Source organism: Lepidochelys kempii, chromosome 5 (genome assembly GCF_965140285.1).
Source record: "Lepidochelys kempii isolate rLepKem1 chromosome 5, rLepKem1.hap1, whole genome shotgun sequence".
NCBI lineage: Eukaryota > Metazoa > Chordata > Testudines > Cheloniidae > Lepidochelys > Lepidochelys kempii.
The window spans coordinates 120,032,585-120,176,763 of record NC_136384.1 but is presented as its reverse complement, the minus strand read 5'-3'; the positions used below and the strand labels follow the sequence as shown (position 1 = coordinate 120,176,763).

General features: G+C 42.3%; 1 protein-coding gene across 7 annotated transcripts; it reads right to left on the bottom strand.

The window, feature by feature from the left end:
* Positions 1-28,385: 28,385 nt before the first annotated feature.
* On the bottom strand, positions 28,386-127,742 carry LPAR1 (lysophosphatidic acid receptor 1). 7 transcript variants are annotated; one of them, XM_073345597.2, is made up of 5 exons: positions 127,493-127,733; positions 91,752-91,905; positions 81,389-81,497; positions 76,334-77,081; positions 28,386-30,713 (listed from the first exon to the last, which is right to left on the bottom strand). In XM_073345597.2, exons 4-5 carry the CDS (start codon positions 77,070-77,072, stop codon positions 30,412-30,414), a joined length of 1,041 nt encoding a protein of 346 aa, XP_073201698.1. In that variant the 5' UTR covers positions 77,073-77,081; positions 81,389-81,497; positions 91,752-91,905; positions 127,493-127,733; the 3' UTR covers positions 28,386-30,411. The 7 variants fall into 7 exon arrangements, with proteins under 7 accessions (XP_073201698.1, XP_073201694.1, XP_073201692.1 ...); XM_073345593.2 differs by lacking the exons at positions 81,389-81,497; positions 127,493-127,733 and adding exons at positions 125,243-125,309; positions 126,529-127,470; XM_073345591.2 differs by lacking the exon at positions 81,389-81,497 and having other exon boundaries at positions 127,493-127,732.
* Between the last annotated feature and the right edge of the window lie 16,437 nt (positions 127,743-144,179).

The following is a 144,179-nucleotide window of genomic DNA, read 5'->3' as shown; positions in this document are numbered from 1 at the left end:
AATGTGGTTGGCTCAGCCCTATTTTAAGCGTGTTTTCAGTGGGAACAAGATTGGGACTAACGATGACATGACACCTGTCAACTTCAATTGGAGCAGGATCAAACCCATGGTGGTAATGTTCATAGATTATCAGAGTTGGAAGGGACCTCAGGAGGTCATCTAGTCCAACCCCCAAAGCAGGACCAATCCCCAATTTTTGTCCCAGATCCCTAAATGGCCCCCTTAAGGATTGAACTCACAACCCTGGGTTTAGCAGGCCAATGCTCAAACCACTGAGCTATCCCTCCCCCCTTGATACATGTGCAACAATGTTAGGATACATTCTCGATCAGGGTATGTGAAAAGATTGGGGGTGCACACAAACAAACCCATTCTTGTATGGCTGAACTCCCTCCCATACCCCAACCCGCTGCCCCAGCCTGGAGTCCCCTCCCACACCCAAACTCCTTCCCGGAGCCTGCACCCCACTCCAAATACCCCACACCCTGCCCTGCCACATCCTTCACCCCAAACCCCTCATCTCCAGCCCCACCCCAAAGCCTACACCCCCCGCCGGAGCTCTTCCCCTTCCTCCCGCATCCCAACCCCCTACCCCAGCCCGGTGAAAGTGAGTGAGGGTGGGGGAGAGCAAGCGATGGACGGAAGCGGGATTGGGGCCTCAGAGAAGGGGTGGGGCAGGGGGCAGGGCAGGAGTGTATGGTTTTGTGCAATTAGAAAGTTGGCAACCTTATGTACCTTACCCATCCCCTGGTTCAGAGAACAGGCCAGAAGGCTCCCTTGTCCTGTTCCTATGGCCGCTTCTTTGTGCTCCTCCCTGCAGCCCCCGTGTGAGCCCAAGTTGCTATTAATTCCATAGTTGCATGCAGTGTAGATTGCCTCACCCACCTTCTCTCTTTTCCTATTAACTCCTCATTTATCAGGGCCAGAGAGGGCCTCTGTGCCAGGCCTTGCTCAAATGTTGTAGATTCCTGCTCATCCTGCTGCATTTATTGAAGTAGGCTTGTTGTTGAAATGGTTGTTAGGTGGGACTTGCTTTGTTAAAAGGATGGACATCTAGTTCCCCAGCAAAATTGGACCATTTTCAAAAAATCGAAAAGAAAGGCAAAAACCAGTTTTCCAATTTTATGTTGGCTTTTTCACATCCTTCTAAAGCAAACCAGTTGAACAAACCCTCGGAGCCTTCTTTTATACTTTCTCCTCGGGAAGATGGCCTGGCCTGTTTCTTACAGAGGAATAGGGACAAAGCAGCATATGTTTTATGGGCTAGCCATAAGGCATATGCATTTTCCAGTGGCCTCACAGGTGGTTTTGTAATCTGGAGTCCTACCTATCTCCACATACCTTGCTGCTTGGCAGTCACACATTTAAGGCCTTCTCAGTGAGCAGTTCCACATTGTTACTGGCTATAGGACTCTAGTATCATGCTATTTTTAAATTAATACACAGCCAGTTTTCCCTCCCTTATGGAAAAGTCATATAGAGTTTAATAGAGCTAGTGGACTAAATTTTGCCTGCCTTACTCATGGTGAGTAATGTCTTACCCTGTGAATAGTTCCATTGACAACAATGAGTTGTGGCACAAGGCACTCCTCAGGGTGAATAAAGATGGCAGAATCTGGCCCTAAAGCAATTTGATTTTGATTTTCTGCTGGTTGAACTGATAGAGGGTGGGACTGCAAAGGGTATAGGGTTATTTTTTTGCTTTAAATATTAAGATATTTCAGGCAGAAAAATATTCTTTTCCCTCCCTCTGGTTGTACTATGGCCTTTCCCTACATTTGTCCCACAAAAGCACTCCCCCACCAAAGTTACTGTATATCACTTCTTCACTTGTCTCATGTTTCCCCTCAGCAAATGTACATCTAACTCCAGTGTCTTTTAACTCATGCATCCGATGAAGTGGGCTGTAGCCCATGAAAGCTTATGCTCTAATAAATTTGTGAGTGTCTAAGGTGCCACAAGTCCTCCTGTTCTTTTTCCAATGTCCTTGTGACTGCCCAAAAATTCCTCCCAGACCAGTTTCCTGGAAACCAAGGGTCAGCTCCAAGATTTCTTCATTAATCATTAAGCTTACTGCAGCTAGCACCTACATGACATATGAGTTCTCTCAAACGAAACCCAGCACAAAGTGACCTCACACCTTTTCATATGCCACCCCCCTTTGCCTGCATTGCCCTCTCTGTACTCCAGGTGTCTCACTCTCTTCCTCCACGGCTTTATATCCATGATCCCTTGCATACAAATGAGCCTGATCCTGGAACTCTTAGTCAAATAGTCCCATTAAAACCAATATTAGAGAGAGAGAGAGAGAGAGGTTACACCTACATATACAGTCAAATCAAGTATGTTAATCTAAGTGTCTTATACATTCACTAGCTGAGGGAAGGACATTGTGAAAGTCAATGAGTGAACCAGGAAGGCCTTGCTGAATGGTGCAGTTGTATGTGGCCAACATCTTGCAACTGGCCACAGAGGCAAAGAGAGAAGTAAACAAAGGCCCCACTTATTGTCATTCTCAACACATCTGATCACTCTGCTTTTGAAGCGATTGAGCTTTAGAAGCAGAGTGATTAGATGTGCTGAGAATGACAGCATGGACAGTCAAAACCAGGGGGAGCTGTCCAGAGATAGCCATTGGCTATGTCTGATGCTTGTTCTTGCCACTCAGTATGCTGCCTGGAAGTCATATTGAGACTCCTTAGGGGAACTATCCAAGCGGGGTGCTTTGAGTTGAGACAATGGCTTGGACTACTTGCCTGAGAAAGGATTAGAGGATCAGGTTCATCCAATAAATAGGAAGACATTTATATTTCGATTTGAGCATGTCCATTTTTTCATGGCACAGCAGCAGAAGAGGAAAATATAACAACAGGATAGGGAAAACTCCTAGCACAGCAATAACATGAGCAGATGACTGGAAAAAAAGTCAAGTAAATGCACAATTAGCATGCAGCTTCTCACATTCATATTGATGGCTCCCCACAGTCCTGCTCATATTTTTTTCCAGCAAGATCATTTCAAGTGGTGGAATCCAGAGAGCAGCTAGCAGCATCTAGTCTGATTCACATGCCCTCAGATGCAACAGGCAGGTTTATAGCTAAACCAGTGTCCTTTGAAGCTTAAAGGTATTTGTCCAAAAGCATCTTGACAGGCTCAGCAGCTGAGTGAGATGGAACTTTCTGCTTGACAGTTCTCACCATCATCAAATATGTGGATCATGATTCTAACATATCATGTCTCAGACCACAGTCCGAGTTTCTTTCCTTTGACGTAGGTGGACAGGCATATTAAAATTTCCCACAAATTTCCTCCCGTACGTTGGATTTTTTAGACGTTTTAAAATCTAAATTTGCTCTCTTCATTAAACAAAACACAAAATTCTCCAAATCAATCTTTCTTTTGTTTTGGTTTTCTACTCGGGCAGCTATTGTGACAAATCATCCTACTCTTACCCGACATGACTGCTTTTACAAAACTAGTTAGGCATCGTTATTACCAGCATTTAGTTCTATTGCATTACAGCTCCTAGAGGCCCCCATCAAAGATCAGGGCCCTGTTGTTCTAGGGGCTGAACAAACATATAGTAAAGAGACATTCCCTGCCCACAATTAAGGACAAGACGCAACAGGTGGATGAAACAAATGGTAGGAGCAGAGCAGAGAGAATGAGGTCACAAGATGAGCACATTTTCACAGAGACTAGCTTTTGCCGGGGACAGAACAGGAATGGAGTCTTAGAATTTAGTAAGTAATCTAGCTAGGTATGTGTTAGATTATGATTCCTTTAAATGGCTGAGAAAATAGCTGTGCTGAATAGAATGAATATTCCTGTCTGTGTGTCTTTTTTGTAACTTAAGGTTTTGCCTAGAAGGATTCTCTATATTTTGAATCTAATTACCCTGTAAGGTATTCACCATCCTGATTTTACAGAGATGATTTTTTTTTTTACTTCTATTAAAAGTCTTCTTGTAAGGAAACTGAATACTTTTTCATTGTTCTAAGATCCAAGGGTTTGGGCCTGTGGTCACCTATGCAAATTGGTGAGGATTTTTACCAAACCTTCCCCAGGAAGTGGGGTGCAAGGGTTGGGAGGATTTTGGGGGGAAAGACGTGTCCAAACTATGTTTTCTCAGGAACCCAGATAAAGTTTGGTGGTGGCAGTGGAAGTCCAAGGGTAAAATAGTTTGTACCTTGGTGAAGTTTTAACCTAAACTGGTAAAAGTAAGCTTAGGGGGTTTTCATGCAGGTCCCCACATCTGTACCCTAGAGTTCAGAGTGGGGAAGGAACCTTGAAGTATTCCTTTTCTTTTTGCGAATACAGACTAACACGGCTGCTACTCTGAAACCTGTACATACCATGTAGATCACCTGCAGCCTCACTGTCCTCACATGACAATGTTCTGTAGGTATAACCCATGCTTGGTCGTCCTCTGATGACCAGACCACTTATAGAGGTTTGTATTGATGCCCCAGGTTAGGCTGTCTACAGGGTTGACCCTGCGACTTCTGGATCTAAAAGCATGAACCTCTGTCACTTGAGTTAATCAACCAGGTCTCTTAGCCCAAAGGCAGTAGTGGACTCAGACAACCTCTAGAGGGGGGCTTAAGCCAGTAGAGGGAGATTAAGAGATACACTATATTAGCATAGGTTACACTAGCGTCATGGGAGAAGCCAGTCTTAAGGCAGGATTAGGAGGAGAGGAAGATAATGGCTCCACCATTCTTACAGGAACGTGTTCCACCCATAAGGGGTGGCCTGGAAGATAGCATGGAGGTTCTTGAGGGAGAAGTAGGCTAATAGGGGGTGACTATTGCAAGAGGCTGATAATGTGATAAGATGGGTACATTTGACCAGTAGGCTGGAGCCAAGCTGTGATGTTCCTTAATAGGGCGACCAAGAAGCTTGTATCTGATGAGGTGGAGCTAGGGGAACCCCTGGAAGGATTGAAAGAGGTGGTGATGTAATTGAAACTGTGAATAAATATCTCAGCATCCACAGGCTTGGGAAAATGTGGAACTCGTACATTGCTCACATCAGCCTGCAAAGAGCAGGTTTCATCTGTGGTGCTCAGGGTCCCCTTTCAGGTACAACAATAAAAAGGCCAAACAATGTTGATGACCCATTGAGGAACTGCACACACTCGCAAGGCTTACCCCTGGAACTGGGTACAATAGAAACCTCTCATCAATAGCATTAACAATGGGAACTGTTTGACCCAGGTCATAGCAAAAGAGCTTTCCAGCAAGTTGGAAAACAATATAAAAGGGGGGGGGTGATGTCATGACTGGGCCCCACACCTGGAAACACCTGAGGAAAAAGACTGAACTGGGGGAAGTAGAAGGGATGTCTAGCCTGTGTATGGAAGCATGATGGACTGTTTGTACTATTTAAAAGTGAGTCACTGCTTGATTCAAATCCTATCTAGTATATAAGACTTAGACTGCGATTTTGTTTATTTCTTAGGTAACCATCTTTGATCTGTTTGCTATCACTTGTAATCACTTAAAATCTATCTTTCTGTAGTTAATAAATCTGTTATATATATTTTTACCTAAAACAGTGTGGTTCGAGTGAAGTGCTTGGGGAAAAATCTTAGCTCAGGAAGGAGAGTTGGTGCCCGTTCACTTTCCTTTATAGAAATGATGGACTGGGTAATAACTCATATATACTGATCAGGCTTTTGACCGGGGCAGGACGGTACAGCTCCGGGGTCCTGGGCTGGGGAGCTAGCTGGAGCCTCTCTATTGTTGCTTCATGAGTGGCTGGCAGAACATTCATGAACACAGCTGGGTGTGGCCCCTGCCAATGGATGTTTGTGTGAGGGCAAGCTTGGAGGGCTTTGCAGCCTGTCACAATGTCACAGTGTGAGAGGAAACCCAGACCGGTAAGACAGAGGGCTCAGTGATACCCCGGGTCCAGGTGGCACCCCGGGATGGGGGGGTATCACAGTCTGTCTGTACCAACACCAATATTCTGAGCCTTCCAGTTCCCCTTCGATTGCCATTTTAAACCATTCTTTTAAGTATAATAAAAACATATTGCAGGCTAAATCTTGACATGGCAAGTGCCAGACTGAGAGTGTTTTATCTTTAAACATTACAAACAATATCCTGAATGAGTGGAATGTAAAAAAACAAAAACAAACTGTCTGTCATACTCAGTGGGGTTTTTTGGTTTTGTGTTTCGCATTTGTCTAGTCGTATTTTTATATTTACAAAATACTAATTTTCCGTGCAAATTATTTCCTTTGGCTAAATTACAACACGGGATGCCTTAAATACATCGGGATTTAAATATTGCACCGTGTGCTGGTGCAGCACCATCGTTTTAATGAGGGTTATATGATCAGGAAAGGTCATTAAGAGCATGACTGTCAAAGCGCATGGCATCCAGCTACACACACAAAATATCAGATGAGGCTTGGTGCCTAATTGGCATGTGCATAAACCAGGACTGTGCAGGCAAACTGGGGATATGCACATGCAAACGATCAGTTAGACATATTTATGTATGCATGTCTCCAGTTTGCACATACAGCTGTGCTCCCAAGTTAGGTGCAGAATTGCGTGTGAATTTCGTGCCCAGTTGTGTTTTTCATCATTTGAAAACCAGGTTCCAGAGGTCATTAAGTGAATCATAGAGGTAAAAGATGGAAAAGCCCTTACAGTTCCTATGAACTGATACCCCTGCCCTCACAGGAATGTCCCTAACAATGCTTAGAACTGGCCACACTCTGGATCTGCTAGTTGGGTTGGGATTGGAGATTGAATAGCCACAGCATTGTCCAATCATTGTTTCCTGTGGTTTAAAGTTGGGGCCAGTTTCTCCTGTTGGGGATGAGAATCAGGACCACCTGGCGATGGAAAAGGGGAAGTTTGCTCCAGGCTCCCAAAATGACAGAGAGGTGGGTAGGCCTAATTTGAGTGAGTCATTGCAACCTGGCTCATGGGTTCACAGCACCACTCAGATTTGCTAGTTCAGGGAGTGACTCACCTAATCTGGCAGGGCTCAGATCCCACCATCATCGCTGCTGGCATCATCTTGCTGGGCCCAAGGCAACCTGCCAAGCCAAGAGCTGGGAAGTAGGAGTGGGATTGCGGGCCAGGGATACCTCTCCCACTGGCAGTGGGGCTGGAGCTCAGGGAGAGGTTGGACTAGGAAAGGTCTCACAGCTGTACTCAGGGTGAAAACCCTCATCCTCTTGGGGATGACAGTGACCCTGCAAGCCTTGGCCTTCTCTGACCCCCCATTTCCTCCCATCTTCTTAACACTTTCATCTCCATGGTAATTTTTTTGGAAGGGTGGGGGCCTCCATTTCAGATTTTGTCCCAGGCCCCCCAAAACTTCTGTGCAGCTATGCTGGGGATCTGTTTGGGGCTGGGGATCTCATACAGCCCGAGTGCTCCCAGACTGCAGTTAGGATGAATAGCATGTGGCCAACAGGCCTATAATCTATCAATGGCTGAGCGCAACTTCATAATGATCTCTTGTCCTGGTAGCATGACCCACAGGCTCCCTTTTCCACAGCTTCATTCTCGCAGCCCACAGCAGCTTATGGATGGCCTGTAAAAGATACAGCTGGAGGGAAGGCAGGAGTGCTGGAGAGAGAAGCCTCCTGGGGAAGCTGAATGGTTGGTGGTCAGAAAGATTTTCACAAGTCCCTGACCTTGGAATTCATCTCCCATCTTAGTCCAGAACAGCCTGAATTGCTTTACCTTCTGGCTACTTGCAAAGCCCGTATCTCAGGGCAGGGTTTTGTGGCCAGCTGGGTGTCCTTTGGGAATTGGCACAGTGCAGTGATTTTCGTATAGCCTGGGGATGGTGATGCTATTTTAGTTTGCCCTGGTTTTAGTGAGCAAAGACAGCGGGTGAAATCCGGGCCCAACTGAAGTCAATGGGAGTTTATCCAGACTTCAAGGGGGTCAAGATTTCACCTTGTCTTCCTAATTGATTGCACAGTTGCAGAGTGTGGGATTTTCAAATGTCCTCAGCATGGACCTAACTCTGCTCCCAGTGATGTCAGTGGATGTTTGACCATTTAGCTTCAGGGGAGCAGAGTTAGTCTGAGCTGAGTGCTCGAGAGCCAATGGATGGACGTTTTGTGATTGTTTAAATCCAAATAAATACATTTTCTAATAGAATGTTTTAGCTGCTTTGAAATACTCAAAGCAACAGCACCTCCACCATTAATGTAGGGATATCACTCCACAGTTTAGCAGACCTGGCAGTCAGGAATGTTTTAATAATCAGCCTCAATGTTCCCTCTCTTAACTTCACCCTCCTATTTATAGCCTCCCCTTTCCACTCTCCAAATAACTCCTCCTGCCCTGGTATTTACACCCTTCAGTCATTGTGTACGCTGTCATGCATGTCCTCTCCAGAGTCATTCCACAGCAAAGCTTTACTTAATCCTATAATCTGCCATCATTATTCAATCCTTTCCGTTCACAAACGATAGGAAATGGTCAAATTATGCAGGTAATTGGAGACAGCACTCAAATGTTTGTGCTGATATCTGATGGATCATGTTCTGAAGGGCCTTCAGAAAACCAGTTGGCAAGGTTTTTTCTATCCCCCATGGCAGAATGCAGTGTTTATTTCTTTAGAAGTCCAAAGAGGTGAAAGGTCAATGAGCAACTCTGGATTTTTAGCACTTCTACCTTAGCTGGAGATGGAGGAAGTGCTTTAAGAGCGGACCATGAGATGGGCTTTTTCCTGTGACTGACAAGCATTTGGTCAGGCAGGTCAGGAATGTTAGCTATTTGCAAAGGGCCTCCATGGCTGGAATTTTGAGAATTCTCCAGCGGAGGAAGAAAGTTACATTTGGCCAGCAACACACAAACCAAAAACATCCTTCATATTTTCAGAAGCATCGATAACCAAACTCCTATACGTTCCTGAAGCTTCCCTTCCTAAGGTCTCTATTTATCATAAACATGACAACACAGTGAAGATTTTTGCATGTGAGTGCATGGTAGACGAGTGAATCAGCACATCACCAGCTGTGCAAACTTTATCAAATGCCTTATGGGAAGAGTCCATCATAAAATTGCACCAGAGACTGTTTGGAAACAGGTGCTCTGCAACAACATTGCAAGGGCAACAAGGTTGTCTTACACAGGGTGGTCCTTAGGAGTAAACCACCAGGCAGTAGCGGACATGAAGGTAAAAGAAGGGGTGGGGAGGGAGAAAGAGTGGCAAGTTATTCCCTAATCTTTAAAGGGGTTAATGCTGTGGATTCAGTGTGAGTTGAGCACAATAAGCATCTTGCAAGATCAAGCCCTTAGACAACACTTACAAGGGGAAAAAAAAACTAATTCCAAGGACAGTTATACAAGGGCAGTACATAAAAGGCCAAATCCTACTCCTAAATCTGATTTAGGGCACAAAATTAAGAGAGGTAAATTCCAGATTTATAGTTTAAAATCAACTCTTATCTAAGTATAGTTGCCATCCAATAGTTGTGCATGCTGTAATACACCATACGTTCGATACTTTCCACTGCAGAGTGAGTTCAGAGAGTAAATGGCAGCCTTAACGCCAAGCGCCTTTGGGTAAAATCCTAGCCCCATTTCAGCCAATGGGAGTTTTACCATGGACTTCAAAAGGAGCAGAGTCAGGATTCTGGTTTTAGTTATGGAGGTGTAAATCTGGAGTGACCCCACTGGCTGCAGTGGGTTACTCTACATTTATACCTGTGTACATGAGCCAAGAATCTGGTCATTAATGTTATGACAACATAACTTTTTATATTTCATATTCTTGGTTTTTATGGCAGTGCAAATAAAATATCACAAAGAGACACAGCTCTTGGGATTAAAAGCCTTTGACGTTGGTCATTGATTTAAATCCAGCCCAGTGTAGAGCCATCTCAAGGCCTATGGGAAAAGAGTTGATGGCCCACTTAGTGGACACAAAACGGAATTACCACCTTAGCTGAGCACTAAATGGACCCCTATAGCAGTCGTGATGGAGACACGAAGGACAGCATGGACATAGGGAAGGAACTAACCTCGAAGTCAGAACATCTCTGCAGGTCAGGACAGAAGTGCATTGTGAAGAAGCTTGCCTTGCTGGTCCTGGGTTGAATTGGTCTGTGGATAATTAGTGGGAAGACCAAAATTCATGAAAGCACAAGCAGCAATCACTCTCCTAACAAAGGGCAGCACCCTCAGTTTGCCTTTCTTAAAGTGTCTGGTGCACTTAAAAAGCCTGAGAGCAAAATTCTGCTCTTGCCTCAGCATTTTGATTATTGATCCAGGTCGTCTGATCTTTAACGGCTTGAAAATGCTCACTGCTGCTGAGCAGACGGGGTTTTTTTTTTTTCTTTTTACAAGAGTGCAAAGAGAGATTTGGAAAAGGCCAAAATAAAATGGTTTCCTCTCATGTTGGAACGATTGGACTGACTCGGGGAAGGAGGCAGAGGGGTGGAAGGGTACGGCATTCTTTACCACCAATTCTAATTCAGCTCATGTTGGCCAACATTTGTTACCACTTGATGGCTGATCATAGGCCGGTACAAAGTGAGTTTGTTTGGTCTCGGTCCCATCGCCTGCTGAGAGGCATCAGTTAAATCATCACCACCACAACTGCCATTATTTGTGGATCCCCCTAGCCGAGGAGGCTAAGGACTGAGTGGGCACAGAGGCTGAACCATCCCTTCTCCCTCAGTGCCATGGAGGAGATATATTGCCCAGCAACATGGGGAAATGTGTGCTGCCACTCACTATGCTGCGTCTGACCTGTGCCTGACCAGATGATTCTAATCTCCAGTAACGTCAGAGAGACTAACACCTTTCCCCTACCATAGGGCCTCAATTCAAAGCCCTTTCAAGTCCTTGGGCATCTTTCCTCTGTCTTCAGGATTTTGAATCAGGCCTGCTGTCCCATTCAATTAAAAAAATCAAAATCTATTCAAAACTATGTAAATGAGAAGACTCACAGGTGGGCTGAGACCTGGTACTCCAGATTTTAGTCCCCTTGCATTAAAATGCCTGCTCTAGAAACAAAGCCCCTCAAACACCGAGTTTGCCACTCTGAGGCTTTTGATTATAGTAGCATGGCCAGGTGCTGTGATGCTAAGGCCCTTTTTATTGTTCCTAGGCTTGCCTGTGTTGCTTTGTGGCCTGTCCGTAAATAATGGCATGGGTGCACAGTAATGCTGCTGACTTCAGCGGTTGCACTCCAAATTTCTGGTCCCTCCAGTGCTGCTGTACTGTAGACTGATTGTCTTAATGAAATGCCTGCACTGTATGCCTTGCATACCAATCATACTCGCTTGGCTCCACAGAAGAAATGGGGAACACATTTCCATACAGCACAAAGAGGGAAAACAAAACAGGAAACACAGGGCTGGCAGCCTGACAGCTTAGGCTGCATCCTACACAATGCCCAATAGAAAACACCCCACAACAACTTGGCAGCTGGCTAGTGGAGGGCTGCTTTGATATGGTAACCAGAGTCCTTATCTTCCTCAAGGCTGAAGGTTTCATAGTGGAGTCTGTGAAGGCTCTCTCTTCCCATGTATGAAATGAACACGCCTGTTACAGAAAACCAGGGACCATAGCTTGGTGATGCTTTACACTAAATGGACATGGATTAATAATCCCATCTGACAACCACGTGTCTAGGTAAAGAATTCACTGCACTAGATGCCAAAGAAAGGCCTCAATAATTCACTACTTGCAAAGTCCTTCGGGTCTACAGCACATGTTAGGGCTTTATTATACTGTTCCTTCCCTTACTGTTCTGTCAGGGCAAATTCCCTCCTCCCTGCTCTTGTATTTCTACAGCGATGGCACCAGGGAATCATAATGAAAACAGACCTCAGGTCTGGAGGCTGTTCTCAGACCTTCCATCTTCTTTCTCAGGAACTGAAATGAGAATGTGTCTGGCTGAATAACTAATACAAACCTTCTAAGCCCTTATGGAAAATACAGCACTCTTATTGCAGGGAACTGATTTAGGGCCCAATTTGCACAGGAGCTCAGCAACTGCAGCCTCTTTGACTTCAAGGGGAGTTTGAGTGCTCTACCCTTTCAAAAATCGAGCCCTCACGTGAGATCCTGCATGGTGCTGAGCAGTCTGGCCACTATCTAGCAAAACATCTGCTTAACTTGAAACACGTGCATAGTCCCATTGAAGTCAATGGGAGCACACGTGTTTCTAGTTGCTTTGCTGGATCAGGGGCCTAATGCTGGCGAATCTTCAGACATATCACAGTTAAAGCAGAAAGCCATTTACTTTTCATGTTTTTATTTTTTTCACCCTGACATCTGCCAACAGTGAAAGCTGTTTATGTTTCACCCTCTTCCTAGATCATCACATTTTGAGCCCTGACCAAATTCCAGTAGGTAATTTCATTCTGCTTTCCTATAAACACTGTCCTGTGTAGCTTCAGTTGCATATAGCATCTGTGTCTTTTTGCCATGTAGTGCTGCAGTGTGCAGTGAAGTGGTTGCTGTCTTACACCCCAGAGGTGGCTGCATTTTTGAGGTGGGTAGAGGGATCTTTAGGTTATTATCTGTATTACAGAGGCACATTAGAGATCACTTCCATAAGCAAGATTCATTCATCATTCTGAAGTCTCTACAAACACATAATAAAACACAGTCCCTGCCATGAAAAAAAAATAATAATCCAGATAGACAAGATAGGCAAAGGGTGCGAGAACAGAAATACTACCTCCCCTTTCAAAGGGGGAAACACAGATAATGTGCTTTCAAGGACACACAGAAAGTCTGTAGCAGAGCCAGGAATAAAACCTATAGCTCCTGAGTCTTAGTCCAGTGGATTAACCATTCGAGCATCATTCCTCTCTACAGCTGAGCCCTAATGTTAGTTGAATGCAAATGGGTCTACGGGTTAAAAGCAGTATTATAAGTGACTGGTTAATTTTAGTGCTGCCGAACTCCCGTGTAAAAGTGCTATATTCTGTCTGTGCAAATTATTATTATTCCTAGTGCTATTATTACAGCATATGAAGTCCAAATGTTTGTAACATCATGATCACTTCTATAGCATCAGAATGCAGTGCCAGAAAGGGCTGGTTAGTAGGGAGGGGGAATAGGCCCATGGAGGATCTGCATTGCAAAAGAGAGTATTTGGGAGGAATCTAAACTGGGGAGTAAGCGTCTTGGGGGTGCACTTGGGAGCAGTTTGCCTGAGGGTCTGGATGGGGAGAGACGCATGTCTTCTGTGGCCTATGCTTGTAACACACCAACCTGAACTGGGACCCTGCCAGCGAGCCCACCTCTGGCAAGGCTGTAAATCGTTCAGCAATCTAGGAGTACCAGAACTAGGAGGGCAGGGGGGCTTGGCACCCCCATAATGGAAATATTGTGAGGGCTCCAGACCCCGCAAACTTATGCAGTCCTGCGGGAGGGAGACAGAAATGAGAATGGGACCCAGAGGGGCTGGACCAGTTGCTGTCGGGCCCAGGATTGGGCCAGGGGGGAGGAAGACGGACCCAGAGTGGATTGAACAGGCCCAGGAACAGATAGGATCCCCTGGGACCTTCATTCTCAGCCAGGAGCCAGCTCTCCCCCGACAAGGCTGTCATAACTCCCCTTGCTATCTCTCTGTGTCACCATTCTCAGGGACCGTCTGCCCTCTCCTAGCAAACTTACAGCACAATTCTGGTCTGTAAAGCAGGACTGCCACTGGGCTGGGGGTAAATAAGATCAGGATCAGGTTAGGGCTGGTAAAGAAACCACAACTAGAGGGAAACCCACCTGGTTTTGGGTTTCATGACAAAGGCTCATTCAGCTTAACTGATGAATGATGGGACCTGCCTTGTTTTGCCCTCATATGCTTGAGTTGCACACAATATTAGCTAATGAAATCATGGTTTTCTTTATTAAAATCACACACACGTGTCATTATTAGTTCGTAGCAAACCACATGGGGCTTCACAGTAAATTTATGCTCAGTATGATTTTTTCCTCACTGCTAATGAAAAGCACACTCTTGTGTTTGGAACATTTCCATATTTTTGGACAATAGAGTTACTCACTGAAGGTGGAAATGGACAGCGAGGTTGCTTTAAACATTAATATTACTAGTAAAGCCACTTACTCCAAAGAGGTTTCAGAGTAGCAGCTGTGTTAGTCTGTATTCGCAAAAAGAAAAGGAGTACTTGTGGCACCTTAGAGACAGTGGCTGGATCTCTTGATGATTACCTGTTCTGTTCATTCCCTCTGGGGTACCTGGCATTGGCCAATGTCAGAAGACAGGATACTGGGCTAGACTGATCTTTGGTCTGACCGAGTATGGCCGTTCTTATGTTCTTAAGTCCTATATAGCCAAGGCAGTGTATACTTTTACCTTGTGCTCGTTGGCTGATGTAATCAAGGGTGAGGAGTCTAGGCTACAACTCACCACTTAACACATGTTAAAAGCATACACTGTCTTGACTTTTAGACCAGGCTAACTCACACCTTCTAACAACAGAACTTTACATCCTAGTCAAAACAAACCTGTAGGAACATACTGGGCCAGATCCTCAACTAGTATAAATATTTTAACTCCTTTAAAACCTCTGGAATTACATTGATTTACACCAGTGGATGAGCGAGTTCACAAGGTTTACAATTGCTTACAGAAAAGTAAGAGCAGGAAAATAAATTGTGTAACTCCACTCGGTTACACACCACTCTTAGCTCTCCTGTGTCTTTAACAACCACAACTGCATTTGCAACAGGGGTCAAAGGCACCTTCCAAAGCACAAACAGTGGCTGCTGTTTTGCAATCTGCATTCCCTAATGATAGAAATGTAGCTCTATCTCTGTCTTCCCACATCCCAAGCAACATGCTTTAGCCTCCCCTTCCATGGCTGTTGCAACAGTGCAAATATGAGACATGTGAATGAAATCCGTCTAATTCTATTCCGTTATCTGACATCACTTTGGAAATCAAAGGTCAGATGCAGAAGCCAAGGGAGCCTATTCTCAAACTCTGCAACCCTTCTAGAACAGTATGTCATTCACTAAAAGTTAGACCATCTTTTAAGGACAGCCATAAAATAAAGAACTTTGCTTTCTACTGAACCTTTTTGGGTTTCCAGAATCAAACCTTTTGTACAATTTCAGAGCACTTAATTACGTTCAGTGGGTGGTTCATTCAATGGCTGGTTTCAGCCCAGCTCCCATAAAAAATCATATATATTTTGAGATTTTTATATTTTGCCTATACATTGTTAAATGCTTATCCTGTGAACGTTCATGATGTTTTGCTGAGTGAAATGGGCATGGTTTTCTTTCCACCAAGGGCAGCCCGGTTGCACCAATATTTAATTTAATTACCTAGAAACAGTCAATAACTGGAGTAGTCATTTCCTGCTGGCCTCTACCAATCTCAAGTAGTAGGGTGGGTGCAACCAAGGCTCTCCTCATTCCAGGAGAAAGTAAGCAAGCATAGAGCACCCTGTTACACCCCGAGTACCCACAAAATCATAAAAAACTCTAAATGTTCTTACTCCCCTGCATGTGTGTCATCATCCAGTTTTTAGCCATCCTTTGAGCCTCATTTCTTCATCTATCAAAGGGAGATATTAATTCTTCTCTAGCTGACAGGAGAATAATGAGAATGAGCTGGATAGTACTTGTAAATGCTTTGAGATCTTCAGGTGAAAAGCATAAGAGAAGGACAAGCTGGATATGAAGAAATAGTCTATTGGGCCAGAAAGTTTGTATTCTATAGGTTATTTATTGGTCCAATAAAAGGGACCACATTATCTACCTTGTAGTATATAGATAGAGGGTCGTATCCTTTTAAATGACTCATGAACCCTCTAACTGTGCTCACCATAGTCTGTGTTTTAGAAGCTGCCAGAAACCAGCCAGGGCTGCAGTGGGTTGTGTATAATTAATAAACACCACTATTTGGAACCCAGCTGTGGTGATCTGATTCCTTCAGTTTGCTGTTGCCATGAATACCACACCATAAACCCTTTTTCTCAAGGCCTGATGTTCATTGCAGAAGGTTCCTTTATTGAGGAGGCCTACAGTAGTCATGAAAGGGTGTGATATTTAAATAGTCACATTCCAAACCCTACTTTCTTCTGATAGAACTCTCTTGATTTTAATTTTGATTAATAAACAGGTTTACGCATTCATCCGTATGGCTTTAGACTGACAGCTATTTTTGCAAATCGCTTAAATACGAATTACGAAGCATACGAATGGCAGAGCCTGTTCCTTAAGTGCGTGCCAGCTAGCTAGTTGGGAATCTGTAAATCGTCGGGAAAAAAGTATGCAGGGTCACCAGATAGCTGAACCAAATATCACTTAATTCATGTAAACAATTCTGGCCACTTAAGATGAATTAAGTCTTGCCCTCTGGGGGTCACCCCATGAAAACAAGAGAGTATAAAGTAAACTGGATATGAACAGCATGATATTTATCAGCAGTAATGATCCTCTGGATTTTGCTGATATGGACTAGTTTATATCAAACCAGTGTTTTACATTCCTAGCTTCCCCCTTATCAGTCAAAGTAAATAATCCTCACTCAGTAACCTGTAAAAACCTTTATTTTAAAAAGGGATGATTTCCACAGATCCTTCCTTCATCTCCCAGCAGTGGAAGTAACACAACTCATTTTTCCCTGCCCACCCCCAAATCTCAGGTGTCTGGATCATGGCCTACTACACAGAGAATATTGCTACCCTTCTCCTCATATGCACACAGGAGTGCGAACACATGCCCCCCTCGCCAGTAGCTGGGTCGGTAAGTGTTGTTATATAGCAGCAGTGCCTAGTGGACGTAACTGTGCTAGGTGCTGTCCATACATGTACTGTACAAATAGAGGAGCTTGTAATCTGGATAGTTAAGAGAAGCAAAGGGTGGGAAGGAAAACAGAGGCACTGAGAGCTGAAGTGATTTGGCCAAGATTATAGCAGGTCAGTGGCAGAGGTGGGAATAAAATCCAGCATGAAAACCTTGCCTCCTTGAAGTCAATGGCAAAACTCCTACTGACTTCAGTAGGCCCAGGATTTTAGCCCAGATCTCTTAAATCCCAGTGCAGTAACCTATCCATTAGGTAATGCTGCCTCCCATCGGTATTTATTTAGACTGGGATTTTCAAACTGCCTAGCACTGGCCTAACTCAGCTCCCACTGAAGTCAGTGGGTAACTCTGTGCCCAGGGAAGTCAACCATTTAGCAGAGGTAGGCCATCACTTGGCCCTTTTGAAAACCTCACCCTCCGCCTTCCTCTGTGGCTCCTGCTTCTTAAGGCCCCCTTCAAACACTCCTTACCCAAGCCACATTCCAACTGACTTCGTAGTGGTGAGTCTCCCCACCCCAGGTCAGTCATTTTTAAGCCTTGAGCCACCCTTGAGTCAGGAAGCTGTATGTTTTCTTAATGTGCCTCTTTAAGAAATGCCATCTGAGGTAGGCTGCTTGCTCGCGGGATAGTGCATTAGCTGTAAGATCACGTATCTGATGCTGGCATCTCCCCCGACACAAGAATTTTTAAACAAATTAAGTGTCGTCTGCTAGCGTCCAGCAACAGCCCCAACTCAACCCTCATTGTTAACAAATGGCAGAGAGGTCTAGAAGGCAACAGCAGCTGGAATGGCTCAAACTCATGCACGTTTTTGAGCAACTTCCTTGAATTGCCAAGTGTGTATAGATATAAAAGATCCTGAGACGACACTTGAGGAGAAGAGAAAAAATTGCAAGCTTTTTAACAACAGGGAAGAACAAGCCATCCCAATACCCAGAAACCGGGACGCTGGGACAATCAGAGCAATGAAAAAGCACAGGGTTTCAAGCTTTTCAGCATCCTTCAATTAGTTAGTGGTAAAGTGCCACTTATTTAAAAGTAGTTGAACTCCATGTCAAATGTGGGTGGGAAAAGGGAAGGCTTCTCCTTGTTTAAATTGGCTCTTTGAGCTCTTAATAAATGAAATGCACCTAAAACAACACAAAGTCTTTTAGCCTCCATCTGGAAAAAGCCATACCATGCAACGCGCATTATTCCTTTTGAAAACAAAAAGCCTTCTCTGAACTTGTCAGAAACCCCCTGAAGAAATCACCATCGAAGCTCTGCGTGAAAGGGTTTCAGTCCTCTCTCTTTCTTTAATTTTTCCCTTCCCCGTCTCCTGATTTCTCAAATCACTCCATTTCATTGAGTGTTCCAGAGGGTCCCATGCAAGGCTTTAGGCAGCTCAATGTTCAGCTCTGAGCAGCTGACGATGAAGAATTATGTGGACAACATGGGGGGAGTTCAGAGAAGAGCAACAAAAACGATTAAAGGGCTGGAGGATTCTTATGAGGGAAAAGTAAAAGAGCTAGATCAGGGGTGGGCAAACTTTTTGGGCTGAGGGCCACATCGGGGTTCCAAAACTGTATGGAGGGCTGGGTAGGGAAGGCTGTGCCTCCCCAAACAGCCTGATCCCTGCCCCCTCCCACTTCCTGCCCCCCTCAGAATCTCTGACCCATCCAACCCTCCCGGCTCCTTGTCCCCGACCGTCCCCTCCTGGTACCCCCCCCCCGCTACCCCAGCCCCTATCCAACCCCCCCTGCTCCCTGTCCCCTGACTGCCCCGACCCCTATCCACACCCCGACCCCCTGACAGGACCCCTGGAACTCCCACGCCTATCCAACCCTCATGTTCCCCATCCCCTGACCACCACCCCCCGAACCTCTGCCCCATCCAACTGCCCCCTGCTCCGTGTCCCCTGACTGCCCCCCAGAACTCCCCGCCCCCTTACGATGCTGCTCAGAGCAGTGCCAGCATCTGCGCCACCCGGCTGGAGCTCACAGCCCTGCCGCCCAGAGCGCTGGTGGCATGACAAGCTGAGCCTGCAGGGGAGGGGCCGGGGCTAGCCTCCGTGGCCGGGAGCTCAAGGGCCGGGCAGGATGGTCCCAAAGGCTGGATGTGGCCCGCGGGCCGCAGTTTGCCCACCTCTGAGCTACATAGATGGATTGCTTGGGCAAGCGATGAATAGAGAACATGCCAGCCATGTAGCACACAGATATTTGAAGGGCAAACACACCCAGGAAGGGGAAGAATTAGACAGGACAGTGCTATGCAGTATAATTAAGATCTCATCTACATGATGGTTAAAGCCCCGTGGTCATTTGTGAAATACTGTGTCCGCGCATAGGCCACAAGTGATCTGACAACCAGTTAGAACAGACTGATTTTCAACTGGTTTAACAACGGGTTAAACCTAAAAAGTTCAACTTGAACCAGTTTAGTGTCAGTGTCCATGCAGAGTACCAGGCGGCTGAAACAGTGCAACTAGTCCTCCCACTCCTGTCCCGCGGTGGGGCAATCTCCCAGCATGCTATGTACCCCTGCTCAATGGAATCCTCACCCAACTGCTGAGGGCAGGAGACAGAACTAACAAGGAACTGAACTCATTCCCACAAGAGAGAAAAATGGCCACAGGCATCATCACTTTCAGAACGAAATGTATGTGGACACAAACACCTCCCCCCGCACTTGGAGGGAGAGCTCATTGAGATGAGCCCTCCCTCCTATAGATTGGGAGAAGCTGAGATACTACAGAGCTGGGGGCCATGCATACCTCGACAGATAGATCTGTCTCTTTCCACGCAGGTGGTCTCCCTTCTCTCTCTCTCTCTCTTTCCTCTCAGTAGGGCCAGCCTTCAAGGAGCTTCCTCACAATGGTTTCTGTTGCTCACACAACCATGCTGTTGTCCAGAGCCAGGCTAAGGATTTTGGGGAGAGCTAGTAAGAGAATCCATGGGGGTATACGTCATAGGTAATGGACTCATTTTACAAAGAGCAGACATGAAGGTTGCCCTTAGCCACCTGCTGCAGAATCAGAATCAGCTGCATGTTCTTTTTTACACCTAGCATAAGATTTACCTTTCCAAGGCTATCTGCGTATGCACTTATTTGCTCTAAAAGCTAAAAATCTTCATTCTGTTCCTCCAGGTCAGGGGCCTGTGGCCACAAGCTTCATGGGCCCTAAGAAGAGTTGTGCCCAAGATTCTCCCTGCCCTTGTCTTCTCCTTCCACCCTCTGCTTTCCCCATCTCTGTCTGGCTCCCCCTTAATTTCCCCCATCTGCTAGTCTCCTATTTAACCACCCGTCCCAGCTCCTAGGGGATTGGGACTCCAGGACTGATCATATAGCTGCTGCTTGGCACCTCTGGGCCACCTAAGAGACTTCCTCCACCCAGCACAAATCTGTCACCTCAACTTTTCCTGCTCTGAGACACACACAACGGGAGCTGGAGGGGAAGCCAAGCTGGGTGAGAGCTCTGGGTGACAGGCTGGCTGGCCAAGAGGAGGAGGAAAGGGAGCCTCAGCTGCTGGCCTCTCGCCTGCCAGTCTCCAGGAAGCAAAAATTTACAAAAAAAATCATAAAATGTTGGCAGCCAGCCAAGAAAAGCCAGAACTATATGGGCAGCAGGCCAGGGAACAACAGGAATGAGAGGGTCTGGCCAAATGCCACAGGTTAGACAGGTCTTCCATAGGAAACCATCCTGCACCAACAAACAGATGGAGCAAATAGATGACCTAGTAAGTCTTTGCAGCCCTAACTTTATGATTCTCAGGTCCTTCTTCTCTTACATTAAATAGATGGCACAGCACCTCCCTGTTCTCCAGACTTGGGCCCTGCACCAAATGGGCAGACTTCTGAGAACCCATGAAGCTCATTGCAGAATCTGGGCCTTAGTATCTAAACTCTACACCAGTGGTTCTCAACCTATTTACCATTGTGGGCTGCATATGCGGCCCAGAATGTGTTATATGGACCGCATCCAATACTACCTGTATGGCCCTGGGGATGTCAAATACTTTGCCTCAGTCTTTAATAAGACTAAAGAGGATCTTAGGGATAATGGTAGCATGATAAATGGGAATGAGGATATGGAGGTAGACATCACCATATCTGAGGTAGAAGCGAAACTCAAACAGCTTAATGGGGCTAAATCGGGGGGCCCAGATAATCTTCATCCAAGAATATTAAAAGAATTGGCACAAGAAATTGCAAGCCCATTAGCAAGAATTTTTAATGAATCTGTAAATTCAGGGGTTGTACCATATGATTGGAGAATTGCTAACATAGTTCCTATTTTTAAGAAAAGGGAAAAAAAGTGATCCAAGTAATTATAGGCCTGTTAGTTTGACATCTGTAGTATGCAAGGTCTTGGAAAAAATTTTGAAGGAGAAGGTAGTTAAGGACATTGAAGTCAATGGTAAATGGGACAAAATACAACATGGTTTTACAAAAGGTAGATCGTGCCAAACCAACCTGATTTCCTTCTTTGAGAGAGTAACAGATTTTTTAGATAAAGGAAACGCAGTGGATCTAATTTATTTAGATTTTAGTAAGGCGTTTGATACTGTGCCACATGGGGAATTATTAGTTAAATTGGATAAGATGGGCATCAATAGGAAAATTGAAAGGTGGATAGGGAATTGGTTAAAGGGGAGACTACAACGGGTCCTACTGAAAGGTGAACTGTCAAGTTGGAGGGAGGTTACCAGTGGAGTTCCTCAAGGATCAGTTTTGGGACCAATCTTATTTAATCTTTTTATTACTGACCTGGGCACAAAAAGTGGGAGTGTGCTAATAAAGTTTGCAGATGATACAAAGCTGGGAGGTATTGCTAATTTAGAGAAGGACAGGGATACCCTACAGGAGGATCTGGATGACCTTGTAAACTGGAGTAATAGGAATAGGATGAAATTTAATAGTGAGAAGTGTAAGGTCATGCATTTAGGGATTAATAACAAGAATTTTAGTTATAAGCTAGGGACGCATCAACTAGAAGTAACGGAGGAGGAAAAGGACCTTGGAGTATTGGTTGATCATAGGTTGACTATGAGCTGCCAATGTGATATGGCTGTGAAAAAAGCTAATGTCGTCTTGGGATGCATCAGGAGAGGTATTTCCAGTAGGGATAAGGAGGTTTTAGTACCGTTATATAAGGCACTGGTGAGACCTCACCTGGAATACTGTGTGCAGTTCTGGTCTCCCATGTTTAAGAAGGATGAATTCAAACTGGAACAGGTACAGAGAAGGGCTACTAGGATGATCCGAGGAATGGAAAACTTGTCTTATGAAAGGAGACTCAGGGAGCTTGGCTTGTTTAGCCTAACTAAAAGAAGGTTGAGGGGAGATATGATTGCTCTCTATAAATATATCAGAGGGATAAATACCAGAGAGGGAGAGGAATTATTTAAACTCAGTACCAATGTGGACACAAGAACAAATGGATATAAACTGGCCACTAGGAAATTTAGATTAGAAATTAGACGAAGGTTTCTAACCATCAGAGGAGTGAAGTTTTGGAATAGCCTTCCGAGGGAAGTAGTGGGGGCAAAAGATCTATCTTGCTTTAAGATTAAACTCGATAAGTTTATGGAGGAGATGGTATGATGGGATAACATGGTTTTGGTAATTAAATATTCATGGTAAATAGGCCCAATGGCCTGTGATGGGTTTTTAGATGGGGTAAGATCCAAGTTACCCGGGAAAGAATTTTCTGTAGTATCTGGCTGATGAATCTTGCCCATATGCTCAGGGTTTAGCTGATCGCCATATTTGGGGTCGGGAAGGAATTTTCCTCCAGGGCAGATTGGAAGGCCCTGGAGGTTTTTCGCCTTCCTCTGTAGCATGGGGCATGGGTCACTTGCTGGAGGATTCTCTGCTCCTTGAGGTCTTCAAACTACAATTTGAGGACTTCAATAGCACAGATATAGGTGTGAGGTCTTTTTTAGGAGTGGTGGGTGAAGTTCTGTGGCCTGCATTGTGCAGGAGGTCAGACTAGATGATCATAATGGTCCCTTCTGACCTAAATATCTATGAATCTATGAATCTATGTCACATGGGCCGCAGCTCTGTGCTGACTGGGCAGCAGGTTGAGAACCACTGCTCTAACCTACTTCTCCAAATTATTGTTCAGTTTGGTGCCTAGTGCACGCCTAGCCCGTGTGCCCTGCATCACTGCACATGTTGTTTATTCAGTGTTAACAGACTTCAATATAAATACTCCGACTTCCCCGGAAAATGGTTATCCAGGTCTAAAAGAAATCCCAGAAGTACCACAATGTTTTCATGAGGCTTGATTTGTACAGTAATTGTTTATGTTGGCTTCCTGCTCGTTATGTCAAAGCAAGGCAAGCTTTATGAAGCCTCTTTACGTTGCACATGACATGTCATGGAGGCTCCGTCGTTAAACTTTAAATATTACATATAAAGGACTTTTGGGGAAAAAATTGAGATTGTGCCTATTTTGCATCTTTATGAGGTGTTAAAAAAGCGTGAGAGGATTTTTTTCCCAGGCATGTCAACTCTGGTTTTGCTGAAGGACTTACTCAGCTCACAGTATATAAAATGTTAGCTTTCTACCTTAATTGAAGGCCTTAGGTGGGTTGCTGATTCTTTAACAAAGACCTTTTTTTGCAAGAGTGTTAACTAGTCAAAGTTAAACAGAGGTTAAAAACAAACCAACAAGGGTTTTAAGCAGTCTGAGGGCTGAACTACCCACAAACGGGCACTAAAATAACTAAACCAGTTTTAGTCCACTCTCTTTCTTATTGTGGTGCAAGTCTGTGTGTAGACATGCTGATTTTGGAATCTAAGTGTCCTATTTCAGTTTAGTTTTAGCTGATATTTTATCTACTTCATCCAAATCAAAATGGGACACACATTCTGACATGGGAGTCTACACACAGACTTGCACCACAATAGGAGAAGATAACTGAAATTGATTTAGTAACTGTGTCTGTATAGAAGGCCCAAGTAAAAATCCCATCCCTTCTCAACTGCTTAACTTTCTCTACCAGCCGTTCTAATGCTATCATTTCACAAGCTCTTCTGTCATCATAGTGTGTCTTAGATTGTAAGCTTGTTGTGGGGTGTGTGTTTGTATAGGACCTAGCACAATGGGGTCCTTGTCCATGACTGGAAATGTTAGGTACTATGGTAATGCAAATAATAAACAAAAGGCTAAATTTCTATTGTGAATATCTAGCCGAAAAAATCCCAACCACTATCAGGCCGCCTTTACAAATGACAGAGCAGGAATAGAAAGCACAAGCCTAATTCTTTCCCCCATGCTTAAAAAACTCAACGCTATGTAACCAAGCCTACCATTATGCTCGCGTAACTCTCATTTACGCATTGTGGCTCTCTATCCCCCTTTCATGGCTGGACCACATAGTGAGATTTATGAGTCTGCTACTGGCAGTGAGCTAACAGAGCTGGGTTTTCTTAGCTCAGGCAGTAGAGGCCTGTGGTTTTAGAGCCACAGGTTCTGAGTTTTGATCCCCCCGTACCAACAAGCCACCTGGGGCATCACGATACACTTGCACCCAGGTAACCCCTTCAGAGGCATGAAGACCACCTGAGATTAAAATGCCACAATCATGGATTTAAGCAGCCCAGAATAAGGGCCAATGGGGGTTTGACAGTCTGGAAGAGGAAAGAGAATACAGAGCTACACTCAATGCCAAAAATGAAAACATTTAAACTGGCTTTGATTTTAATATGATTCACCAGAAATAAACATCCCACAATGCTGCTAAATCATCCCGGGGCTCCAAAAAGCAAGTGTGTTGCTCGCTGGAATGGAGCTGATTGCACCTATATGCAGACATATTTGTAACAAACTGTCCCCACAGGAGAGCTCCCCTAAAAGGTCTTCTCACATACTTCATATTATACATGCCAAACACTTCCCTATAGTAGGTATAATCTATAAACATGTATCTGAACTTGACATACCATTAATTTGCCAAGTAGTGTTGGCTCCATCCGTAGTTAAGAGTTATGAGAAAGTACTTTCATTTAATTAGGGGGAAAAATAACTAGATTCCCTAGTCTCCCACATATACCCCTCTCCTTACAAGGAGTTTATTACAGGCAGGGAGGGAACATGTTGTGGGAGCCTCTTGTTAAAGTGTTGGCAGCACTCTCACTGGTCTGGATTTACTTAGGACGATGTAGCAGACAATATGATGGTTTAAGATCACAATATATTTGTCCAGCTGTATTTTTATATTGTAGGGGTTTTTTCCTGGTAGCTTTAGAAATATTTATGAGGATGAGCAACTGTGTCTAAAAGCCCGTAAACGAAGAAAAGGAGAGGAAGGGATATATCGTATGACAAGGCATTGTCTCTGAACGTGAGGTAGCTGAGCACTTGAAAAGACTTTTGTGACGCTTTAGAAGGACTTTCTTCTAAAACTGGACAGCTGAATTAACTCGTAAAAACTGGATGCAGTGGTTGGAAATTGAGTAGATTGTAATGGTAGGTAGCCTCAATTACGTAGACTAATCCCTAACGGCAGGATTGGAAGACTAAAATGTGATGCTGGGAGGCTCCATTAGTATTTATATAAAGCTTTGACCGTCTCTTAGCTCTTGTCTACGCTGCAATGGATAATCGTGTTTTAACACATGGTAAACACCACTCTTGTCGATTTTACGTAGACAAGGAACAAACATGTGTCACTAGTTGTGTTTCACCTTAACAACACTTGGCATTTCTTCAGTGCCTTTATTAAGGACTTATCTACACTACAATTTGCAATCTCATTAGTTAATGTGCTAAAATATTATTACAAATTCTAGTGTAAACAATCCTTTAATAAAGACAATAAAAGGATGCAAAGTATTTCATTTATATAAATGTAATTCATTATGTCAATAATGCAACATGTAAAGAATGAAAATACTTTTAAGGCAACGTCACCACATTTTATGATTAGAATGGACAAAACAGAGTTCTAGGTACAAAGCACCTTCATGGCTTGGCTAAGTGTCCTAGGGTAATAAGTCTTTCCTAACTGTATCTTGTATTATTCTCATGTATTTCAATGAATTTGTGTGCGCGCGCGTTTAAACCTCTCAAAACCATGGTGTCCCCTTTAACATCACTCAAGAACTTTTATGCACATAATTTTATCGAAAAATTGTTTTAGGTGGCGTTCAGATAGGATGATGCTGGGAGCCCTACAAATATAGTCGAGAGAGATATCTGCTCCTTCTTGATAACTGTACATGCTTCAACAAACATTTAAAACACAGTGCTGGTCAATACTGTTTGAAGTTTATGCAAATATTTTAAGAATAAACTATTGGCTCTTTGATGTGCAAACTACCTTGCCTTTAAATCGGAGAACTTTTGATGGGGAAGAATTCCCTACAGCCTCTTTGCCTTTTGAAATGCCTTGTGCCTGCGCTTAGCTCTACTGACCAATAACTGGCTGGGATGCCTGTTTGTAGATGTGACCCCAGGCATTGAACTCTAGATCCAGATCTGAACTTTAAGTGTAATTTGGATTTGTGGTTTTAGTGATAGGAGCCAGTCGTAAAGTTCAGCTCTGTTCCAAACTTCATTACACTCTGCTCTGGGTTTTCAGGTTAGGCACATCTCTAGTTATTACAGAATCTGAGCTCTTCAATAGATATCGGAGGTCACTGATCAAGAGGCAGGGTTCACAACAAAAGAGATGCTGCAGCTAGAACACGATGTAGATTTGTGTTTTTACAAACTATAAATTTGTACAATTAATAGCTTCAGAAAAATTTCCCTGCCTCATCATGAAAGTATATATCAAGACAGCTGCAGCTATCCACTCCATCTAGAGTAAAAACAGGGAACATGGAACACGGAACACAATAGAGGTAAGGAAGCTAAACATTCAGTGAATGTTCTGTTTTTTTATCTTGCAAAGAAATCTGTGGCACCCCCAAGAATGCCCTAACTCAGGGGTTCTCAAACTTCATTGCACTGTGACCCCCTTCTAACAAAAATTACTACACGATCCCAAGGGCTTCAGCCCCAGGCAGAGGGCCTGTAACCTGAGCCCCGGGCACTGGGACTCAGGCTTCGGCTTCAGCCCCAGGCCCCAGCAAGTCTAACGCTAGCCCTGGCGACCCCATTAAAACAGGGTTGTGACCCACTTTGGGGTCCTGACCCACAGGTTGAGAACTGCTGCTAACTATTTCCATTTGTCCACAGAGAACTCTGACGCTAGGGCTGCTGCCAAATAACTGAACTGGGAAAAACATTTTGGTTATTGACATGCAAATGACCTCATCAAACATTTCACCTCATTAAAGAACTCCCATGCTTACAACTGTCTGAGCAAACACCACCACATTTGAACTTGGGAAATATTTGCTTGGGCGAGACATACAAATATGTTACTTATGTTGGGAGAAACTTTGGAATTTTAAAAAAAGTCTCCCAAAACCTTTTATAGGATTCCTAGAACCATTGTTGAAAAAAAATTATTTAGCACTGTATTTTAACACAACTGGAGACAATTACACAACCGCCTAAAGAAACTGAGAAATCCAAATGACAGATTTCTTGGTTTCTCTGCCAAAATAAGTGACATGAGAACCATCAGAGACAGGAGGTTGAAAGAATCATTCTCTTCCAAACTCTTGTTTTCATTTCTTTGCTCATGGCAGCTGTGATTACATTAGCTTCCAAAAGAACTAGGCAGTTGGCAATTCAGAGTTCTCAAGGATATAGGACGGTAATTTCATTAACATACAGCACCAATTACATTTTTGAAAAACCACGTGCTCAGTTCCTCCAGTGGAATCTTATAAAATAAGTTTTGCACTCTATTAACTTTAAGCAAACCGCTGAAGTTCACCTTTACGTAGTGAAAAGCCACCTGCGTAACAAGTGCTCCTGGATTAATCTCTTTGATGCATGAGATGTAATTGCTGTTGCAAGTTCAAAAATTCTAGCTTCCAGCACTGGCTAGTGTCACTCTGGAAATGGACACTGGTTAGAGGACGTAGGTGGTGACTTCTGCCCATTGTACCAGCAATTAAAATCTACATAGGGACCATCACTTGACGAAGAAATAGAAACATCACAAAACATTCATCATGCACGCTAGGCTTGTCAACCCTTCTGTCTTTTGCAAATGATTCTTGCTGATTCAATCTTTCCCATACCTTTTCCAAAACTTTCAGTCACCCACATTTTAAAATATTTGGGGGGGATGAGAGGTGTTTGCTGCTGTCTTCTGGACCTCATTCCGGGACTAGAGTTGGCTGTTTCACCAATCGGCTGATCCCTTTTCCCTTCCTTCCATGACAACCCACCAACTTTGAATTTCCACCATCAGTCCTACCGACTCCCACATGTGACATCAGAAATGCCTGCAGGAAAGGAGGAAAACCACTATTATACCCAGATAGTGTAGTGCCCCCCATTTCGCTGCAGGAGACACTGGAAGCTGGGAAGACTCTTCAAGTGCTGAGTCCTCTATCATGCCTACCTCCTCACTAAAGCAACCAGCAGAAGGGAAAGCAGATCTGGGAGCCAGGAGAACAGAGATGACATCCTCCCCAAACCTATTCCCCTCTTTGGGGAATCACCCTTATTCTCTGAGCACTGACAGGCATGCACACCAAACATTGTACACTCATTGAGAAAACTTTATTAGTGGCTTAGCGTGGAGGGTCTTTTCCCCCCGTTAAGTTCAAACAGCCCATCTTCTAGTTCTCATTGTAGTTACATGCGTGAAAAATCTGAGTTCATTGGTTCTCAACCTCAGAAAAGAATATAGCTGTATGTGTTTTGTACAAAGTACGCATAAATATCCGTCCCTTGTTTAACTGATGCATGATCCCTGGACACCTTCTCTAAGCCCACCTGCCCGCTCTCATCTCCCCCACTTTCACATTGCCCCTGCATACCTGCTAAACATTACAGGTGAAAATCCTGGCTCCACTGAAGTCAATGGCAAAACTCCCATTGATTTCACACACACTGGCAACTTTACGCTCTCTCTGCCTCCTTGGTGCTGAATTCCCTTTTTCAGGAATCCTTCTTAAATCTACATACTCTATCCACCTCTGCACAATAGCCTCATGACAGTATTCCAACACCTGTTACGTAACATTCCAGAGCTTTACACTGACTGATAAACCTCAAGCAAGTTATTATTTAGGCATCTAACAACATGGAAAACCGCCTCTCATGAACTTTACTTATGGTCCATTACATTGTTATGCACACTTGGGCGCACACACACAAACAAGTAATTTGGCATACAAAGGTCCCAAGTTCTTTAATACAAAGATCTCTTCTTCACTAAAATTTATTTGATGGCAGACCATGGATTTTCATTAGTATTTAATAATTCATACGAGTTTATATTTGGACAGGTGGTATCTCTTCTTAAAAGTAGCCACGTATGAGATGTCCAGATATTTGGCTGGCTTATCCTAATGGAGGTTTCAGTTGTTTGGCAGATTATATATTTGGTCTCATTAAAAAAATTAAATTGTACCTTAGCTCCAAGTAACTACTGTTGATGAGATGAAGGGTAAATAATTGTTTAGATACCCTCAAAAATGTCTGTCTCTCAGTGCAAAAAAAAAAAAAGATTTCTTTTTTTAAAAAAATGTTTACAAAGTACGCTATATTATGCATTAAAAAAATCCCTTTGCATTCCACAATGAATGAGGAAAAACACTCCAACACCATAAATACATCTTACAAAACACACTTGTGCTTCAGTTTAGCCTCAGGACTGTGTCTCTTTTAGAGCATTAAAGACATATCCTACGTTAAGGAGCTGACCATGAATAAACTTTGGACCTCTTGTGTATGTTACCTATTTCAAGACCACACTTCAGAAAAGAAAGTTAACTACCTTGTGACTAGAGTACTGTTTATTTCATAATCTAAACAAACACTGTAATACAGTCTATGCTTTTCTACTTTCCTGTGGACATTACAATGAGCATCTTTTTCCTAATTAAAATAATCCACCAACACAGAGAACAAGTGTGCTCTCACACCAGTGAAGAAGGTAGGAAGAGTCAGAATTTCCATCATTTTCCTGTGGCCTGTATTAGAAAAATATTTTTGTTTTGCTGTAGTTATGGTATCGTAGCAAAGAATACAAAGACTACAGCATGTTTTTTTCTCCCTGCACAGTTAATGTCCATCACAAGCATGCGGATGGTGATAAATATTAAGTGTCTATTAAATGAAATGCGTTCTTTTTTTAAAAACAAGACTAAGGGTCTACATGTAAATGCAGTGAAGCAGGTATACGCTTAATTAATCGGAGTTGATTTCAACTGGCACCAAGACAAAGCATATTCTGACAGTCTAGTTAGTGTAGTCTAAATAAGACTTTCCTAGTGCTACTTATGAATTCCATTGCAAGGCATCTGCTTTCTACTTTCAGAAAGTATAAGAAAGGACGAGGGCTATAGCATGGCCAGTTCTGCATACGTGGTTGGTGTTGTGCGTGGGTGCATTTTCTGGAAAAAAAAAAAGAGTTCTGTAGTCCATTAGTATTTAAAAATGTCTTGTGAGTTTGTTACTTTCCTTGTGCCCAGCCCTCTCTATGTGGTTTTCGAGCCTGTTATTGTTCGTCCATCAATAAAAATTCTCGGCGGTTCTTTTTGATCATTCAGTTCCTTTTTAAACCACGGAATGATCATTACTGTGTACTCCAGCCAAGATGGTGTGATTGAGCGACGAAGCAGAGCGGTCAGAACCTTCGGTGGGGCCGTTGGCATTCTCACTGCGCTGACAGCAGAGGATCTGTTTGAAGGTAGCACTCATCTCCTTGTCCCGGTAGGAGTAGATGATGGGGTTCATGGCAGAGTTGAATTCAGCAAGTAGCAGGAAGAATTTTTCATAGGCCAGGACATTACACTGAGGACAGCAAACATCAAGGAGCAACAAGACTAATCCTGGGGTCCAGCAGATTATAAAAGCACCTAATGAGAAAGAAAAATCAAATATCAATGCTTTAATCACATAAAAGGCTGTGCAAATGATCTGACCAAAAGCAGCAATGTTTAATTTTATTTTTCTACAATAAATATACTCCCAGCAATGATTTCTTTGAGAGGTTTCTCTCTTAAAATCTGAAAATAACGTTTTCTGGCAGCACTTCAAACCAGAAGAAGAGCCACCCCCCCTTTTAAATATCCCCTCCTTGGCAAATATATTTCCATTTAAAGGTGATAATGAGGAGCATTTTTCCACTTCAGCTAGAGACCTTTGATTAAATCTTGCTCTGGGGAGACAATGCTGCAATTTACTTCTCAAGCTAACAACAACAAAGACAACCCTTCTGTTAGCACTGTGAATGAAGCAGCAGAAAGAGAGAAGCGATGCAGGGAGTAATTCTCAAGGAAAAGAATTTGTTTGGGTCCTGCTAATCCATTTCAGGCCCATTATGTAACAGAAAGTACTAAACATGCCCTCCGTGCACTGAAAGGTAGTCGGTCAAAGGGCTTTATTTCCTTTCTTAGAGCTCTCTTCAGCAGAAATTCAGAAGCTCCTAAGGCTTCAGTAGCACGATTGCCAAAGAATCTTGCATTGATTAAAACACTTTTTCTCCCCCCCTCCCCCACTTGCAGAACAGAGTGTGGGTAAAGCTCAGAACAAAATTCTGTATTTAAGTGCAGGGATGAAATCAAGTAGCTATTATTTTAATAGGGACAGTGAGTTTAGGTATGGTACTCTCTTACTGAGCACTTCAAGATGCTTCCAATATATACATAGAAGAGGAAGCTCTGACATGAAAATATTTGAGAGAGAAAATGGGGGGATTTCAATGCTCCTGAGATTTGCTGGATTGACATCAATGGAAAAATAAAGTCCCTGCGTATAGACATATTTAGCACAGCAATGACAATACAGGCCTCTGTATATTGCCCGGTACATTCTATTCTGTTTAGGTTCTTATACTGCAGCCATCACTATGGTATCTGTTAGCGTACCGCCATTGTGACTGGAGGGGTCAACTCAAGGGGGAAAATAGTTTACTATGCATGGCCCGTTCATCCCACAGCCTCTTTGCTGTGTCTGCCAAGAAGGTGTCAGTTATTCTCACCTATGGCAAATGGTGGTTTTGTGCAATTTGGACACCTTTCCATTGGGAAACAGATAGGCCATCAAACTCATTTCACACAGGCCATTGTTCAGCCACAGACCTTGCTCCAACAGAATGAAGGCCCCAGAACACTTATGCGAAGACTCAGGGTTGCACTGTTCTCTTGTTACCTACTTTTATAGACATGCTTGTATGCTCGGTGCCTCTGGGTGAAATCTCAATTATCTTTTTTCAAAATGGTTGAGTAAATAAATGCCATGCACTGACTGCACTATCCCCAGACCAATCCAAAGCAACACCACAATTTAAAGGAACTTTCAGACACCATTCCTCCTCAGGCACCTCCCATTCAAACTTCACCGAAAGACTGAGGCAAAGGCAACCTTCATAGCCCGAAGAATCACTGATGTCCGGGGTGACATGGAATGACTTCCAGGTCTGACAAATGAAGGGAGGACTGTAAAAGGAAGAAGGTCAGAATGGATATTCAAAGAGCATGGATGAAAGGGCACTGCGTCCATCAAGAGGATTTTAGTGTTGGTTTTTTTTCAGGGAATGGGTGCTTTGCAAATATTGTGGCTATGCATAACAATAAAGTAGCCATGAGACCTTATTTCTCCACCTGTTGTAGCTCTTACATGATGCATCTGGTCTAGGATTCAAATGAAATATCTTTGTGGCAGAGACTGTCTCGCTCCATGTTTTGAAAATACCTAGCACATTTACAGGTTTCAGAGTAGCAGCCGTGTTAGTCTGTGTCCGCAAAAAGAAAAGGAGGACTTGTGGCACCTTAGAGACTTGTTAGAACATTTAGGGGGCTATCACAACAAGCAAAAATCATCATAATCATAAATCTGTCTTCTTAAAGAATAGGAAACAAAGGGTAGGAATAAATGGTCAGTTTTCAGCATGGTAAACAGCGGTGTCCCCCAGGGGTCTGTACTGGGACCAGTCCTATTCAACATATTCATAAATGATCTGGAAAAAGGGGTAAACAGTGAGGTGGCAAAATTTGCAGATGATACAAAACTACTCAAGATAGTTAAGTCCCAGGCAGACTGCGAAGAGCTACAAAAGGATCTCTCAAGACTAGTGACTGTGCGATAAAATGGCAGATGAAATTCAAGGTTGATAAAGTGCAACGTAACGCACATTGGAAAACATAATCCCAACTATACATATAAAATGATGGGGTCTAAATTAGCTGTTACCACTTAAAGAGATTTTGGAGTCACTGTGGACAGTTCTCTGAAAACATCCACTCAATGTGCAGCGGCAGTCAAAAAAGTGAACAGAACGTTGGGAATCATTAAGAAAGAGACAGATAAGAAGACGGATAATATCATACTGCCTCTATATAAATCCACAGTATGCCCACATCTTGAATACTGCGTGCAGATGTGGTCGCCCCATCTCAAAAAAGATCTATTGGAATTGGAAAAGGTTCAGAAAAGGGCAACAAAAATGATTAGTATTGAATGGCTGCCATATGAGGAGCGATTAATAAGACTGGGACTTTTCAGCTTTGAAAAGAGACTACTAAGGGAGGGGGATATGATAGAAGTCTATAAAATCATGACCGGTATGGAGAAAGTAAATAAGGAAATGTTATTTACTCCTTCTCATAACACAAGAACTAGGGGGCACCAAATGAAATTAATAGGCAACAAAGAAAAGGAAGTATTTTTTCACACAAAGGATGTTGTGAAGGCCAAGACTATAACAGGGTTCAAAAAAGAACTGGATAAGTTCATGGACGATAGCAGAAGCTGGGAATGGGTAACAGGGGATGGATCAGTTTAGGAGTACCTGTTCTGTTCATTCCCTCTGGGGCACTTGGCATTGGCCACTGTTAGAAGACAGGATACTGGGCTACATGGACCTTTGGTCTGACCCAGTATGTCCGTTCTTATGTATGTTCCACTATCTGTGTTGTTGTATGTTCCAAATTTGGAATGGCTTGGGTAAATATGACATAACTGATTTACAAACAGTGAACAATTATGCACAACAGATGAATGGTACCAAATATTTAACTGTGATAAATTTTTTTTTTCCAAAGACATGCCTCATGAGAATAAACCCTTTGAGAAGATGGCATACAACACTATTAGCTGCTTGGACTCAGAGGGAACATAGTCTCCTACTGTTAATGTTTGGAATATCAACAAGAAAAATGTATAATATGAGTAAGAACAAGATTATGTCATGGAGGTCAGAGATTCCATGACTTTCAGAGACCTCTGTGACATTTTCCACTTCAGCCCTGGCGCGGTGGGGCCCCCGCAGTTCTCAGCCACGGAGGGCAGCAGGGGGCCTGGAGCTCTCAACCACTGTGGTGGTGGGTGCTGGACCTCCCCCATTCAGCAGGGCTTAGGCTCTCATTCCCTTTCTCTGGCTGCAGTTGTCCCCCCGTCAATCCGTCCCCGCTATTATTTTTAGTAGAAGTCACAGATAGATTGCCGCCTTCCATGAATCTTGGTTTACTGCCTGCAACCTATCCGTTACTTTTACTAAAAATATCTGTGACAAAATATCAACCATAATTATGAGAAGATACTGCAGGAGTGAAGTACAGAACATAAAGGACCATCCTGAAACAAAGTGATGTTTATTTAGGTCTCTGCTTCAGTGCAAGATGTATAGTAGTCACATTCACACTTTACATCAACCAGTCACAATCTGTCAGTTTGGTCAATCATTGACGACAGTCTATTTTTCCTCTACCCGTATATGCGGTCTTCAACCAATGGCTTTGCTTATACAAACAACATGAGAGCCAATGAAAGAACAAGAGGCCCTCTTCTGAAGAAACAGAAATCGCTGGAAGTAGATCTGACAAGTGTGATTGAGAAAAGAGAACACATTTTCAGGTTGATGGATTTTGGGATTTGTTTGTTTTTGCAGATCCAAAACCAAATGAAGGTAAATGGACTTCAAGCCATTACCCCAGCATGCACAAGTCAGGCTTTCTGCAAGGGAAGAGAACTTGGTCTAGTTTTACTCGAGTTTCATAGATGTTTTTATTGCAGTTACAGAGTGAAAACAGAGCCCTGTTTTAGCTGGAAACCTATCCAGTACCAACTGCAATATAATGTTGTATTAAGCTTCACTTTGATGTGATTATTGGAAACTCAGAGACAACTTGTTCCCTTAGGGCTCAAGTGAGCCCAGCCCTGTAACAGACTATTACAAGCCAGTCCCACCTGTGGCACTGGCTTCCCCGGACAAAGGAGGGGCAGGGCCAACGTAGCTGGCCCTGAGAGGGAGAGAACATATGACACCAAAGAGTGGTGCACGTGTCACATTCCTCCTCTGCTTGTAGACAACACACCCAAGAACTCCCAATGGGCTGCTGTGTCTCTCTGCTGCCCCCTACTGCTCCGGTTTTAAGCCACAAAACAGCCTCAAGCCTTCACATTGTCCCACAGTAACCCACACGCCAAAGAGTTACGTGCTAATTTTTAAGTTACCAGACTGAACGGCAACTCTTTTAAAAGTTCTCCGATTAGCAGATGATGCATTTCCTAATTAGCGCTCTTTGCCCTTTTGCGTAAAATGGGATAAGATTACATTTATTGCATGAACATTCATTTTCTCCTACTTTACAACTGCAACATAAAATAGAAGGTGTCTGATCCCTGCCAAGTCACGCACCACGGTGATTTGCCTATTCCCAGTTTTCCAAGCTCAACAATTCCCCTGCTCCTCCCCCCTAAACGGGAGAGGAATATCAGCACTTCTTGCGAATATAAAAATAAAGTGTGTTTCGCTTGGACAAGAAAACAACGAGGCAAAGCCTGAAGGAATGAAAGAGACCAAGGTAATAAAATCTGAAAGAAAGACAGGAGGAAGGAAAAGGAAGTTATTGCACAGCTCTGATAAGATGTGATGTATTCTGAAGCACTCACTTCCTCCTGTTTAACCGTATAATTCCCCCCCTACATACTCCCCTCTGTCCCAGGCCTGGCTGCAGCATTGCATTCATCATTTGCAAGCAATGCCTTTAACCTCGTCATGCCTGGTTCCTCATTTGAAAACTGGGGTGATTACTCCTCATATTGTAAAGTCTCACTTGGACTGGAAGCTGTCTGGGCAGGGAGGTCTTTTTGTTTTGTGTTTTCACAGCTCCTAGCACAATGGGATCCTGGTCCAGGATTAGGACTCCCTAGACACGACCCATAAAACAAACAAATAATAATAGTGATACTTACCCACCCAGGAAAAGTGCTTATTTACCTATAAACTGCTGTAAGTCCTCTGTATTATTAGTTACTCCACATTAGTCCTTCCATAAATATGTCCATCCAACTCTCCCATGCACAGGACTGTCCTCTCCCAGTACCCAAACTCCTCCCCACTTTTGTCCCCCTCCACTACGCTAGTCTCCGCTGCCCTGCTCTCCAGCCGGTCTCTCCTCCTGTTCCCATCAGAGGATTTGGCCTGGGCAGCTGCCTCTCTTGAGTCCACTCCCTACTCTGTTGGAGACACTGAGACCTAGGGCTAGGAGAAGAGGAGTGCTGCAGCTGTGAGGAGGATACTGGGTGTTGCAGCTGGTTACCTGCAGGGGAAGAAGTGTCGCAGCACTTGGTTGGTGGCGGAAAATGCAGGGTCGGGAGACTTTTGGGGTGGGAAGGGCAGGAGTGGAGAAACCCCTTAACTGAGCAAAATACAGGCAGAAACGAGGCTCTGAAAGATCAAATCCTAGAGGAGTCAAAGCGTGGTCAAACAGAGCAACAGGGATAGCGTCCATACTTCATGACAATTTCTAGGATTTTAGTCATGACAAATGCTAAATAGCTAAGTATGATTAATTTCTCCATAGGGAAAACTGTTAGCTCCAGTAACTTGGAATGTAGTTAATTAGCCACGAGACAGCCACATGGTTTTCATGCCTTTCATATCAGTAAGCTTCCTTAGGCTGCAATTCTCGTGTGTGTAGCATGAAGAGCTAAACTCCCAATTAATTACATTAGCATTTATTTACAGCTTATTGTCTTTTTCCATTAATACAAAATTCAGAAGGTTCATTCTAAGTTGAATACTATTATCTGTAACAAGTAATAGTGAATACAGTTAATGGTTCTGCAAATATACAGAATAGGAGTAATTTTTCTTCTATTTCTAGCCAGAAATGATGCTCCCTGATTTTCTCCAAAATGGCTAAGGTATCACCCAAAACTCTCAGCTCAAGAACAAATAGTTATTACTATGAGTTTGAAGCTTTGGTTGGAAATTTTGAGTCAGGTTTTTTCACATAGTTTTTATTTCAATTTCTAAAATGTGCCTGTCTGAAACTCAAGCTCCATGAAGATATTTTTTTAAAAAAGGCCAAGTTCTAACCAACCCAATTCAGCTCTCCACAACTCATCACAACAAAAGCTCTGCCCTTCCACTGACTCCCTCAGAAAATGTCTAGGGAAAAAGATGTTCCCTTACAAAATACACAGAAAGTCAACAAACTCAGGCTTCAGCAGAGCAAAGGGGAAGCAAGTTCCAGATTTGAAATCCCTCCTCTCAGAATGAGCTAGCTGATAAACATATGTAGAGACAGTGGCTTTGTTGAACACAGGGTAAAAGAATTTTACCTAGCAGTAAATGCCATCACAACATGCCAACAGTTTCTGCCACTTTCAGAGAGTTCATCTGAGCAAGCTGACCCTCTGGTATGCATTGCTGAACAAATATGGAATAAGAAATGTGTTTCTGCGTGAGCGTGACACTACTGTACACCAACACAGCAGTGTTTTGTTGAAAGCATGGTTGTGCTCTGACCTGTATACATTGTATTGTATGCTCTGCTGCAGTTCCCACCAGTTGTTTTTTTAATTAAATGCTTCGATTGTATGCAAGAGGCAAACGTGATCTGTAACCGTTACAATGAAATCAGAAAAACATGCCATATTCATCCCACCATAAAACAGCATGTACATATTGTAAGAGAATTCAGAGCAGGAGAACCAAAGCTAAGAGAGGAAGTGATGCACCACGGAATGAGGGAAAGATGGAGTTCAGAAGGTAGCATGCCAGACAGAATACCACAAAGAGCTAAGAATTGGTCATCCTACCGCATCATTGTTTCCAGCAACATTTCACCAGGCCAGCCATTGGAACTCCCTATAGACATCACCATTCCAGAGTCACCTGTAAAATCCTGGTTCCATTCAAGTCAATAGCAAAACTCCCATTGCCTTCCATAAGGCCAGAATTTCACCTCAAATATCACCACATTTGCTGCATTTTTCGGTCCATTTGCGAAAAGGATTTTCAATAAATTGTGTCTACCAAGATTACATCCCTCTCCTTCCTGAACCCCTATCTCTTTTTGATTCTTTCTTGAGATTGTTGGGATGTTGAGTTTGGTCCATTTTCACACAATGTAATACCCAGATTACCTATTATGCAGACATCCCAACTTTTCCCAGTATTTCTTTCCCCTCCCTTAGGGAATAAAGCACGTCTGCTTTGATATCTGTTGCCATCTGACGCTGATCATTTAGGCATAGAATTTGTTCAGACTTAAGCAATGTGTGTGTGTCTCTCTCTCTCCTGTAAACAAATTACCCTCTCTCCTAGGACCCTGGCTGTTCTCCTCTTGAGCCACTTACACACTTCAACATTCTAATGACTTAGTATCTTGTGAAAACATCCTTCATGCTCCGCCTTTGCTCTGTTTGTGCTGGGAACCAGTGCAAACATCTACTGACCTCACAGGGCTGACTTCATCCCTGGGCTTACTATTTAATATCTCACCTTTGTCTTCCTTACCCTTTAGTTGTTTTTTTTTAAAAAATCACTCCATCTTTCCACATTATTGATGTTTCTAGCATGCTGTTACAGTAGATATTTCTAGGGGGCATGCAGGATTCTTTGGAATATGTTAATCTTTGAACTCTTTTTCTGTTCTCTACCTACATCAATGTTATCACATGTTCTAAACCATTTATAATTCATAATATATGTGTACGTGATTTTCACTTCCTCACTATATTCTTTAGGCTGAGTGCATAATTTTAAAATCTTAAAAAATTAAAATAAAAAAATTTAAAAAGTGTATATGTTGCTAGTTCTTTTTGCTTTTGGTTATGCTTCCTACAGTTCTACACTTTAGAAAGTGACTTTTTCTGAAGTATTATTCTCATTCCTTAACTTCCTCCATCCTCTTAGTATCTCCTCTGCTGGTTCCTCATCACCATCCAATTACCTGCTTAACTGCTCAATAGAAGTGTGACGCTGTCCTGCGGTAGCTCAAGAGCCTGGGTACCACTCATAGGGCAGACTGTTAGGAAACATGACAAAAGCCCCAAACTGGTTGAGAGTTCTATTTGCACCAACCAATCATCAAGAGTAAACTCCGCAGGTACTATAACAGCCTTAACATGGAGTCACAGACAGTCCCCTTGGGTACTCCCCAGTCTCGCCATCCAGATAAGCATACCTTTGTGACAGATGGTCCCTTACATCAAAGGCCACAGCAATATTCAGGTTACTCCCAGTCCCAAAAGTAGCAGTCGCTCACCCCAGGTAAATTACACCTTTGATATCATACCAAAGACAGTGCTTGTAGCCAACCCTATAATAAACTATTTAAAATTTATTACTAGGAAAAGGAAATAAGACAGTTATTTACAAGCAGGTACACAAATGAGCTACAAGGTAAGCAGATACACAAATGAGCTACAATCTTAAGTTTGAAAAGGTAATAGACGCTTCTATAATAAGTAAGCTCTAGATTTCTTTTAGGGCCAACTCAGAGTCCAAGCAGCATAGAGATACAGTTCCTTCTTGTTAAGGTTTTTATTCGTTCCCTCCCATGTACTCTGAACTGTGAACTCAGCAGATGGGAGGAATTCACTTGCATGACTCTTTCATGGGGTGTGTGGAGGGAATAGCTGAAACACAAAGCCTTCTATCCTTTTTAATGTCTCACTCTAGTCCATCTGGTGCTGATGGCCTTTTCCTGTTGGGAAGGACGTAACATCTTCTGCTGGAGATCAGCATTTCACACTAGTTAATCTCTCTCTCCTGTCTGGTGATAGTTACAGAGGCTTACGATACAAATGATTAAATATTACCTTACAATACGGAATACAGATGTTGATGAATGCATGAAGCAACTCACAAGCATTCAATGAACACTAAATGCATTCTTATAATCTTAGTGCCTATTTGAAGAATACTAACACACAGGTGGGCAAGACTGATTCCAACTATGTATTTGCCAGCTTTCAGCTGAGACCTGGGGACCTTGGCATGAGCCGACATCTAGTTTGCCAGCAGCACAAGATTTACCACTCTAGCCAGCCACTTCGGCTGCTTTGTCCACCACTATCTACCCAGAACTAAACATGTCACTGACAGTATTTCTGAAAAACAAAAAAACTCTTCACAGTTAAGCCTTCATCTTATTTAATGTTTCCATCTCTATTGCAGGTCACGGCACATGCAGTTTATTGACACTAATGTCACTGGCTTTAACATGAATCAAAACAACTTTTTCCTTCCTGGCTCTTGTTAGAGGTTTGTGCACCCCGGGAGCAATGTCTCCTACACTGGCATCCAGAAAGCTCCAACTTCTAGAGACAACTGTTAAGTTGCAACGTTCCCGATGGAAAGGAATTCTATCCTAAACTAGTGAGGAAAAACCTATTGAAATCTGTTATATTCCTTCACATTTAGTGCACTGTAATGGAAGACCATCAGAATGTTCCAGAGAAAAGACTGCATTTGCCCATGATCGCTAGTGAGTATGAGTCACAACTGCACAGTGTGCTAATTAACTTCACAGGGCACATCTTGAACAGGACGTAGCATGCAGGATTCATCACCTAAATTCTTCACCACAGTCCTTTTCTCTCCTCTTCAAAGGAGCAGCAAAATCTCTGTGTCCTCTTCAGATTTTTCGTGCTAAACTCTTTTTGGGCAACTACACTGCTGGGTTTGCTATGCCAACCTGCTTGGTCACCACATTGTTGTTCTACCCACAGCTGAGCTCCAGTTTTCCACTACATTATAGACTGCATATTTGTCATGTTCTTGGCATGGTTGCTTCACTTTTTAAGAGAAAGAAAGGAAGAGAAAGAGAAAGAAATAAATGGCAGTTTTCCCCCCAATAAGATTGGCAAGTGACAATTTATACTGTGAGAAAACCAATCCTAGTTTGTTAGCAGCACATGAGGTCTAGGAAAAACACAACATATACATAGTGAGTCTGCTATAGTCTCAGACTAATACACAAGCAAGTTTGCTCTGGAAGACTTGGCTTGATGGCAATCTTTCCACTGACAGTTGGATAAAGCCCTAGAACAGTCCTATTGTTTAAACAGTAGTTATATGCACGTGTTGTCTGTGGCTTGCTTATATCTAATGCTTGCAAATTACCAAATGCCCCTTCGTTTTCTATTTAGATTTAAGAGCTCTTAAAACATCTCATAGCAACAGCTAAAACCCAGGAAAATATGAAGAGAAAAAAGAAAACGGGAGGCAGTGGAGATGCAAAGAGCAAGACTGATCACCTTATCTCTAAGTTGTGGGTTCAATTCCAGCACCAGTGCCGACTGAGAGCCGCTGCTGTCTGCTAGCTGTTTAGTAGCCACGTGAAATAAATTTGAGGGTCTCTGTCCCAATTGTAAGGGACCATCTCCTCCATCAGACTTGACTGACTGACTGAGACACTCCTACAAGAGAAGCCAAAGACTGAAGGGACATGGAAGTAAGCCATACAGGTTTCCAATTATAATACCTTTTTTTAAATTAAGGAGCACACAAAAGTCCTGCGTTTCACATATACAGTGTAAGTTATTTATTAAAAGGCATTCTTTGGGATTGGTGCATGAAATCTCCTTTCCTTGAACAACTGTAAAATCTTGGGCTGAAACAATTTAGCAACATGCATTTAACATCTCTTAAATTAAAGATCTGAAGGGAAAAAAATAATTCACCATTAATCCAATAACTGAATTTAGTGAGATTCATGAATAAGTGAGTTCATTTTTTCCCTAAAGGAAGACAGTAAACTGTTTATCTATAGAAAAGCATTTTAAACAAAACAGGAAATCATTAAGTGACAATGGTCAAGATTTTGGCTGGTTTCTAAACCAGAAAGTTATGGGAAGCTAATGTATGAATGAGGTCCAGCTGTTCCCAAGGAAATTTAAATATTTTTCCCCTCCATAAAATAAAATGACAGTTCCCGAGCCTCATCCTTGCCAAAAACCTGACACAAACAGGAAGTTTTGGTGTCTATCATCATCTTGCAAAGTTAAATAATGGCCTTAGCGCTCCTAAGGGGCACAACGGGTGACACAACCTCGCCTGTAATAGCAACTTGGCTGGAATGGGTGCATAAAATATCGTCGATGACAGGGTCTTGCAGAGTCCGACCTTTGCGGTACTTGTGCCATTGGCACAGACCTATGTAATACTGTGTTACACATTGGACAAGGGTCAAGGAAAAGCAGATGATGATTAAAAGAATTCAGATTTGGGGAGAGCTGGAAGGAGAAAATATTTTCAGTGCATATATCCCCTCCCACCTGCAGCTTTTTAGGCTGGATTTGACTATTTGTTGGCAGCTGGACTACACAAATTTATAGCTTATGGCTATCACTGGATGTTATTTGCTTTAATTTTTTGAAAGAAACTGGCCCCCCAAAAAGTGAAGTAATTAATATTAGTTGGTCTGAAGCAGATGCTTAGAAGACTATGTAATCCCCCCCTTTCCTCCCTGGGTTACTTGGGAGCCAGCAACACTCACCTGCATGACCAGGCGCCTGATGCTGTTGACATTAAAAGAGATCCTGAATATACCAGTGGTGATGTTGGATAGGTGAGAATCCTTTATCTACCCCTCTGCTGCAGTCCCTTTACTCCTAAAGGAATTTACAATTGGCGGTGCCTCCCTCTGGCTGATCCCTGTACACACTCAAGGGTGTGCCTCGGGAACCTCCAGGAATAAACCTATACTAACAACCACCACCTGTGGCATGGGTCTAACTCAAATACCAATTATAAATAATATACATCCCATATACTTAAATTAGAGTTAACACACCTTTACCTAACAACAAAGTCATGGGTATAACCGACTAAGATTAAATGTCACTATTAATTTAAATCCACAGAGGGCAGTTGAATAAAACCAATTAACAAATATACTATACAGTAATAAATGAAACTTATCTAACTGGCATTTACACAGCCACTCTTTACCCCACCCCGGAGTGTAAATTTCTCTGGATTTCAAGTCCTAGGCGCTTGCGTGGGCATGCTGGAAGATCTGCAGCTGGAGACAGCACTCAGTTAGTTCTGTGGATCAGTCCAGCCAAGGCAACAAGCTGCACAACCCCACTGACGATTGGAGCCAGCCCCACCAAATGTCAGCAGCTCTGGGTCCTGGTTCGGTGTGGTGATCACTCTGCCTCTCCTCAGACTCAGTCTCTTTGCTGTGCCCCTCCCCTTGCAAGTACTTGCCCAAACCAGAGTGGGGGTTACTCCCAGCCCTTCACTCAGTCAGCTCAAGGCACAGCAATAGTCTCTGCCCTGGCTCCAGGGAAGCCACCAACCACCTATGAAGCTCCCTGCTCAATCAAGGCCCCTACAGGCTCTCGACAGCAGCTTCTGGCTTCCTAACAGCAGCTCCTGGTATGGACAGAGCTCCACACCAGCAATCTGGCTCCTTTCCCAAAATTGAGCCCATTGCCTGCTCTCCTTGCACTCCTTGGAAAAGCAAGCATCTCACTTTTTCCCCAAGGCATCATGGGAGTTGTGGTCTCTAAGTCTAGATTGCAGCACACAGGATCTTCCCAACTGGAACACTCCCAATAAAGTTCAGAGGCCCCTCTAGTAAAGAGGGCCTAGAACTACTATGTCCAAGATTTTTTAAAATGACTAATGAGTTTGAGGTGCCAACCTGAGAGACCTTAAAAGGACCGCCTTTTCCAAAAGTGCTGAGCATCCACTCTATGAGAATCCGGCCTCTTTAGAGATACCTCTTGTCGGACATTCAAAAACGTAGGTACACAAAATCACTAGGCAAGTTTGAAGATCTGGCCATATTTTTCTAATCAGAAGCACTTAGCCAAGTAGGTCTTTTTTATGTAAGGCATTAAGCGCACCTGAACTTATACTGGGAATTTTAGAAGTAATTTCGCTGTTACGAATTTCTTTGACACTTGGTGCCCCTTTAATTTTTAAAAAAAGCCATTCTGAACCTTGCTACAGCAGTAGACATGCTTATGCAAACACGAGGGCTCACCACAAGAGGTCATCTGAGGCACAGAGTGGACAATTGGCACGCTGAATGAAGCCGCTTACAAACCAGACTTCGTGAGCACCTGAGTCTGCAATGTATATTTAACACATTGAAGACTTTGGTGTTTCCTTACTACCACACATATTGCAGTTTTTAATCACAGAAAATTATTTCATGCTGAAGTTGAAAGAACTTTCTTTTAAAAATGTCCTCCCCCTCCCTCTCCCCGCTTCTAGTATTTTGGTACTTCTCCAAGTTCAATCACAATGCTACATTTAAACAATATGGTTTGTTTAATATCTTTTCAATGTGATTTCTTTTGTTGTTAAAGTCTTTAAGCATTACTTGTATTATGATTGGATCAGCTCCAACTGCAACGTAAGTTTCTGACAAAATGATGTGTGTATGAAGTTTAAATGTTAGGAGCTGATGTGATCCCACTGTACGCAGGATGAAATTACTAGTGATAGCAGAAATAGAGTTATTAGAAACTCTTGGTTTTCTTAAGAGAGCTAAATTTGCTTCTAACTTAACACACTTCTGGAAGTCACTCAGACATTATAGCCATGAGGATAGTATAAAATCTGAACAGAACAGAATAAGAATCTAAGACAGATAATTGCAATGATCAGATTCAATTCAAATTCCAAATCAACTCTGAGCAATGCAGATGTGTTTTCTCCCATCTAGTTATAGTTTAATGGTATCCAATTATGGCTAGGTAGTTAAGGAACAATCATAATCTTTTAAAGTAATTAACAGATCAACCCCAACTACATTAAAGACTGAATTTTGATCTATAAAACACTGACAGCTGCACTCCCCTGGGGCAATATAGATCAATACACCCAGAATGAAACACACAAGAGCTGGGGACAAAGCACTCTCAGCCAAGGGGATCTGGTTATGGAACAAACTTCCAGGGGAGATCAGGAAAATCCTGAGTCTGACTGTCTTTTTTGCAGGAAACACTGCAATACCTTCCTGTCTGAAAAGGCCTTTTCCACTATAAGAATGAGACTCAGCTATCAAACCCCCGTCTGCCTCTAAAGGTACGTCTACACTGGCAAGTTTCTGTGCCAAAAGTTATACCACTTCTATTAAAATGCTGGAATTAAACTGCTGTTGCGTGTCCATACTGTGCTTCTCGTGACGCTGGAGGTGCATACAGATTAGCAGCTCTTGCAACGGCAAAGACAGCAGTGCATGATGGTAGGCACCCCACTGTACAACTGGCCGCAGGGTGCTTTGGGAAGGGTTTGCAATGCCTCATGGGACAGGCACAGTGTCACATTATGCAGGTTTCCCAGTCCCATTGTTCCATGGGCATCCTACTACATTATCAGCAGCTTTTCAACTGAAGGTGGGGGGTGGGAAGGAAGAGTTTGTGACAGGGAGTGCGTGTGCGTGTGGAGGGGGGGAGAGAGACAGTGTGTTTTGAGGGGACAGAGTGTGTCAGCATGCTGTCTTGTAAGTTCAGACAGCGGCAGGAAGCAACCAGTCCTCAGGCAGGGAGAAGGGGAACCACACACACACACCCCCTGCCTCTGTGTTCAGCAGCACCAGCATTCCACATTAATGGTTTGCTTTGTGTCCCGGAGCAGATCAGCACAGCACACAAGGGCTGTCAGAAATGGTGCTTTGAAAGGAGAGGGGCGTGTGTCTCCAGGGCAGCCGAGTTCCAAACAATGAGCAGAGCGGTCACTTGAGGCATTATGGGACAGCTCCAGAGGCCAAGTACAGCCCAGAAAGCAATCAAGCATCTACACTGGCAATAGAGCACTGGAGCTCGTCGAGGTGGGTTCTGCAGCGCTGCAACTGAGGAGTTGCTGAGCACCAAGTGGCTTGGCAGTGTGTACATGTCTGCAGTTTGAGCGCAAAAAGCTGCTTTACTGTGCAGGAACTTGCCAGCGTAGACCAGCCCTGAGCCCCTATCAACCAAAAAACAAAGTTATCCTGAAACCAATAAACCTTCAATGAAAAAGATAATTAATGAAAACTAATTAACTAAACAAACACACACCCTGCAAACCTTACCTCCTAAGACAGAATTTTTACCCTGAATAGGGAGAGGTGCCAGAGACTCCTTGAAGTCTGCCAGGGACCTCACTATTGCTATCAACTTTATGTTGAAGACTGTCAGATACTATGGTAATTGGCAGGAGTATAAAACCCTCAGACAAAAGGCAGATAGTTATAACTCCATTTAGTCACAGAAGAAAGTCATTGGAAAGGGCACCCAAACTTTGCTCAAATGAGCGCTATACTGGCAACTTGTCTGAAGTCCAAAGGCGAAGTACAAATATGCATGAAATGGAGCAGAGCAAGTTTAAATTCTACATACATTGGATCTAGGTGGCCTAGATCAGGTTGAACCATAATATGCTGGAAAATGTAGCCTCCAGCCTGGACTTCCGTATTCAAGATGACATGATAAAGCATAGAACTTTGGGGACTGTATTTAGCTTATACCTAACATTTCGACTGTCTCTGCTTCATAGTTTCCATAGCTCCTTCAAGTTTTCCTGGGATTCAGCTAACTGGCAGCGTCCGGACAAGCTCCCTTCACTACCAGGGAAATTAAAAGCAACAGAAACAGCCAGATGACATGCACTGGAGATGCTATACCACTAGATATCAGTTAACAGAGGTTTAATTCATTTAAACTTCTATCTGTTGTAGATAATTCTCGGCTTTCACTGGTGTAGACATGTAACAAATCCACTGAATCTAACAGAGTTCCTTCAGATTCACAACGTGTAAGATATGAACACCTGCCTCAAGGAGTTGAATTCCTTTTCATGTTGCTAATCAATCTGCATGCACAATATACATACACCTAGGCCTCTCTTGGGTCACTTGGCAATGTGTTCTCATATTCTAAATCCACCGATCAGTAAAAAACAAATACTCTCACCCTCAGAATAGCATTTGCCTTTCAGCTGTGGACATTACCACAGTCTTCAAGTCATCATGATACTGCTAAAAACCTATATATAAATAGGTGTGATAAATGAAGGGGGGAGGGGTAAGCTCCCTTTTATGGACACCCAGCCGGCCAGTAGCTATAAAATCCCTCTTAGTAGCTGTTCTCTAATTGCTCAACCTGTAAAGGGTTAAAAAGTCTCACTGCTATGCATAGGTTAGGAGGAAGGGAGTGGGCACCTGGTCAAAAGAGTCAATGGGAAGGCTAGAATTTTTTAATGGAGAAAAGACTCTCCTTTTGTCTGTCTGTTGTTGTTCTCCCAGGAAGAGGCGGACAGGGCAGCAGTTATGCTGTGAGAAGCTTGGTGCCAGGTATGAAAAATCATCAGTATCAGATGAAACTACAAGAAACTACTCATTTAAAACCCCAGATGTGTAAGTAAATCAGAAAATGTCTAGGAAGACATGATTAGGTTTCTCTCTTATTTCTTTATGGCTTGAGGATTCCTCTGTGCTAACCCCAGGTGCCTTTGTTTTGCTTGTAACCATTAAGTGGACCTCAAGGAAGTTATTCTTGGTGCTTAATCCTTGTAGTTACTCTTTTAAAATCTAGCAATAGCCTGAGTTCCCAAATGTATTTTCTCCTTTTAAAAAAATAAAAATATAATTTACCTTTTAAAAGAACATAACTGGATTTTTGGGTCTTAAGAGGTCTGGGCACGTTGTTTAATTAGCTGGTGGCAACAGCTGATTTCCTTTTTTCTTCCCCCTTTCTCAGCTCTTCCCGGGGTGGGGGAAGGGAGGGGGCTTGAGGGTACCCCACAGGAAGGAATTCCCAAGTGCGCCTTCCTGGGCTCTCAAAGGGGTTCTGCGCTTGGATGGTAGCAGCATCTACCCATCCAAGGTCAGAGAAAAGCTGTAACCTTGGGAGTTTAATATAAGCCTGGAGTGGCCAGTATTAATTTTTAAAATCCTTGCAGGCCCCCACCTTCTGCACTCGAAGTGCCAGAGTGGGGAATCCACCTTGACAATAGCCTTTTGATAATCATGACGAAGGGCAGTGGTGTTAATATTTGGAAGGCTGCTCGGTCTGCATATTTTTGACAATATGACTATTTTAACCTTTGATTCCCTGTTTGCCGCAGGCACGATGAAAAACTAGGGTTGGGCTGTGGTAGAAAGGAATCAAAAACTAGTGCTGACTCAGCCTTCTTTCTCAGTACAACAGTCATTCTAATCTAGTAGTAAAAACACAGTAGTACAGCAGATGACTGAAACACTAGCAGGGCAATACTGGGTTTATTCCCCACCAAGAGTGTTCCTGACAACCTAGAGGACACTGAAAACTGCAGTCCACTATCCATAGAACAGGCAAGGAAGGGAGCAGCAATGCTGCAACCTTTCCTACAGAGCTCTGTCACTTGTCTCAGCTTTGTTCTGGAGGTTCCTTTGCTCGGGATGAAAAGGGACTGCTGCCTCCATGCCCACTGGATTCTCCACTAAGATCAGTTATTGGCACGAAGGTGCCAATTATTGTCCACTGGGATTCAGACTAGACTGAGATCACTTATTTCGCATAGGTCACTCAGGAACTCTCAGATGGTAATAAGTTATGGTTACTACTAACTTCCAACGCCCTTATTCACCCTAGGAGTTCTGTGATCCTGCTTTCTCATGAGGATAACTCAAAAGCTGCTTATTTTGCTGACTTCCCACTTGCCATGGATTTTAGTCCTCAATGGAGGACACGTGCCTTTGACATGTGTATAAGAAATGTACTTCAAAAATTTTAATTTCAAGTGTTTTCTAACATTCTCTGCTGTGTTTGGATATCAAGGTGTTGAGACATATTTTACACAATGTACTGAGATGTAAACTCTAGAAGGATTGAGCTGGTATGGTAAATCCCATGTCCTAATAATTCATTCCCTTTATAAATATGAGACAATAATATTTTACCATTTCCTAGTGACATGAATGATGATCATGCAGATGTGTCAGATTTTACATTAAGGCCCCCCCAGTCCAAACACGCTAAGGGCGGGCACACACACACACACACACACCTATGAAACACCAGGAATGCCAGTGAGTGCATAGGGGATGGCAAAATACTGGCAACCAACAAACCCTTAATTTCTGCTGCATGGTTCCTGCATTTTTCAAATCAGCTCTTATTGATTCTGCACACTATACCCACCAGCTGAAGTCTAAAACTATTTGCATGACCTACCACTGTGATAATCCACACTGATCATCCTCTTCTAACTAGATTATATCTGATCCATGGAAGGGTGCTTTGGCGATACCCACGGAATTGCCAACCCCATTAAGTTGCAGAAGTAATTGCAGAATTTAACTGTTCTGATAGGCACAACGGCATTACAAGAGAAACCACCCTCAAAGTTATTTCAGTACTAGTAGCAGAAAGCTCATGCTGTCTCACAACTATAATTCACAAAATCATGTGTGTAAAAAATGGCTGAGAACTTAAAAAGTGGAAGATAACAGAACACAAATCCCAGCGATGATTCAACCTGGTGATATTCTAGACAAAGAGCTCTCAAATATGCGTCTACCTTTTCCCAGTTACTCCACAGTGACTGAAGAAGAGCTCTGGGTAAGCTCAAAAGCGTCTCTCTCTCACCAACAGAAGTTGGTCCAATAAAAGATATTACCTCACCCACCTTGTCTCAGATATTTGAGGCATTCAATTCTAAAATTATTCTAGCATTTTTCAGGGCTTCAGCATGTCTGATGGGGCCACGCTTTGTTGGGGTGTTGGGGCAGATAATACAACCTGGTCAGGGGAGGTATTTGCTTTCCCTATTAGCTCCAGCCATATTTGGTTGTTCTCATCAGCAAAGCACGCGCTGACAGCTCTTCACAGTGGTTGATGGGTCTGATGTCTGGGCTATGCAACTGGGGTTGACTAGCTGGTTGGTTTGTTATGCAAAACAGCTCTGCTGCACTGAGTGAGGAGGAGAAAGCTCACTGTGTATCCTGTACTGTAGTGACAGCCTTATAACAATTGCTTGTGAAGCTGGTGGATGGATTCAGAAGTTTTTTTGTGGCACTGGAGCTGTATCTTTCTGCCTGTTCACCTTAGGGGGTCACGGTGCAAGGAAGCGGATGGTTTAACATCCCTGCTGGACTTGTGTCTGCTCTCATACAGCCAGACAGGAATAGTGGTCACACACACTATTTCCTGCTCAACTCAGAAGAGTGCCTCATCTGTCAGTTGCCGCTCTAGCCACTGGATCTATCTGCTTGTCAGCTCCAGGCTAGACTATTGTAATCCACTACATTTGCGCAGATCACAGAGGCCACCTGGATGTTAAAGCACCCGGCACCCCACCTACTAACTTTCACAAAGCCGTGGCATGGTCTTAGCAGTGCTTCATGCTCTACGCTGGCTGACTATTGACTGAGTCAGTCAATTTAAAGATCCTGTTCATTTATAAATCCTTAAGTGGCCTGAGGCCTGGTTACCTCAACAGCTGCCTCTTGTTCTACATCATGGAATGGTCCCTGTATTCATCAGGGACATTGTGTTAAGAGCTCTCATTGTATGGGAGGAGAGCTTTTCCGGTGCGCGACCTGCAGCTGTGGAACTGACTTCTGAACCTGAGTTTTACTACCTTTCAGACATGTTGCAAGATATCCTTCTTCCTGCAAATGTTTGCCCAACGGATAGGCAGGGCCCATGATTGCACTTGGGTCCTGATTCTTCAAATAAGAGAACATGATGGAGGATAGGAGGCATGAGAGTGACGCTCCCACAGAGGGACGTCTCTTGCTTAAGAATAAACGTAGGAAGGGAATGCCCAGGGTTACTGCAGTGATGGGGACCTTAGAAATGCGTTCAGTACAACCAGTGAAAAACAAAACAAGAAAGTATTAGACACACCACAGTTGTGAAAAATAAATGAACAAATTATGTGCTGATATATATATATATTTTAAGTTGTGCTTGCAGTTATGACAAGTTCAGTAATTCACAGAAGGTCTGGAAGACTTTTATTCAGTAGAAACTCACTTGCACTAAGGGATCAAAACAAGAAAAGAAATGGCTTTGTCTGCAAAGCTGGTATATACTAAGATTATACCATGAACAACAAATACACGGATGGATTGCCATATGTGCTATCAATTTATATAAGCAACCAATGGGCTTCTCTCTTCTGAGTATACAGGGGAGTATGAACCAAACTCTTGCAGCATTCGTATTGCTAGAACAGATCTGGCTAAATGTCTAGAGAAGGTACTTAAACAATAAATCTCAAGATTTATGAAAAAAATGAGTGAAGCATCAAATACATCTGTAACAAAGGAGGTAAAAAGTCATTACCCAAACAGAAGTTATATGATCGTCTCTGAAAAGCTAGTTAAGAGCTGCTACCTGCTTAGCATTTTTCCTGGCTGTACATCATGCATTTTCTGATGAGTACCAATACGAAAAAGGTCCGTCCTATGCAGGTATTGTCACAAGAGGATGAGCTGTCTTCCTGTGCTGAGTATATATATAACCACAGTTTACAAAGCTGAGAAAGCACAGTGTCAGGTAACATCTGCTGACAAACTGATTCCTGATCAAAACAGCACTTTAACAGTGTTTCTGGGACGCTCCCATGCACAGTTAAAGGGACTAGCAACGTGTTAACTCAGGGGAAGGGGAAGAGTATGGGTTAAGGAATCAGAATCCCCAAGCATTTTGTATCCTTGTCTATGGCTCATTTAACAAATGTTACTTTTGACATCTATTTGATCATAGCATTGGTAATTAATTAGTGACAGAGGATTTATTTTTTGAATTGAAGACTTTGTAGCTGTTTTTCAGTGGTGCAAAAACTCTCTTTATTAACACCAAGAAACGTGCTGGCACTCTCTGAGCATCGTACTGAAATACCACCCAGGCAAAACTCCAGCATGTGTGAGTGGAGGTGAAAGACAGGAAACCTCCTCCGCTTAAAGCACACTCAAGAGAAGACAGGAAGTGAGGTAAGCATCCCACTGGGTTCTAGAAGAGGAGCCAGGCTAGCCAATCCTGCATCTCTTCATGGCATCTTGTTGTTCTTTCGGGGTACTTTCAGCTACATGTGACTAGTCCAGAAGGAATCTAATAAAACCAAGACCGTCTAATCCGAAAACTCATTCAGCTTGGAGATAGCTATTATAAACAGAGGCCGTAAAGATGACCAGTTCTCTGCAGTGGACTCAGGTTTGTTTCAACAACAACAACAACAAAATAATCATTAATTCTATGCAAGTTTGAAAATAAAAAAATATGTTTTAATAACCCCAGAGCAAAATGACAAAAGATCTAACCTGCAGCAACACTAAACCTACATTGTATTTTCTTTTTTATACAGATTGCCATTCTCTCACCATGTTTCATTTGTTTTGAATAACCCACCCTTCCCTGTCCATGCTAGACTAGATTGTTATACAAAGGTCCCCTCTACATTGTACAAAATACTACATGCAATGCCCTTGCTACAACATGCTAATCCCCTGACAGGGTTAAAAATCACAGGTTTGTTTTGTGGTGTGGACAGGGACTTAATTTACATAGTTTTCCTGAGCCTTTCTTCAGCCTTGAGCTACAACAGGGAAGTAGTTCAGCAGAGGAACAGAGCATGCAAGGTTGAACTGGATTTCAACCACGTTGTAACTAGATCTCCACACATGGTAATTTCTACAGTGTAACTGCGTCCAAAATCTTGTCAAATTATCTTATATTTCCTATGCTTCTACTAGTTACTGGAGTGAGCTCCTGTCCATAAGCCTATTTATCTTGTGGAGTCTTTTTCCAACCCAAAGGAAAGGCAATAAAAGAGCAGGGAGACAACAGCCCTTCCATCTCAGAACCCCGTAATGCCGCTACTTTTCAATATGATTAATTTGTACTATCCTGGAAGCCCAACCAGACAATAAAAACACAATTACCAGAGGTACCACAGAAGTACAAGGCCACTGTTTCACAATATTTGTCTTTAAACTTGTCTAGTTCCCATGAATCTGCTTCCCAAGCTCTTCCTGCGATTGAAGAATGCTAGAATGGTCTATCAAAATAACCCACCTAAATGCAGATGGCAAAATTCCAGTTGGGGAGGAGTTGGGTCTGGACCAAGGATAAGGCCAGTATGCAATAACCACCTCTTGAAGGCAGTGCTGATGACATTACCACTAAGTCTGTCGCTGTGGAATGTTGGATGTGGCAGTGACTGTCCCCTCACTTCCCGCACAAGACCACAAGACCACTGTGAGGGATGCAAGTTTCACCAAGTTTTTTTTTAAAAAAATCTTCAGTGGTCCAATCTAGCCCACATAAGTCTTCAGCATCTGCAGCTGACTATAACTAAATGTTTGCAATAAACTATGCTAGGAAATGTTTGAGGTGTCTGTTATTGATAGCTATCATATTAGTACATGATAATGTTTCTGAACCCAAATATTAGCCTGGAAACGCCTCTCTCATTCTGGCAGTTCTTTCAACCACTGGCAACTGCCTATCTTTGCAACTAAGTTTTTCATTTGTTTTTTCCACCTCTATTTTTAATGCACTGATTAAAAGTTTATTTCCCAGAGACTTGGAGAGAGAAAATTCCTTTTGAGATTTATTTGAAACTGGTATGTACATGAAGTGGAGGAGTAAGGCTTGAAGCTTTGGGGTTGTAAGAACACAGAACGATACCATGGATTTACTAAGGTAAGCAAATGAATCCTTTGTACTCAGGACAATATATGCTGCATGCCCAACTCTGCATTCTGTGCTTTACTGATAAATTCAATGTCCACTCTTTCAAAAGGTGTTTCTATTAAAGACAAATGGGATTGAACCAAATATGGATCTACCCAAAAGCTTTGGGGGTGTTTGGCTCCAGGGTTTTAGTTACAGTAAAAGCCAGTCAATTTCTGGTCCACCTCTAGAGCCAAATTTCACCAAGATTCAGGGGGAGAAATCCTGGTGTGAACAAAGTCAATAATTAAACTCCCATTGACATCAATGGGATAGGATTTAATCCAAGGTGTCCAGATCCTGGGTTCAGGCTCATCTGTACTCCTAAAAGGAGGGGGAAATGTTAATATGTTTTAGAGTATCCTGTACATCTTAGGAAACTAGCTAGTCCTCAGGTGATGGATGGAGTGTTACAGTAGTCAGAATTCTTACCTGGAGTGAGTCCTGACTGGTCAGTGTCCCTGGTCTGAGTTTTAGCATGACTAACTTCCCCTGTTGTTGGTGCCTGATTAGTTCCTTGGATTGGGAGCAATCAGGGAGAGGCAGATAACATTGCTCAGACAAATGAAGATTTTAAATTTAGGAAATAAAAAAGTTAATTGGGGTAAAAATTTCAGAAGTGCCCAAGTCACGAGGAGCCTAAGATTCATTAAAACACAATGGGACATTGGCACTTCTGAAAATTTTATCTTATGTGCATGCCTATAATGTTAAAGTCATGGAGCCTGATCTTTCCACTGACTTCAATGGGCTTTGGATCAAGTTCATAGCACACTGTTACTACACACTAATGAGAGAGAGAGCAGGTGGGTTGTTAAGTACCATTTGAAAGGAAAACCAAATGACTCATAAATCATGGTACTGACTGTAAAAAAACAATTACTGTTGATAAGTGCCATTACTTACTAAGGATAAGTAAAGATTTTATCACAGATTTACCTGTACTTCACAAACAGGGGCATTTCTCAGTGCTCTGTTGACACAAATTAGTTCAAACTGTGAAGCAATAACTTCATAGTAACAGGCCTTCTTTTGCAATGTCATGGTCTCTTTCACATTTCAGACATCATCAGCAAGTTTATGATTCATTTTTAAGAAATAACATTTTGCAGACTGAGAAAAGATGGATCCAGTTATGTTGCCATAACAGTAAGCCCCAAGGAATGATCTGATATGAAAAGTGGCTCTTCGTACAATTGAGAGCTTTTCAAATATATTGAGGCTATTAAACTACTTTCTTAGCCTGCCAGATTGTATAATTTGATACCACAGTTCATCTTGCACACTCTCCATAGCACTGATAGCTACAGATGGCTGAATAGTTATCACTTGATTAGTGAATATTTTCACGAATAAAAGAACTAAGAACAGTTCATTACGATGCATATATTGTTCATTATTCACACATACTTAGAGACCAACTAAGGCTTAGTGAAAATTTTTGAATCTGCAAAGTTTAACACGAATTTTTACTATTTCAAAATGTGTCACAGACAAAATATTCTTCAATATTCTCCCCATTTAAAAAGTTTAACTCATCCAGTCAGTGAGCGGAAGCAATACCATGTAACTTAAGTGTCTGACCAAACATCACACATAATCAATAGCAAGGAATTAAGAGTTAAATTTTCAAAAGTCCCTAAATCTCATTTCCAAAAGAGACATCAGAACCTAAGTGCCGACCTCACTTCTGAAAAAGACGCTTCAGCTTCTAAATCATTTAGGTGCTTTGAAAATTGTATCCAAAATTAACAGTTTGCAAATAGCCTAGTGGCTGAAAATTATGTATCCAAACTATTCAGCAAATACTTACAAGTAACTAATTAGCAGTTAAATTGGTTATTTATATCAGAGACAAGGTGGGTGAGGTAATATCTTTTACTGGACCAACTTCTGTTGGTGAGACCAACAAGCTTTCGAGTTTACACAGAGCTCTTCTTCCGGTCTGGGAATTAGGCCCTTAGATTAGAATTAGTTCATGAACCATTTGTTAAAAGGGCTGAATCCATAATGGCTATTATTGATATCTATCAGCTCTACTGTTATCTTAAACTTCATTTGTTTTATGGACAGTGAACAAAATAGGTTATCAAAAGCAGTTACAATATAGCAAATACTGTCAAAGAGCCAGCCCTTCTTCCAGCAGTCACACTCCATGCTTATTCAATCTTGAATGTGAAGAAAAAAATGCAGGGATATTTATGTCCATAATAAAGTTTTGCAACAAGTCAGCTATGTTTCATTTTACAAAACAGGCCCAGAATTATTGTGCACTGCCAGGATAAAAACCCAGGTAAAATTTGGCATCCAAGTCCGGCTCCTAGGCTCTGAGACCCTTGAGATTGGGCCCACTGAAACAGGAGAATGCAGAATCTGAGCTGAAAGGTGCTGACTGTAATGCTCTTGCAGTATCTCCTGATAATCAGTTCTTCCACTTACCATCCAGCATCTGTGCAAGGTCCAAAAAGTGTAACTCTTGCCCGCCGTCTGAATGGGAGCAAGGTCATGAAGATAAGGTTAAAAATAAACAAGGGAGTGGAGATGAGAACAAGGAAAAAAACGGTAGAGAATAAAACCAAAGAAAGAAAAGTCACGTGGGACAAAACATGAATCACGGCTGTATTCTCTGGAATGTGTTTAAGAGGTCACATTTTCCTAAGTACACACAGCTTTACATACACCACTTATGCTTATGTGGCAGGTCAGGAAAAGCGATATTGAACTTGTGAACGCCTTCTGCTCATTAAAAATTGCATCACAACAAGATGGTGTGAATTTAGTGTTGGTGAATTTGCTGGATTTACAGTAATGGAGGCTGAAGTCCTCTAGCTACAGAACAACAAACTAATAAACTGGGAGTGATCAATTTATTTTTATACATTGTTAAATGGACATATCTACCACTACAAACTGCTCTGACCACACCATATAGCCATCAATGGTAAAAACTTTCAGTCATTACTAACTGGGATTGAAGCTAAGAAATCTTATTTCATGCAGACCACCAAATAGCCAGCAGCAGATAAATTTCTGGTCACCATAAACTCAGTCATTCTTATTTAGAGAAACAAGGCCCTATAGCCCAATAACCAACATGCAGAGCTATCTAGTCTGCTGTGATTGCTGTCTGGCTTGTAGCATCAATTTAAAAGGACACTTTCAGAAATGAATTTATGTGTTAAGTCATTTTTAAACGGAAAGTGGTGTAACTCTACACTCAATTAGAAAGTAATAGTTGGTCTGTCAGGCTGGCCATTTACATCACAAAGGGAACAGGAAAGTCCTCCATGGCCTGTGCTTTTAGCCTATGACTCAGCAGTCCACCTCTGATTCTGAAATAAGCACACTTGTTTCTTACAAGTTCATTAATTGGAACAAAGGCCTTCCAGTCTTTGGAAGCGGGGAGGAGATGGGAGGGTAACACTGCACAACATTCAAAGAAGCTGCCCACTCAGAACTAACTAGGATATTTTCATTCTATTCAATTAGTTTCATACAATGATCATTTTCAAAATAATTTACACGCTATTTATCTTTATAGTGTGGATTAATTCCCTGAGCTGGTATACACAGACCAAGTTAAGTCCTGCAGAAGAAGGCAGACAATGACACTTGAATGAAAGAGCTACAACTCCAGAAGCACACGTCCATTACCATCTGTTTAGATGTGTTACATGCAGAGTATCTATACTGAACAACACTATCTCCTCAATAATGAGCCAAGATTACATTCTATAGTTATATATAGTAAGATTTAACTCTGACTGGCTGTTTTACAGACATAAAAGTGCAGAGTTCTTCATGGAATAATCACATAAGCTCCAGAAGCTATGTACTGTACTGTGAACAAATGCTGATCTCTTGCATATTGTACAAAGTACATACTGTACCACTATCAATGACGTAGGAAAGCACTTTCTGCCCCTCATTTAACAATATATTTCCTCCTCTGATTAGGAACTAGACTTTTAAGCAAGATGTTTGATTGCTGAGATGTAATTTGGCAGTTTACTGATACACCTTAGTCAGCAGAAATAAAAAAATTTGTTTCAGATCATAGAATCTCAGGAGGTCATCTAGTCCAACCCCCTGCTCAAAGCAGGATCAATCCCCAATTTTTGCGCCAGATCCCTAAATGGCTCCCTACAAGGATTGAACTCACAACCCTGGGTTTAGCAGGCCAATACTCAAACCACTGAGCTATTGTTTCTCAGTTAACATTTAAGACCGTCAGCTTTTAAAAAACATCACTGGACTTTGGTTATTTTTGTTTATGCCTCCCTTTAGAACCATGAAAATAAAATGTCTTCCTTTATGGTCTTGACTACATTGCAGATTTCGATGTGTTTGGGGTATTAACCACTGTTTCTCTCTTTCTCTCCCCCCTCCCGCCCCCAGCTTGCCTGTTGAGATGTAATGGGGAGATAGGTGACCCTGGTTCTATTCCTAGCTCTGTTGTGAACTGCCTGTGTGACTTGGGGCAAGTCACTTGAAATCAGATTTTGAAAGCCATTTTCTATGCCCATAACATGCTGGTGGAACTCTTTGCAGGCATAATTTTGCCCTCACAATAGCATGCACCTGCAAGTTAGGTCAGATGGAAGTTTCATGTGTTATCTGCACAGTGGCCATATGGAGGCTGAGGCCCTATCATGCTAGATGTTGTACAGCACATGGTAAAAAACAAACCCTGAACAAACAAGCGTTTTATTTTATGGCTGCAATTATTTACTCGGATATCAAAATCACCAACATTGCAAAGTAACTGCTTCAACCCACTAAATAGACACCCACATGAGCTAACCTGCAGGTGCAACATGGAAGCCTAATCACGAGCAGGATAAAGGTTTGGCCCTTCATCCCTGGGCTTCAAGTCTCCCATTCTGGATAAGGAGATCGTACTTTGCTGGATATAGGAGTTGCCAAACTAGACTCTCTAGGGCTAAATTCTTGGCTCTGAATCTGCCAGTTTTGTGCAATGGGACTGGTGTAGGGGGTGTAATGTAAAGCACTTCTAAACTGTTCCTACCCCAACCTGGGCTCAACTCATCTGTATAAAGTTTGACTCCCTCTCCCTCCAATTTTCAAAGTTGTAAACTTTGGAAAACTCAAAGCGTATTTCACACAGCAATGAAAATCTCCAACAAATGTACAGTGTCTTCTTCTGGGAGCAATTGCATGTGAATAAAATATGCATTTGGAATGCGGAAGCTGAGTTGGGATTGTCTGGGGCTCTGTCATAGGAAAATAATAAGTGGAAATTTTACCCTGTAATCTCTGAATTAAAACATCTCTCCCTGCATTGTTGCTACTTCAGAAGAGACCCACCAAGAATCAGTGATACACTGGCCCTCCTCAGTATGAAAGGGCAAAGGCCCAAGTCTTAAAAACATAGCCTGGCCCATTTCCAGGCAATTCTTACATACTTTACTTGGGGAAGTGTGGAATGCACCTCTTGCCATGTAAATTAGGATGTTTGGCAACCCCTTCAAAGTATTGTTTCCATTTTAAACCAATACCCTGCATTGCACACCCAGTGGGTGGAGAGCTTCAAAGGGGGCAGGTGCAGACAGGAACTGGAGTGGATTAGACTAAAATAGGTCCATGCATACTATCCCTCCATTTTGGAATCTCTCTACTGAATAAAATGCTTGTGAGTATGGCATTGCCTCTGCCATACCAGAGAAACCCGCAGCTGAGAGGACGAGTTACCAAACCAGAAATAAAGGGCTTGGAACAAAATTTGTATTTCTTTCTACATGTCCCAACCCTCCTGCCTGTCCAACAAAACAAAACACACACGTCAGCTTAACAATAGAACAAAACAGTAACACACACACACACACACACATATCCCACCACAAAAAAAACCCCAAGATAAAAACCAAAAACAAATCCCAGACTCAAAATAAATACTTGCAGGGCACTCCATGTCTTAGCAGCCCAACAGAATCCTAGGTCTGGCCTTCACCTGCCATTTTTACCAGTAAAATTATGTTGGTTAGGGTGTGATTTTTACCTAATACTGGAAAAAGTCATAGCATGGACACAATTATACTAGAGTAAAGGCGCCCTATATACTGGTATAGCTTATTCCCCTTCCCTTGCAGCAATAAGATATATCAGTATAGAAGTGCTTCGACTGGTGTAACTATGTCCACATTAGGGAGGTTTTGCCATTGTATGGGGGTTTATAAAGTGGTACAACTTTCTAAATTGGATAGGCCTACACTTTTAGCCTGTGCCCTGTTCTCCCTCACCATCCTCTCTGCAGAGGCTAGAATTAAGCTCCTTCTTTATACCCCTTTCACCAGTTAAATTAGAGCAACAAGGTGAAGAAGATACCATTAATATTGAAATGTTCTCATTGTACAGTGAAAGGAAAGAAACATTTCACCATATGTTTATCATACTTCTATGGTCAACTGCCTCATCACCTAATCACTTGCCCAAATGCAGGTATGCATGTCAGTACATTTTCAACTTTAAAAAAAAAAAAAAACAACCAAAAGCAGACTCTTCAGCACTCCTTGTATATTAATGGGGACAACACAACTTACTTTGTACTTTAGTAATGAGCCAGTCCTTAAATTTTTCACACTGCATGTCAGTGGAAGAGATAAAATGTTTCAAAACACAATTTCTGTTTCTCATTTTTAGGTTCACATGATTTATAAATCACTGGCTTTTTGTTGTAAATATGTAGCTATCATTCCTAAAATATTATAGTTTCCTGAAATATGTACAGTTATATCCATATTAAAACGTACATATTTTGACCTCTGTGTTACTTACAAGACTGGCAATGAGCAGTGATCCTGACTCTACATATAAATCTGTTTCTTGGAATGTTAGCACAGCTGCACACCATTTAAGATGACTGTTCCATAGAATTTTCTTCACTTTTTGTTACTTAATTAGGTCCCAGTATTCCAGGACAAATATTAGTGAAAAAAATATGTGCACAATGTCAGTATTCCTGACGTTGCTTTGCTTGGCTACAAAGTGAAAATGCATTCAACTAATTCAGGTTCATACCTAGACCAAGATAGCTATTTGCTATTTGACTGAATGTTTCTTTTAGATATAGAATTTTTTCAAGTTACCTAATTTAGCTGTGCAAAGTAGTAGCTTCTTATGCGGACATGGCAATAGACTTATATAAAACATTCATTTTAAAGGTCTGATAAGAGAACTAATCTTTATTCATTAGATAGCTAAAGAAAGAGTAAAATGCATGAGTTCCAGAAAAAAACATCAAATGAAGAAAAAATAACAAACCTGTATATAAGAGCAGAGTGGGTGCTGAGACCACATCAAAATCTTAAACGCACAAGCAAAAGAGTGAGTAACAGAAAAAGGAAACTACCAGATCAGAGGAGAGAGGGGGAAAAGCTATTTTTGCGCCAGGAGATAAAAAGCTGGAGGCCAGTAGCCTTTACTACTTCTGAAGGCTGTGATTTCTTTTCTTTAAAAGATCTCTTTCAAAAGAAAGGAGGAAATTACCTCACAAACTTTAATGTATCTTTGCAATTATTCCTGTGTTGTTAATCACATTAATACACACACTGCATACAAGACAGTATCTTTATATAATAAAACAGGGTTGTAGGTTTTTACTCAAATGCAAAGCCTATAATGAAACAGTGGAAGCTGTTCCTTTACCCTCCCACCCCCCCCCCACCCCCCGAACTCAATTCTTAGAGTATGTCTACACAGCAACTAGACACCCACTGCTGGCCCACGCCAGCTAACTTAGGCTTGCGGGGCTTGGGCTGCGGGGCTTTTCATTCCTGACTTCTAGGCTCGGGCTGGAAGATGGGAGGATCCCAGAGCCCGGGCTCCAAATGTGGGGTTTTTCTTTGCTGTACAGATACACCTTTAGAGACCCATTTTCAGTCAGGCTTATTATTACATCTTATGATTTTACACTAAAAATACTGATTTCATTTAAAAACAATAGTAATTTACAAAGAATAGATCCTCTCCTCTGTTCTGGTTCCCAGAAATTATTTCAACCTACTCCAATACTCAGCTGTTTCCCTGATAGTACAGTAGTCTGCAGCAGCAAACTGCCCTCTGGATACAAATGGCACATGCCAATTTATGTAGCAAGTTTATATTTTACCTGTCCTAGTTGCAGAACGTAGCTGTTGCTCTGTGAGAGTATTTCTAAGGCACCTATCACCACGGTACTTAAATTTCTCCTTTTCACAGTCACGTCCAATTTCCTGGAATTGATTTTTTTAAATTAATTTCAACTAAATATGCCTTCATTAACTTCCACAGACTCAATATTGCCAACCCTAAGCATTCCAAAATCATGGTTCAGGCCTCAAAAATCATACCATTATCTTTAAAATCATGAGATTTTAAAAAAATAATAGATTTGGGATTCTTTTCATTTGCCTTCTGGTTTTTGAATCCTTAGGGTTCATACTTTCAAGTTTCATACTGCAACCATGAGGGATAAAAACTTCCTTTTTTTTTTTTTTAAATGAAAGGTGAGATTTTGATGTATTCATGACTCCAAGAGCTGACCCTTGAAAAAAACCACCAGATCTCACAAGACTCGCAATAAAATTCAGACACAGGAACACTGATTTTGTTGTAATGGTTGCAATGCTAGAATTTGCATTGTTTGAGGTAGTTTTTAAACTTCATAGCAGCAGTAGGACATTACTAGAATCATAGAATCTCAGGGCTGGAAGGGACCTCAGGAGGTCATCTAGTCCAACCCCCTGCTCAAAGCAGGACCAATCCCCAATTTTTGCCCCAGATCCCTAAATGGTCCCCTCAAGGATTGAGCTCACAACCCTGGGTTTAGCAGGCCAATGCTCAAACCACTGAGCTGTCCCTCCCCCCAAACAAGTTAGATTTCAGAGAGAATACACCATTCTCAAAAATGATAAGATATCTAGTGGCTATACGGAACAGCCAATGGTCTACTAGTTATTTAAATAGGCCAATTTGTAAACTAACATGTCATGTATTTTGTGGCAGACACATGGGGATGTAAGGTGGGTTTGGCAACCTTTATGCATGTAGGTAATCCTGCAAGTTGTCCTGACTGACAGCTGGCGGACAACTCACATGAACGAAGACTATTTAGATGAATAGAAGGGTCGTAGGCTCAGCCTCATATTGTTACTAATTATTTGCAATTCAGTAGTGCTGAGGTGCCTTAACTGGGGATCAGGGCCCCAAAGTTCTAGGCAAAACATGTAACAAAAATATGGTCCCTGCCACTAATTGCTTTCAAGCCAAGCATAAGACAAGAGGATAACAGATGGATACAAACAGGTAGGCAGAGCACAGGGGAACAATGAGACCCACCATTATGAACAGTGGGATAAGCAGTATATTAATGACATCATCTCAGAGGTATTTTTAAGGAGGGATTTGAAGCAGGAAAGCTGACCTATCTGAAAACCCATTTGATATGCCTATAAGAAACATGACTGCACAGAACTGTGAATGTTTCCTAACACTGCTCTGCTGGACTGCAAAGAAAATGTACCTCAGACTGATGACCTGCCACATCCCAAACAAATGCTATCAATTGGAATTAGTTTTACAATGACTCTGAAGCTTTATTTGGAGGACTGTAGGTGTGCTTATTTATTTAGGAAAGAGATCAGTCCAGCAGAGAGGTCTGCCTGAATGCCATCACTGCTTACTATGTTTTCTTTGCAATTTTCTCCAGTCTATGGTAGATTGCACTTTCTAGAGTAGCAGCAGACTCCTGGTCTGACTGACTGACTAACCACACACACACATATATATATATATATATATATACACATGGTTCATAATTTTTCAGTGAAAGAAAAGCTGTTAAATCAAACATAGGCTGTCAGCTAAGACATAAAGGCATTACTGAGAGATTACTATGTGTTCATAGTGATTTGTGGATAAAAACCATGGAAGTGTTCCTGTTACCATAAGGGAGTGCCAACACGTCAGTCTTTGCATTAACAACCTGCTTTCTCCATCAGCTACTGTATAGTGTTAGGCATACACTCCTTAGTGTTTCCTTTAGCAAACTTTTACCTGTACAAATAGCGTGAATGTCTTGAAAGGGCCTTAAAAAGGGATTACTTGCATAAGTAAGGACTATTGGCAAGAAGATTTGCAGAATAAGGACATGCGTTGCGAGGTTTCCTTGGACTTTTTGTTCTATGTTATTTTTAAGCACATCAAATTTGCAAATATGTTGATGGAAATTTATTTCCGTAGCAAGGTTGAAAAATCAGACATTCACTGATCGTTATCAGTTTCTGCTTAAGTCACGTTTGCAGATTTAAGTTATAGAGTTCACTATCATAGAAACAAAACAATGGTTCCAAAAATTCCAAACACAGATGCTAAAGCCAACATTTTCAAACATGGGTGAATTTAAATCCATATTCTATCTCCTCTTGTGAGAGCAGAAAAAAACCAGCCACAGACATCAACATCAAATAAGTCTCTCCAACACATTCCTAATTTTAAGTTTAATACTGTACGTACAATGGCCTGTATTCGAAAGCTAACATTTACTGACAATTTCCTATTCTATATGTAGGGAAATACAAAACTGGTATCTGATACCATTCTGTGTACTTCTGCTGACAAATGTTAACTTTAATAGCCACCACTGTACTAAGGCTATAATGAAAGGAAAAGTTATTTTTGGGTGCATCTACATATGAAAGTATTTTCTTGCTTTGCTGGAAGATCCTACATAAATTACACCTGGAACAGCTGCAAGTACTGTTTAATGTAATGTTTTATTATTAATAAAAATGAAACTCTCAGAAGTACACTACTAGAATAAAAAAAATTCTCTCTGTTTGTGACACTTTGGGCAATACATTTAGAACAAGCCAATTTTCATGACTCGTTTAGCACAAGAATTACACAATTTGACAAAAGTTAATAGCTGACATTTTTATCTAACTTTTTCCCCAGTGTTCTAGTTTTCAGTAAGGTCCAGTGGTTTTAGTTCTGTTTTCTAGTTAAGTTCTTTGAGGTACATGAAGGTCAAATGATTTGTGCAAGTTACAGTATGAGTCAGATTTGGCCTGGACAAGAAACCAAGATCCTCCAAGCTCCCAAACCCTTTGCTTTCAAACCACACAGCGACATGGGAACAAGTTTTCCAAAAATACAGTAGTTTGGATGAAACCATATTGAAACCACGAAAGAAAAGTGGTATGGGCATCTTTCCTATAGTGTGAATGTCCCCCTTCTGTTTTAACAGATCCTATTGCACTGGAACATTGAGCGTGGGTCATTCTAAGGCCTGAGGTCTAAATCAAAGAATTTTACTTGCGTTCTGAAATAATCACATGTAGATCTTCTTATACCCACTGAATTTCTAGTTATGAAGTTACATACTTGGCCACCCCTTCACAGCATCACAGATCTTCCCATTGCTCACTAAGATCTTTGGGGTAGACAGATTCTCTCACAAAAAGGTCTCAACCTCTAGTATTGTGGAGGTGTCAAGACTGACAAGTACATCTTTGTATGCAGTATTGTCATAGACCTGATGGTCCTAGGATATTAAAGAGACAAAGAGGGTGAGGATCTTTTCTTGAACCAACTTCCGTTGGGGAGAGAGACAAGTTTTCGAGCTTACAAGAGCAGCTCTGTGTAAGCACAAAAGCGTGTCTCTCTCACAACAGAAGTTGGTTCAATAAAAGATATTCCCTCACCCGCCTTGTCTCTCTAAGTACATCCTTGACTGTAATGCCGTTGAAGGAGAGTAGTTTTCTCAGAACTATTTCATTTCCTTTAGGTGGGGCTTTCAGCAGCTACATTTCACTACTCAGCCAACTGTTCATTATTTCAACTTTGGCCAGCAGAAAACATTATTTTCTGTATTCCAGGTACAAGGATATGTCCAATACTTTTGTTAATGCATATGTCATAAATATAAAGGGAAGGGTAAACACCTTTAAAATCCCTCCTGGCCAGAGGAAAAACCCTTTCACCTGTAAAGGGTTAAGAAGCTAGGATAACCTCGCTGGCACCTGACCTAAATGACCAATGGGGAGACAAGATACGTTAAAGCTGGAGGGGGGGAGAAACAAAGTCTCTCTCTGTCTGTGTGTGTGATGCATTTGCTGGGAACAGAAAGGAATGGAGTCTTAGAACTTAGTAAGTAATCTAGCTAGATATGCGTTAGATTCTGTTTGTTTAAATGGCTGAGAAAATAAGCTGTGCCGAATGGAATGTATATTCCTGTTTTTGTGTCTTTTTGTAACTTAAGGTTTTGCCTAGAGGGATGTTTTGAATCTGATTACCCTGTAAGGTATTTACCATCCTGATTTTACAGAGGTGATTCTTTTACTTTTTCTGCAATTAAAATTCTTCTTTTAAGAACCTGATTGCTTTTTTCATTGGTCTTAAGATCCAAGGGTTTGGGTCTGTGTTCACCTATGCAAACTGGTGAGGATTTTTATCAAGCCTTCCCCAGGAAAGGGGGTGTAGGGTTTGGGGAGGGAAAGACGTTTCCAAGCAGGCTCTTTCCTGGTTATATATCTGTTAGACGCTTGGTGGTGGCAGCAATAAAGTCCAAGGGCAAAAGGTAAAATAGTTTGTACCTTGGGGAAGTTTTAACCTAAGCTGGTAAAAATAAGCTTAGGAGGTTTTCATGCAGGTCCCCACATCTGTACCCTAGAGTTCAGAGTGGGGAAGGAACCTTGACAGCATGTTAATTATGCGCACCAGAATAGGGCCAAAGCCTCAATTTTGCTATTTAAAGAAACCCATTGAAAGAGATCCTAAAAAGTACTTTTAAACTGAGAGTCTCTACAAGTCACTATTCCAAGACTCTTTACCAAGAACTGAACTTGGAGAAAGAGTACAGAACAAGAAGGATTACTCAAGATTCATCTTTATCCCACGCATTGCTGAATGCGTCAGAGTTTCCATTTCCCCTCCAATATGTGCCTCCCTACAAAAGGTGTTAATCTGAACTGAATTTAGGAAAAGGTCTTTTACAAATGAGGCATCATTTCCTCCCACTGTAAGGTATTGGCCCTCCCACAGGGATTCCTCCCTCCCCCCAAACGTAAGACCACATGCCTCCTTTAGGCCTCCACAGAAGTTCTTCAAACCATAGTCTCAAAGGAACCCAAAAGGAAAATAAATGTCCTATTAAGTCAAAGGAGCCAAACTTCCAGATGGTTTCTCCCAGGGCGAAGCCATGAATTCAACAAGGAAATTTAAAATATTGTAGAGAAAAGCTATTTACTGAAGATGCATCAGTGTTACTTGTGGATGTAGTAGATTTCACTGGGAGGGGCAGTAGGGAAAGAAAGAAATATCTTTAGTTTTAAACTGTCCGAACATCAAACCAGAAGTAGAGTTCACAGAAAGGACTTACCACAGTATTTTCTAAACTCGAAGTTCAAATTACAGTCACTTCAGCTATGTGCGCGAGCATTGGTTTGTTTTTGGAAAACAAAACTGTTGAGAAGCCTCGAGTCAGACATATGCCAATAGTGTCCAATATGTCAATCTCCATTATTCTGAGGAGCAAGTAGACCAGTAGAATTCATTTTTATTAAAGTATCATCCTTGACAACCAAACAAGTATTAAATTAGTTATGATAAAGCTGATTTCATGGCAAATAAGAGATAAACGATAATGAGTTGCAAGAAAATAAATTCCATTAGGAGTGCCAGTTGAGTCAAATTCAGAGAGATTCTTTATGAAAAGAGTGCATGCAAAAACAGTGTTTTTTCTCAAACCAAAACCAAATCACTAAATGACTTTCAAAACTAAGGTTATTTTTCTGGTAATGATTTACAGATTTTGGGCCAGATTCTCAGGTCATGCAAGTCTGAATAACTTCACTGACTTGAATGCAGCTATCTAGATTTACAGATGAGAATCTGGACCTATAGTTTGCTGATGCAAGAACTAACTTATCAATTGCATAACACATTTTTTAAATTTCCTATGTATTATAACTGGGTCTAAACCAGTTAGTACAATAGTCAAGACAGATTAAACAGGAAAAAAAAATCAGAAAAGATTTTATGCCTGGGCTGGTAAATTATCTGCCTCCTCTTTCCATGATGACAGTAATGACAAAAATTCAAGACATGTATGGCAAACTACATGGCAAAGGTATAGCGTAGCTGGATTTTCCTCGTCTATCATCCTCACAAACTGATTGTACTCAACCTTTTATCTAACAATAGCCAACATTTTACGCAGGGGACATGCGAAAAAGGGCTGCATTATAAAATTAGCAGTACAGATCATCTTTAATAAAAAAAAAAAGAACTATAGCAGCTATTTCCTTCAATCAGAGCTTTGGACGTGTGTTAGTATTAAGTCACAATTGCTCTGAAAGTCCTTACGTGAAATCATCAAAAAACCCCAACGCAAATGACATCGAACACAAAAACACAAAGTAAAAACAAAAATCAGACCTCTCTCAAACATATTTAAAATGCAGAAATCCTTAAGGTATCAAATTTGATTTCACTTTTTCATTCAAATCGTATCTTTGATGGTATAATATAATAGTTATCAGACATGTACCATATCCATCATTAATAACTAATGATTTTACAGTATGTTACAAACTCATTGTTTCTTCATGTATAAATACCTTCAGTGTAGTAAGAGAATTTAATCCTATGAAATACATTAGATATGATCAATTTCGTCTATAGATCATCAGCTGCAACTTCCCAGTTTACTCGACCGTGGGCTAAATTCACAGTCTATGCGCTTTTAAAATATACCTATCTAAAAACACCAGGAGACCAAATACTGCTTCTCCTGTTTTAGAACAGAAAGTCATTGATGGCCAGACTCTGATTCCTGATGCCAATTCCTGAGTTTACAGAACTTGTTTTCCCTTTAGGCCTGAATCAACACACAAACAGCATTACTGTGCAGGGTTGGCGAAGGATGAACAAGCCCCTCACACTGAAGAGATTCTACTGTGCTTCCCAATTCCAGGAGCACCCCGGTTCTTAAAGGTGCCCTTTGCAGAGTGGTTGTGGGAAGCAGAGCCCCCCACCAACACCACAACTGCCTTCTCTGTCAATATTAAAAGAAAACCCCTAACAACCCTCCAAATCAGGCCATGCCTGCTAAACAGAACAGTGCTTTAAAGTTAAGAAGAGATACGCATTTTCAATGTTCTCCTGGGGGACACAGATCAGCACCCAGGTCGCACCCTCCAGCAGCACCTGGCTTAGGCCGGGGAAGCTAATGATCCAACTAGTGGACAATATTCAATGATGAATCCTGGTCACGCGCCACCTGAGGCAGAAGAATGATCTCAGGGAAAATGATATTAAGGCTTCAATGCACTTTGTGTTGACAAACTCTACAGGAACAGGATGAACAGATGAAACCATGAGTTTCCAGTCAACAGGGTGCCACAATTAACCACAGATGCCAAGTTAAATCCTTGCTCTACTAAAAGATCCTGATACTGACATGTCGCACCACTACAATGTAGTGTTTGCTTTCGATCATAGAAATAATGGTCTATTGGCAGGGAAGGTCTGCCAGAGTTTAAGTAAAGCCACATCCAAGCTCTGCCTAGACAATCTTGCCTTCACCTCAGTCCCTGAGTCCACTCACCTGAGAGCTTATGAAATCCAGCTAATAAAAAGTTAGGTCAGCGGCCTTAAGATTTGAGGAAGTAATAGACATTCATGAAATGTAAGCATTCACCATCATATGAGCTGTGTCTATATGCCAGTATGGGGAATTAGCTCATTAAAACTGCTAAATGATATGGGGGTTGCTTTATATTTAAACAAACTTCTCTAATGCATGACAAAGATGGGCGGACACACTTGTGAGGTGCACTGTCTGTCAGTTACAACAGACAGACAAACAGACATATTGAAAACATCTTTTAAACAAGTCAGTCTCCACAGTATTGGCTGGTTTTCATCCTACCATGTAACAACTGCATGTCAAAAATCAATCAATCACCTGGTTAGGGGACAAGTTACTGATAACACAGTGGAATTTGCTGTAACCAACTGCATATGTCGAGAAGTAGGTGACTTCCTGCTACATTCCTTTAACCAAGCAAAATGAAAATTACCCCCAGCCCGGAAGATTAATTCGGTTCATAAGAGCTCACTATATTACCTTAGTTATTGTCTGCCACATTTCATTTCAGTTTGGTACCCTGCTTGTGAAAGAGTTTCAGAGTCAGTAAAAAGAATTAAAGTCTCTTGTGCAAATCATAACTGTGGCAGGAAAAACACTCCCGTCAACAAGCAGTTCTACCCTTCCAGAAGTTTACCGTGAACTTTCAGATGTTTCCATCACATTTATCTCTCCGTGGCAATGGTGGGGGTGGCCTTTAAAGAAAGTGACACTCTTTTATGGCAAAATGGTTAACAACTAAAATTCATTATAATCCTGCGTCCACCTCTATTTCCAAGTCTTGCAGGTTAAACTAAACTGATCACTCTCACACACTGCCAGTGCCCTTACATTTCAGGGAAAACAAATTGTGCGGGTTTTCCAGTTCCCAAGGAAGTCTAGGTGCAAGCAATCAGGAATTCATTGCTTGCTCCACCTAGGTCACAGAAGGCAGCTACGGAGTTAAAGTCAATATACATAACTAATTCTGGTAAAATAATATTGACAATGTGCAGGGAGGGAGGCTAAAAAAAGGAAGGAATAAACCTGTGGCTCTGTTATATGCAACTTTGTCACATTTCTATCATTTAATTGGGAAGAGTTGTTACTATAATTTCAATGACAGACACAAGAGCCAATTCTGCAAACTCTGACTACTGGCTGTAGTGTTTGCTCTTTTGAGTAGCCCCACTGACTCCCTCCTATGGAAGCACAGTAACAATACCACACTGCATTATGGATAGCCTCTAATGAGGCTGCACACTATAATGTGCGCCATGAATGACCCTCACTATTTGTTCATTTGTATTACCATAGAGCAGCGGTTCTCAAACTGTGGGTTGGGACCCCAAAGCGGGTAGTGACTCCGTTTTAATGGGGTTGCCAACGCTGGCATTATATTTGCTGGGGCCCAGGGCCCAAGCCCCCCTGCCTGTGCCCAAAGCCAAATCCCAAGCCCTACCACCCGGGACCGAAGTCCAAGGGCTTAGGCCCTGGGCAGCGCGTATCAGGCTTCAGCCCTGGGCAATGGGGCTCACATTCCAGGCCCCCTGCCTGAGGCTGAAACCCTCGGGCTTCAACTTCACACCCCCTGCCCCGGGGTGGCAAGGCTCAGCCTTCATTTCTTCCTCCCTGACCAGGACAGCGGGGCTTGGGCAGGCTCAGGCTTTGGTCCCACCTCCTGGGGTCATGCAGTGATTTTTGTTGTCAAAAGGGGGTCGCGTTGAGATGAAGTTTGAGAACTCCTGCCATAGAGGCTCTGAGAGATAGACTGTCCCTGCTATGGACAGCTAAAATTTGAAATAGATAAGACACTTTTTTGCTTACCCTGTGTGTATCCCCATGTTACAGATAGGAAACTGAGAAACAGAGATTAAGGACCAGATTTTTAGCCATCTAAATATGCAGATATATCCCAAGTGCTTTTAGGAATTCCACTCGCAACCTATCTGTGTACCTAGACACCTAAATAGCATTAAAAAAAATCTGGCGGTAAGTACTTTTTCCAAGGTCACACAAGTACTGTAGTCTAAGATGATGCTCGGATTTGAACTTAGATCTCTAGAGTCCTGGTTCAGAGCTTTAATACCCGTCTTCCTCATATAGCAGTGAATGTTTCCAGCCCTGCATCTGGCTAGCGAAGAAGATTCAGATAACAACTTAACTAAAAACCCAATAGGAAAACTGGTTTAACTTCATCCTCAAAGAGCGTTCAAAGATAAGCAACAAAGGGGAAAAGCTGCATGTTTTAAGCTTATTGTATCAGTTCGGTTCTTTCTGCAAATTCCCTTTTCTACTTTAATATAACACTGCAATTATGAAATGCTGTCGGTATGGTTTGAGTCTCAGCCTAACCGAGACCCTGCTTTACGTCTGTGTTTGTTATACGAATCAATTCTGCATAAGCAGAGCAAAAAGGCATGTTATGGAGAAAGAGCTTTATGTTCTTGTTATATTACAGATTTCCAAAGAGGCCTTGTTAAAAGAAAGGCCTCAACTATGAAATCACTTCCTTCTGTTTAAAATATTTTACTCAAGGGGAAAACATAAACGGGCATGAAAAGCAAAAAAAGAAAAAAAAATCTAGTTTCTGCTTTGACTCAGTCCCAGGATTCAACACGCTAGCAGCTCTGTGGGATGACGCAGTGTGCCGGCTCCCGACCGCTCCAGCCAGAGCTTCAAGCCCTCTTAGTCATTGGGGAAACAATGAGTCCTCTTATGCAACTCAATTGGATTCCACCCCACACATGTTGACAGCATAGCCATCAGAAGAGGATTCTTTTCCCTCTTGGGTGGCTGTCCGCTTGGAGCAAGGCAATGAGATGTGGCGATGGCAGACACTGTTAGGCATTTACTGGGGCTGATAAACAAGAAGTTCTTTTGTTTATCCGCCTCCCCTTGAAACTGCAGTAAGGATGGACGGAAAAGAATTCTACGCTCATGGGCTAACTTCAGAAAGACCAGTTTATGTAAGTTTAGAAATCAATTGAAAGAATCCCTTGTTGACTGACTTATGGGGAGGATATTTATGGATTCAGAGGACTATAAAATAAGATCAACATTACATCTCTTTGCAGTGTTTGTTGATTTATATTTGAGGATTCCTCTAGAGCCCCTTTCCCCCACTCATTTTTCATTCTGATCCTCACCTTACCCTCCCCACACTGCACCAAAGCAGCTCTGTGCTGAGCAAACCCGGTCTTCCAGTTCTAGAGGACTAGCACGCACTAACTGCATTCTTGAGTCAGCTGCAGGGAATTTCAGGGGAGAAGATTTTGTGAGAATAAAACCAAGGCACTTCCTTTCCCCTCTCTCTGTAGAGGGGCTGAGCTTTGCCTCAGACTTTAATGCACTACATTGCATTGACGGCTAGACCACCAAGAAAGCCCAACTTCTACTCTTCTGGGTAATGTACTGAGGCAGAAAGAGAAAGCTGATTTGGAAAGAGCCAAGTAGAATAGAGATAAACATTCCATGAGCTTTTCCACACGGGTCTGAAAATATATCTTATCCCATGGCTGGGAAACCAATCCCAGCACAGTTTCCCTACAGTGTACTTGTGCGGTCAGTTTGCTATACAGAAAGACATTTAGAAGCTGCTATAACTGAAATCAAGCTCATTTTGCTCACCATGAACATTTTCAACCAGACCCAAAAGCAGGCCTCTAGAAGTCAAGATTATGTTACCCCCCGCACCTTCTCTGGCTCCCCTCCTCCCCGACAGTCTGATTTCTTACTGAGATCCATACTGGCGAATAATATAGTGTGGATATAGAAAGCTATGCTTTGAAAGTCTCACTGGAAAGCCCAGCTAGAAACTTCCACCTCTATTCATTGTGCCGTGATTGCATGAAAGGCATCACTCACTGGCTGATGGATCACCATTAAACCAACAAACTGTTGTCCTTAATACTGAGGAATAACTCATACGAGAATTAGAGGAAATTAAACCTGAAGGCCAGAGTCCAAATGCATCTGGAGGCCAAAGTGGGAAAGCTAAGTCCATGTTTCATACATAGGCAAGTGCGCTGATTTTCCGAGGGGTTCAGCACCGGTGACTGTACAGGTGGTCAAAGGCTATAAAAACCATGCAACCTATTCAAGGCCTTCATTCAGTAAAGCACTTACATATGTGCTTAAGACCCAATGGGATTTAAGCCCATGCTTAAGTTCTTTGCTGAACTGGGGCCTTGATGGTAACTTTAGAGACCCAAGTTTGAATATGTTGGCCTCAAATACTAATTTTTACTTTTTTCGGTAATCCTTACAGTGGTCATCACTATGAAATCAGCATTTGCAAATCACAGCCACAAAGGCGACAGCTATAACAACTGTGTGGCTATGGTTGCTGAATGTTGACTTTTAATTGGCTTCTACAGATAAGGAAAATTACTGGAACAGACTGGTCGTCTACCTACTTCAGTCCCTTGGTCCCCACAGCCACCAATGTCCGATACTCCAGAAGAAGCCCCCCAAACATATAGCTAATGGCAATAATACACCCAGTAGAGTGGTACAGTGAGTTCCTTCCTGACCCCAGCTAGCAGTCAGCCCAATACCCTGGATCATGAGGATTCACAGCCCTTGTAGATTGTCCTAGCAAGTGTAACTACAGCTTCTATTTTTCGTGTCAGCATCTAATCTATTTTTAAAAGGCTACTTCAAGTGCCCTATACTTAATATCCTGTTACGCCATTTCATAGAAGAGTTGGCCACACAGTAAAACAAACACAGTAAAGTGCTGGAACCTGCGCATTCATTCTTGTTTTTTAAGGAAAGCAATTTTATAAGACTTCTCAAGAAGTGTTTTATGGGACTACAGCCACGTCTACACTAGCACTTATGTCAGCAAAACTTTTGTTGCTCAGGGGTGTGAAAAAAACACTCCCCTGAGCAACACAAGTTTTGCTGGCGTAAGCGCTCAGATGAGCATCTGTCACCAACATAGCTACCATTGCTTGTTGGCCCTGCTTTTATTATGCCAACGGGAGAGCTCCCTCCTGTCAGTATGCTGCAGGAACACAAGCGCTCTTACAGTGGCACATCTGTATTGGTACAGCTGTGCCACTGTAAGCTTGCGAGTGTAGACATGGCCTAAGATTTAGTGCATACAGAGAATATGAGCATCACTGAATGGATGTCAGCACTATTACAGAATCAATAATGTCAAGTGCAATGAGCCTGTTAAAATTATGTAGCAATCTGCATATGCTAACAATTATTATTCAGAATAACATACCAAGGAGCCATGGTGGTTGTTATTTAAAGATACTAGCAGTGACATTAAATTAGTGTGATTTATGCTAATTAACCTTCTGAGTTTTTTCTACTGTTTTCAGCAATGCCCCAGGAGAGAAGGTCTCTCAGTTTAAGTTCTCAGCTCAGCCTTACTATTAAGGAAAGGCTGTATCTGATACGCAACTCTTCAGCATAAACTTCTGGTTGAACTGCGAGGAGAAAGGAGAAGAGTGGAGAGAGATTTCCCCTCACTTTTACCTGCACAGACAATCTTAGTCCCAAGCATAATTGGCATTAACTACCACATGAGATTTACTCAGTATTTTTTACTATTTCAAAGCATGGATAGAAATGCTTACTATTTGCCTGGTTTACGGGATTTAACCAGCCAGCTACGTGACAGGAAGTACTTTACTGCTACACAGTTGGAAAGAGTGGCAGTTCATCCAAAAGGGAAAACGTAGATTTGCTTTCAGAAGATATGCTCAGAGCTGAAGCTTTCTTCTGAACCTCATCTGCCTGCCTGAATTTGGCGAAAGGGAGGTAGGATGGGTTGGGTTTAAAAACAGTGCTGAGTGGAGCAGGGCAGTCCATGAATCAAGGGAAAAGTTTACCCATTTTATCTTACCCACCTCAAAACAATTTTTTCTACCCTAGAGAGAAAAGCAAAACATGATAATGATGCAAGTAAAGAGACAATACAGTAACATGGATTGTTGGTAAATTTCCAGCTTGTTCTTGCTATGGCACACAGACATTTGCTCCTCTACCGAAGCGTGAGCTAAGTCAGCACACCAACACTTACCTGCTTGTATTGATGAAACTAAAGCACAGATGCTTGCCTCTTGCTCCAAGATTAATCATTAGGCAGTTAAATATAAACTTCCACCAATTCATGTTAATGTAACTAATAATATAACAAAGATGTCCATGCATTTGAACATTATATAATAGAGATCTGAACCTAGCGAGACATACTTTCACTTCACTTGGTGAGATATAATAGTTTTTGACATCATCAGTCACTGAACAGAGGGAACGGTTTTGTGCCACAAAAGCAAGTCAAGCATTTGTTACCTGGACTATCTCCAAATATGGGAACAGACACCCGTGAGAGTGCGCCACTTCTTGAGCAATGAGAGGGGGAAAACACAGCGGGTACTTACCTGGGAGATGAAAAGCATGCAGCAAGTAGCAGCTACCTCTGTGCCACTTCTGCGCTGCAGCTGCTTAGCTCTGCCAAATACACAGGCCTAGCACCAGGAAGACTCTCGGGGGATAAAGTTTCTATGAAAGAGGGTATATGTCTGCATTGGGCAGGTTTATAATGGACCACGAAATGTAAGTGAAGCTCCCCCTGGGGAAGGGACTGTTTCTGCCTTTTGCATATCAGCATTATAATCCATGTCCTGTTTTCCATCACTCCCTGAAGTGTTCCCCTTAAAAAATTATATTACCAGGACAGATGTTGAATTATAGAATGATTGAGGTTCAGATATCACTGCCATAAATACGGTAATTGCAAGACTGATATGAACACTTGGTGTTCGCTCGCTCATCACTCCCTTTCCCATCCCCCACAAATTTATGATGTGCCAATGGGAAGGTTGAGCATGCATGTTCCAGTTCTCCTCTAGCACTAATGAAATGTTTTATTAACTTACGCTATGGGAAACAGAGAGGAACATTTTTGCTGAAGCAGACACTCACCAAGCACAATGACCACGGTCTTCAGAAGACTCATCATGGTGTCCCGATTTCTGCGGGGCCCAGAACTATGTCTGGACATTCTCATAGTCCTTTGGCGGACATACCCAAAGATATGAGCATATAGGACCACCATGACCAAAAAAGTGACCAGGTTGAAAACTGCCCAGAAGACCAAATAAGAGTCACTATAGAGTGGCGCCATATTGGAGCAGTGAGTGATATCACAGATACAGTTCCAGCCGACACTTGGTATGGCACCCATGACAATGGCCATAGTCCAGATGACAACAATTACTACCACCACTCGTCGGTTGCTCATCCGAGTATGCAGCTGCATTCGGAAGACTGTAATGTGCCTCTCAATAGCAATGGCCAGCAAATTGGCTACAGAGGCAGTCAGGCTAGTGTCAATGAGACCCTGGCGAAGAAGCCAGGTGCTTACAGTCAATCTTCTAGTGTTGGGTCCCGTGTTAAACATTAGGTAAAAGTAGGCCAGCCCTGCAAAGAAGTCCGCAGCAGCTAAGTTGGCCATTAAGTAATAAATAGGAAAGTGGAAGCGGCGGTTGACATAAATAGCCACCATAACCAAGAGGTTGGCCAGCATTATGAAGATACAGACGGTAATACCCAGTCCCATCACAAGCTTGCTGACAGTGTTCCATTCAGTGGCTAAGTATTTTCCACTCCGGTTATAAAAGAAGGCAATGTTTTCATTGTAGTAGCACTGGGGTTCACTCATGACTGTGGACTGAAACGAAAAAAAAAAGAGAGAAAACAGACATCAGAACTTAAAGCAGCATTCCAGGGACTGCAAACCTGCCTCTGCAAGTAAGGCACATGCTTAAGCAAGGAAACATGAATAATTCTGCAGACAACATATTTAAATTCATATCCAAGATGACAATACAATTGTTGTTACAATGCTAGAACTGGCAGTCAGACTACAGGGAACCAAAGGTGCTTATATCCTGCTTGTATCCAGTCTTCGGAGGTAGAATTTTTTCCTGTGGTAGCTGTAAGCTGCCTAGTAATTCTGACAGCCTGCTACACATACAATCCCTCTAAAAAATAAATCAAGTTTAATACAGACAATGCTGCCCATGATATGTAATGTGAGAGCTTTAAACAGTATTAAAAGAACCATTAAGTATGTTACTGATACATAAAAATAGATTAGACTGCCTTGGGTAACTGTTACCATTCCTCTTCTTTCAGGGCACCTCCTTTTTAGCATGCATCTCAGCAAGCTCATAACTCAAGTTTTCCAATGGTGACATTCAGTAAAGGCATTCCCCTACCATTCCTTCTGTTCTCTCCAGCATGGAATGCATGAGCTTACTGTAATAGCTGATCTCTGATTGTAAATGTCTTGGTGCAAGGGCTTGTCTACTCCATATCCTTCGTAGTACTCAGTACACTGCCCAAGAAATAAATAAAAACACCACAAACAAAAGCAACAGGCCTGTTATTTTCACTATTTTCCCTCCCTCAATTTTAGTCTAATCAAGTCCCTCAACACCTGAGATTAAATAGCTTAAGCATCACTCCTTGCTCAGGTCTGTGCCTTAAATCAAAGTATCACCCAAGATGGCTTTTTTAGTTTGGGGTGAGGTGAAGGAGGCAGGGAATATTCAGAAAGTTTTAGCCATACTAATATTAACAGCATCAAACTTTATTTCTTGATTTCCTGACATTACAGCTGTATCAGGAACCAACTTAGAGATGAATGGTTTTTATCTATTCATTCTCCTTTCAGGATTGCCTTTTGAATGCTTATATGGGCTCAACAAACCAACCCTACACCCTACCAGTATCTTAAAACTTTTCTTAAAACATAAAAAAGGGCACTCTCTCATTAACTAAATTATTTCCTTCCCAAATCATTATGCAGGATGGAATTCCCAAAAGGCGAACTCCAGGGTACATACACTTATATTATTGTTGCGGCACTATGTAGCACAACTTAAAGACGGTTTTAAAAAATCTTCTATTTATTCACGGTGTCTGACTCTCCATTCTATTACACTAGTTTTATGCCTGTGGAACTCAACTGACTGCACTGGAATTTCACCTGTGTAAGAATGGGTGGGAATCATGGAGTGGAGAACAAGGCCCACTATTAGAACTGGTCAAAATAAAATAATAATAATAAAAAATTTAATGACAAAATTGTTTATCCTCCTCAAAATAATTCGGAATTTTTCAGCCAGCTCTACTCATTGTGTATAAACCTGTACTTTTAGTATTACTAACCCGTTAGAACTAAGTATGCACACAACTGGGAAACAGAATTGGGGGGTGGAGCGGAGTAAAAACAGCCCCAGAAAGATTTCTTTGGAATTATTAAAAGTTATTTGCACTAATTTTTATTTGTGAAAGTCAACACTATTAGGGCAATTCCTGTAAACCAACATGGCAAAACTTTCCATGTATACACAAAACGTGTTGCAGAACAGGTAAAACTTAAGGAATAAAAATGTCCTTTCAGTTACAATAGTTTTATCCTCCAACCTAAACACTTCTTAGCAGGCTGAGCTTAACTTTTATAACTCTTTAAATAAAGCCCTTTCCTAGACGTTTGGCCTTTAAGTCCTAATTATTTATCAATTAAAATCTCTTATAGAACCCCTCAATTGAATAGGACAACTCATGTACAGTGGATACCTTCAGTAGGACAGACTTAAGGACATAACACATATGGCTTTAAATTCTTTGTTTAAAGATTGTGAGAGAATAATAGGTCAAGTATAAAAACACTTGGGAGAGGGGAAGTCATATAGGATTTAATTAGTGAACATTATAAAAAGCTTTGCCAGAATCAGATTATCTGAAAACCAGACTTTTTGCAAATTTTACAGGAGTAAACTGGATGAAGTTCTCTGGCCTGTGTTACGCAGGGGGTTGGACTAGATGATCTAATGGTGCCTTCTGGTCTTAAATCTATCAATGGATGTTCTCTGTTACATTCATGCACTAAGTTTAGTGGCTGGAATTTCTTTTTCACAGATAGTTAATCCCCATATTTATGGTCTAGCTTCAGTGTCTCTGCAACCGATTAGAGAAGCCAGTTTATCCTTGCAAATACAGTTTTGAGGACTGCATTTTTGTAGTAGTTCTGCAAAATAGAGCTAGCTTAAAAAATGCAGTTCATATAACAGTTGAGTATATAGCATTGTCCCCTTCCTGTCAGAACCCCCACCACGCCATACACCCATAAGCAAGCTATGATAAAATCAATGCATTACAGGTAGCAATGTTAAGTGTAATGTATCTCAGTTATGTATAAAAAGCCAATCACCAAGCCAGCAGGAAATATATATGCATACAATGCATATATGAATATAGGGTATGCTTAAACTAGGATTGGTTAAATTCAGGAATGCTATAGAACTTGAGTATCCTAAAAAGTACCTGACTGTAGAGTCTAATAATACTGAAGACAGTGGGGCACAGTGCTCTACAAACTGCTCTTTCGAGGAGTTTCAAAAAGAAAGAGCTTTGCTTAGTCTAAAGTCTGTAATTGCTGGTAAGAGTCATCTCTATTCCCAAGGGAAAGAAAGGCATTTCTACATTTCAGACATGCAGGTGTTTGCTCTTGAGAAGGAAAAGGGCAATTGATTCATGGTCACTACTGGAGTTTTAAGAGACCTCAAGAGGCACATCTGGGATAGTAATCAGGTGTGGTTTGCTGACATAGTTCAAATGGGGAGCTTACAGCTGATCAGCTCTCCTAATTCCAGCACACATCTTTATAGAAGAGTTAACCACCCAACTACTGACGCTGAGATTCCAAGGCAATTCATTTATATACTGAATGGTTCTACATGACAGCTTATGGCCAAGCAATAAAAGAATCGGGGATGTCTTTGGACATCCAAAGTGTTAACCTAACATAATGGCATAAGCATACAGGCCTGTCCCCAGCTCCTGCCCCTTCAGGAAAGAGGCAGGGAAGTTTATATTTTAATTTCCTGAAGTTTTACTCTCAGCATTTCATAGCCCAGTTAAAAACAGATGTTCAAGGTCCTAAACTTTACCTTATCCATGTAATAGATGATTTTTGCAGAAGTTGATTTAAACTGAATTGCAAATGTTCATCTTAAATACATCTTTATAATGTTCAGGAAATAAGTCTATTATGAAGCACAGATGAGACAAATGAAAGGCAGAAGAGAAGGAAGCCAGTCTCAGAGTACCTAGTTAATCACATCAGGCTGAGCTTACTTCTCAAAGAGCCAATTCCTCCCGAAAAAATAAAATAAAAGTTTGTTAAGAGACGGTCACATTTGTAAAACTGTATTTATTAAAACATTATTAGAAATAGTTCTAACCAAAGCAAGACAGGGCCAGGAGATTCAGCACTCAGATTTAATGAATAAAATTCACTCTGCCCCTCTAACCAATGCCCAATCTTCACTCTTGCAGGAAAGCCAACTTTGCACAGGGCTCAAAGATGGCTATTTCCTATCTTTTTTCCTTTAGGCTCATAACTTCCCTTTTTTAAAAACCCCACTAGGGCCAAATCATTGATATTGTCTTGTGACCACCCTGCAGGATATAGTGGGATGGGGAAAGAACATCCTGCCTCAGCTACTCTCCCTCCTCTGTCAGGTGTGTGAAAGACCTGGTATTAAGAGAATTGCAAGAACATCCACTCCATCGCTCTGGGGAATGGCACGGGAACAGCTCAGGGGCTAGCAAAGAGGAGCCAGTGAGTCAAGAGGACCAGGATATCGGAGGTTGGTGAAGATTCCATCACCACCTTTTCTCTTATGGTAGAGAATGTGAGTGAGAGGGGGGTGCTGGCTGGCTGAAGCAGGAACTCGAGAGAAGAGCTCTGGGAATTCACTGCAGCAAGACCGGGTTTTCAGGGTGAAAAACAAATACTGACAAGTTTTCAGACCACTAGCAATTTACTGATATTTTCTAAATGGAGCATACGTTAGCACTGGGAGGGTCTGAAGGGTTAATGGTCATGGTATATAAAGCCTGCTGGGACCTGACAGTTTTCAAAGCTCATTAGTGAACAGCTCTAAAATTAGCTACCCAGCCTACCTAAAAAAGAACACTCAAGTGCGTTATCATTGTGTAATCTTCAGACCTGGAAAATGGCTCATTCTGGAATTTCCAAATGTTTATTCAATGGTACCTGACGTTTTAAAAGCTGAAAGAATAAAAAAAAAGTTTTAAAATCCCCCCAATAAGTTTTTATCAAAAAAGCAAAAAGCTCATCTACAATTAAAATTAAAAATTCTGCCACATTTTTCTTATGTTGTTAGAAAACATGCAGAAGGGATGAAGGCTTTTTGGTTTTTTTTAAATGTTGAGGGAGGGATCAAAATCATGCGTATAACAAAACATCAAATAAAACTCAATGCCTGAAATTTTGCAAAGGGATTCAAGTTGTATGCAGCCTTCCCGAAGCCAACGAAACTCAGAGCAGACTGATTGCTTTTGCAAGATGAGATCTTGACTACCTTGCTTCCTAATTAACAAAGATCCCGGAGAGAAGCAGTAATCTGAGTGCCCTCAGAGAGATCCAGAAGACAGTTTCTTCAGCAGAAATTTAGAGTCAGGAAGGATGTGGGATTCTGTACTGAGAGAGACTTGGATTCACATAGAGTATTTACTACAGGAGTTGTCAGGAAAAAAGCACGGCTGCTTTGAATTTAACTACATGACTTTAAATCTACCAACGTACCCGGAAGGCTAGACTTGAGAGACAAACCAGCAATCCCAGCCAGGGGTCCAGAATAAAGGGTAAAAGGTTAGTCAGCATATGAATAATTCCCCACCCATGCCATAATTACAAAACCGTATTTCAGAAAAGTAACATTGCAAGTTGAAAAGGGTCTGGTTAGTGGTAAACGTAGTTAGAGCACAGACTAAAATGACTCGGCTGCAGAGTGCAAGATAAAAAGGAGGTACAAAAACCAAATGTAACAAATACTTTTTTTCCTACTTTTTTTTTTACACACAAATGTATTCATCAAAATGTATTTTTGAGTAAAGATATTAACCCTTATTTTCAAGTTCCTAAACTTAGAAGAAAGTAAATGCCTTGCTGTGAAGTTCACAAAAGAGGGAACGTGGGCACAGAGAGCCTGATTCTCCACTGCCTCACATCATGTGTAGCTATTTACATCTTATAATAGGAGTGTAAAACATTATCTGGTAGCACTTTACATACATTTTGAACAGTCATTTTAGTTTGTGCTCTAAATCTGCATGAGAATCATGCCCAGAATGTCCACAGCCCATGACTGCTAAGACCACCACAAAAACCCAAAAGAACTGTAGGCATCAAGAGATGTACTGAAGGAAAGTCAACACCTTCTTTGGTTTTATAGGTAACCTGCCATATCATGGGGCAGCAATGAACAAGTCTGGCTGCTCACATACATGAATGGGCAGTGCTAATAACCATACTGCTCCTCTCTAAGGGCATGTCCACACGTACCGGTAGATTGGCACTGCAATCGATGCAGCGAGTGTCGATTTAGCAGGTCTGGTGAAGACACACTAAATCAATGGGAGAGCACTCTCCCGTCGATTTGTGTATTCCACACCTCCCTGAGAAGCATGAGGGAAGTCGATAGGAGACACTCTCCCATCGACACAGCGCAGTGTAGCCACCACGATAAGTGGATCTAACTACGTCGAATTCAGGGACGTTATTCATGTAACTGAAGTTATGTAACTTAGATCAATTTAGTGCGGTCGTGTAGACCAGCTCTTTGGTACATCTACAATGAAAGTAAAGATGTGATTGTTGCACAGATGGGGATACCTGTGCTAACTTTAACCTAGCTAGCACAGGTAACGATTGTAGTGCAAATGTGGCAGAACGGGCTTCAGTACAGGCTAGTAAGCCCTCTGGGTTGCCTGAGTATGTACAGAGATAATACCTTGTTCCCAGTGAAGTTAACTAGCTCATCTTCCTCTACCAGTCACACAGGTTCTCAGGGAAAGGACTATGCATTACCTGCTTGAGACACACAAGAGGGAGAATGTTTCAGTTACGGCAGGGGTCTGGAACCAGTTCACACGTCTGGATTGAACCCCAGCTCAGGGGAGTTTTCTGTTACTCCATTTTTTACTTATGTTACATGACTGGTTTTCTGGTTATAAACATTATCCTTTGAAGAAAACCCTGGCTGACTACCTTGGTGCTTTTGTTTCTCCCAAGCCAACCCAACTAATAGTGCAGCAAGTGAAACCTTATACCTTCTTCTGAGGCTCAAAATTCGTATTTCCAAAGTCATATATTTTTGATACACCTTCAAGATGTAAGCTGCGAGTTCTATTAACAATGGTTCTGCCTCTCATTTATACTGCAGTCCTTTTAAAACCCCTCCAACCATGTAAAGAGGTCTCAAAGGGGTGGCAATTCTTATATTTACACCCATTTTAAGGTCCTTTCACATGGTTCTGGCAATAGGAATCAAGCCCAATATCTTTAGTATGCTTTTTGAACAAGTTGTGTTATGGCCCAGCGAAAGCTTGAATGACTATGGAGTGTAGCATCTGTCCTCAATATTGAGTGGTTTATGTGAAAGCGTACCAAAAGGAATGAACAGCCACTGGGGACTCTGCAGAAAGGAACAGTTTTACTACAAGAAAGCATAATTCATTGGAGACACAGATCCTGTTGGAAGCCATGATTACGACCTCCACAGGTTGCCTGTAAAACCAAAGAGGGTATTGACCTTCTTTAATGGTTATTCACTGTAAAGTTATTATGAAGAAAAATTCAAAAATAGTTCCCCTGGAATGAAAAAAGAACAGGCAGCAGGAAGTTTGGCTCTCTGACTGTCAAAATCCTTTTCTTACCAAGGGACGGTTAAGCAGTCTGCCAAAGGGTCCAACAGACCTAGACTCAGATAAATGGAGTACTGGCAATTTTACTGAAGTTTTGTTTTGAATAGTAAAAGGAATTATGTTTCAGTCAGGTCCAGTTAGCCCTTTAAAACGTTACTACCGCATGCTCCCAGTCCCCCTGCAGATACCCTCGCTATCACTGCCAAAAGCATTTCCCTGCCGCCAGGCCAGCAAACAACAACACACAAAAAACCCAACTACATATTTGGAATTTGTTGTCCAAGGCAGTTGAGGGAAATGAGAAGCCAAAAAAAGTTTAGAAAGATTTCAAAAAGTGACATTTAAAAACAAGCAAACAAGAACACGCTATCAATAAAGCAAGTTCCTTTTCTGATATTTCCAGGCTTCTCAGAAGAATTCTACCCTGGAATGAGGAAAATGTAAAGTTTCTGGTGGTGCTTTCCTTTTGGGAAGTAAAGAGGACTGACTGAGAATGAGAAGCTACCTTCTGTCTTAGGTCTGTCTACCAAATGGCTACGACTGGCTCCTTAACATGCAAGTGGTTTTAGATGAGAACTTAAAATGGAAACCGACATCTTCCAAAAACATGTAATCAGGCTGAGGTAAGGGAGAGGGGATGCTATTCTTCCAAGCTCTACTTGCAAAAAGAAGCTCTACTCCCCTAGGATGTCACTCACAGTAAATCATGCAGATGTTCAAAATATGATCACCCCCTTTCTCTGGAATCCTTGAGCTTGTCGCCTCCTTGGAGGGGGTTGAGATATCCCTGGGCTTTGACTCCTTCTTGCACTGGGGGTGAAGAGAGGGGTTTGAGGAGTGAGACAGGGCAGGTGTGGTACTCTTCCAAGACCACTCTTGTGCTACAATACCACTGTCACTCAGTAGGTTGTGCAGCTCTTCATAATATGGCCCTTTATCTTTACATGCTTCGATGAGCAGAGAAACAGTTAACAATGGTAACATTAAAAGTATTGCATTAGGCACAGCTTGAGTCTCAGATTCTGCAAATGAAGGTACACCTCACTGCACCAGCCAGCCTTGAAAATGTGGACCAAATGTACTTCAGCAACCATAACAGCCAGAGACTGACTGACTGTAATGAAAAAACTATATTCTGAAACAAGAAAGCATCATGAAAGAGGTGCCAGCTCACCATTTTCAGATAATGCTGAGCACCCAACCTAAAATGATCAGGCTCCTTTAAAAGGCGTCAAGCCAGGCAGCCATAAAATCACTCATTACCACCTTTGGAAATCTAGGCCAGAAAATCTCTGATGTCATTGGACTGAATTGCACAGTAAGTTGGGATGTTCACTTGGCAACTGCAGGTTTACTGCTCTTATTAAAATATTTGTAATTGCACCAGTTCCCAGAGGCCTCAATCAAGTTCTAGGCCTGATTGTGTTAATTGCTGTACAAACACAGTCTCTGCACTGATGTACTTTGGGATGAAAGAAGCTATCAAAATGCATTTAGAGCTTTCAGTCCATAGTGAACTGTAACGCCTAGACTTTGTGCCCAATCCTATTTATATCAAAATACTGATTGGCTTCAATGGGTGCAAGATTGGTTCTCTACAATAGGATGCTTGGATCACTCTCTACCTCCAAATAAGATACACCTTCCAGCTTTTCCATGCAGTGTACAAGCAAGGTAAGCATATGGGAAAACCTACCCAGTAAGGAAAATGTTTATTTAGAATTATGTTTACTAGTATAGGACATTTAGCTTGGGGTAGAAAAACAAGTTTTTAAATGGAAATAGTAAGACTACTCAGTATTTACCTCTTGAAATACTTTTTCCTGGCAATATACTGGACCTTTGAGTACACAGACAGCATTGATCAGTCTCTCAGTTTACTTTGCTTTGATGGACTCTTTCATGAAACACGTTTAAACGGAATATATGAAGATGTACATAACAGAACCCCTCTTTTTGGGACACTGGCAACAATGGGCTCTCTATCAGTGACACATTCAAGCCCGACCAACCAGAAGTCCATAAAACACAATGCTATTCTACTCTGTAACCATGAATACATACATTTTGAACACTGACCATTTCATTTGGTGCAATGAGAAAGCCACACAGTATTTTAGTTTCCCCTTATGAAATGCCTCTAATTGGGTGGATTCATGTTTATCACTAGTTATTCATTTCCTGGCCTGTCTGACCACTGCGGATTTGCTCTCTCATTCGAAGTACTCAGCACCACCAGAGATCTGGTTTGGTAATGTCTTTAATCTGTTTACTCACCTGGAGGGGGAAAAATGCTACATACTTCACTCTGCTCAGTCCTGCAATTGGGAGCCAACCCCAAACCACAGACAATGCTGTTTTGTCTAAGTGGAAGGGACAGTAATAGCTTTGCTGCTCTTTTCTATATTAAGGCTGTCCTCAGGAGTCAATAGTTATGAGCATTAAAACTAAGTCTATTATCAAAACAGACTTCAGCGGGGACACTGAGAGCTACAGTTTAACAGCCTATCAGGAATAGCCACTGTGGAGGCAGAAGAACCCAAATCATCCTACGACAATCTAGACTAGGGAGATACTAGTAAGATAGTCTCATTAGTTTAAATTACAGCAACACTTTCTGCTGGAATGAAAAACATATCAACATTTCTCCCCTCTAATGTTTGTTGTTCATTTTATTCCAACACTGTCAGTGTAATTCCACTGATTGTACTGCAATTAAAGAGTTCAATTAATCACCTTTTCAAAGCTGCTGGCACTACCAGTATTTAGCCACATGTCAGTGACTGGAGTTTTCTACTATGCCACATTTGGAAGAAGCAAACCCCAATGCTGTGCATTTCCCCCTTTTCTGAAGCAAACAGTCATTTCACATCACCTACATTAAAGGTCATGATATCTTGACCAAGGATTTCACCTTCACAATGGGCATAAGGAATGTAAGGAGGAGGTCGGCATGTCAGCATGTCTTATAGGATTATTCAGTATAATGAGACAGGGAAAAGAGCTCAGATTAAGCACATGGAAGAATAAAGCAACAGTGCCAATAGAGGGCTGCTAGAAATGGGATTGAAAATACACAGGTCCAATATCAGCTACCATTGCATTCTCCCTGCCCTTTTCCCCTCCTACTCACTGCCACACTTTTAAAAAGGTACAGCATTAGTACATGGGAATCCAAGTCTCCTCCATGAAGAAGCAGGAACACATGGAGAGGAGGGGGGAACAGAAACTTATTCCGTTTCAAAAAGAGGAGAATTGCTTTCTGACGACTGGTTTGGCAAGCGCGGAGAGGACAATGAAAGCTGTCTTCTGTACTCCCTTTTAGAGCCATTCCAGCTATTTATTTGTGTGTCTCCATTTCCATCTAGCACTAGGTAGCTCTTGCTGGCAAAAATCCTCTGCTGGCAAAATCAAAAATCAAAACAAACAAAAACACAAGAGAACGACAGCCTTTCTAGCGTGTTTGAAGTGCTCGAAGAGCTCTTAGTTCATAAGAGCAAATAATTTCTTCTTGAAGCTGTGAAGTGTAAACAGGATGGATCAACTGTTTCTGGCTTCTAATTTCCCACTGTGGGAAAAAATATAGTAATCTTTCCCTTACCCACCACCTCATCTTTAAAGGCAACCTTCTAATCACTCTATGCAGTAAATTATCTTATCTAGAACATCATTAGTTATCGTTTCCCCTTGCAAACAATATACAGCCTTCCAGGCATCCTGAAATGCTTCCTCAAGATTCCTGCTGGCCACTCAGTAAAGCTTTCTACCTACTACACTATGAGACTCCTACAACGTCTCTCTCTCTCTGTAGCATTTTAGCCTCGATGAAGGTGAGGGGGAAAGATTGGCTGAAAGGAAGGAGGAAAAAGGCGTAGGAGGAAGTCACACTTTAAAAAATTAGTCCAAGACTCTGAAGATGAAGAATCATGTTTGTCAAGTCCTGGTTACGTTGAGTCTTTACTACTACTTCAGTGAAGGGGGGTGATTTTTTTACTATTATTATTTGTATTGCAGTAATGCCTCTGAGCCCTAAGCATGAATCAGGATCCCAGTGTGCTAGATGCTGTACAAACACAAAACGAAAAGATGGCCCCCTGCCCCAAAGAACTTACAACCTACGGCTATCCATTTCTGTATGTGGGAAAAGTAACCAACACCTGAGAGATTTATTCTTAGACTCTTTCATCGTTCCAGTGCCTTTCCTTGAAGGATTTGAGAGGCGTTGGTACGTACAGAGAGCAGCTTTAACAGAAGTTATTCGTATTTCCTAGTCACCTCCTTCTCCTAAACTTCATAATCTTCACAGACTTCTAAGAAATAATCTGCATAGCCATCAGGATGTGCACACATCTTCACGTACAATGCGAGCACAAACTTGAGATGGAGAACATTTTAAGTTACATGCAAGTTTTAACAAAAGGAAGTTAAATTATATTGAACACTGTACTACATACAGTGACAAACCATAACCGTCCTTCCTGATCCACACATAATTTCACATTAAACAAAAGAAAGATTAAAATGGGGCAAAGATTTTAGGCACTGAAGGCAGAGAGGGACATTACTTATTTTGCAAGTTAGTGGTGAATTGATCATAGAATCATAGAATATCAGGGTTGGAAGGGACCTCAGGAGGTCATCTAGTCCAACCCCCTGCTCAAAGCAGGACCAATCCCCAACTAAATCATCCCAGCCAGGGCTTTGTCAAGCCTGACCTTAAAAACATCTAAGGAAGGAGATTCCACCACCTCCCTAGGTAACGCATTCCAGTGCTTCACCACCCTCCTGGTGAAAAAGTTTTTCCTAATATCCAACCTAAACCTGCCCACTGCAACTTGAGACCATTACTCCTCGTTCTGTCATCTGCTACCACTGAGAACAGTCTAGATCCATCCCCTTTGGAACCCCATTTCAGGTAGTTGAAAGCAGCTATCAAATCCCCCCTCATTCTTCTTTTCCGCATACTGAATATAAAAAAAGAGGAGCTAACAGCCATACCAAATTGAATTGCAAAATTAATGTACAGTATGGACAGATTATGGATAATCTATCCTTGTACCAAAGAAAAGTTACGGAAAAACAGTGATCTTTTATACTAGTTAAATCTTGACTAACTCTTTAAGTCCCATGTTACAAGATGTGATAGACCCAAAGAACCTTGTTTGAGGTTAATGTAGGATAATCTTCAGTAAAAAGACACCACTCGAGGATTTCTACTGTTATTCATTATTAATTAACTCCAGCAAAAGTGGCCAATAAGAATATTACAAATTCTTACAATAAGACTTTTAGAAATAAAATGGCCTAACCATTTGGAAATTAGAAAGACAAGTCCCTACCGTGGAATGTGACAATATCTTTTTAAAATGTATTGGGAAAATAAAAATGCCTAAAACATCTGAACACTTTATGAGTTAGTGGAATGAAAAACAAATGGATTCGTTTAATGTGTAGAACAGCCTCCTGGAGCAGAGATTGCTTATACTAGGTTTCAATTCTGGATGAGCAAACTGCCCTGAACGTTCACCACTCTTCAGCTATAAATTTTACTAAGATCCCTTAAGCCATGCACCCAAGTACCTAATCATTTTTTATCTGTGGTAACAGTATGCTGGAAGGGGGAAAAGGGTGGTGTACCGAGAACCTGAGACAGCTCAGCAGGGTGAGAGGGCTTATGAAGGGACTCTAGTGAGGAGGTTTTGATCATTCAGAAGACTTCACCAAAGCATCAGAACCTTTGACGGTGCTGAAATTAGTGATGGGCAATTCTCAAAAAGATTAGACAGCCTAGTACCACCAAACAACTTTTGGAAGCTCATCTGAATTTTCAAAACTTTCAAAAAGCACCTGTTACCCACTCCAGAAAATGTTCAGGAAGGAGATCACCTTACCAACCTTAGTTTTTGGGGCGACACTGAAAGAATTTTACCTCTGGAAGTGCCAACAGGTGCAATTGTAGGCCCCACTCCTGGACAAGGATCTACAAGTGTGGACTCTTGTTCCTACACAGAGACCTACTGAGGTCAGTGGGAATCCATCCATGATTAAGGGACCATGGACCTCCCCGTGCAGGATCAGGGCCATAATGAAAGGATGAGGGTGGGGCAGAGAAAAATTAGATTTGCTCTTTCTAAAATAAATATATCCAGTGTTCTCAATGTATTTCCTAGATAACTGTCCACTGAACCTGAGGAAATCCAATTACATCCATAAATTGAGTTTTCAAAAAGAGGATCAGTATTTTTTTATGTAAATTAAATGTAATCCAGCTCCCGCAGGAGGTATGCAACCTTACTTCCAAACACAAAAGAAGAAAAAAATCCCTGAAAACGTTGTCTCAATCGCCTCTGCAGCAAAAATGATGTCACCTCTGCTGACTAGACAGAATAATATACGCCACAAAAACTATATTTTACTGAAGCATTGGGACTTCCTAGGTAGCCTAGAAGACATTTTAGTTTTATTAAGTTTTAAAGATTTAAAGTGCTTACAGAGAATACAAACAAAATAACAAACAAAGAAAAATCTCTGTGTTTAGTTTGCATTAATTGACTTGGTTCCAACATAATCATCATTCCCATAAGCCATTTTGGTTCCTTATGTTCATACCGGCTGTAAAAAATAAAATAAAATAAAATAAAAACCACACACACCTTACGTTAGCCTACTAATAGCAGCAATTCAAAATCTCACGTAGTAATTTTTTTTCACTTGTAGTGATCCTGGATGACATAGCGTATTAAAAGCTATATGCCAGTTGGTTTACAGTCATTACACATTTTAAATTGACTAGCACCACAGTCCTAAAGTCAGATTCATGCAGGTGCACTGATCACAATGGGAATTCATTCAGACACACAAGTCTACCTATCTGGATCTTAAAGAAGAATCAGAGTCTAGTTTTGTAATAGTGCTGTGATAAGACAGACATATAAAAAGAGATGAACTCACAAGTGTTTAGAGATTATATCTACACTGTGTGTACACTGCAAAAAAAAAAAAAAGTGTGTTAACTCGTGTTAACTAACCTGTGGTTTTTTTTGTTTGAGGGTTTTTTTTTTGTTGGTTTGTTTTTGCAGTTTAGACATACCCTACATGTGGCTGAATTGTTCTTTTTCTAATGTAGGGGTAGTACAGTCCCTGCTAGCTCATGCAATATTTGGTCAACGTATGTGAATTTAGTACCAATATTTTGGCCAATAGAGACTTCCTACGTTTTCTGATTAACAAAAACAAATGGAGAGTAATTGTGTGAGTGAGAGAGAGAGAGAATGAGCATGCACATGACTGCGCCTAGAACAATTAGGCCCTGATCCCAGTTGGGACCTCAAGGTGTGACCAAAACACAAATAACAGTGGACTGTGAACTAGGTTCCATTAATAAAGTACTGTAGCTACTAACAGAATAGCGTCCCTTCACAAAAAGGACAACATTATGCAATGAATGCCAGTATATCCAGAGTACAAAACATTAGGAGGAATTCTATCAATGACTGGAAACCAAGCTAGCCAATGATTAGGAATCCAATCTTCACATCTTTCTGTATACAAGTTTGATCAACTCTACTCTACCAGAATTTTGTATTAGTCTACTCACCTCAATTATCTGTGGTAGAGACATCATTGAGGAGGGCACCAAAGCAGACGGCGCTGCCATGGTAGCTCAGCAGATGTTAACTATGTTAGGCCCTTCCTCCACACCTGAAGTATTGACACAGTTGGTCAGATCTCAATCATGCTGGCATCCACTCCTAGAAGGAAGGAAAAAAACCTTCAGATCATCAAGAAAGCCATGTAAGCATAACCACCCAAATACCAAACTGCCTCCATACCAATCTCAGAGTAATTTAATTGCATGGCACAGTTTGCCTATTGGATACATGACCATTTACAAAAGACTTCCAAGAGAAGTTTCAAAGGGCACCTTTGAAAGTTTGGTTCAGGACAATAAAATATTTAACCCAGCCATGTAAAACTAAATTTAAACATACTGAATCCAGCAACATGTTAACAAAAAAATTCCAGTGTATGTTTTAAAAGAAGTGAGATATCGTGACATACATAGTACCAGCATTATGTGCATGCATTTCTTCACCAGGAAAATTGTTTCAGAAAAAATCAGTTTTCAGCTTGAATGATATTAACGATTTCTAAAGTACCAACATGATAAACCAACATTTTATTTTTTATTTGAAACAAAGATAATATAACTACTCTCAGATCTCTAATTGTAAACCAGAGATAGATCTCCCCTCCCCTCCCAACTGTCTAAATACTGCAGCATGATACAGTATGATCACATTAACTGCATAATTTTTCCCCATCAAAACAGACTAACTACTAGTAGCTTGAGTCTCAACATAACTGATACTCAGTTTTAAAAGCAAAATATGCTTATTCAAGAATGCAATTCAATACTTGAAAATTCCCCAAACTTCTTCAGAAACATCCCAGTGTTATATTTAAAAAAAAATACAGACATTACTGCTCATTACCCGTCTCTAAAGGAGACAGGCATTTGTAGTTAAAGGTAATATAATGATCTCAGCTTTCCCAAGACATGTTGAAATAATTTGGAGGATGAACAGAAGTCCCGCAGCCCTTGATAATTTTTAGTTTGCATTCATTCTTTTTTGTTTGTGCTACTTACACCACTCGAACGGTTTTTTGTGAAGTATGATAAATGTATTCCCTTAGGTCACTTATTGGTTTAAGGTTCAATTGTTTACTGATTTTTGTTTTATGGGGGGAGAATACATTCAAACATTTTAACTTTGTCTTCCATTGCCATAGATATATTCTTTCTAACATCCTCATTTTGTCAGGTATCTCTTATACAGTTTTAGATAATTTATCTGGATAGTTTAATTGAGTGCGTAAAATGATATTTTAAACGAGTCCGCCACTTCAGTAAGTATGCTAAACCATTTCAGAAAACAGCAATGACCCTTTTTCTGAAAAATTTTATGTCTGGCCTTTTGCTGCCCGTGTCTAGTGTAGACTTGTTGTGTTGTTGATCTTCCAGCCTTGTATTACCACTGGTGCATTCCAGAAGCAGTAACAATGGTGGGGGCATGAGTGTAGACAAGGCACTGTCATTTATAGCCCTATGTCATCTCACCCTTACCAGCGCTAGTCCAGGTGTCATTCTGGCAAAAATGCCAGCAGCTGCCTGATCCCACCAGTATAGCTAGTAATGCAACAGTAGAGGTTTAAGAAAAAGAAGGGGAACAGACAACACCATTGTGTCTTGGTAATGAATACGCATGCACGCAATACAGTTGCAACATTCTATGCATCTGGTACTCTGTGTGAAAGGAATATACTTCGAATGGTCTCTCACTTCAGTTGCGGGTATTTAAAGGTGTACTCAAATGTAGTTTGAGCTACTGGTCTCAGGCAGAGATACACACATTTGTGAACTCTGGGCATGATTATTGCAACTCATCTATAGAAATGAAGACACGCTCTGAAAAAGCTCCCAATGATACAAAACAGAGCGGCCTGTGCGCTTCGGAATAGCACATTGCACCTCCTCAAGCTGTACTGGCTCCCCACTGAACATGAAGTACAGTTCGAAGTCTCAGTCCCGATTAAAGTCCTTCGTAGGATCAACACTAGGTGCCTAAGAGATGTTTTCTTCCTTGGTAACCATGACAACCTCCCACAATGGCTACATGCCACAACTCTTGAACAACACGGGGAGATTCATGGAGTGCCGGAGACAGACCTTTCAGAGGAGCTGGGCCTACACTACGGAACTCACACTCACGGACAGAATGATGGTGCTCAGGACTAAATGCAAAACACACCGACAGCCAATATCTTGGTAAACAACTCAAGACATTGCTCCTACACGTTTTGAAGGAGGTAAGGGGAGCGATTGCCTTTACCGCTATTTCAGTCCTTGCAACATGCTCCGATACTAGAATAATGGTTCAAGACAAATTTGATTACATTAGACATGCCATCGTTAAAGTTTTTCCCACAAACCAAGAACAAAGGTGCAGTAGGAAGACAGATTTGTTAGTCAAATGCAAAAGAGTTCCCTATTCGGGTTGCTTTGGCTGAGGTTATACCAGCTTCTTTGTGTATTTCCCTTCATTATATGTGCAAAAAATGAAATAAAGAACGGTGAAAAGAAATTAAGTTAGTGTGTTCTCTGAAACTAGTTTCAAGATGATCAAATTCCAGTATCTCAACTTTGAAAATGGAATTTAGCAGTTTCATTCACAAACAAAACAAAAATCCCCAGCATCCCTGTATACTGATATATATTAATGGCCATGGAAAAGATTTAATTGTTTTGTAGGCAAATTTAATGCTGTCCCTACCTAACATTGCCTTTCCTGGAAGATGTTGTGGGAAACTGCTCCCACTGACTGTACTGAACATCCAACAGATATACAAAAAAAAAAAAAGAGTTAATTGGTATTTATCAGACTGAGGCCACAGTGTAGTCATCTAGATCAACCCTGCCAGTAAAAAAAAAAAAAAAAAGGAGCACTTGTGGCACCTTAGAAACTAACAAATTTATTTGAGCATAAGCTTTCGTGAGCTACAGCTCACTTCATCGGATACATGCAGTGGAAAATACAGTGGGGAGATTTTATATACACAGAGAACATGAAACAATGGGTGTTACCATACACACTGTAATGAGAGTGATCAGGTAAGGTGAGCTATTACCAGCAGGAGAGGGGGAAAAAAAACAAAAAACCCACAACTTTTTGTAGTGATAGTCAAGGTGGGCCATTTCTAGCAGTTGACAAGAATGTGTGAGGAATGGGGGGGAGGGGGGGTGAATAAACATTGGGAAATAGTTTTACTTTGTGTAATGACCCATCCACTCCCAGTCTCTATTCAAGCCTAAGTTAATGGTGTCCAGTTTGCAAATTAATTCCAATTCAGCAGTCTCTCGTTGGAGTCTGTTTTTGAAGTTTTTTTGTTGAAGAATTGCCACTTTTAGGTCTGTAATCGAGTGACCAGAGAGACTGAAGTGTTCTCCGACTGGTTTTTGAATGTTATGCTCAAATAAATTGGTTAGTCTCTAAGGTGCCACAAGTACTCCTTTTCTTTTTGCGCATACAGACTAACACGGCTGTTACTCTGAAACCTTTTTGAATGTTATAATTATTGACATCTGATTTGTGTCCATTAATTCTTTTACGTAGAGACTGTCTAGTTTGGCCAATGTACATGGCAGAGGGGCATTGCTGGCACATGATGGCATATATCACACTGGTAGATGTGCAGGTGAACGAGCCTCTGATAGTGTGGCTGATGTGATTAGGCCCTGTGACGGTGTCCCCTGAATAGATATGTGGACACAGTTGGCAACGGGCTTTGTTGCAAGGATAGGTTCCTGGGTTAGTGGTTCTGTGGTATGTGGTTGCTGGTGAGTATTTGCTTCAGGTTGGAGGGCTGTCTGTAAGAAAGGACTGGCCTGTTTCCCAAGATCTGTGAGAGTGATGGGTCGTCCTTCAGGATAGGTTGTAGATCCTTGATGATGCGTGGGAGAGGTTTCAGTTGGGGGCTGAAGGTGATGGCTAGTGGCGTTCTGTTATTTTCTTTGTTAGGCCTGTCCTGTAGTAGGTAACTTCTGGGAACTCTTCTGGCTCTGTCAATCTGTTTCCTCACTTCCGCAGGTGGGTACTGGAGTTGTAAGAAGGCTTGACGGAGATCTTGTAGGTGTTTGTCTCCGTCTGAGGGGTTGGAGCCAATGCGGTTGCATCGCAGAGCTTGGGTCTAGACGATGGATCGTGTGCCAGTAAGTTTCCTGTTCTTAATTCACTTTCCTCAAAGCCAACATATATTTACCATGCCCAGTAAGAGCAGACAGTAATGTAGGAAAGCTGTGTTCCACATGCTTTTCTGAGTCAGTCATGTCTTTTTTCGTTTAAGCCCAGTCTCTGCCTGCCATTGTGTAAGGCATTCCTCCCTCTCAAATAGGGTCATCCTAGAAAGCTTGCTTCAGTTTCATACATAGCCCAGCGTGCTTACATCACATGTAACTGAAACCGACCATCTTCCATGCACTAGGGTCAGTTTTTCCATCTTCTTTATATAGCTCTCCACTGAGCCCTCTTCTCCCCAGCTTAGCTCCTGCAAGAAATCTTTTCATTCTTTCCACACGGCATTCTGCTCCAGATCTCTGCTACTGTCCTCACACTGAGGAAAAAACACGGGGACCTAGCCTCCCCCAAAAGGCCTTCAGAGGAAACTAAATAACCAAGACAGAGCACTTTAAAACTCCCAAATCCTTTGCAAAACACAGTTTTGGCTATTTTATAACTCTCTGATATATAGACTAAACAATGATGCCCTCTGACAAACACAGAAAGCAGATTAACACTGTGGGAATATTAGTGTGCGCTTATTTTATTTTTTACTAAAAGAAACTTCATTATTTGATTAAACACGAATACGTCAGTAAAGATCTTTTCTAGTCCTTGGCCACTAGCTTCCCCGCCGCTGGTTTCATAGATTTTATCACTTTCTCTCTAGCCTTGGTAAGCCTCGCGTAAATGCCTCATGAGGTCTTACTACCTTCTCCAAAGACAGCTGGGGATAATGGTCCACACACACTATATTTTTCCCATTGCTTCTTCTCTTCTCTTTTTTTATTCCCCAAATGTTGTACTGTTGGAAAACAGTGGTCAGGCTTCTAATGAGAAAAAAGGGGAGGCTCCGGGGCTGGGCCAAGGGGTTTGGCGTGTGGGAGGGGACTCCCGGCTGAGGCAGGGGGTTGGGAGTGGGTATGGGCTCTGGGGTGGGGCCAGAAATGAGGGGTTCAGGGTGCAGGAGGGGGATTCAGGCTGGGACAGGGGTGCGGGCTCTGGGGTGGGGATGAGGGGGTAGGAGGGGTTCTGAGCTTGGTCAGGGGGTTGGGGTGCAGGCTCCAGCAGCAAGTTTGGGTGCTGAAGGGGACTCAGGCTTGGGGCAGGGATGTGGGAGGGTGTGTGTGGTCTGGGAGGGAGTTTGGGGGTGGGGGTGGGCAAGGGGTTGGGGAGCAGGGTGGGGTTCAGGCTCCAGGAGGGAGTTTGGGTGTGGGAGGGGGCATGGACTCGACTCACCTCGGGTGGCGCCCCACAAGTAGCAACATGGTTCCCGGCCAATGGGAGCTGCACAGCTGGCACTCGGGGCGGGGGCAGTGTGCAGAGCCCCCCTGGCCGGCCCTTCGCCTAGGAGCCAAGGGACACTTTGCTGCTTGCGGGGAGCCGTGTGAAGCCAGCTTGGGAGCCTGCCAGACTCACACCAACCAGACTTTTAATGGCCCAGTCAGCAGTGCTGACCAGAGCTGCCAGAGTCCCCTTTCAACTGGGCATTTCAGTTGAAAACTGGACACCTGACAACCCTATCTCCTTATACCCACCAGACAGCATCAAAAGACGAAAAAGATTCTGAATCCATTCATCCTTAAATTGATTATGTTCACTATATCATGTACCAAAGTGAGAGATACAACACAAAAAGCGTAAAACCTATTAAATGCTATCTTAATTTGATTTTATTTAGAAGTTTAATGCATCTTGGCTCATAACTTCTCGAATGGGGAGAAAGTGGTTATATCTGTTTCCATAAAACTAACTATTTGTTTTAAGGTTTCTCCAAACAAATATAAACTAGAGTTAATTCAAAATTCCTAAACATACTCTGAGGACACGTCTATTTATTCATTCACTTTGCCATATTTAATCGCTTCTACAAACATATAAATTATTTCTTTTAGCAGCTACGTTTAACAGCCAAATAAAGAGAAGTATTTTAAGACTCTTTTGGGAATCACTCGCTTAAGCAGCAGAGGGTGCCACCAGATACAACGAGGGCTGTACTAGAATGTGTGTCCCATGGCGTGAGCTTCTTCATTTGTTACATACCATAGATACTTTGACTAGATGCATCAGAGATATTTTAAAATGTTGAGCACAGCACCAGAGAGGCTACAGGCCTGACCTGCAAGATGCCACGTGTCTAGGGCAGGGGTGGGCAAACTGTTTGGCCCGAGGGTCACATCAGTGTTGCAAAACTGTATGGAGGGCCGGGTAGGGAAGGCTGGGCCTCCTCAAACAGCCTGGCCCCGCCCCATATTCGCCCCCTACCACTCCCCCTCAGAACCCCTGACCCATCCAACCCCACTGCTCCTTGTCCCCTGACTGCCCCCTCCTGGGACCCCCTGCCCCAAACCACCCTCCCGCTCCCTGTCCCCTGACTGACCCCTATCCTCACCCCCACCCCCTGACAGGCCCCCCAGGACTCCCACACGCTATCCAAGCCCCCCTGTTCCCTGACCCTTGACTGCCCCAGAACCTCCACCCCATTCAACTGCACCCTGCTCCCTGTCCACTGACTGCCCCCCAGGACCTCCGCCCCAATCGCCCGCTGTCTACCCCCCGGGACCCCACACCAAACCCCCCCAACCGCCTCGTGCGTGCACCCCCCCAACCGCCTCCTGCGTGCACCCCCCCCACCATGCTGCTCAGAGCGTCAGGAGCTTGTAGCCCCGCCTTCCGCACAGCGGCATAACAGCAGGGGAGGGGTTGGGGGTGAGCCGGCTGGGCCAGGGGCTCAGGGGCTAGGCAGGGTGGTCCCACGGGCCGAAGTCTGCCCACCTCTCGTCTAGGGTGACCAGACAGCAAATATGAAAAATTGGGACTGGGGATGAGGGGTAATAGGAACCTATAAAAGAAAAAGACCCAAAAATCGGGACTGTCTCTATAAAACCAGGACATCTGGTCACCCTACAAGTGTCTCCTGACAGATACTCTCTCATTCACTGCATTGGCAGTTGAAAGTGCTCAGTAATATGCAGGAACTAGCCAGGAAAGAGGAGAAGGCAGACCATAAAGAGAACCAAAGAATCAGAGACTTTCTCTGGAAGTGAAAATGGCAAGCGATATGGCTAATTTTTTACCACCTAGTGACCTATTTGCAGTGAGCTGTTCAAACATAATATTAAGAGTTGAGAAGTAAAACTGATACCACAGGCCTCTACACGGGTTACACTATTATTTTATGGGTTTTTTTTGGCAAACAAGAGTCACTCTAATGCTATGGTCACAGGTACCACATACAATCTCCTCATTCTGAAAGTTTACTTTGCATATGAGACTGAAGAACTAACCAGCACTGTTTTTTATTTGAATTGTAGGTCCGTATATTAGGGAAACCAAATACATAACCTCATCTTTGAGGACTGAGTTCATTCTACACAAAAGGCACATTTCCAGCTCCCAAAATTTTCTTTTAGAAAATGAAAACTGGAGATGGGTTTTCGAGGCAACAAAATGGACCAAACAGATTTAAATTAGCTTGTAATTTAAAGATAGGTTACAGTGGTTATTTGTATGAGGCATTTAAGGACTTTTGCAGTTCATACGGACATGGGAATTTGTCCTATATAAAAAGCAGAGAGTATATAGATTTTAAGTATTTTAAGTAATCACCAAAACAAATAATGAAACAGTTAAATTAAGTACTATCAATAATTGTATATTACTAATATACTGTAGTATACCACTAAAAATAAGGAAGCGTGAGACACCACTACAGCTCTCTGGTATTCAATTTTGGAGAAGTGAGAAGAGATCGAAAATGTTGAGCTTATACAGCATGAAGATTGGTGAAGAACAGGGTGGTGGTGTTCTGTCGACAGGCAGAATTCTGTTACAATAACTGACGGAAGTATCAGAAGTTATGAAGAGGTTCACATGCCCTGCAGGGGCATCTCCTTGTAGCTAGGTCTGGGAATTAGCTCTGGCCCCATCTGGCGCCTCCTTCCATCGGTTGGTTACTCACGCTGCAGCCCCGTTCTCCCTTTGTAACTCTGCCCTCCGACCAGGTCACTAGATTGTTTATCTGGACAGGTAGGACTAAGTCCCATCGGACAAGCTGTCCATATGCTATTTCAAGCAGTCTTCCATTCCAATTCCACGTCCTGTGCCACTCTCTCAGTGACTGGTAGGGGAACCCAGGCCTGCCTTCTATTCTGGGTTCCAGCCTTGAGGCCCTATGACTAGCAGTTTAATCCCAGACCCTGTTATTTCCCTGGGCTCCTTTCTACCCCTCCTCTCTCTCCTTGCCTATCTCGGAGTTTACCACTGGAGCTTCCTCCACACCCTGCGGCTACTTCACCCCTCTAGGCCTCTTGTAAGACTGCCTAGTCCAGGCAGGATCCAGGGCTTATTCTCCCCTGGCCAACTCCCTTCTCTCTAGGGAATGACTACAGACTTCTTACCTGCATCCCCTCTCCTGCTCTCACTTCCTAGCTTTATGGTTCTATCCCAGCTGGGCTTCATCTGTCCTAGGACCTATCAATCCCTGGTTCCCCTCCAGGTGCAGCATTTAAGATTAACTGGCCCCACCTGGCCCACATTAACCTGCTCAGGTCTTGGATGTGGCGTACATCCCATCACAGAAGTATTGCCGTTTACTTCCAGTGTGGTTGTAGCCATTTGGCTCTAGTATAGAAGAGAGACAAGGTGGGTGAGGTAATATCTTTTAGTGGACCAACTTCTGTTGGTGAGAGAACAACAAGGAGTCTGATGGCACCTTAAAGACTAACAGATTAATTTGAGCATAAGCTTTTGTGGGTAAAAACCTCACTTCTTCAGATGCATGTGTGGATACAGACTAACACGGCTACCCCCTGATACTTGTTGGTGAAAGAGAGGTTTTTGAGCTTACACACACTGAGAAGTTGTTCCAATCAAAATAAAAAGTAGCCTAGAGCACAGTAGCCTGCTGATTCAATGAACCTCGCCCCAGTCCTCCACTTTCTTCACTGTCTTGCCACTGAATACCATGTTTCAGAACTCATCTTTTAAGTCCACCATGGGAACAGCACGAGTTACTGGAGGGACTGCCTACCTCTGCGTGACCACGGCCTCCCACAACAGCTGCATTCCACTGGAGCAATCTAATTGTCAACCTCAGGAGTGAGGCTTGTGTGAGCAGAAGTCAACTTTTAAGAAGATCTGCTTCTTGAAGAGATCAGAATGACCACAAACCTCAATGAATGTGAAGTTAAAAATACCTCCATGTTTCAGAACACGCAGACACCATGTACAAGAAACCAACAGATCAAGGTTCATTCAAAAGTACAAAATACTGAAAATTGATGGGGACAATGTATTAACCAAAATCACTGATGCATGGAACTCTCTCTTCTCTTAATGTATATATGCACACACACACAAATAGTGCACATCCACAGAAAATCCCTGTAATAAAAGGGGAAACAGGATATGAGAAACGGGGTCACATCACTCACAAACATATGTATAGTTTCTGCTGAGTATTTTTTTCATAAAATGCTTATCTGAATTCCTCAACTAGCCTATCACGTGCAGTAAAGGAGAAGTCACTAAAGTAGTAGTAATTAAGCAGTGCATCTGGACTTAACAGCCAAAACCAGTAGAGAACATGTCAGAGCAGCACTAAAACACTGAAATCCCTGTCACAGTCAGTTACACATGCACAGATTAACCTAAACCAACAGCCCAAAGCTAGTATCATGTGTGTTGCTGCAGCAACCTGCACTATTCTGAGTAACTAATTTTTATGTATTATATATAGAATCCTGGTTGGAATCCAGCTGGTGGCCGGATAGGTGGATTTCCCACCGGAGCATTCGCCTAGAACCACACTGCTGTGAGCCCCACCCCTTCATCTTTCATAACATCTTCTAGCTTATGGCATCTGGTAAATTTTTAAAGTGCTGGCTGACAAGAAAAATCTTAAAATCTGTCCAAGTAAAGGTTAAGACAGTTTCTAAGAGCTCTCCAGATTTAACATAAAATAATAGAGCATAAAACCTGAAAATACATAGGAAAACCATTGCACAGGCAAATTATAGAGGTCAGATCACAAACTAAGCAGGGGGGAAAAGTCAATACTGCCTGCTTGTACTGTGTCTGACTACTTGACCTGCTTAACAGAACTATTACGGTGAGAAGCTTCTGATAGATTATCAGGTTCTTGAAACTGCTCCATCTGGAAATTAATAGGTCCATATTAAAAATACTCCACAACTCTGGCTGGATGATATACAATAGGCACTGCTGTAGAAACACACATACACGCACACAAAGTTGATTATGGTCTTGCATCAGTATAAAAATCAGGAATAATTCCATTTAAGTCAATGAAATTACATGGATATAAAGTTAGTGAGTTCAGAATCAGACCCTGAGCCCCTGGGGGAAAAATAAAGGAAATAGAATCCTCAGACAAAATTTAGTAGAGCAAAAAGGCACAGTGCCAGAAAATGCAATCGCTTATTAAAGAGGAACAAGTCTGAACCACAAAAGGACAAGGGCAGCTTCTTACTAATGAGGTTTTGACAGCTTGCTGTATTACAAGGCATTGAAAGAGTGCCAAGAATTAGTGAGCAGATTCAAACACATCATAACCAAACTATGAAATGGCAGGTGTTTAATACAAATATTGCTCTAATTACGCCTACTGTTTATAGACACAGTTATCTTTACAGTAAACACATCCAGCAAACAGACAACTATATATGGGGAAGTACATAGGTGCCATACATTTAATGATGAAACTGCAGATTATGGAATTTCTTCTGCTTTATGAACATGACTAATCTCTACCAGATGCTATTTGGCCACAAGACAGTATTCAGCATCTAGAAAGCTTCATTTATTTTAAAACGCCAAGCATTGGGTTCGCTAAGATAATTGACACCGTAGTACAGATCTGACATACACAACACACAAATATCCCTAATGAATAAAGTGCACATCTCTCAAAAAATGTTGTACTTGATCATGTTAATCTCTGGATCATCTGTCCCAGACTCAACACGAAGAGGAACAAAAGTGTCATTTTTAAAGTTATTTTTAAAAGGTAGAAGAATAGATCTCTGTATAGGAGTAAAGGTGAGGTTGGAAGTACATGGGCAGTGGGACAGCATATTGTTTGAACTCCACAACTAATTTGTTTGAGACCCTAAGTATATATTTACTTCATTGGAAAGAAGTCGAAGCTGTTATAAGCAGACTCATTAGGCCGAAGGGTAAACTGGGATTTTAGAATTAGTAACTTTTCACTATGCCAGATTCTCTCTTTGATGATCTGCTTCAACCTTACAGTTTTAAGCATTGAACCCAAATCAGAGCTAGGTAAGGAGTACTTGTGGCACCTTAGAGACTAACAAATTTATTAGAGCATAAGCTTTCATGAGCTACAGTTCACTTCATCGGATGCATACAGTGGGAAATATAGTGGGGAGAATTTATATACACAGAGAACATGAAACAGTGGGTGTTACCATACACCCTGTAACAAGAGTGACCAGGAAAGGGGAGCTATTACCAGCAGGAGAGCAGGGGGGAAAAAACCTTTTGTAGTGATAATCAAACTGCTGGAAATGGCCCACCTTGATTATCACTATGAAAAGTGAGATCTTTCCAAGGGACAATGGCACATAGACAGACCCTCAGACATGCACCCATGAGCCCTGGATTGTCCTACAACTCCCTTCCTTAGCTTCTGGTACAGAGGGCCAGGATAGCAGCAACTCACCTCTGCATCTTCTTCCAGACACAATTTCTTCTGGTGGGCACCCATTGGCTGAAACTATATCCCTTAACCACTCTGTGACTCACTTTCTCCATATCAAAAGTGAGGGGGAGGGTAACAGTACTGCCTGCTATACCGGGGAGTTCTGAAACTTAAATCCTTATTTTTTGGAAAGTTCTTCGAGGAACTTGGATGGAAGGCACAACAGACTTACCAACAACTATGTGCCCCACCTGAAACTGGGTGCATACCCTAATTATTCTTTGTCATTGTGATTCATTTTTTACAAAATATCTAAAACCAAAAGTACATGAGAAGTAAGTCATATTGCTCCCCATATTTAACAGTATGTGTCACCTTTATTGCACGCTAACTAAATGCACTGTTTCGTGTTTGTGTTTTTATATATGCACACACAAAGTGAATGTTTTCACTGTTCACTTTAACAATTTTACTGTTTTAATATTACATCTAGGCACCAATGTAATAAAAATTAACACAAAAATACTCAAAAGAGTGTTTGTTAAAGATATTTATTTTATACACATAAATGTACATTTGTGGTTGTTTTGTGGGGAGAGGGAAGGAAGAAAGGGTCGCAGTGGTTCCTGGTAGTTTTCTCGAGAATTTTATTGTAGCATCATTTGGTCAATGCAGGCGCTATTATGTGCTAGCAAACGTCACCATAAAGTATGTAAATACGAAAGAGAGAAAATGGATCTAATTCTGCTCTGTTACAAAAGAGAATCTAGTTTAGTATTATTATACTACAGTCGTGCTACGCACTACTAAAAATTTTAAGCACCTCAAACTACAACCACAAATGTTGTCCTCTAGCTTCATCATCACAGCATAGACCATGTTACACCAAATTTATGGACAACTAGGTTAAAGTAGCTATAAGAAATTTAACAATATTTCTATTAGACAAGAACACCAAATTGAAACCATTCTTGAAAAAAATGCTTAAGCAATTACTACGTTTTGTTTTTTGCAAGCGACCAAGGGCAATATTTTTATTAAGGCCACAAGGCCTTTGAAAACAGTGTTTTATTTTCAGGCCAAAAGTCAAACCTGGCAAATGCAGGTGAGAATCTATCGACTTCACCGTGACTTGACCCAGGTCTAAATTTGACCAATTGTGCAACAGGCATTTGTTACTCTCGTTTTCTATGCAATAATTTACTCCAGTAGTTTACTTCAAACAAACCACTGTATAAATATGGCAACTATTTTTGGTTTTTATGGCTGCACCAGTATTTTAAAAAATGTGGACGCACAATTAGTTTTTATGCCAAAGTAATGTTTTATTAGGAGACATTGTCTTATTTTGTAGCAGTGAGCAGACTGTCGAATCTTGACCTTGAGTTCAGTACATGCTGTACTAAGACAAATAAATTTGCAGAAGCTAAACTCATGTGAAACTTTACCAAAATGACCTAGCTAAGCACACTGACTCAACTCAAATTGATTAAACTGTTATGATCCCAAAGATGCATGTTTGTTTATTCCCCCCCCCCAACCAATTACTCATTCCAGAATGTATTTTGCCTGAAGCTGCAATCTAAGATAAACTCCTGCACTCTGCATGCAACTGCGAGGCGATTACAAGGATTACAATACATAATGCCTTTGTTTCAATAATTGGGGGTCTGGATAGCGATAGGAGAAGAGAATGACAAAGAGGAGGGATGCATATACAAAAATATTGATGTGACCAGTTACTATACAACATCAAATTACTTAGATCTTTTGAGCAAGAGAAAATGTTTGCTGACAACACACATATTTAATGGGAAAATAATCTTTTCAGTTAGTGGAAAAGTTCAAAGCTCTTGCAAAGCTATCAAAATGTCCAGAACTGATGTCTTGCATAAATAGAATTTATAACAATTAAACGATGAGAATTCAAGTAAATAAAATACATGGCCCCAATCCTGAAAAAAAGTATGAAAGTACTTAATTTAAAGTACACAGACTTCAGTGGGACAACTCACTTGTGTTTGCAGGATTGGGTCTCATTTGTTAACACACTCGGATGTGTCAATCTACCAAGCCAGTATCAGCCAGTGTTTAGAGACATTTGTTTATAGACAGTTATCTACATTCTCATTTCAGCAAATCACTCTATCATCACTGATCAACTACGTGTCTAACAAAAATCAAATTAGTACTTCCTTAATATTAATATCTGTGGCCAGCTCTATGGATGACAGAAGTTCTGTAATTTTACCTGATATTCCAGAAATTTGGTTTAGACAACTCCTACAAAATTCTATTCTCCCACAATTCCCAACAAAAAAGGAAAAAATTCATAACGAACTTGGGAGGGCTTCTGAGGACATGAAGTGTCACCTCAGAATAAGAACTTAAACAAATAAACATTTTTAAAAAAAAAAGACCAGGTATCCCTACAATGTACTTTGAAATAGGGAAATCTGTAATATGCCATTTAGAGAAAAAAGGTTTTCAAATCGAATGACAAATCAATATAGACACATTTGAAAGCAGCAAAAAGCAGATTTCACGGAACCTTTGCCAGTTCAAGACAGTGTTAGGGTGGTGTATCAATTCAGGACCAGTGAACAGAGAATTTATTAATTAAAGAGGCCCATTTCTTTCAACTATCTATTCAAGTCTCTTCTGAAACCCTACTTCTGCCATGATACCTAAACAAAACTTGCTGACGCACAATGGCAAATTTGAGGGGTAATTAGAAATAAACAATTTAGTAGGCTGTATAAATTAACAACCCTGCCTTACCAAGATGTGGCCAGTCACCAACTGGATCACTTTACTTACACTGTGCACCCCTTGCTCCTCTCCTCTTCAGCTTGTGAGCTTCTCTGAGCAGGGACTGTACCTCCTTTTCTATTTAGGATGTGCCTAGAACAGTGTGGTGCTACCAAGTAGAGTTAATAATCCCATGAGAGCTTATTAATGTAGACTGTATTTCAGTACAGTCAAGAATGAATGAATTTTATTCTATGAACTTTGTTATTCAATTAACTTTGGCTTGAGGGGAAATATTAGCTTGACTCCTTTACCGGACTTCATTATACTGAACATGATAAAGGGATTTTGGCAACCATTGCTATTTCTCTATTAATCACTATTTGAATACATTTTATAGTATTGTAATTAAACCAGTTTAAACAGCAGCAAATCTTCAATTACAGTGCGTAACGCAAAAGAAATTCCCTCAATAGCAACGAAGGTAAGAATCTCTTTCAGACATCCACAAGACAGAAGAAACAGGAGTTCTTCTTAGGTTTCAACATTGTGCTGCAACTTTCCGTAAAAGGAAGAGGCAGCTATTAACTGTTCACATGGTTTTGGACACAGCAAATGACACAAGTAACACCACCCTTGCAAGATATGCAATATTACCAGACTTCTCAGATGAAAACCAGCTATATTCTCCCACATAAAATATGTATCCCAGAGCCCTAACTGCCCTCAATTCTACTGACTGGAAGCATTTTTTATTGGAGTGAACAGAGAGAGAGGGGTGGAAAACAAGAGCTGGCCACAGAGGTGCGCATTCTGTTCCCCACTGAGCTTTTACAGATGAATATGGATTCCTGAAGTTTTAATACAAGTTGTCAAAAGTCTGAGCAGGCAGTCCCAGAAAACTGAAAGACAACTCCTTCATCTCCCCTAAAGCAACATGTAATGGAACAGAACTCAGCTGTATGTTGCACATTGAAGAACACCAACACACAACTCCATGATCGCCAGAGTATTCACAACACACTAGCACATCCACCTCTCTCTCACACGCTCCTTTTCTTTCTTTGTTAGCAGCACATCTCAAACACTGAGAGAAAATCATCGGAGGCAAAATACACCGTTTAAACTGGGTTCATATCATATCCCTAAAAATATAAATGGCATTCGAGTATCTTAAATTAAAGAAGGAGGGGAAGGAGCCAATCTATACAGTGAAACCTCCTATAAATGTATTCAGTAAAAAACAAAACAAAACCTTTGGCAGTGGTCTCTGTCCATTTTCCAGAGGACAAATGTCCACATCACAAAATACCACCAACACCATAACTGGCTCTAAGGAACTGGCAACCTTTATCAAGTCTCAGCAGAGAGGTCAAAGACTGATTGAATAGGCACAGAAACCGAACTACTATCTCACTTCTCCAGGAGTTTCCTCCATGTCATTAAGGCATACTGACAAGGAATGGGAGGAAGTTTGCTGCATCTCTATTCTAGTTTTGAGGGCTGTCAGTATAGCACTTTTCACAGGAGCGAACTTTACAGAGACAAAATTAAAGGCAGCTCCTAATCAAGATCGCATAATCTGAACGTTGTGGCAGAATTTGAAATCCAAACCAATATCCAGCTCCATATTTTGCAAAAAGGCCTCTCTTCCTCTCCTTATAGTGGGATGGAGCAGTTATTTCTTAGCATATAGTCAATTGCATATTTCTTAGTACATAGTTAATTGCCACTTTTCATTTGGTATTAAATAATTACATCTCTTTTCAGCTCATTTTATTTAAAAGACAACTTCTCTTGTAAGTGGCATTTTCTCCAACAAAATCAGTCTCTACCCAGATGGGGTTTTGCTTACAAAACTCCTGAGCGGGCACTAGTGAAAGTGGAGAATTTCTGAGAACCAAAACAGATTGTGTCTCAGGTCTCTGACTGGTTTTCCCAGTGTGAATTCCATCATGCTTTACTTAGTAAAAGACAGGCTTTGAGCTCAGATCAGAGATAAACAATGGGATGGAATGAAAGGGACGTAAGGGACATCCCCCTTCAAGAGTGACTTCAATTTTACTTGGTTTACTTACTAAAGCACTAGACATTTGACCTCAAAAGTTTTCTTGAAGTCTAAACTGAGGGCCTTCCTTCAATAAAAGTTCTGTGTGTTCAAACTCTAGTTAATTAAGGTAAAAGGTCAAAAGCATGTTATTAAAAAAAGAAAATCAGATCAACCTCCTTCACTTCCACGAACTTGCTGCCCCCATACGGTTCACTCTCAAGGCTCAGAGACAGTTATTAAAAAGGGGCTCTGGTCAAGCTTCCAACTTTCTGTGGATATAAAGGATTTTCAAACCTTTCATTTTCACAAGCATTGTACAAATATTCACCTTCTTAATATAAAAGACAGAGTACTTGTCAAAGCGGATTACCCAGGGTATAACTGCTCTGTGAAGAGACCATCTTCTGTGCCAACCAATTTACCGTTTCTGTACAAATTAACCCCTACATTTAATTTTGTACCATTCACTTTCTTCCCCCTTCTGCATCCCATCACTTGTTCTTTCTTGCTACAAAAGCAGCTTTCCCTAGTTATTTTGTAAACAAAATTTATCCTCACATGCCATAATATTTTTCCACAACATGACAATTAACAGATGATCTCAGACTGAGGGATGATTTACATCAGTTGCATTCACAGCTCAGCTTTTGCTCAAAAATGACATCAGACAAACCTCTTGAAAAGGACCTTTGTGGCTAATCAAGGAAAGAGCATTCTCCCAGCAATACTGTGCATACTATAAAACAGCATCTTTTCCTGACCAAATACATTCAGCAACAAGTTTACTACAAACTGGAGAGACTTGTATTTTGAGCAGCCTCCACATATAAGCCGAATAGTTTCACTGACTCTGCAAGGATATTGCTTTGTCTGAACACAGGCACAATTGACTGTTCCTTCTTTATTGCTGTTGTTCAATTGGTTCTTTAAATAATCATCTGCCATTTATCTGCCAACTTCAACAATGCACCATAGTACAAACCAGGGGGCCACTGCTAGGAATAAGCTCATTAAAGCCAGTGGGACTACTCATATAAGTAAGGGTATGCAGGACCAGGAATCAGGTTCTCAGAACAATCTCATGTAAGGAGAACACTCTGAAGCAACAGTGAAGAGGTCATTGTATTATGAGAAGAAAACACTATGAAATATCATCTGAGCTATAATTCAACTATTGTAACGAAGTCCAAGAGCCCTCAACATTTTACTCTCTCTTATACAGAAGGCTTTTCCATGTGTCTAATCATTCCGTTCACTAGAGTTACCAATTTTGGTTGGACACGTTCCTGGAGATTTCCCTCACATGACATAATCCTTAATTAAAGATTAATCTTTAATTCCTGGACGGTTGGCAACCCTACCATTCACCTGTCTTTCGACCCCCTTTATTTTGTTTGTATCTTTTTAGATAGAGTGACCGCAACTGAATACAGTATTACTTCAGGTGTGGGCATACAGCTAATTTATATAATGGCATTGTATTTTGAGCGTGCCTTTTTATCCCCTCTTTTATGTAACTTAATGTTTGTTTTGACTGCTTCTGTACATAAAGAGCCTTTCAAAGAACTATGCATGACGACACCTAGACCCTTCTCCTGAATAGTTTATTTAAAACAATGTTGATTATGAGTAGTTCAAATTACTCCTTTGCATTTGTCATTGACTTCAATGGGGGCAAAATTAGGTTAACACAGATCACTTTGGAATACCATCCAAGATTTCTGAATTAGATATTTACTGTTTATTAGGACTCTCTGAATGCTTGAAATGAATGTTATTCTTCCTGCAACATGTAAGCATACAATGGTTTGTTTTTGCGGATGATTCATAAGTAAGAGAACACTGGCTCTGCTTTTTAAAAAAAAAAAAAAATCACAGCAGCATTTGGGCAAGGGGATTTACCCTCCCCCAAGAAAAGAATTAGATAGCAAGTGGTATTAAGAAAACAAATCAGAATAGATTTCCTCTTTACATGCCTTGACAATGTTCCTTTAAGATACATGGAAAGTACAAAGAGCACCTTAGAAAAAGGCTATAAATATTAGTGCTAGCGTGAAATTATCTTAAAAGTCTCTTCCGTATTATAAAAACATCCCATCATGCATGCAATAAGATAAACAACAGCATATCTGATTAAAGAAAATTATTTTCTTGACTGTGCTTTCTGTGTACAAAACAATTATTTCCCTTCCCTTAGGGTATTAAACCAGATTTTTATCTCTAAGAAGTCTATTTCCTCAGTAACAGAAATTCAGACCTGAACAGCACATTTTACCAAGCTCTATGTAGCCTGAGGATACATTTTGAAAGGACAAACCCAGGGTACTTGATTTGATAAATGACATGAACTCAGAACACAGTTTAGAAAAATGCACTAAACTGCAGCGTCGGACTGAAGACTGAAATCCACTAACCGCTGAATAGGTGCAAAATAGGCAACAGCAATTCAAGTTTCTCCACACTGTCCCAGCATGCCTGAGCCCTGGCCTTCAGAAATAAAAGGGTCCAAAACAGTCCAATCTCTTTTCCTATTCAGATCTGGATTCTTCAGTTGAAAGAGCCAACATTCAGCTGTCCACAATGACGACCAGGTTCCTATCTCAAGCTGAGTTTCCAGAGTTCAAGTTTTTCCCTCCATTACGCATCTATGAACACTGAACTTTATATATCATTATGTCAGTCATTCATCTAGCTTGGTTAAATCGCTCGTAAGTTCTTCACAGTCTTCTCTGGACTTCACTAATCTAAATAACTGTCATCTCAAATTTTGTTACCTCACTGCTCAACCCTTTTTGCAGATCATTAACAAATACATTAAAAACATGGGAGCTATCACAAAACCTCAAGGCACCTGGCTGTTAACCTTTTGCTATGATAGAATTGGCCATTTATCCCTATTTCTTTTTTCCTATGCCTTAGCCAGTTTTTGATTATTTACACACAGAGAATGCAAATTTCGGAGAAGCTTATTCCGTGACACTGAAGCGTTTGATTCTGAGCTTCTTAAAAAGGTACTGATGGGCTGTAGTTTACAGGCTTTCTGGACACATAAAAGAATGTCCAGGTTACAGTATGTTTGGCAATGGGATCTAAAAAGGGGCTAGATCTTGTTGCATCCGATGAAGTGAAGTGTAGCTCACGAAAGCTTATGCTCAAATAAATTTGTTAGTCCCTAAGGTGCCACAAATCCTCCTTTTCTTTTTGTAGTTCTTGTTGGTAACTCTAGTATTGTGGTAGCACTTAGGAGCCCCAGTTATGGACGAAGGACCCCCAGTGTGGTCAGCGATGTACAATTATTGTTCAGACAAACCTTGGATTCAGTTAAGGGAGAATGTCAGATGTCTTAACATCATATGATGGGTGGCCCTTTCTTCATTTGGGGAGTTTACTTTATCCATCATGTGTTAAGTTCAGGATGGGAAGAATGAGATCAAAATCCCCTTGCTCATTTAGCAGTGGAGAATAGGAGACTTTCTTTGAATGTCCAGAATATCTTCAGCTTTCATTTTAAAAAATTAGTATTGCACTTGTTCATATGTATAAAGTGGTCTTCAAAGTCTGCACGCTGCTCGAGTGCATTTGCTAATGCTTGGAGCTCTTCCCAAGCAGCTTCAGAAATGCTGGATCTGTATGTTGCCACAGAAGACAGTGCTGCACTAGTTCATGCCTGGAGACTAAAAAATGTGTTTGCAGTGTTGTAGTCATGTTGGTCCCAAGAGGTTAAAGAAACCAGATGGATGAGGTAGTAAAACTTCTGTGTTGCTCTAAAGTTTGTCTCTTTCAACCACAGAAGTTGGTCCAACAAAAAATCTCACCTTGCCCACCTTGTCTCTCTAACAAACATTTGGTCAGTTTCAATGTTGCTGTTGAGGACTCTGAGGGATGCTGTGAAACAGACAGCGGGCATGTTGGTTGCATTCTGCAGCTTAGGAAATCTTTGAGCTGAGCTCATGTAAATATCAGTTTGGAAGTTAATTTGTCTGAGCGTTTTCTTTCCTCTTGTGAACAGTCCATAAACTGGATGTGACTTTTTTCTTAAAATTAGCTTTTCACTGTATTATGTTTCTGAGCTTCTTGGTGCACAGGCTGTCTCTTGCTATTTGGAGTGCTCAGCATGACCAACCATGAGTCCTGGATTCTGTCCTCTGGATGCTACTGCAATAGAAATACTGGTAAATGGTGAATAGTCTTTCCAAGCCCTATTTTGAGCCTATATGTTTTCGCAAACTGTTCACAGAAATATCTCCATTTACTGTTTGGTCATTTTAATGACATAGTCTGGTTTTTGTCCTGTGCCTGGGTGATCCAGCCACTGCAATTAGTAGGGCCACTGAATCTCCCCTGGGAGGTGCAGTTTAGTGGAAGAGATATAGTAGGAATGAAGAGGCTTGTGACTTCTTTAGGACAATTAAATATTGTACCGGCTCTATTATGTATAATATAGCCAAATATAATCTATGTACGTCCACTCCAAATTTAAAAGTAGCTAGGCTCCTTAAGTGAAGGAGTGAGAGAAACAGTATAAACCAGACTTATTGGTTGCCTCTCTAGGAAACTTTACAATCAATTTTCTCTTGTCACATGCACAGAAAGTTATTGTGTGAATGTTATTTATATCTCTAACAGTAAACAACTGGTTTTAAAATAAGGTGTTGGAATGAGGACTTCTGATAGGAATATGCCTATTTGTACACATATTTTTGCATGCCTAAAATCTTCTCCCCAAATTTTCATGTGAACAAAAATTTGTCAACGAGATGTTCACAGGAAAAACAAGCAAAGAAGGGTCTGAACATGGTTGGCAGAATTGTGAGTCAGTTTTAGTGAAGGTGCCTGTGAATAGCTCTGAAGAAGCAGTCAGTGAAGGGGAATGGATGGACAGAAAGGTCCCACTTCCCTTCCAGCAGCTAAAAGGAAGGAGGTTAGTTGTGGGACTTGAATTTGATCAGATCCATACCTATTGTGGACTGATCTGGAAGTCTGCACCCCTAACTTTTGGTGGTAGGCTGGTTTGCAGGTATAGATAATTGTGCACATGTGACGGAAGAGGAGAGGGCTTTACTTAGTTACAGTGCTAGTCTTTTCCTACTTGGTAGAACATGTTACTAAGTTGGCTGTAAGCAACTGTAGAATCCAAGTTATTGTGGAACTACAGCCAAGTGGGATGCAGCACTAACTTTGTTTAGGGCATGTCATGCAATAAGTACCAGGCGACTATGGCTATTGTCTGATAAGCCTGAATGCAATGACATGTGTGTATGTTCCTTTCTGAACACCTCAAAGCAAACAAACAAAAAGCTTGTTTCAGGAAGATGAGGTACTTGGTAATTTAGACCCCAGTATCCTGTGCAGTGCCCTACTGAAGTCACAGAGGGGATCAGCCTGGGTGCAGTGGGTCAGGCACATAGGTTCATTTTGGGGCCACCTGTGAGTTCCAAAACCAACCGTATGAGGAGATTTTAATTTTCCTTTTGTTCTCTGGATCCCTAGGACGCCTTTGCACTCTGACTGTATCTTTACAATAAAAAAATATGTTTTACTGGTTTCCATATAGCGCTTTACATTTACGCTTTTGTTGAGAACTATCATGACACCATTCTGAAGTGTGCGCCCATGTCTATCTCCATCCATGCAAATGTTCACTGAATCCCATGGGGAGAGTTTGAGGTAACTGCCGTTTTAAATATTTGTAGAGAGTTAAAAACAGTTACGGTAGTTGCCACTGATGTTTTTTTTAAAACCGTTTTACACTTTCTTACCTTTTAAAACGTTTTCCCCTCCTCTCTTGCTGTGTGAAGGACCCAAGCAAACAAGCAGGAACTTATTGACTATACTAGGAAAGAGTGAAATCGAATACACAGGCAGTGCTGTCAACTAAAGAGTTCGTGTTACAAGTAGAGTTGATTTTAAAGATGGCTGTTTCCCTCCAATTTACTTTTCTGTCATACTCATCTTTTCTGAATTCCAGGGAGAGCATCTTCTAAACTTTCTGATCAGAATGCTTGCCAATTCTGTCTATTCTATGGGCTAGGGAATTTTAAAGTTGGTTTATCTAAGAACTAAGATTGCTCAGTTGGGTGTATGCTAAAAAAATAAAGTTGTCTTTTTGTTGTTGTTGCATCCTAAATAATTGCACGATTGTGCAAAGTCTTCAGCATGTGGTAACTTGTTTTCACACATCAATCACTTGCTAAATTGAGAACTAAAATTAAAGAAATACATGTTCCTCTTTCCAGGACAAGCTTTCGAACTGATCCATATTTAAAAATCCTGAACGACCAGCATGACCTTCCTGACAATAAAAATGAAAACTGGCCTCCTGCTTCAGCTTTCTAGTAAACGTTGTTGGCAAATGAAAGGTGGGGCACAACTGGCTGAGTCGTGGCATTGAAGAGATTGAGGAAAGCAAAGTATGTGGCAGAGGGGTGGGGGATGGGAAATCATCCCTTTAGACTGCTTTTGATCTTTAAAAAGAAAGCAATGTCAGCAACCAGTCTTGATTTTAAGTCTGGTACTATAGCCAGGACTTATTAGTGCCCATCAGGAGCATGTGAGATGAACAGAAAGCAATGAAAATTTTAATTTGCAAGCCTTGGGATTTTGGTTGTTCTGGGCCACTTGGTTTGCTGGCCTTGTATTGTGCCAAAGATCAAAGGTATGATCTTCTTTCTGGGTTGCTGCTGTTCATCAGATAAGTTTGTTTGCGGCCTTGGGTGGAGGGAGGGACATGAGAATAGAGAATTTAAACCAGGCTATTAAGATAATTCTTCTTTATTGTCAATTGTTAATTGTTGCCAAACTTTAGCCAGCCTAACTACACAGAATACAGTACTGCAGAGTTACTTAAATGAGCAATTAACTGGACCAAAGCAAATGTTAAAGTAATATTGCACCAGAAAATATTTTCATATTTCCAGTTTGTTTTGAGAGGCTGATAAAGTTACTGTGTCTGCAATAATGTGAGCCTGAAACCCATTAAGCAAAGGTCTTGACAGTCTTCAATGTACAGCTATAGCAGGGAGAGATTGGCAAATGTCTATTTAAGATAACACGAATTAAACTCCCATGTGCACACCATGGTCAGGGTCCATGTAAATCTATATTCAGATGTTACATTTGGGATTTGGCTTGTTTTAATTCTGGACCTCCTTGACTTCAGCAATTCCGATTATTGTATTTTGTGGTAGTTCATTCTGCCTGAAGATTGAACAGCTGTTTTGTGGATGTGGAAGGAGAATGGTGTATTTGCTTTAGCTGTGCCCCCCTCAAGGTTGTTTAGAGAATTGTGATATTCTGTTATCATGCAGATGTAGATATCTAATGAAAAGGATATAATCTGAATGTTTAAATGCAAATTGGCTTCAAAAGAATGTCAGTGAATTGTTCAATTAAGAAAAAGGGCCTCTAACCTATGAAAGAAGCATGATTTTTTTTCACTTTCTCTTTTTCTTTGAAAGGTTAGATTAAGAGTGAGTTTGCAAACTTCATATAAACTACTATACATGTCAGATCTTGCTGCTTTTTCATACTGAAAAATGTTGGAGAAGGGAAAAAACTTCCTGATCTCTTCCCATTCTCCCTATGTGTGAACATTTTACACCTGGGAGTAGGGGATTTGTTTGCCTTCTGTTGTCTTAACTCTGCATAGAAATAAATACTGCTAATGGTAATAATTCTCGAGTGCACTTAGACTCAAAAACTGTAGCTAAAAGTTTGACGTTTTTTCAGTGAATTCTACAGGATTACTATGTCGTGAATAGTATTATTTCATTTATTCTAAATGTACTATTCTTTAAATTGCATTGCATGACTTCTTGTTTTCAGATTATCAGTCAGGATAAAAAGTAGTAACTGATCGATTTTTCCATGGCCTTGCAAACACTTAAGCACATTATTTACTTTATTCTCACAGATATTCACATTGAAGTCAATCAGAAGGAGCAAGAGTGTTACCTGTATGCACAAAGTTGCACACTTGTTTGAGGTTATGGCTACACTGGCAACAGAACAACAAAACTTTTGTCTTTCAGATGTGTTAAAAAACACTCTCCCGAAAGACAAAAGTTTTGTCAATGATCAGCGCCGGTGTGAACAGCGCTTTGTCGGCATCCTGCCGACAAAGCCAACACTGCTTGCTGGGGGTGGAAGATTTTGTCAGCAGGAGACCCGACAAACAGCAGCTAACCTGTGCGCCTTTTAGCGGCACGGCGGTATCGACACAGGCGTGTCGCTAAAAGCTGCATAGTGTAGACATAGCTTCAGAGTTTGCAAGACTGGGGCTTTAACTTATGCTGCAGACCTATCTTCAATGAGCTATCCATGGTGACTATGATGAGAATTTCCATCCCTCCCCATCCTCTCCATGTTCCTTCAAATCCAGAGTCCATCAGCAGATACCCGGAGTTCTGATGTGTTTTCAGCGGTTTATTTTGGAAGTATGAGCAGCTTTCGAAAAGTGCCAGAAACTGTTGCAGATTCTGGAAGCAGCATAACACGGTGCTGCATTTTTCTGTTTTTATTGGCTTTTATACAAAAACTACCCTTTTTATTTTAAGTTACTAGGCAACCACGGACAAAAGTGACTCCCTTCAATCAGACTGAAGGAAAGATAACTTAGTTTCCGGTAATGAAATGCAGTCTATGCATTTTGTAAAAAATTCTTAATTGGAGTTCCATCTATGCTGGCAAAACTGTACAGTCTGGTATCAGTCAAAACCGGTAAACAAACCTTTAAGTGATCCAAAAGATCAATGTAGATGTTAGTTATACTACGTCTTTCAGGGCAGAGTCCCTGTAGTTAAATCACAATCTCATGGGCTGAGCAGTTTGTGTTGCCTTCTTCCAGTATGGTTGGTTTTTTCTTTCCCCCCTCCCCCTCTTGTTTTCCTGGCGGTTCTTTTTCTTCACATTTATATCTCACTAGCAGTACAACATCAAACAAAAACGTTCATCTCATCTGACTGAATCAGCAATATTTGCACCTCCAATAATGAAATTTAATTTTGTTTTGTTTAAATGATAGTACATTAATCGACAATGAAAAGGACTAGTTTGAAGAACAAGTTAATCTTTCATTGAGTGTCAGTGAAATATGGGGGAGCATACACTAGAAAAAATCTAGTCCAGGTTAATTATAGCTGAAAATTGTTCTGAACTGGTAACTTGAGTGATAGCTACTCACACAAGAAGAGAGACTAACACGGCTGCTACTCTGAAACAAGAGATGTAATTCTCAAATTAGTCTTACGTTATTTTGATTTGTGATGCTATTCTGACTGGTTATTTCCCCCCCACCCCCCGCAACCTGTCATGCAAAATCTTTTATACTCTAGTGATTAACATGAAGTGTAGAACTATCAAGTAAACCCTGAAAAATGCTATTAAGTTTAAAGCAATAAACATTACCCCAGGCAATGTAACCAAATTGTCCATTTACATCCTGCATTACAGCTTCCTTACCACATCAAAGCAATACCCCTACCATTTAACACAGCTCATCTCACAACTACTTACACATTGTAAAAACCACACCTAATCTCTCTAATGAATCACTCAACTCCTACCTGTTCCAATGCCTGTGTTGTATGAGAACCACAAACCATCCAAGAAAAACCCAGCTCATATAATTTACCTCTCTGTTCTACTACCCAGACTGTCAAAAGAAGAGTCCCACTGGTCTAGGAAGATACAAATAAAAAAAAACACGTTGACTGCCCCTGACCTGAATAACAGACAGATATCATTGGGAAAATAGAATCACAATTTTAAAAAGTTATGTCCCAAGAAAACTTAGCTGATGCAAACTGAAATGCTGTTTTGCTTTTCGTTACCCACAAAGGGCAACCATGAGACAATTTGTTAATGCGCCGGCACTGCTGGCTGAATGTAGCAGTAACAGATATATGTACGGAGATTTAACTGCCAAGATCAATCCCTCAGCCCTTCTAGAATTCCTAACTATGCAGCTAGACCTGAAATTTGCAGGCCTTTGCATTCTTCTGCACCATTGATTTAAATAATTAATATTTGTAGTCTAATAGAACACTCATTCTGGAGGGAAAGGAAAAAATGGACATAACTTGAAACAGTGTAACAACATTAAGTCACCAGTGTCACCACTAAGCCTGCAACGACGGCTCAAAACCAAACTTCAGCAAGGCAATTCAATGATTATTATGCCAGCACCAGTGACAGAATACCTTGCAGCTGAATCTACACATGATAGATCAACTGAAATTCATGTGGAACCTTTACGGATACCTAGGGCCCTACCAAATTCACGGTCCTAGGATTTTAAAAATAGCAAATGTCATGATTTCAGCTATTTAAATCTGAGATTTCACGGTGTTGTAATTGTAGGGGTCCTGACCCAAAAAGGAGTTGTGGGGGGGAGGGTTGCAATACTGCTACCCTTATGTCTGCGCTGCTTTCAGAGCTGGGCACCCCGCTAATAGCCGCCACTTTCTGGCAGCCCAGCTCTGAAGGCAGTGCAGAAGTAAGAGTGGCAGTATCCCCTAAAATAACCTTGCGACCCCCCTGCAATTCCCTTTTGGGAAACCCTGCAACCCCCCCAATTTGAGAACCTCTGGTCTCCCTGTGAAATTGGTATAGTGTAGGGTAAAAGCACACAAAAGACCAGGTTTCACAGGGGGAAACCAGATTTCACAGTCAGTGACGCATTTTTCACAGCCATGAATTTGGTAGGGCCCTAGCGATACCCCATAATAACAGACAGAACAACTTCAAACAAAGAAGCAAGACATGTTATGCCCATATCTTTGTGCAACAGGAGGATGAGCATATTGGTTCTCTTTCATCCCACATGCACACCCCCAAATAAAAGGAGTAGTCGGAGTGAGCTATGCAGTATCAACCAGGCACTTCAGGTATTGGTTACTTATTACTGCAGCTGATATATGTGTTAAGCTCAGTAATATTAAATAGCCACCAATATCTAGTAAGAAGTTATAATACATAGGTCTATATTAGGGCTGTCGAGCGATTAAAAGAATTAATCGCACGATTAATCGTGCGGTTAAACAATAATAGAATACCATTTATTTAAATATTTTGGATATTTTCTACATTTTCAAATATTTTGATTTCAATTACAATACAGAATACAAAGTGTACAGTGCTCACTTTATATTTATTTTTATTACAAATATTTGCACTGTAAAAAACAAAAGAAATAGTATTTTTCAATTCACCTAATTCAAATACTGTAGTGCAATCTCGGTCATGAAAGTTGAACTTACAAATGGAGAATTATGTACAAAAAAAATAACTCTATTCAAAAATAAAACAAATGTAAAACATTAGAGCCTACAAGTCCACTCAGTCCTACTTCTTGTTCATACCTTGCAATGCGGGCTACAAAAGTGCCATTCAAACGTCTGTTTTCACTTTCTGGTGACACTGTAAATAAGAAGAAGGCCGCATTATCTCCCGTAAATGTAAACAAACTTGTTTGTCTTAGCGATTGGCTGAACAAGAAGTAGGACTGAGTGGACTCGTAGGCGCTGAAGTTTTACATTGTTTTGTTTTTGAGTGCAGTTATGTAACAAAAAAAATCTACATTTGTAAATTGCACTCTCACGATAAAGAGATTGCACTACAGTACTTGTATGAGGTGAATTGAAAAATGCTATTTCTTTTGTTTGTCATTTTTACAATGCAAATATTTGTAATCAAAAGTAACATAAAGTGAGCACTATACACTTTATATTCTGTGTTGTAATTGAAATCAATATATTTGAAAATGTAGAAAAATATTTAATAAATTTCAATTGGTATTCTATTGTTTAACAGTGTGATTAAAACTGTGATTAATCGTGATTTTTTTTTGAGTTAATCGCATGAGTTAACTGCGATTAATCGACAGCCCTAGTCTACATATAAAGTGAGGACTGAATCTCTAAGTGCAAAACTCACTTAACTTGATCTTACAACCAACATCTCCATAATAAAAACATATAGCCATAGTCTTTTTTTTAATCCAAACAAGAGCCAGCCATCTTTAAATGGCCAATAATGTCCAAGAACAGTCTTTGCTTACTGCTGACATAGGACAGGTTGCCAACACATCATTTTACATGTCCTCCCTAAAAGAAAGAAAGAAAAATACTTAAAAATGGAAGATAGCATGGGTTCCCTTTGCCAAATTTTACCATTCTCTTAAATCTCCAACGTGTTATGCAGAATAGCCTCGACTTTGATTTCAATCCCATTTTTTTGTTGTTTTCTCCTCTGCATATTATAGGATGAGATTTTTTTTCTAGCACACAAAGAAACTAACATATTCATTAAACCATGTCTGAAATTCACCCTGTGCAGAGAGGACAGGTTTCAGAGTAGCAGCCATGTTAGTCTGTATCCGCAAAAAGAAAAGGAGGACTTGTGGCACCATAGAGACGAACAAATTTATTTGAGCATAAGCTGCTGTATAGCTCACGAAAGCTTATGGTCAAATAAATTTGCTCGTCTCTAAGGTGCCACAAATACGCCTTTTCTTCCTGTGCAGAGAGGTTCATACAGCACTTCAGTCCCTTAAATAAGGACTGAGTAGGATTTAAGTGGTGCATAGACCTCCTCCTAGCTGTATTTCACTCCACATGATTACCAAGATCATCAGCACCCTTTTCAGTAAGCTTTAAAAAAAAACACACCAACAACAAAAAAAAACCATTTCAGAGAACTTTGCCTGTTAGTCAGAAATGGAAGCAGAAAGAAGATACTGGACTTGCAAACTTTGTACCAACACATTTTTAATAACAGGTAAGATAGCCTCCAGTTTGTATGTAGCATGCCAAATTCAAGCTTAAATTTTTTCCCCCCCAAATGCTTGGTTCTATGATGTTTAAAAATCTTAACATTGGTACAAAACTTTAGTGTACCACTCAATTCTCATTGCTACAGACAGCCCAAACAGCGTTCCCTCTAATATCATTTATAGTCTAATTTTTTGATGTAACTGCAAACTGCTTTCTTGTTCTCTGCTCATAATATTTCCACCAAACAGATCACCTGTATAGCTGCTTGCGTGAGAATCACAGGCTATGAAACTGCAAGGAACAATGCTTAGCCCTGCTTTGCCCTGTATTTCCCCATTAGAAATGGGGTAACTTTAGTCATCCAACTTCCCTGATAATATTTTTAAAAATAAGTGTCTGCACATTTGCCAGTGCAGGATTCTGTCCAGGCCATTCATCCCAAAATTGACCTAAACAGAGTCAGAGGCAACATGGATATCATATCCGCAACAGATGTCTACGCATACTGTCAGAAAGAGGTAAAGTGTGCCAACCAACCAGGATCTTTTAACCTGAGCAGACAAGTCTAAGGGTAATGTTTTCTTCTGTCAGAAGTAGAAGAAGAACATTTGTTTTCTTTTTAACAAGAAATTCTTCTTTCCTCTAGAGTAAACACCACTTGAACTAAACTACTCACAGTTTTATACCCACTAATCTAATTGCCTGCATTGTGGACGTAAAAATGAAGGTGGACTTTCTAAGAGGAGGATGCAGGACATACAACATGATTAGCAAGTTGGTCCATGCACAGCAAACTATCTCTACAGAAACTCCGAATAGGTCATATTGACTTTAGAAAGAATATTGTTCCACCATACAGAAAAGCAGAGCCATCCTGGTCTGAAAATGGAGAAGCCAATTAAGAAACGAGCACCTATAGACAAATTGTTGTCATACAAAGTAGACTTTTCATGGTTACAAATTTGTAAAGTAATATTCGCATTCTCAGAAATATTAGAACATATTTTAATTCTAGAGCATATTCTTCCGCCCACCAAAACCCAAGAATCTGGAATTCAGGGATATAGTTAATCAGCTCGGGGCTACTGGTGGGGAGGGTGGGAACAGAAAGGGAGGAGGAAGCGGGCTGGAGATATTAGAGCAGACGTTTCTCAGACTTTTCCCCGTTTCTTCACTAAAAAAAACCAAACACACACAAAATACTGGACTGTTTCGTATGTTAACATTTTGTTATAGCACAGGTGCTGAAACAGCGAGAATGTACTGGCAATATTTGCACTTCTTTTAAAGCAGTTATACCACAAAGATTAACCTAAACAAAACCCAAATCCCTCAAAACACAAACAGCAGTCTTTTTCCTGTGGAGTACTACTTTCTTTTCTGGAAGCAATCTTGCCTTCCTCACCTAAATCCTAACTTGGGGCTTAATCCAAAATCCACTGAAGTCAAGGAGGGTGTTGTCATTGACATTCATGGCCTTTGGATCAAGCCCTTTAAAGTTTCTTTTAAAATATATATATATATATGAAAGTTCCCCAGTTACTTGAAAATTTCCAGGACAGTTCTTACACTGCAATACTGTAGAATGTAATGTTTATATAGCATTGCCTAATAGCATATGCAGACACACTGTTGTAAGACACACATGGTGAAAGTTGTATTTTGACTATTACTTAAAATAGCTCATGAGCAAATTTCTTGGGAAATAATACGGATTTTTTTTATATCATTTAATTCCGACAGCTAAAATGGGTGTGTCAGCCCAGACCTCTTCCATTCAAAAGGTAAATTATAACAACCTGATATTAAAGGGGCCCTTTCAGTTCAAAATCTAGTCAATTAAAAGAAGAGTTTCTGCTAATATCTACAACCACATTTTCCTATTTTTAGAAGTCTTTTTCTCTCCTTTGCTGCTGTTTAAAAGATCCTCACAAACAAGAGCAGAACCTGTGATGGGGCGGGGAGGGGGAGAACAATGAAACTGACTATGGACAAGATGTTAATCCACAAAGTAAACACACTGAAAAGATCAGACTTTTTGTTCAGTTACATGTTTCTTATTTGGGTATTATTTGTCACAACTGCAGTTAAAAATGGCACTTCTGTCTGAAGTTTTTGAATTGACAGTGTCCTTTAAAAATACATACAGCTTTCATTCCCTAAAGAGAAACAGCTGAAGTTGACAAACTCAAATTATATTCTTATTGCCATTTTTCAAAGATACCAGTCCCACTGTGTAACTATTTCATTCCTTAGGCTTCTTTTAGGTGTTCCTGACCCATAGAATCAAGTATGTATGCAAAGTGGACACATGCTTTCTTAAGATCCAAAATACCTTGTGTAGTTTTGTAAAATTATATATATATATATATTTATATATAATCAGTCACCATATAGGACTTCTGCATTTACTGTTTGGGCACTGTAATATGGTTTATAAAAAGTTAGCATGGTGACAGGACACCACGTAACATTGCCCAACCCCCAGCACTTAAGATTTCTGATGGAAATATCTCACATCTGGAAGTTAATGAACAAAACATCTGGGAACTGAAAGAGACAAAATGGTGGAACAATCCCAAGGAGGAAAGCTGCTTAAAGAAATATTATTCTATTGGTTTAAACGAGAGACTTCTATTTAACTTTGGCCACATTAAATTCAATGAAAGATTTCACAAAACCCCTGTTACCTTATGATCAGGCCCTTCTGAAGCAATTCACTCCTCATTAAGATACTTTGAGCTGTTCATCACAATTGTGTTACTGTCTGCCCTATTTAAACCCTATGTACATTTACAGGTTCCAAACAATTTCTCCTTCAACTCTGCATTATAGATTTTCTAACAAGCTTCATCCCTGTGCTAAGAATGCTTTAATAGTTGTCCAATTTTCTCTTTGCATATCTTAGGATGAAAATTATTTTTTATATTTATAATGCACTGCAAAACTTCCCAGTGACAAATATTTCATCTTGACTAGATCTCTTAGCACCTCTTAACATGAGTTAGTTGTTGCCTACTTGCACAGATCACTGGTTCAGTTACTAACCGGACTCAAAAGCTGTTCTTCATTTTTAAGTCATGTGTTTTGAAGTAGAGGGGAAAGGAAATATCACTAGTCACTTTTCTCCTGAAGTTTTTCGTCTGTAACTCTCTCTGTATAGCTGATAATATAAAATGATTCCAAGGAGTCTGTGACTAAGAGTTAAGCACCCAATTTCCACTACCCCACCAATGAAAAAATGAATACAAGGGAACAACATCAAATGGCAGAATTCAAGAAGAGGGCTCTCTGAAGTACATTTAAATGTATTTTCTTAATTATTTTGGTTAAATGCTAAACAAAACAAAAACCACACACATACCACCCAAGATCACCAGATCCCTTGAGTCATTAACATGATTTACAGGTTTGTATTACAGTAGAACCTCAGAGTTACAAATACCTGGGGAATGGAGGTTGTTTGTAACTCTGAACAAAACGTTACGGTGGTTCTTTCAAAAGTTTACAACAGAACATGGACTTAATGCAGTTCTGAAAATTTACTATGCAGAAGAAAAATACTGCTTTCCCTTTATTTTTTAGTAGTTTACATTTAACACTGTACTGTAGTTGCCTTTTCGGAGGGGAGGGAGGTCTCTGCAGCTGTCTCATTGTGTACTTCTTGTTCCAAATGAGCTGTGTGGTTGACTGGTCAGTTCGTAACTCTGAGGTTCTACTGTAAATACAAATCTTAAGTATGGACCTATCAAAGGGATTATATAATTGTGTATTTATAAATAAAATCACAGTGAACCAGTTCTGTATTGAGATTCCAACTAATGTCAGTACCTAATCAGTTGCTGAAACCGCTGGAATATTTCATTTTAATGATACAGTACACTCATGCTAGTAGAAGGCTGCATGGCATGCAATTTTGACTGCCAAATTGAAACATGATTCTCAGACCTTAGTAACTCATTTTAAACCAAATGGGACAACGTAACAAACCTGACTTGGCATGAGAGAGTCTCTTTCTTTCTAAAGATCCGCTCGTTTTCTTTTCCAGTAGTTTCGTCTAGGCGAAGTCAAGTCACAGCCAGCCAAAATTTAGACAAAAAGTTACAGAAAGTATGTCATCTACTGAAGCTCAGAAGCCATATTTTCTCAAACTTTTAAAAGATTATAGCAGTGAGGGAAAAATATCAAGACAGTTTCTACTTCTCAATCAACAGAAACCATGGATCTTTGTAGGAAAAGTCAGGGGATGTAAGAAAACTAGGAGAAAGACTCCATGATTAAAGGCTGGAGCTTGCATATGAGAAAGACAGCTCATATCAATGGGAGTTTGGGGAGGAGAAATATTGATAGAAGAGCTATCAAAAGAATCTTCTATTGAATTTCCAGGCAGAGAAGTTTCCAAGTCACCACAAAAAGCAGGAGAAAAGTAGAAAGGGGGAAAATAATGGGAGGGAAAGGAACAGAAGAGGTCTCTCCATCTCCTGTTTCACTCTGGTTCTACTCTCTTTCTTCTCCTTTCGTTTAACTTCAACCCTTTTGTCCTCAAACTTTCCTACAGCTCTCTGTTCTCTCTAACTTGTTCATACATCTGCATTCCCATCTGCTCTTCATTCACTGAACTATAGTTCCTCCTCTTGTCCTTTTACAAGTTCCACTAGAACATTCAGACTGTAGTTGATAATGTTGGCAATAGGGTCTCTGTCTCTATTGAGCCAGCTTTTCTTTTAAGTGACTGATAGGAAAAAAGAGGTGGCAACCACTGAAGTAGGACTTTTCAGTGTGTGTCTGGTATAAAGAAATCCAGGGACATTGCATGGAAAAGCTGGATTGGTCCTAAGTAAATCAATGCTGGCAGCACTATTAATGTCCATTAGTCAAAGAAACCACCATTCCAGGCAGATTTTTAACTGTTTTGATCATTATGTTAGTAGAGAAGACACAAGACTGGTATAGCAAGATTGCCCATTAAACATGATTAGTGGCAAGCTATTTACAAGACAACACACTATATAACACACACAGAGAGTAATAGGTGATAGGCACAAACACCATGCTGTCTATATTCATACAGACATGCACCAATAAATTAAGCAGATCAAAGACTGAGATACCAAAATAGAAAACACGCACATCTGTTTTAAGAGTGTATGAATCAAGAACCATGCCGGGAGAATCTGGTCTGTCAAGGTCTCAGCAACATGGGTCACAGCCCTGCCCGGGGACGGGAGAGATCCAGGCAGTGAAAGGGTCAACCATTAAGAGCTGGAGCGCCTCACCTGAGTCGACCACCTCAGCCAGGATGGAAGTACTAAGTCTAGGGCAGCTTCACTCTTGGGCATCACAGGCCATATGGCACCGAGGAAAAGACACAAAACAAACTCTGAGCCATATCCCTCCAGCGCAGCAAGCCTCTACCAATTCCAGCCTCCAACTCAAGCCTAGGTCCCGCCCCTCCCTTGGATCTCCCCCGGCCGCTCGGAGCTCAGAGCCCAGCTGCGGCTGGGATTACGAAAAGGGGGAATAACGCAGTGAAGAAAAAAAAAAAAAAAGAATTAAGCTCAACCCTTAGGACCCGCTCGGGGACGCGAGGCAGCGGCCAAACCACCGCGGGGGGGGGAAGCCCCGTTCCCAGACGGAACCCAGCGGCCGAGAACCCGCCAAGCGCCACCCGCCTGGAAACCAGCACGCGAGCGGGCGGATTTCCACAGCCCGCCGGCGGCGTGGGGCGAGCCCCTCTTCCCCCGTTACCCTCGGCCCCGGCGGCGAGACCCGCCCGCGTGGAGCCCAGGCGCGCGAAAGCCGCCGGCGCGCTCAGAGCGGCAGCGGTGGGAGGCTGGCGGGCTCTGGGCAGCCGCGGCTGCTCATTCCCCAGCCCGGAGGGGCCGGGCGACCCGAGGGTGACCAGAGGTCCCGATGTTATAGGGACAGTCCCGCTGACATCCGGGGCTTTGTCTTATTTAGGCGCCTATTCCGCCCCCGCCCGCTGTCCGGTCACCCGAGGGGAACCCCCCCGCCCCCCAAAAGCCATCGCTGGCTTGCACAGCTGCCGGGGCGGGGGGTTAGGATCAGACCCTGGAGCGGGGTTTGCTCCGAGCTGAGGCGAAGAGGAGCGGCTGGCGAGGCGAGGCGAGGCGAGGCGGGCGGGGGACGGAGATTAAAAGCAGCGGCTGCCCAGGGCGCAGAAAGGCGCATTACGGATGGACAGACAGAGGCAAACCCGGACGGGCTCCCCGCGGTTACCTGGGCTGGCCGAGCTCGCCTCCTCCCGCAGACGGCCGGCCGGACCCCGTCCCCCGCGGGGCAGAGAGACCCAGCGGGCGCCGCTCCGCCTGCAGCCCGCCCGGTGCCGGAGTCCCGCTGCAGCGCCCGGCCCGCTCACTCTGCGGCGGGAGAGCCGCGCGGGGGGCGCGCCCAGGCGGGCTGCAGCGCCAGCGCCATCCTCCGCCTCCTCCCACCCCGCCGGGCGCCGCGAGTGGGGCAGCGGCTCCGAGCGCGCGGGGCTGCGCCGCGCCGGGGCAGTGGGGCGCCGCCTGCTGCAGGGCCGCGGGGGGGGGGTGCAGGGAGAGCGCCCCCCTCCTCCGCCCTCGGGCCGCCGCAGGCGTCACCCTGCCCGCCCCCGCGATCAGCCCTGCCCCGCCTGACCGCCTCCGCCTGCCCCCGCGATCAGCCCTGCCCCGCACGCCCCCGCGATCTGCTCTGCCCCGCCTGACCCCCTCCGCCTGCCCCGCCTGCCCCCGCGATCAGCCCTGCCCCGCCTGCCCGCCTCCGCCTGCCCCCGCGATCAGCCCTGCCCCGCACGCCCCCGCGATCTGCTCTGCCCCGCCTGACCCCCTCCGCCTGCCCCCGCGATCAGCCCTGCCCCGCCTGACCCCGCGATCAGCCCTGCCCCGCCTGACCCCCTCCGCCTGCCCCCGCGATCAGCCCTGCCCCGCCTGACCCCCTCCGCCTGCCCCGCCTGCCCCCGCGATCAGCCCTGACCGCCTCCGCCTGCCCCCGCGATCAGCCCTGCCCCGCCTGACCGCCTCCGCCTGCCCCCGCGATCAGCCCTGCCCCGCACGCCCCCGCGATCTGCTCTGCCCCGCCTGACCCCCTCCGCCTGCCCCGCCTGCCCCCGCGATCAGCCCTGACCGCCTCCGCCTGCCCCCGCGATCAGCCCTGCCCCGCCTGACCCCCTCCGCCTGCCCCGCCTGACCCCCTCCGCCTCCGCGATCTGCCCTGCCCCGCCTGCCCCCTTCCGCCTCCGCCTCCGCGATCTGCCCTGCTCCGCCTGACCGCCTCCGCCTCCGCGATCTGCCCTGCCCCGCACGCCCCCTCCCCCTGCCCCCGCGATTTGCCCTGCCCCGCACGCCCCCCTCCGCCTGCCCCCGCGATCAGCCCTGGCCCGCCTGCCCCCGCGATCTGCCCTGCCCCGCACGGCCCCCTCCGCCCCCTCCGCCTGCCCCCGCGATCTGCCCTGCCCCGCCTGCCCCCGCGATCTGCCCTGCCCCACCTGCCGCGCACGCCCCCCTCCGGCTCCCCCCGAGATCTGCCCTGCCCGGGCTGCCCCATCTCCCCACGTACCCCCTCCATCTGCCCCCTCTATCCCGCACCTACCCCACCTGCCCCCGCGCTCCTGCCTTGCTCCGCACCCACCTCCAGGCGCTCCCGCACTCGGGCCCTGCCCCCACGTGACCCGCACCCCCCCACACACTTGTCCCTGTGCTCCTATCCTCCCCCACTTATCCCGCACACCCCATCTCCCCACGTATCCCGTCCATCTGCCCTGCCCCCCGCCGTGGTCATGCCCTTCCCCCAACCTGGCCCCCACATCCGACCCCCTCATGCCACTTCCACACACCCCTCCAGCTGCCCTCCTGCTCATGCCCCTCCCCCATCTGCCTCCCACATCCCACCCCCATGCCCCACCTCCTCTCCACCTGCCTCACACACCCCTACAGCTGCCCCCTTGCTCGTGCCCCTCCTTTCTCCTCCCCCACACACCCACCCCCAAGCTCATTCCCCTCCTGCACCCACACCCCTCCAGCTGCCCCTGTCCCCATGCCCCACACACCCCTCCCTCTGCCCAGTCCCTCTTCCCCACCGGCCTCCACCCCACCCCCATGTTCATACCCCTTCTCCCCACCGGTCCCCCAGCCCCCGTGGTATTTCCTTCTCCTGGCTCCATCCCCACCCCTGTTTTGTCTCCCTGATTGTCCCATTCAGCAAATCTCTGTGCCCTGTGTCTGGCCGTCTCTCCTTTCATTCACTGGCCAGTTCTCCCTTTTCCTATTTAGCACCTGTATTTATTAAACCCAGCGTTGTGCTCTGTCCAGATCCCATTCATCCCCCCACTCTCCTATACACGGTGCATATAGTTTCCCAGGACTCAGGGTTTCATTCAGTTCTTCCAGGTCTCTTTCTTCCCCCGCCAGTCATTGCAGCCTTCATGGATAGCAAACACTCTAGCTAAGAAAAGGAGTACTTGTGGCACCTTAGAGACTAACCAATTTATTTGAGCATGAGCTTTCCTGAGCTACAGCTCACTTCACGATGAAGTGAGCTGTAGCTCACGAAAGCTCATGCTCAAATAAATTGGTTAGTCTCTAAGGTGCCACAAGTACTCCTTTTCTTTTTGTGAATACAGACTAACACGGCTGTTACTCTGAAACCTGTCACTATAACTAAGGCTGAGTCACCCCGGGATTGGTGAGGGGAAGAGTTTCCTGAAATCCATGCAAAAGCTGCTGGTTTCATGATCATTACATTGTAGGTGCGGGAGCACTTGCTTTATAAATCCCATTGCTTATGATGTCCTCCTGTCCTCTGATTATTAATAAAGACTTCAGTTTTTCTCCACAGACTTTTCTGCCATTTATCTCCTTGCCTTTCCCCTTCTTCACAACATGAAAGCCTCCTCTGCTTCCCTCCCTTTCCATTAATTCCTCTGCCTTATTTCATGTAGCTCAGCAGTCTCCTCCTGTCTGTAACTCTCCCCTGCTTTTCACAAACATGCTACCTATTTGGTCTTATAATAACCACATTCTCTTTCTCCATCCTGGCATTCCTGGGCTTCATGAATCCCTAAATCCCTTTCCTTGCGAGTGGATTCCAGTTCCTTACCCAGCCACAAAAAAGTCAAGTTTTCAAATCAAGTGTAGTTCAATCTGGATGTATGATATCAACAGATTAAACCTTTAGGTGCATTATGTGTATACATCTTACAAGGATCTCTTGCAAGGACCAGTTGCAATTGAGCCCACTGCCTATTGTCTTCTAGATACAGCTTTTTCCATGTACCCTTGAGAGGTACATGCTATGAAATAATGAATCCTGCTTGCCGATTGTATTCAAAAATGTATTAGAGCAACACCCAATCATTAGGAGTTCTGTCAGCATATCCTTACAAACTCCAGGCCTGAGTCTCCTGGCAGTTACATCAGTGTAAAGGAAGAGTAACGACATTATTACAAAGTTTCAATCGTTCATACAACTGGTGTTAATCAAAGAAGAATTACATTCTTTGTTTTTAGTTGCGGGGGGGGGGGGAACCTAAGTTATTTTAAACTGATACAAGCTGATTTTTTCTCTCAATATTAGCATTCATGTACTATCTACATGATAGATAAGGCTAAGAGTTTAAGAGTTTACACCTCACCCCATTTTCGGCATGTGTGACTTTGTAGAGTGGGTGTTGTGGCCATTGGGGGCCAGGGGTTGATGAGGGTAAAACCGCCCACTTCACAGAGTGGCTGCATACATGAAACGGGGTGTCAGGGCTGCTACTGTAGTTAAGAGCTAATAGAGATTCTACTATCCTTCTAAAGCTACAGGGTACCACATTATTTGTGATCCATATGAAGAGAGCATATGAGGATAATGTATCTTCAGTGCACCAATAGGATTATCAATTTGCCAAAGTCAGGAAACTCAGCGTTCAAGTTTTCAGGTGGACCTCAGCGACACTTGTAAATGTTCGTGTGTGAAAGGCAGGTGCAGGGTGTGATCCATCCACCTTCTGTCAAAGCATGGCCCAAGGTATGTGTTTGTGGGGGGTTGAGCCATGATGGAACTGGTTTAGCAGTCGAGAGTGGAAGGTAAAGAGGAGATATTCAGCAAAGTTGTGTTTCCAGTTTGTATTTCAGAGTGTGTAGGTTTGCATGCATCTGAAATTCAAAGCAGAATTTGGAGTTGCTAAACCTGTATACAAATGCAGACCTTAACCCGGGCAATCAAAAATGGATCAGGTTTTGCACAGCTCTGTTTATTTGCACAATGGATCATTTGAAATTAGAGCCTTTTTATGACTTGACAGAAACATGCTATTATTTCAGCTCTGTATGCTACATAAAAGAGGTTAAACGTTTCCACTGTGCAGACTTTTTTACCATAAGCTTTTACTATCAAATAACTTATTTGTATTGCAGTGGCATCTAGGGGCCCCAGTCATGGACCAGGGCTCTACTGTGCTATATAATGGAAAGAGAGCCCCTGCCCCAGAATTTATAATCTAGTGGCTGCAATGATGTAGTTCTCTTTGGAAAGATTCTATAGCTTTAAGAGATATTCCTTACACTTGAAAGAAGGAATACAGACAAAATCAAACATACACTATAAAGTATATCAAAGCCTTGTCATGAAGAAAATATTTCTTATTGTGTTTCCAAAGGAAGCGGAAGACAATACCACTATCCTTAAATTACATCCCTGTTTGTGCACCATCAATATAATAGTACCCACTAGACTCAGTGGATACTGATGACTGTCATGTAACAGGGTATTGCTGTTACAAAGATCATCAATATCAACATGAGCAGATCTCTGAATGTAATATCTGGTTAACTCTTTGTTGCTAGGCATTAGGAAGAACTCAGCATTGTTGGTGTATCAAAAATAGCAATTTAAATTTTTAAACAAAATTGCACATCTAATTCGCAGACTGATATACTGCTACTGAGCATGCACATTGGGTATCTCCATGGTGAAAGGACCAGTTACATGTTTACCTGGCTGTTTGCGTGCAGAAATACCTGATTTGCACATGCAGTCATGCTAACTCCTGTGCATAAAATCAGAATTCAATGACACACCGTGACAGACTGTACCCCTATGTCCATCCTTTTTACAAGACTATGATATATTTTGTACAAAATTTGTCTTATGAGGTATCATTTAAAACTCATAATCTGCTGAACATTATTGTCCCAGTAAAATATGTGTAGCAACCCTGCATGTAAAGTTATAAGATTCTACTGCATAACGTTGCTGTGATATTGTCCAAAGTTAGAGAAGCAGGCCCAAACCAGTTTTTCAGAGACAAAATACCCCCACCAGGTATCAGCATAATCAAATGGAATATCATGGACTATCACCCAGATAAGCGTCCATTCTTTGGCAAGAAGAAGGGGGTGAGCAAGAACTTTACATATTGGCAATGGAACAGCTGGGGTTTTCCATGTAAACATTCTGGCTGTCACCTGAACCCCAGCTGGAGGTAATCCTCAAAGAGGCGAGAAGGGTATAAGAATGAGAAACAGATGCTCCCAAATCACCTCTATTCCCTCATCTCTACTCACGACATCAACAATATTTGAAAGACAAAGGAAGCATTCCTGAACTGTGTGTGTGTGCACGTATGTGTGTGTGTTGGTGTGTCCTGTCTGAAGCAATCCAGCCAGACTGCTGTAAGCTTATGGTGAGAAAAAACTTTTTTGCTTTAAGTTCACTTAGCTTTTTAAGTTACGTGTTGGTTACAAAGAAAATAAAAGGTAAAAGGCAAACTAATTCTGATTTTTATACCTCATTACTTGCAATCACTTAAAAACTATCTTTCTGTAGTTAATAAACTTGTTTTATTATTTTGTCTAAACCAGCGTGTGTTTGGATTGTAGAAGTGTTTTTGAACCTCCGCTTGAGATAACATGATTTGTGCATATTGTTTTCCATTGATGAAATGACAGATTTTCTATGATCTTGTATTGGCCAGAGGGAGGGAGCTGGGCAATACAAGATGCACATTTCTGGGAACTAGTCTGGGACTGGAAGTTTTCTGGTGTCATCCTGTATGTAATTCATGAATGACTGGCCAGAGCATTCATCTAATTCAGCTGGGAGTGATTTTGCATGCTAGAGGCTACGTGTAAACTGGCAAGGAGTGATTGTACTCACTGCGAAGCAGTGTAAAAGGCACCCCAGATTGGGGAATTGAGGGGACACAGCTGTTCAGCAGTCCAGATTGTACCCTGGGTGGGGTAATATCACACATGCACATGCTTTTTTTGTGTGTGACCTTAGGGGTCCTGCCCTGAAAATCCAAAAATGATTTCCTCAACATTATAATATTTTAAAACCCCTTAATAGTAAAGATGATCTTGTGTCGGGGGTAACACAAAGGATGAGATAGCACAGCTACTTTCTGTCATGTGAGGGATCTGGAGCCTTGATTCTGCAGTCAGAGTTGGATGGGACTCTTTGCAGGGGTATAGTTGCTTGGCCTATGTTTGCAAGCAAGCCAGCCAGCCTGGAGCTGCCACTTCTTAACAATCATGAAGATGATCACATGGAGTGGGAGGGATGTGCTAGTCTAATTTGTTCTTCAGCTCTCTGGCAGCTGTCTCTAAGAGTTTGTCTTCATGGCAAAAAAAAAACCAAAAAAAACGGGGGGCATGCATTCTTAATTTGGGTTAGCTAATTAGAGTTAAAACAGTGAAGAAAGACACAGCAGCTCTTCTTTTAACTCAAGTTAGCAGCTGGAAATAACATCCATAGAGGACCCGAGGTTGAATTTGAGCTAGTAACCCGAGTTAAAAGTCAACGTACTGTGTCTTCATTGCTATTTTAAACCCAATCAGCTAACCTGGGTTACCTAACCCAAGTGAAGGTTAACTCTTTTTTTCCCTCCCAGTTAAGACATACCTTAAGTGACAGTCTCATGGGAGCCTGGCTGACCTTGCTGTACTTCCAGGCAAGTACAACAAAACTGCAAAGGATGGAGCTATATAAAGAAAACGACACATATTGAAAGTAAGGTGGTCACTGCCACATCCCCAGAATATCAGACATTCCAGTACTTCCGGGAACAGATGGGGGCAGATCTACATGCTCTTCAAAATGGTGTTCACTGTCCACAATTCTGGACAAAAACACATCTGGTTTTGTCTCAGTACCACACAGGGGACAAAACTATAGAAAAAGAGGACTGTCCAGCTTACAATGGGACAAATGGCTTGCCTAATTGAAAGGATAGAAGTTCAAATCCTTTTCTTGGGAAAGGTGATGGCCTCTGTGGTTAAACCACCAGTGATCTTTCAATTACCATTAAATCTACTATAAATTGCAGACATACTTACTCGGTATTGTAACAGTAACTTGTTATTTATCCATATATCAGATAATCAGATAACAATTGTTCACGCTGGCTGTAACCATGAAAGAAATGAGATCTTCACCGAGTCTTAGGAACAGGCAGATATTTAATACCAAGAGAACACCAGACGTCTGGAGCATATTTACAAAATCATGTACAGATGTATTGAATATGATTAAATATGGAAGCAGTTTCTCACATCTAAAAGCCTGGAAAAATGTATATTTCAATAATATGTTATCTAAATTCTATGCTCCTATTTTTGTAAGCAGATTTAAATCATAAGTACCCTTTACCTGTACACACATACAAACATATTTATATTTAATTCTTAGAACTGATACACTTTCAGCACTTCTGGAAAATTAGTCATGAAAATCTAATAGAGGCTAGGCAGCTAATCCCCCTTCATCATGAGCTTGAAAAATTATTCTAATGCTTTTGATTTAAACTGAACAAACAAATCCAGGAAATTCAGAATTAAGATAGAAAGTCTGGTGTCTGCCCATTCATTTGTTTATGTATAATAATAAAGAGTTCTTTTAACAGTGGATGATTTCACATAGGATTTGCGATGTGCTATCTCCAGGTGCAACAGGTCTTGTTAAGGAAAAAAATTCAGCCTTAATTGGTTTTTTTATGCTTCAGGTCAGACCACAAATATTTTTTCTTTAATAAAGCAATAAGAAAATCCCAAACCTCAAGAAATGTCTGAGGTGAGCACCACCACAATTAACTGCACTACAAAAATATTTTAAGTGGACATTGTTTAGTTGAACAAATGAAAGGGCCTTAAAAATAAACAACTCTGAAAATATTGTAATTTCTCAAACCAAGGCATCTCAGCATTGTCACAGCATGTGTTATGCAGCGTAGCTATGACTCATGCAGAATACTGTAAATGCTTTTCAGGGCTTGATATTTTATCCACTATATATATTTAAGACCAGAATGTTAGTTACCAATTGTAAGTTCGGTAAGGTCTGTAAGTTAAGACAGGTCTGAGTAAATAACAATGGAAGCTGATATCCTGTGAATACTTACTCCTAGAAGAAGCTTTCCGCAGATGGGAAGTGCCACTGAAGGAAAGCCAGGGTTTCAATGCAGAGTATTTGCCTAGTACCTTTTCCCAGTTGCTGACTTTCACGTGGTAAATAACCACCCCGACTTTCACAATAAGCGAAAAAACAAGCTAATCCCATTTTAAAACAAGGCCAGAACAAGCCAGTCCCAAAGAACCCCAACAACTCTATGTGACTAGATCCCCCTGGCCTGCTGTCTGGGACTGTGGTGGGCCCAATGTGCACTCCTGACTCTCTCCTCCCCTTGCCCCTGCTTGCTGGGAGCTGATCAAAAAAAAAAAAAAAAAAGAAGCAACAAGCTTCAAACCAGACAAGCTATGAGCCAACAAGCAACTCACCAGCCAATTAAGCCAAAAACAAGCCCATTTTCTCCTTTTTTTTCATGGGTTTGGCATGTTTGTACCTTTCCCAGCTGACTCGGTATGGCTTCCTGCAACAGTTTTAAAGAAACAGTACAACACAGCCTCACAGTTCAGCAGATCCTCCAAAAATCTATAAAGATTTCAAGGCAAGAAACAGTTTTCTATGCAGGGTCCCTCTCTGGCATGGAGCCTCACCTTCTCCCTGGTCAGGTCTATCAAAGTTGGTTTCCTTCTGTAGAGTATTCATACCCTAGATAGTTAACAGTATTGTATTGCAAGTGTTGACCTAGTGAGTATTATATAGCAGACCTGAAGAAGAGCTCTGTCTTCCAAAATCTTCTCTCTTTCACCAATAGCTGTTGGTCCAATAACAGATATTACCTCACCCACCTTGGGTCTCTCTAGGGTATGTCTATACTACGAAAGTAGGTCGAATTTATAGAAGTTGATTTTTTAGAAGGTGATTTTATACAGTCAATTGTGTGTCCCCCCACACTAATGCACTAAGCACATTAAGTCAGCGGAGTGCATCCACAGTACCGAGGCTAGCGTCAAGTTTTGGAGCATTGCACTGTGGGTAGCCATCCCACAGTTCCCGCAGTCTCTGCTGCCCATTGGAATTCTGGGTTAAGCTCCCAATGCCTGATGGGGCAAAAACATAGTCGCGGGTGGTTTTGGGTACATGTTGTCAGTTGCCCCTCCCTCCGTGAAAGCAACGGCAGACAATCGTTTCGCGCCTTTTTTCCGTGCGGGCGCCATACTGCTTTTAGCAGACGGTGCAGCAGGACTGCTAACCGTCATCATCATCCACCGCTTCGCTGCCACTGTGCTCTCCAGATGCTATGAATCCACCTCGCAGGTCCTCTGTATGACCGTCATCCTCCACCGCTTCCTCTGGCACTCTGCTCTCCTGCTCTCCTGGTGGTCTCGCAGGGCCGCTTCCGCTGCAACTCTGCTTAGCTGTTCTTGTCTCGCCACAGCATGGCAAGCGTGTAGCCAGCTCAGCTGTTGTGTCCTGGCAGTAGACGGTGCAGTAGGTCTGCAAAACTGGTTATCCAACCACTGCTTCCCCTGCAACCCTGCTCTCCTGCAGACACGGCAAGCATGGAGCCCGCTCAGATCACCGCAGCAGCTAGGAGCATTGTAAACACCTCGTGCATTATCATGCAGTATATGCAGAACCAGAACCTGCAAAAGCAGGCGAAGAGGAATGGCAGCCCAGGGACGAGAGTGATGAGGACATGGACACAGACTTCTCTCAAAGCACGGGCCCCAGAAATTTGGCCATCCTGGTGGCAATAGGGCAGGCTCATGCTGTGGAATGCTGATTCTGGGCTCGGGAAACAAGCTCAGACTGGTGGGACAGCATAGTGTTGCAAGTCTGGGATGATTCCCAGTGGCTGCAAAACTTTTGCATGCATAAGGGCACTTTCATGGAACTTTGTGACTTGCTTTCCCCGTCCTAAAGCACAAGAATACCAAGATGAGAGCATCCCTCACAGTTCACAAGCGAGTGGCAATAGCCCTCTGGAAGCTTGCAACGCCAGACAGCTATGGGTCAGTCGGGAATCAATTTGGAGTGGGCAAATCTACCCTGGGGCTGCTGTGATCCAAGTAGCCAATGCAATCACTGAGCTGCTGCTATCAAGAGTAGTGACTCTGAGAAATGTGCAGGTCACAGTGGATGGCTTTGCTGCAATAGGATTCCCTAACTGTGGTGGGGCGATAGACAGAACCCATATCCCTATCTTGGGATCGGAGCACCAAGGCAGCCAGTACATAAACCACAAGGGGTACTTTTCAATGGTGCTGCAAGCACTGGTGGATCACAAGGGACGTTTCACCAACATCAGTGTGGGATGGCCGGGAAAGGTACATGACACTCGCATCTTCAGGAACACTGGTCTGTTTCAACAGCTGCAGCAAGGGACTTATTTTCCAGACCAGAAAATAACCATTGGAGATGTTGAAATGCCTATAGTTATCTGTGGGGACCCAGCCTACCCATTAATGCCATGGCTTATGAAGCCATACACAGGCAGCTTGGACAGTCGTCAGGAGCTGTTCAACTATAGGCTAAGCAAGTGCAGAATGGTGGTAGAATGTGCATTTGGGTGTTTAAAAGTGCGCTGGTGCAGTTTACTGACTCGGTTAGACCTCAGCGAAACCAATATTTCCATTGTTATTACTGCTTGCTGTGTGCTCCACAATATCTGTGAGAGTAAGGGGGAGACGTTTATGGTGGGGTGGGAAGTTGAGGCAAATTGCCTGGCCGCTGATTGCGCACAGCCAGACACCAGGGCGGTTAGAAGAGCACAGCAGGGTGTGCTGCACATCAGAGAAGCTTTGAAAACCAGTTTCATGGCTGACCAGGCTATGGTGTGACATTTCTGTTTGTTTCTCCTTGATGAAAACCTGCCCCCTTGGTTCACTCTACTTCCCTGTAAGCCAACTGCCCTCCCCTCCCCCCTTTGATCACCACTTGCAGAGGCAATAAAGTCATTGTTGTTTGAAATCCATGCATTCTTTATTAATTCATCACACTAATAGGGGGATAACTGCCAAGGTAGCCCAGGAGGGATAGGGGAGGAGGGAAGCACTGGGTGGTGTGGTGGATAAGGGGAGGAGGAAAGGACAAGGCCACACTGCACTTCAAAACTTATTGAATGCCAGCCTTCTGCTGCTTGGGCAGTCCTCTGGGGTGGAGTTGTTGGGTGCCTGGAGCTCCCCTGCCCTGCGTTCTTGGGCATCTGGATGAGCAGGCTATGGAACTTGGGGAGGATGGTGGTTGGTTACACAGGGACTGGAGTGGTGGTCTGTGCCTTTCCTGCAGCTCAAACATATGCCAGAGCATATCAGTTTGATCTTCCAGTAGCCTCAGCATTTCATCCTGCCTCCTCTCATCACACTGCCACCACCTCTCCTGTTGCTCCAGCCATCTATCCTCTTGCGCGTCCCTCCTGTCCTCACATTCATATTGTGCTTTCCTGGACTCTTCCGTTGTCTGCCTACATGCATTCTGCTGGGCTCTTTCAGTGTGGGAGGACTGCATGAACTCAGAGAACATTTCATCGCGAGTGCGTTTTTTTCGCCTTCTTATCTGCGCTAGCCTCTGGGACGGAGATGCTAGTCACAGCGTTGAAACATTTGCAGCTGCGGGAGGAAAAAAAAGGGAGATTAAAATTGAAAAACATTGGCCATTTAAAAAGAGGGGCTAATGTTTTTGGGTTAACGTGCAGCACAAACCCAACTAAACCTGCCCCATACCCAATTCTCTGAGATGATCGCTTCACCCCTCCCCCCACCGCGTGGCGAGCAGTGGGGATGATTTCTTTTCAGCCACAGGCAAACAGCCCAGCAGGAACGGCCCCCTCTGATGTCCCCTTAATAAAATTGCCCTATTTCAACCAGGTGACCATGAATGATATCACTCTCCTGAGGATAACACAGAGAGATAAAGAATGGATGTTGCTTGAATGCCAGCAAACACTGGGACCACACCCTGCCATGCTTTCTTATGCAATGATTTCAGACTATGTGCTACTGGCCTGCCATGGTAAAGTGTCCTACCAAGGAAGATGCAATAAGGCTGCCCTCCCCAGAAACCTTTTGCAAAGGCTTTGGGAGTGCCTCCAGGACAGCTTCATTGAGATATTCCTGTAGGATTTCCACCCCATCCCCGGACACATTAACAGACTTTTCCAGTAGCTGTACTGGCCGTGAATGCATCCCAAGTCTTCAGGGCAAATTAGTCACTAAACACGCTTGTTTGTAAACTGTGTATTATATTTACAAAGGTACACTCACCAGAGGTGCCTTCTCCACCTTCAAGGTCCGGCAGCCCGGATTGGGAGGGTATTGGATCCAGGGTGATAAATAGTTCCTGGCTGTTGGGGAGAACGGTTTCTCCGCTTGCCTGGTGTGCGCGATCTTCAACTTCCCCCTCCTCATCATCTTCCTCATCCCCAAAATCCTCATGCCTGTTGCATGAGACTCCCCCCTTACAGGAGTCCACGTACAGGGGTAGGGCAGTGGTAGGGGCACCTCCTAGAATTGCATGCAGCTCATCATAGAAGCGGCATGTCTGGGGCTCTGACCCTGAGTGGGTGTTTGCCTCTTGGGTTTTTTGGTAGGCTTGCCTAAGCTCCTTACGTTTCCTGCGGCACTGCTGCGGGTCCCTGTGATAGCCTCTGTCCTTCATGCCCTTGGAGATTTTTTCAAATATTTTGGCATTTCGTCTTTTGGAATGGAGTTCTGATAGCATGGATTCATCTCCCCGTACAGCGATCAGATCCAGTGCCTCCCGTTTGGTCCATGCTGGAGCTCTTTTGAGATTCTGGGCCTCCATGGTCACCTCTGCTGATGAGCTCGCCACACTGGCCAAACAGGAAATGAAATTCCAAAGTTTGTGGGGCTTTTCCTGTCTACCTGGCCAGTGCATCCAAGTTGAGAGTGCTTTCCAGAGCGGTCACAATGGAGCACTCTGGGATAGCTCCCGGAGGCCAATACCGTCGAATTGCATCCACACTACCCCAAATATGACCCAGCGATGTTGATTTCAGCCCTAATCCCCTTGTTGGGGAGGAGTTCAGAAATCGAATTTAAGAGCGCATTAAGATGACAAAAATGGCTTTGTTGTGTGGATGGGTGCAGGGTTAAATCAATCTAACGCTGCTACATTTGACCTAAACTCACAGTGTAGACCAGGGCCTAGTATTGTATTGCCCTGGTAACCCAGTCCTGGACTCTTACAGACTTCCTGCCGCACTCAGCCTGTACCGTGGAGGATAATGAGACTAGAAGCAACTTTGTGTATCTTTGTCATCGTTTCTGAATTATGAACATTATACCTTCTGCCCACACAGGCAGAGGAAGTGCCAGAAACTGATCACTGTCAGGTTGTGAGAGGCTAGCATTGGAGTAGCATCATTCTAAATAACTAAAACGCCTATTTTTTAAAATGGTGTTTTGTGTTCATTGCTACTGCCACAAGGCTACCTTGGTATCATAGGCACCAATGTCTGTGCAGTTCCATGCACAACATTTTATGCAAATTATCTTCTGACATGCAAATGAGTTAATTAAATATGTTGCATCTCCACATACAGTTTGCACAGGGCCAGAGACTTCAGCTGAAGGTCTTTAGTTTCTGTCTCAAACAGTGGTGAAGGTCAGACATAGAGCAGCACAAAACTTGACGGCTGTGGAAGATGGGTGCAGCTGGTGAGTGGCTGTGGTGAGCAGATGGGGGCTGTGTACAGCAGGGGAAGCCAGGACAGCTGTGTTTGTAGGTGTGTCTGGGCAGTTGTCAGAGGGGCTGGGTGGCTGGGGAAAGCCGAATCTGAAGGTGTCCAGGGAGGGAAGGGTGGAGGTCAGCTTAGTGGCTGGGAAAAGCTGAGGGTAGAGGTCTGGGTGGGTGGAGGGAGCTGGGTTTGTGTGGGGTTGCTGAGAGGGCATCTGGGATAAGAAAAAAAGAACTGATGGGGGAACTAGGGGACAGGATTAATTGCTGGACAGGTGACAGGCAGATGTGAGGGTGAGAGCTCCTGCAGCAGGGACCAAAATCACCTTATCCAGTACATGTAGGATAGTGGGCAACACTGTCTCATGAGCACACCCTGGGGATGGGCAAGGCAAGGGTAGTTCAAAAATCAAGAGACAGACCTAAAAAACACAATACAATTTTTTTTTAAAGTGGGGCATGAATTTTTGGGCCAATCTCATGATTTTGCGGGGTCCGACTCAGGATTTTTGATCTCTTGAAGTTGACAAGACTGACGTCCGTACTGGATGCAGACATGACAGTGGGAAGCTGGTTGTTCACACAAATAGTTTCAGAGCTGAAAAGGCCATTCGCATATTCCTTCTTTGCTAGCATTTCAGCTGTTTGGGGGTTTTATTTAATTCATTCATTCATTTATTATTAGAAAACTGTGTGTGCGAGTGAGAGATGCAGAGAGAGAGAGAGAGAGACAGCAAGTGAGCAGGCATGTGCATGTTTTGGGAGTGAAGCCAGGATGTTGTTCTGACCAGATTCTCAGACAATCAAGCACGGGCCCTGCTGTCAAACATTCTTCCTTGCAGACTGCAGCTGCAGAGAATGATTGCAACCTCCCAAGGGAAGAAGGGAGGCTAGCATTGCCCCTGAAGAAGAACAGCACCGGCTGGGAAGTTGGTGCAGTGGCTGGAGAAGTGCCGCTTTATCATAACCCCTCAGTAGCCTCCTTAGTGCGTGTGACTTGGAGCTCCAATAATAACGCAAAGCTGATCTCCCATGAGGATTGCTTGCTGGCCCATGGAACGGTAACCTATGCCTTCTATGGTGAATCTGGCCCCATTGTCTATATTTTAATTTTTTTAAATGGTATTTGGACTGAAAACTGTGTGCTGTTTCACCACAGCGAGAGAGTTCTCAACAACTGACACACACACCCCTTTTCAGAAAAAAGGTTTTATATGGAGAAGTCTGAAAGATCCTTCTCTCCTATACATAAAGCCCCACACATGCTTTTGTGATGACTTTGTTTAAATTCCAGCTTTTTAAAGCGTTGTGAGCTAATCGCCAGTTGGGTAACTAAAATAGGTGCAAGTGACATGTTTACCCCTGGCTGCTAACAAAACGTTAGAAGATGTGCAATAGTATTTACTCTCAATTATTAAATATTATTTTAATTGAAGTGAATTTTGCTACACTGTACAGCAAGGATCCCCTCTCTCCCCCTGCACAATACTAATAAATGTTCAGCTCTTTTTCTTTTCCTTCTCCTACAGCTTGATCCTGAGAAGTGTTGAGCATCCTCCATTATCACTGAATTCAGTGGGAGAACACCTCACAGGATCTGCAAGGCTCAAGAGTCTGAAACTTCAACCATATAAAATAGTGGAAAAGGAGGGCTGTAACATTAGCCAACTACAAAGGGTTTGGATACATTTAGTTAATGAAAGCCTTTGCTTGGAGGTAAGATTGGGAAATGTATGTCTGCAAAATAACAGCCCCAACAAGGAACATATGAATGCCAGATGGCTGGAGCTGTTCCATTAATGAACTGATGTTTTCATTGTTTTGAATATGATTGTGTAGCTCTCTGCGTATAATGATTTGATTGCAGCATTAAAAACTTTGGATAACTTTCCCATAATTATTCAGTTCTATGCATGTGAAAGAGGGTATGCTTGCGAGCCTTGTTTTCCATTGGTCTCAATGGGACCAGCAGGTGCTCAGCACCTCTGGAAATCAGGCCAATGCATATATATGCCATGCAGTTTTCTAATGGATGCAGATCCAAAGAACAATGGTTTCTTTTCAAGTATGGGCTAAATTCACTCGTGGTATAACTCAGTTAAACGCAGGGATGAATATGACCCTATTTGTTCATAGAGGAATATATTTGGGGAAATCTCATCTGGATATGACAGTGTCTCTCAAGTGCCTTACAAGATTACTTCACAGAACATCTCATTTACCCAGAGTACAGTTTGCTTAAATGTATTTCTTATTAAGGAACTCACTAGTCATAATTAATCAGTGTCCAGCTAAACCTCGCCTCAGGTACCATTTGCTCAAGCATGCTCCCCACTTGCACAACTCCACACATATTCACTTTCAGCTTGGACCCACAATGGCACAGGCCCCTTTTTTCCCAATCACACTCAAATGCAGAGCTGTACAGAGCTCATACATTTTCTTATTCACAAACAATATATAATAGACTAATGCTGCACTTCTGTCTATATCCGTGAGATATCTTAATCTTGCTGTGGTTCAGCCAGGATCCCTGGGCCTAAGCAGACCTATTGGACTGGGACTCCTGCTGGGCAAACTGGGGAGAAGGGTCCTGGATGTGTAGGAACTGGCAGGAGAAGTGGACAGCAAAGCTCCCTGCTGGCACCCTGGCTTTCCACGCACACATATGCCCAACCTGACTGAGTTCAAATCCCTGACCCCTAGTAGGGAAGTTCTGGTCCCCAGCTCCACTCCAATCCTCAGTCCATCTTGTTCATGCCTAGGAGACAGAAGATTAGGAAAGATGGAGGTGGGAGCCTGGGAAGAGGGAGCTGGGCTGCTCACTGGGGCCAGGGAAACGCAGCAGGGAGCCCTATTGCCCACCTCTGCTTCCCAGGACTGAGGTCATCTGGGCCTT

Coding starts and splice junctions, on each gene's coding strand:
- LPAR1 (XM_073345591.2), bottom strand. CDS start 91,811: ATGGCAGCGCCGTCTGCTTTGGTGCCCTCCTCAATGATGTCTCTACCA. Junction 77,082..91,751: donor CTCTACCACAGATAATTGAG/GTGAGTAGACTA, acceptor TTTTCGTTTCAG/TCCACAGTCATGAGTGAACC. Junction 30,714..76,333: donor GACCGTGGTCATTGTGCTTG/GTGAGTGTCTGC, acceptor CTTTCTCATTAG/GTGCTTTTATAATCTGCTGG.